The sequence below is a fragment of the Nicotiana tomentosiformis genome, chromosome 3, assembly GCF_000390325.3.
Source record: "Nicotiana tomentosiformis chromosome 3, ASM39032v3, whole genome shotgun sequence".
Classification (NCBI taxonomy): Eukaryota; Viridiplantae; Streptophyta; class Magnoliopsida; order Solanales; family Solanaceae; genus Nicotiana; species Nicotiana tomentosiformis.
In genome coordinates this window covers 16,650,463-16,794,641 of record NC_090814.1, presented here as the reverse complement: position 1 = coordinate 16,794,641, position 144,179 = coordinate 16,650,463, and the positions used below count along the sequence as shown (strand labels likewise).

General features: G+C 40.0%; 1 long non-coding RNA gene across 1 annotated transcript; it reads right to left on the bottom strand.

The window, feature by feature from the left end:
- Positions 1-84,980: 84,980 nt before the first annotated feature.
- On the bottom strand, positions 84,981-86,061 carry LOC138908719 (uncharacterized). Its single transcript, XR_011415118.1, has 2 exons — positions 85,953-86,061; positions 84,981-85,385 (listed from the first exon to the last, which is right to left on the bottom strand). It is a non-coding gene; the product is annotated as an uncharacterized lncRNA (long non-coding RNA).
- Between the last annotated feature and the right edge of the window lie 58,118 nt (positions 86,062-144,179).

Sequence of the window (144,179 nt, the reverse complement as noted above, 5' to 3'; positions counted from 1 at the left end):
CTACAACAACAGTTATCATACTAGCATACAGATGACACCGTTCGAGACTTTATATGGTAGGAGATGTAGATCTCCCATTGGGTGGTTCAAGATTGGGGAAGAGGAGTTGATAGGGCTAGACCTCGTGCATTTGGCTATGGAGAAGGTTAAGATCATTAAGGAACGGTTGAAAACTGCCCAGAGTCGTCAGAAGTCCTATTTGGATGTACGTCGTAGGGATTTGGAGTTCCAAGAGGATAATTGGGTATTCTTGAAGGTTTTCCCCATGAAGGATATAATGCGGTTTGGTAAAAATGAAAAATTGAGTTCGAGGTATGTCGAACCGTACAAAATCATTCAGAGGATTAGTCAGGTGGCTTACAGGCTTGAACTACCTCCAGAGATGTCTTTTGTGCACCCGGTGTTTTATGTATCCATGTTGAAGAAGGTGGTTGGAGATCCATCGCGTATTATTCCAGTTGAGACTATAAAGGTTAATGAGGGATTGACTTCTGAAGCGATTCCAGTTGAATCACATTAGATGCTAATAGTGGATTTTGATCCTCATTCGAGGACGAATGATTCGAAGCAGGGGAGGATGTAAGGCCCGTAAGAATTTACCTAAAATTTGAAATTTCGTGGTGCCGAGATAGGCTAATGTATTTGAGGGTTGTACAGACTTTTTGGGTTGAATAGTGTATTGGGGAGCTGAAGAAAAATTATTGTAGAATAGGGTATTTCTGCGGTCCATTATGCGACCACAGAACTGATATGCGGACCGCATATCCATCGTAGAGTGAAGCAAAAATATGGACAAATTTTGGAAGTTATTTGCGATCAATTATGCGACCGCATAATCATTTCTCGGGCCGCACATTCGTCGCAGAACCAGCATGAGGAATTTCGAAAGGAGGTTCTGCGGTCTTTTCTACAACTGCAGAATTGGTCTGCGAACTGCAGACCTGTCGCATACCTGCACAGAAGTGCACAGTTCTAGAGGACTATTTTGGTGGTCCATTTTGCGGACCGCAAAAGTGTTATGCGCTCGCAGATCTGCATTGGGGCTTCATTTTTCTAATTTGATAACCCGACCCCATTTCATTTTATTTAGCCATAGGGGTCATTTTATAGGGATTATCTAATATTTTAGAGAGAGGAGAGAGCTATTTAGAGAGATAAAGGGGAGGATTCAAGAATTTCACTACTCAACTTGGATTAAGCCTTGGAATTTCATCAAAAAGAACTTGCTAGGATTTCTAAAAGGTAAGAATTTCTTCCCCCAATTCTCCAATTTCGAATTTTGGGTTTGTTATGGGTGATGATAGTAGACATATTACATGCATGAGCTAATAGGGATTGTGGGGAAGTTGTTGGACAACTTTGGGTGGTTTTGTTGTTGAATTGGTTGAGGAAAGGTTGGGTTGTCATTGTAGCAGCTCTTGCCAAATGTATTCCTTTAATTGTGCTTGTAATTCTCCCCTCTTATCTCTAGCTCTTATCTAGTTCTAGATCTTATCTCTTCCCTTTTGAATAATGGTATGGCAAAAAATTAGTCATATCGCTCATCTTTTCTTTGCCTGAAAACTGTTCGTGTTTACAAGCAAAGAGGGGCATGCTGTGAGCACCTAATTTTTTACCATGTTTGAATTTTTTCTCACTCATCTCACCAATACCTCAGTTCCCACTCCATTATTCCCGCTCCCATTTTCCCACGCGTGTCTCCACTCCTTGTCCCCCACTCATGTCTCCCACTCTTTGTCCCCCACTCATGTCCCTCACTCCTTGTCCCCCAATCACAATCCCCATACCCGAAATCCACCATTAAAGCACACAACAACCTATCTTCCACGATCTCATTTTTTTTTTCTGAAAATACACACACAGAGAAAATAAAAAGGAGGAAGAGGGACAAATAGCCCTAACAGTGATCCCTTCTTTAAAAACGTTCGGCGCCGCAGGTTCCTCCTCAAGAGAGATCAGCTCGTGCCTGCTTCTTCCGCTAAAAACAGATTAGCTACGCTTAAATCAATCACCTCTTCCTCCTTAATAAGCACCATAGCCATTGCCAACAAAAAATAAAAGATCCATTGAAAAATCAACTTAAAAATGCCATAGCCAAGAGCTTCAACTAAGAGTCATGAAACCATAATGAAACCACCTGAAACTTCCCTATTTTCACACCAAAACTCCAGAAAATAACCCTCAAAATTCCACCACAGATTCGAGTCGAGCCGACGAGCTGTCCGTTTGCAACTCCGAGAGGTTCTGCTCGAGTTTCTCCGGCGTGGTCATAGTCGTTAGTTGAGTTTAGCTACCAATTCATCGTAGCTATCGTGTACGTGGCTGGAGTTTTTCCTTTAAACAAATAAAAATCTTGAATTCTTAAGGTGCAATCCCTTTCTTTCTTTACTGTTTCTTTTCCTTGGTTAACTTTATACTTTTAAATATATGAATGTCGCTAGAATCACGGGGACTCGGGGAATGCCTTACACCTTCTCCCCGGTCAACAGAATTTCTTACCCAGACTTTATTTTCGCAGACTAATAATAATAGAGTTAAATTTTCCTTTGACTAGAGATTTAAATAAATGGTGACTTGGAACACCCAAAAAAATTAATTCCAAGTGGCGACTCTGTAAATAAAATAATCCTTACTCAAATTTATCACTTTAATCGAAAAAACTCTTTAATCCATAATATATATCTTTTTGGGGAGTATAAAAGGGGTGTGACACTAGTAATCCAGAGAAGGAGGTATGGGGGGGGGGGGGATATTTAGGTACAGTAATAAAAAATAGATCTTGGGTTTTAGGATGAGCATGAAGCACGTGACAAATATCTACATGGAAACACTTGCTTTCCTTTATAGGGTTAAATTAGCCATTGAAAGGGGCTTGCTGCCAGTAGTTATTGAAAAAGATTGCCAAGAACTTTTTAACATACTGACTAACAATGACTGTCTCTATCAAAACTTTATTGATGATTGCATATCCTTATTGAGGAGCGCGAGTGATCCGCCACTGAAGCATGTGTTCAGAGTAGCTAATGGAGTAGCGGACCAATTAGCGAAGAATGAATGCAAAATGGACGTTTTTGGAAGATTGTTTACTTATCTTGTGCCACCCGCTTTTGTTGGTACTCCTTTTGAAAGAGATGGAATAGGTACCTTTCTACCTAGGAATATCTCCGTTTGTAATAACTCCAGAAGTTACTATTATGAATAAATGTCTTTTATTACCAACAAAAGAAATGACCAAAACAAATCAGGTGTCATGCGAAAGCTAGTAAAGCAATACTTGAACAACGATAAATCAGACAACAAAAGAGAAATATACCAAAAGAGACACAAACATTTAACGTGGTTCGGCCAATTGACCTAGAGTACAAAAATATTGAGAGAACGTCACGAAAAGGCAAACACAAGTGACACACTAGCACTTGTGCCGTAAAGTTCTCCCCCTAAACACGACCCTCAAACCGCACATGGCTATATTGTGGATGCTACTGAATGAGACCGGAGGATCCTCAATTTATAGAAGTTCAAACATTTTCCTACCAGCAAAAGGACTAGCCAAATATAGAAGATTTATAATTTTCTTCTACAAGAAGGAAAAACCAATTATGGTAAATATGTTTCCCTTTCCTTTGAGAGATAGAAAAATCAAATATGGTAAGAAAATCAAGACAAATACCTAACAATTCATCACCCCCGACCTGAATTTTTCGACAAAATAAACTTGATCCACCTTCATCACATAACCTTCAATAGGTCGCATCTCCAAATCTCCACCGCAAAGTTTGTCTCAACATGCGTAGAACTCCGGTCAAATTTGTCATGACCCAATTTCTCCGCCTAACGTCACCGCTAGGCAAGCCAACAGTGAACTAGCCATATATTTATTCTTTTTAACAATTTTAAAATAGTTAATTTTTATTTATTAAGTTTTAATTTTTATTTATTATGTAAGTAAGAGGTGAAAAATTTAATAAAATAAAGCGTAAACAAATATAAGAACAAGTGGGGTGAAATAAATACTCAAAAGCCATCAAATGTCTACTAGCATATTTCCAAGACCTGGTGTCACAAGTGTATGAACCACTAGTAGAATATACAAAACACTAAACTACTGTCTGAAATAAAATAGACAGAAGTAAATGCAAAGAGAGACTCCGGGTGCTGCAGAACGGACTCGAAAAATAGCTCACCACTAAGCCTCGGGGAATCCGGGGTGCGCGCCGGGATGACTGCCAGATGCACCTGCTTCAGATGCATGATTAGTGCAGAAGTATAGCGTGAGTACATAAACAATGTGTACACAGTAAGTATCCAATCTAACCTCGAAGAAGTAGTGACAAGGGGTGGACATCGACACTTACTATGGGCCAATAATAATAATGCAGAAATTCTAAATAGGCATGGAATATGGGAATGATAATAATAACACAAAAGCAAGCAGTAAATAAATAATTCTTTATCTGATAATAAATTCCAAAACCTACATCTAACACATACTAGTTCCAAATCAATTTCGGTCATTAGGTAAATCATAACCTCTCAAGCCATAACATAATATCATGTGCAATCGGGTTCCGTGTATTATCACACATGATTTATGCTGAGGTCGTACGACCCGATCCAAAATACTGTATGCACTGCGGAGGGTCGAACGACACGAACCATAGATGCATCTATTAAACTGCCAAGGCGAATGGCCCGCTCTCATGAGAGTAGAGAAGTTTACCTTGCTCGCGGAAGTACTTGCGATGCGAGAGGATATGGATTTCTCAGAGTTATTAAGTACTTGTCAATTCTTCCCCAAAATGAGAAATTTAAATTGGAAGTTTTCAACTTTAAAATCTCTAGCCTCAACTCTATTTAAGATAATTAATATGCATAACAAATATGATAGTATAATTAAAGCATGATGTGAATGTAAGACTACCCGGACATCTCATGGAATATAGCTACGCACGGACTCTCGTCACCTAGTGCGTACGTAGCTCCCCACACAAGTAATGCACAACAAAATACACCTAAGGGGATGAGTTCCCTTTTACAAGGTTAGGCAAGAGACTTACCTCGTTCTCAAGCTCACTTCCGGTCCACGAATACGCTCTAAATCCTCAACTTGGTGCCAAATAACACGAAACTAGCCAAATATTATATAAATAAATCAATATATACTTAAAAGTTCATAATTTAACTATTAGGGTAATTACCCAACCCAAATTGGAAGATTCCTAAAATTCAGCCCCAGACCCACGTGCTCGAATTCTCAAAATTTTCAAAGATAAATGTTATCCATAACCTCACGAACTCAAAAATATAATTTTCACCCAATTCCATAATTATTTTCGTGGTCAAATCCTATTTTATCAAAACCAAGGTTTTTCAACTAAACCCATAATTTTTACAATCTTACATGTTAAAATCTATCCATTATCTATGTATTTAACTTATATTGGATAGAAATTACTTACCTCCAATAGCTAGGTGAAAACCCTTCTTCAAAGAGCTCAAAAATCGCCCAAGAGATAAAAGAAATGCCAAAATAGCCCAAGTCCCGACTTAAATGCACCCTTCTGCCTCCCAGTGGTTCCGCTTCTGCAGAATCGGCCGCTTCTGCGGCTCCGCATCTGTGGAAAAAGCATCGCAGATGCAGCCCTCCCCAACTGGCCTCCTTCCGCTTCTGCGACGCCCTCATCGCATCTGCGAGCTCGCAGATGCGGTCTAGACCTCGCACCTGCGGCACTGCCCCTACTGCTCAAGGCCGCTTCTGCGGACCAGTGACCGCTTATATGGTTGCATACCTGCGCCCCCATGTCCGCACCTGCGGACTCAGCCCACATAGCCTAGATTTGCACCTGCGGCTAACCAGCCGCTTCAGCGCTGCCGCACCTGCAGCGAAGTCTTCGCAGGTGCGAATGTACCAGAAGCGTTGCTACTTTAGAATTCTTCCAAGTCCAAACTAGTTCTGCGCATCGTCTGAATGGCATACGAGGCCCCCAAGGCATCGTCCAAACATACCAACAAGTTCGAAATTATAAAATGTACTCGCTCGAACCCTCGAAACACGTGAAATAACATCAAAACTAAGGATTACACTTCGAATCAAATTAAATCAAATCAACTTATGAACTTCAAGTTCCTCCAACTCACTTCGAACGCGCCGAATCATACTTAAACTACTAGGAATGACACCAAATTTAGTGTGTAAGTGTTAAATCACCATACGGAGCTATTCCCATACTCGGAATCCCAAACAGACATCGATAACACTATAACCAACTTCAAACCAAATTTAAAGAACTTTAAAACCTTCAATGCGCCAACTTTCAACTTTATGCGTCAAAATGTTCCCGGGTCATCCGAAACCCGATCCGAACATACGTCCAAGTCCAAAATTATCATACAAACCTATTGGAACCGTCAAATCCTGGTTCCGAGATCGTTTACTACAAATATTGACCCAAGTCAAACTTAACCCTTTTAAGCCAATAATAAGGAACTAAGTATTCCGATTTCAATCCGAACCCTTGCAAACCCGAATTAACCATCCCCGCAAGTCATAAATTAATAAAAGTACATACGGGGAGTCTTATTTAGGGGAATAGGGATCTAGAAAGAAAAATGACTGGTCGGGTCGTTACAAAATTTCTCAAACAAAAATCTTGAGTATCATCAAATAGGTTGCGACTAAAACTGAATCTGCCAAGATGATCCTGTCTTGAACCTCGCTCTAATACCACTTGTTATGACCGAAATAAATCAGGTATCATGCGGAAGCTAGTAAAGCAACACTTGAACGACGATAAATCAGACATCAAAAGAGAAATATAGCAAAAGAAACACAAACATTTGACGTGGTTCGGCCAATTGACCTACGTCCACGGCGAAAATGAGTAATCCAATATATAAAAGAGAGTACAAAAGTATTGAGAGAATAACATCACGAAGAGGCAAACACAAGTGATACATTAACACTCGTCCTGTAAAGATCTCCCCCCAAAACATGACTCTCTAACCCCATATGGCTACATTGTGGATGCTACTGAATGAGAAGGGAGAATCCTCAATTTATAGAAGTCCAAACATTTCCCTACCGGCAAAAAGACTAGCCAAATATGGAAGATTTATAATTTTCTTCTACAAGAAGGAAAATCCAATTATGGTAAAATATGTTGCCCTTTCCTTTGAGAGATAGAAAAATCAAATATGGTAAGAAAATCAGGACAAATACCTAACACGAAAGACTAATAGAAAAAAGAAATCTCATACTTTTTCCATTTCAGTTTATGTGAACTTTTTTGGAGTATGAGGGTTAAAATAAATAATTTTCAATATGAATTCAGACACATAATTTTCAAAAAATTTGAATTTTTTTTTATATATTTAGAAATTACATAAAAAGTATTATTTATAACAACAGCTAATAATTTAAAATATTTAAAATATATTTGCAAAACATATGGTTAAAACAAACTTTATTTAATTCTCCAAATAGTCGTAGGTTCACATAAAATAGGATAAATGACAATGTTTGATTGATGATACAAAAAAATGGTACATAACTAATGCACCCTTTGTTAATGGTATGAAAGTAATACATGTATTGAGTTATACTAAAATTTAATTATTATTTTATAATAAAAATATAATGTGAAATAAGAATACATTCGTAATATAGAGATAAAATATTTAAAGATAAAAATGTGTTAACGTAAGTTTCCCTACATAACATTTGTTGATTTGTTATTCACGGCACATAACAATCTTATAATTATTTATTCACCGCATAACAATCTCATTATCATAATTCAACTCACGAATAATTCCAAAAATATAATATCTAGTAATTAGAAAATGAACCATAAAAGTACCCCTAAGAAGTACATCTATCTTTAGAAAAAACATTTTGATGATGAAAAACGTGTGAGCAGCAGAAAAGCATAAACCAATAATGCGGGCAAAGGGACAGAACAGAAGTACCCATTGTGCGCTGTATTTGGACCATGCATGTCCACATTTTAGCCCTGATTAAGACGGTACACGGCTGTGTTTGGTATGCCGAAAATATTTTTTAATTTTTTTATGTTTGGTTGGTTTAAATGTTTTGAAAAATATTTTTCTCATGAACTCATTTTTCTCCAATTGAAGAAAGATATTTTCTCTATCAAAAAAAAAAAAAATATTTTCCAAAACTCTTTTTCAACCCTCCCCACCGTATTCCCATCCCTACCAATCCCCACCAACCCAACCCCACACTCCCCACGTACCGACCCTGCCCACTCTACCCCAACCCACCCACCCTCTCACCCCCACCACCCTCTCACCCTACCCTAAATAAATATATTATTAATATTACTTTCTTTTTATGTTATAAATAGACTTTTTTTTCATTTCAATAAATCAGTATTTTCTTTTCACGATAAAAAAAAGTATTTTTTTTCCTCTTAACAAAAAAATTACTTTCTTTTCATGATGTAGAAAAAGTCTTTATTTTTATTTTAACAAAGTATTTTTTTCATTTAAAAAAATGAGTATTTTCTTTTCATGATGTAGAAAAAATATTTTTTTTTATTTTAACAAAATGAGTACTTTATTTTCATATTGTAGAAAGAGTACATTTGTTTTTCAACCAAAAAAATAATATTTTCTTTTTAGCTATGAAGTACAAATTTCAACATTATTTTTGCGTAATATATTAAAGTATCACACATTAGTTCCTTTGGGTTTGTGTGAATTTTTAGAAGTATAATTAAATTTTTGAAGAAAATAGAGTCCTGAAAACGTTGGGTATTTGGGAGGGGGAGGGGAGGAGCAAGGAAGCATGTGGGCTTAGGGAAGGGGTGAGAAGAGTACCATAAAAAAATATTTTCTTAAAAAAATATTTTCTACTCTCTAACCAAACACTAAAAAATATTTTCTGAAAAAAAATTTTCACTCATCAACCAAACATGAAAAAATAAATGATAAAATCATTCATTTTTCGCCAAACATTTTACTTCGTATCAAACACACCAAAAGTAAATTGCCTCGCGCTCCATTTAAGTCGACAGTGTAGACACTGTTTATTGAGGGTACTTGAGACTAGTTGAGAGTGAGTCGAATGATTTTAACTCCAGAAAAAAGACGGGTTTGAAGTTTTAGCCTAAATTGATAAAACAAATTTTTTTAAAACATTTTTGAATTACATGAGAAATACTCTTTTTCATTATTTTGTATGACGACTTCAAATTTATTTTAAACATTTTTGAATTTACATGAGAAGTACTCTTTTCATTTATTTTTTACGACTTCTAACAAATAATACAATTTAAGATGTTATTTAAACTTATACTAATTTATATTAGTGTATTAGTGGTAGGAACATTAAAGTAATACGTAGTTAATTTATATAAATGAAACTATATCGAATATTTTGAAATGCCTCAAAGTAACTGCAGTTAATTGCCCTTCCCATTATCATCAAAATACTACTATATACGCCTTTTATTAGCAAGCTACCCTCGTCTACCTCGTCAATTAGCCGTTTTATTCGTCCCCCCATTATAACAACAACAACAACAACAACAACAATAAAAAATCTAGTGAATTTTCACAAGTGAAGCATGGGAAGAATAGTGTGTACGTAAACCTTACCCTACCTTCAGGGGCGGATCTATGTATGGAGTTGAGGGTGGTACACCACCCGGTCGCTCGAATAAAATCTTGTATATGTACTAGTATTTTCCTCAAAAATCCTACATAAGGAATGAGTGTGTAACGATCCGACCAGTCGTTTTGAGAGTTGTAGCCCATTTCCTCCATTTACTGCTCATTTTGTACTTTACCGTTGTTATATGACTTGTCGGGAGTTAGTTCGGGTCCGGAGATGTTTCAGAATAAATTGAGACACTTAGTCTCAAGGTGGAAAGCTTAAGTTGAAAAGGTTGACCAAATATTGTCTTATGTGTAAACAACTCCGGAATAGAGTTTTGATTGTTCCGTTAGCTCCGTTGGGTGATTCTGCACTAAGGAGCGTGTCCGGATTGTGATTTGGAGGTCTATAGTTGGATTAGGCTTGAAATGACGAAAGTTTAAAATTTGAGAGTTTGACCGAGAGTGGACTTTGTGGTTACCGGGCTCGGATTTGGGTTCCGGGAATTGATGTAGGTCTGTGGTATCATTTGTGACTTGTGTACAAAAGTTTAGGTCAATCGGATGTGATTTGATAGGTTTCAGCATCATTTGTAGAAGTTAGAATTTTCTTAGCTTCAATAGGCTTGATTTGGGGTGCAATTCGTGTTTTTATGTTGTTTGATATGATATGAAGGCTCGACTAAGTTCGTATTATATTTTATGACTTGTTGGTATAATTGATTGAGGTCTTGTGGCCCTCGGGTGGAGTTCAGATGGTTAACGGATCAAATTTGGAATTTGGATGATTGTTGAAGCTGGGAGTCTGCTGGTGTAATCGCACATGCGGAACTTTGATCGCAATTGCGAGCTGGGAAGCGCAGAAGCGGAGTTTGGATTGGGGGCTGTGGAGCGCAAATGCAGAAGCATTTCCGTAGAAGTGGAGAGGAGCTTGGAGTCACTCGTCCGCAGAAGCGGATGGACTTGCACAGATGCGCACCCGCATGAGCGGGAATTGGGACCGCAGAAGTGGTTGGTCGGCCCTTAAGTGACCTCCGCAGATGCAGATTATTAACCGCAAAAGCAGATTTTTGGACCGCAAAAGCGGGATAGCTGGGCAGTGTTTAAATCCGAAGGGTTTCATGATTTCTCTCATTTTGGACTTTGCAAACTCGGTCTAAGGCGATTTCTGAGAGGAATTTTGAGAGGTTTCTTCAGGTAAGTCACTTGTGGTTAAATTTATTCAATAATTTTGTTTCTCTACCTTAATTGTGTGGTTTTGAGGTGTAATTTTGGGAGTTGAAGCAAGGAATTTGAAGAGATTAAATTGGGGATTTGGTGTTGGATTTTGGTATATTTAGTATGGTTGGATTCGTGGTTGAATGGGCTTCCGAATTTTGTGACTTTTATTTTATTTCGAGACGTGAGCCCGGGGCCGGCTTTTGAGTCGACTTTTTGAGTTTTGATTAATAACTTAGTATTTTCTTATGGAATTAATTCCTTTAGCTGGTGTTAATTGTATCGAACTATTTTTGGCTAACACTTCTAAGCTTGGTTCTGAGGGTGTGAAATCCCGAATTTCGTGTTATGTGATTAGTGTTGAGGTGACGCATGAGCTAAGTGACTGGCATGTAGGCGTGCACCGCATGAATTGTGACTTGGTCAATTTCATGGAACTGAATAGTTGTCAAATCTTGTTGTTACCCGTATTTTCACCATGTGTTATATCTACTGAGCTGTCAGTCATGTTTAGAAACCCTGTTTAGACTATATGATGTTACTATTGGGACCCACAGTGGTCGTTCTTTGCTGTAGAACTAATTGCTTAATCTTTCAATTTGTACTTTGTCACAGTTATTACTTGCATATTATGTCTCAATCTCTGTTGTCTTTACATGTTATATCATATCATCATTGTGGGCTGATTATCATGATTTTGGTGAGCCTGAGAGACTGGAGAGGTTATTGACTGAGTGGGGCTGAGGGCCTATTGTGAGTGATATTTATGGGATTGGGCTGCACGTCACAACATGCTTTATTGATTGATGTCAGAATTTGGCTTATTATAGCGCTTGGGCTGGACCGGTCCCTCCGGAGTCTGCACACCCATAGTGGGTGCAATGCTAGCGGTTATGACATTTGGGCTGGATCTTCCATGTTTACTTGAATTTGAGCTGGATCTATCCTGTTACGTGTTAAGTTTTGTTGTGAAATCTGAAAGCATGTCTAAGTTCTTGTTGAAAGTATGTCTAAATTCTTTTACCTTCACTTGTAGAATACAAATATCTGAGATATCATTGTTATATTTTTCTATAGCTTTCCATACTGCTAAATGTTGAAAGTGGACCGTAATAAATTGGACTTGTCACTACTTTCAGTCCAGATTTGTTACTTATTGAGTTGGTTGTACTCACGCTACACCCTGCACCTCGTGTGCAGATCTAGGTGCTTCCGGTTTTGGCGGTTGTTGATTTACAGAGGCCAGACCTTCAGAGATCATCGAGGTAGCTGGTTGGCGTTCGCAGATCTTGACTCTCCTTCCTTATATTTCAGTTAATTTATTTAGTTTTACTTCTAGATAGTGTACTAGACTTTGTTATTTCGTAGATGTTCATGTACTCAGTGACACCCTGGTTTTGGGAAGAATTTATGTATTGAGTTATGATTTTCCTATCCTGTTTTAACATATTTTTCCTTTATTTAAATCGTTTTAGTATCTTTCAAAGATTTAAAGTGTTGGAAATATCTGAATAGTCGGCTTGCCTAGTACCATAATAGGCGCCATCACGACAGGTTGGTTTTGGGTCGTGACAAGTTGGTATCAGAGCCTGGGTTACATATGTCTCACGAGTCATGAGCAGGTTTAGTAGAGTCTTGTGGATCGGTACGGAGACGTCTGTACTTATCTTCGAGAGGCTGCTGAACCCTTAGGAAATTTCACATTCTTGTATTCTTGTCGTGTGGATTTATTAATTTCGGAAACTAAAACTTCTATTATTCTATTCTCTCACAGATGGTGAGAACATGTGCTATTTGATAGGACAGACAGCCACCAGTACCACTAGCCAGGGCCACAAGAGGTCGAGGTAGGGGCAGAGGTGTAGCTCGTACAACAGCTAGAGCAGCACCTGCAGATCCACCAGCTGCTCCAGCTCAGGAGTAGGTTCCAGATATGGTTGAGCCAGTGGGGCCAGCTCAGGCACCAGTTGTGCCCATTGTGATCCCAGGCCTTCAGGAGGCTTTAGCTAAGATTTTGACGGTGTGCACAAGCCTTGCTTAGGCAGTTTCTATTCAGACCGCGCCAGCCACTTCTCAGGTCGGTGGAGGTACTGAAACTCCCAGCGCCCGTACTCCAGAGCAGGTGATGCAGGTACTTCAGACACCGAGGGTATTGCCAGCCCAGCCAGTTGCAGCTGCTCAAGCCCAGGGGGTCCTGTTATGACTGATGATGATCAGAGGAGACTTGAGAGGTTTGGGAGACTCCAGCCTCCATCATTCAGTGGGGCTGAGTCTGAGGATGACCAGGACTTCTTGGATAGGTGCCAACGGATTCTTCGCACGACGGGTATTCTGGAGACCAATGGGGTCTCCTTCACTACTTTCCAGTTTACTGGGACAACCTTCAGATGGTGGGAGGCCTATGAGAGGAGCAGGCCAATCGGTGCTACACCACAATCATGGCATGAGTTCTTCAATCTCTTCTTGGAGAAGTTTTTGCCACCGACTCATAGGGAGGAGCTGCGCAGACAGTTCAAGTAGCTATGCCAGGACGGCCTATATATGACCCAGTATGATATGAGATTTTCAGAGTTCGCTTGTCACGCAGTTTGGTTGGTTCCCACTGAGAGAGAGAGAGAGGATTAGGAGGTTCATTGATGGCCTCACATATCTGTTGTGTTTTTCTATGACCCGGGAGAGTGTATCTAGTACTAAGTTCGACGAGGTGGTTGATATTGCTCGGCGATTAGAGATGGTCCGTAGTCAAGAACGTGAGGAAAGGGAGGTCAAGAGGCCTCGTGGATTGGGTGGTTGCGACGGTGTTCCTTTTGGGGGTCAGTTCTACTACGGCAGGGGTTGTCGTTATAGGCACGCTCAGATGGCTCGTCCAGTCCATCGTGGTATATCATCCAGCCATGGTTCATATAGTGCTAGACCACGCCAGTCATCCTTTAGTTCCCTCCCAACTCAGAGTTCATCTCGTGCATCTTCAGTTCAGGGTTTGTCTGCACCAGGTTCTTCTGGTTCTCGGGGTCCGCCTCAGTATTTTCCACCATTTCCCGAGAGGGGATGTTTCAAGTGTGGAGAGTTGGGTCATGTGAAGAGGTTCTGTCCCCACCTTACGGGAGGTCTAGTTCAGCAGATGAGTCAAGCCACGACTTCAGCACCAGTTACTTCACCACTTGCCCAGCCAGCTCGGGGTGGGGCTCAGGCAGCTAGGGGTCACCCTAGAAGGGGATGCCGATCAGGTGGCGGCTAGGCCCGATTCTATGGTCTTCCTGCCAGACCAGATGTCGTTGCTTCAGACATAGTGATCATAGGTATTGTCTCAGTATTCCACATGGATGCTTCTGTATTATTTGAACCTGGTTCCACTTATTCGTATTTATCATCGTATTTTTCTCATTAACTGGATATGCCCCATGAGTCCTTAGTCTCATATGTTCATGTATCTACGCCAGTGGATATTATTATTGTGGACCGTGTATATCGGTCATGTATAGTGACCACTGGGGGATTGGAGACTAGAGTCGATCTCTTATTGCTTAGTAAAGTTGATTTCGACGTGATCTTGTGTATGGATTGGTTGTCTCCATGTCATGCTATGCTAGATTGTCACACTAATACTGTGACGTTGGCGATGCCGGGTTTGACAAGGATCGAGTGGAAAGGTTCTTTAGATTATGTTCCCAGTAGGGTGATTTCATATTTTAAGGCTCAATGGATAGTTGGGAAGGGTTGTTTATCTTATTTGGCCTTTATGAGGGATGTTGGTGCTGATACCCCTACTATTGATTCTGTTCTGGTGGTACGAAACTTTCCGGACATGTTTCTTGTAGACCTGCCAGGCATGCCGCACGACAGGGATATTGACTTTAGTATTGACTTGGTGCCAGGCACTCAACCCATTTCTATTCCTCTGTATCGTATGGCACCGGATGAGTTGAAGGAATTGAAAGAACAACTTCAGGAACTTCTTGATAAGGGTTTATTAGGCCTAGTGTGTCGCATTGGGGTGCACCAGCTCTGTTTGTGAAGAAGAAGGGTGGAACTATGCGGATGTGCATCGACTATAGGCAGTTGAACAAAGTTACAATTAAGAAAAAGTATCCTTTGCCACGTATTAATGATCTATTTGACTAGTTTCAGGGAGCGAGGGTGTTCTCTAAGATTGATTTGAGGTCTGGGTATCACCAATTGAATATTCCCGACTCGGATATTCTAAAGACCGCATTCATGACCCATTATGGTCATTATGAGTTCCTTGTGATGTCGTTTGGGATGAACAACGCCCCAACAACATTCATGCATCTAATGAATAGTGTATTTCAGTCTTATCTCGACTCGTTTGTCATAGTATTCATTGATGATATCCTGGTGTACTCTCGTAGCCAGGAGGAGCATGCTCATCATTTGAGGATTGTGCTACAACGACAGAGGGAGGAGAAGCTTTATGCCAAGTTCTCCAAGTGTGAGTTTTGGCTTAGTTCGGTGGTGTTCTTGGGGCACGTGGTGTCTAGTGAGGGGATTCAGGTAGATCCGAAGAAGATAGAGGCGGTTCAGAGTTGGCCCAGACCGTCCTCGGCTACGGAGATTCGAAGCTTTCTCGGCTTGGCCGGTTATTATCTTCACTTCGTGGAGGGTTTCTCGTCAATTGCATCGCCTTTGACCAAATTGACCCAGAAGGGTGCTACTTTCAGGTAGTAGGATGAGTGTAAAGAGAGCTTTCAGAAGCTCAAGACTGTCTTGACCACAACTCTAGTTCTAGTTTTGCCTTCAGCTTTAGGTTCTTATACAGTGTATTGTGATGCTTCTTGTATCGGTATTGGGTGTGTCTTGATGCAGGAGGGTAGAGTGATTGCTTATGCTTTACGTCAGTTGAAGCCTCATGAGAAGAACTACCCTGTTCATGATTTAGAGTTGGCTTCCATCGTTCATGCATTGAAGATTTGGAGGCATTATCTCTATGGTGTGTCTTGCAAGGTATTTACGGATCATCAAAGTTTTCAGCACTTGTTCAAACAAAAGGATCTAATTTGAGGTAGTAGAGATGGTTTGAGCTACTAAAGGACTATGATATCACTATTCTGTATCATTCCGGGAAGGCCAATGTAGTGGCCGATGCCTTGAGTAGAAAGGAAGTGAGTATGGGTAGCCTTGCATTAATTCCTGTTGGTGAGAGACCGCTTGCTATTGATGTTCAGGCCTTGGCCAACCAGTTCGTGAGATTAGATGTTTTGGAGCCCAACTGGGTTCTAGCTTATGTGGTTTCTCGGTCTTCCTTATATGGTTGCATCAGAGAGCGCCAGTATGATGATCCTCATTTGCTTGTCCTTAAGGACACGGCTCAACACGATGATGCCAAGGATGTTACTATTGGGGATGATGGGGTGTTGAGAATGCAGGGTTGGATTTGTGTGCCTAATATAGATGGGCTACGTGAGTTGATTCTTGAGGAGGCCCACAGTTCGTAATATTCAATTCATCCAGGTGCCGCGAAGATGCACCAAAACTTGAGGCAACACTATTGGTGGAGGAGGATGAAGAAAGATATAGTGGGGTTTTGTAACGACCCGGCTAATCGTTTCGAGAGTTATAGCCCTGATCTCCTATTAACTGCTTCTCCCATATCTTTTTCTGCTATTGTGACTTGACCGGTAGTGGACTTTTTGATATCAGGGTCGGATTCTGATTCCGGAAGTTGGAGTAGGTTTGTAAGGTTGATTATGACTTGTGTGCAAAATTTGAAGTCAATCAGACGTGGTTTGATAGGTTTAGGCATCGGTTGTCGAATTTGGAAGTTTCAAGTTCTTTAAGTTTGAATTGGAGGATGATTCGTGATTTTAGGGTTGTTTGATGTGGTTTGAGGGCTCGACTAAGTTCGTATGATATTTTAGGACTTGTTGGTATATTTGGTTGAGGCCCGGGGGGCCTCGGGTTGATTTTGGAGGGTTAACGAACCTTTTGAACTTAAGAGAATATAGCAGATTTCTGGTGTTTTTGTTGTAGACATTTCTTCATCGCATTTGCGAGAGAGGTCTCGTGATCGCGTATGGCATCTGGGAGGCCATATCAAGTTTGTTCTTCGCGTTCGTGCAAAGGAGCCCGCATTTGCGAAGATATGGTCAGTGGAAACATCGCGAACGCGAATTGTGGAACGCGTTCGCGTAGAGGAAGTAAGGCAGCTGGGGACCCCAGTCATTAGGTCTACGCGTTCGCGTAGTGGGTATCGCATTCGCGAAGGACCAGGAAGTGAAAGGTACGTGTTCGCAAGAGGTCCCTCACGTTCGCGAAGAAGAAAATTTGGTCAGTGGAATTTTTGTTATACGCGAATGCGAGATAGTGGCCGCGTTCGCGAAGAAGAGAATACTTGGGCAGATTTAAAAGTTCAAAGTCGAGGGTTTATGTCATTTTTCACCATTTGGACTTGAGAGCTCGGAATTAGGTGATTTTTGGAGAGATTTTCACGTGGGTATTTGGGGTAAGTGATTCTTACCTAGTTTTGGTTAATTCCTATTATTATGTCTTTAATTTCATCATTAAATTAGTGATTTGGGGTGAAAAATTGGGGAAAAGTTGAGAAAGGTTCTTAGGCCGAATTTTGGGATTTTGATCGAGCTTTTGGTATCGGATTTGAGTAATTTTGGTACGAGTGAACTCATGAGTGAACGGGTGTTCATATTTTATGACTTCTACTCGATTCCGAGACGTGGGCCCGGGGAGACCTTTTGGGGCGATTTTTTAATTTCTTGCTTTAGCCTTAATTTCATTAATTAGATTAATTTCTTATAGTTATATTTTTGGTATGTAATTGATTTCGGCTAGATTTGGGCCATTCGGAGCCGGATATTCGTGGAAAGTGTATTGTTACCGATTGATTGAGCTTGGTTCGAGGTAAGTGGCTTGCCTAACCTTGTGTGGGGGAAATTCCCTTAGGATTTGGTGTTGTTATGATAAGTGAGCTCCGTGTACGTGAGGTGACGAGTGCGTACACGGGCTATTTGTGAAAAACCCTGATTGTTTTACAGAGTAATAGCCTGTTTTCATCTTATCTGAGTATACTAGCATGTGTAGTTATCCTGTTAGCCTAGAATAGCATTTCTACGTGTCCTAATTGCCTATTTAAACTATTTGCACCATGTTTAGTAAATCCCGCTTCTTTCTTGACTTGTACTTAGTCTAAATTATAGGTTTCTTGCTGTAACTATTATATCCATTTGTTTGAGCTATGTATTTACTTTGGGACTACGGGACGGTATCCCGGGAGATTTCCCCTGCATATTTACTTTTGAGACTACGATGTGGTTCCTCGAGAGATCCCCCTGCATATTTACTTTTGCGACTACGAGGCGGTTCCTTGAGAGATCACCCTGCACATTTACTTTTGAGACTACGAGGCGGTTCCTCGGGAGTGCTCCCTGCATATTTACTTTTGAGACTACAAGGAGGTACCTCGGGAGATCTCCTTGCACTTTTATTTTGGGACTACGAGACGGTATCTCGGGAGATCCCCTGCTATTTATCCCTGTGTTCTGCATTGCTACTTTGCTATGTTCTCCTTGTCTAAATTCCAGCCTCTTATTATAATGTTATACTCTCCTGCTTATTTACTATATACCAGTAGGGCCTTGACCTGACCTCGTCACTTCTTGGCCGAGGTTAAGCTTGGTACTTACTGGGTACCGCTGTGGTGTACTCACGCCCTTTCCTACACATGTTTTTCGCGTGCAGATCCAGGTTCCTTTTACCAGCCTCGTCCTTAGTTGCAATCACTGCTGTTTTTGGAGAACTTCAAGGTACATCTGCCCGCGCCTGCAGATCCTCAGAGTCCCCCTCTATCCCCCCATGTTGATTCTTCTCTTATTTCTATAGACACTGATATATAGCATAGCTAGAACATCATAGAAGCTTGTGACTTACGATGTTCCGGGTCTTGGGAGTGTTTTGTATATTTCGAGAGTTGATTATTGTATATGTTGAGAGGTATCTCAATTGCTTATTAAAAATATATGTTACTGTTAGTTGTTAATTTTTATGTTTTTTATTTCTTTTCTGCAAGTATTAGGCTTACCTAGTCATAGAGGCTAGGTGCCATCACGACGATTAACGGAGGGATAGTTTGGGTCGTGACAAGTTGGTATCAGAGCTCTAGGTTCATAGGTGTCGTGAGTCATAAGCCGGTTTATTAGAGTCTCGCGGATTGGTACGGAGACGTCTGTACTTATCTTCAGGAGGCTATGGAACTGTTAGGAAAAATTATGCTTCTTTGATTCCTTGTCGTGCGAAATTTGTTGGCATCAAAAATTCTAAACTTCTGTAATCCATTCTTTCTCACTGATGGTGAGGACCCGTACCGGAGGATCTGATGACCAGGCACCCATGCTCCTTGCTAGAGCCGCTAGAGGCCGAGGCCGGGGTAGAGGACGACCACACGGTGCAGCTAGAGCACCTGCACGAGCTGCGACAGAGGAGCCCCGAGTAGCTCCATCTGGAGGGCAGGCACCAGAGGTTCCTATTGCTGCACCAGCCCTCCAGGAGACTCTAGCCCAGTTCATGAGCATGTTCAGTACTTTAGCTCAGGCTGGATTGATTCCATTAGCTCCCTCCACACCTCAGGCCAGGGGAGGGGCATAGACTCCCGCAACCTGTACTCCTGAGTAGAGGGTCTAGGTTGATCAGGCCCTAGAGTTCATTCCTATACCGCCGGTAGCTCCGGTTCAGTACGAGACTAGGACAACAGCTTCTGAGGCAGAGCAGCTCAGACTTGAGAGGTAAAAGAAGTACCACCCACCTACCTTCAGTGGATTGGCTACAGATGATGCTCAAGGTTTTTTGGAAGAGTGTCATCGTATTATCCGTACTATTGGCGTAGCGGAGACGAGTGGGGTTTCTTTTACCACTTTCCAGCTTAGAGGAGCAACCTATCAGTGGTGGCGTGCTTATGAGTTGAGTAGTCCGGACGAGGCAGCCTCACTCACATGGACTCAGTTCTCGGATATGTTTTTGAGAGAGTATGTCCCTTAGAGCCTCATGGATGCATGGCACACAGAGTTTTAGCAGCTGCGCCAGGGTGCTATGATTGTGTCAGAGTATGCAGTCCACTTCAGTGATTTGGCCCGACATGCACCGGCCTTGGTTGCCAAAGTTCGAGAGAGGGTTCGATGGTTTATTGAGGAACTCCACCTCAGTATCCGGATTAGTATGGCCAGGGAGTTAGAGATGGATATCCCTTATTAGTAGGTTGTGAGTATTTCCAGGAGATTGGAGGGCATGCTTGCCCGGGATCGAGTGGAGAGAGAGGCCAAAAGGTCTCGAGAGACTGGTTCTTATTCTGGAGCTCGTGCCTCAGTAGCTCGCCATGGTAGGGGCTATGTGAGTCGCCCCATTCATTCAAATCTTCCACCCTCCAGTGGTGTTCCAGCCCCTTCTAGGCCCTAGGAGCCTTATTATGCACCGCCAGTATTTAGTGTGCCTCCTGCTAGGGGTGCTTTTAGTGGCCAGTCCAGCAGACCTGGCCCGAGTCAGTCGCAACAGCCACGCCCTCTGAGGGGTTATTTTGAGTGTGGTGACACCCGCTATATAGTGAGGGATTGCCCCAAACTTAGGAGGGTTTCACCTCCATAGACTTCTCAACTACCACGTGCTCCACCGGGTCCTTAGGCCATGATTCCAGCACCAGCTACTGCCCACCTGCTCAACCAGCTCGAGGTGGAGGTTGAGGTCACCCTAGAGGGGGAGGCCAAGCCAGGTATTATGCTCTTCCGTCTCGTACAGAGGCAGTTGCTTCCGACTCTATCATTACAGGTATTGTTCCAGTCTGTCATAGAGATGCGTCGGTATTATTTGACCCAGGCTCTACGTATTCATATGTGTCCTCTTATTTTGCCCCACATTTGGGCATATCTCGGGATTCTTTGAGTTCCTATGTTTATGTGTCTACTCCTGTGGGAGATTCTTTTATCGTGGACCACGTGTATCGATTGTGTTTGATTGCTCTTAGTGGTTTTGAGACCAGATTCGATTTATTATTACTCAACATGGTACACTTTGATGTTATCTTGGGCATGGACTGGTTGTCGCCCCATTATACTATTCTTGATTGTCACGCTAAGACTGTGACACTGGCTATGCCAGGTTTACTGCGATTTGAGTGGAGAGGTACCTTAGAGTATACTCCCAACTGAGTCATTTCATTTCTTAGAGCTCAATAAATGGTTGAGAAGGGGTGTGACGCGTATCTAGCTTATGTGAGAGATGTCATTATTGATACCCCTACAGTTGAGTCAGTTCCAGTAGTGAGGGACTATCCAGATGTGGTTCCAGCTGATCTTCCGGGCATGCCGGCCGACAAAGATGTTGATTTTGGCATTGATTTGTTGCCGGGCACTCAGCCTATCTCTATTTCTCCATATCGTATGACTCCTCCTGAATTGAAGGAGTTGCTTGATAAGGGCTTCATTCGGCCCAGTATGTCACCTTGGGGTGCTCCTGTCTTGTTTGTGAATAAAAAGGATGGTTCTATGCGTATGTGTATTGATTATCGCCAGCTGAATAAAGTTACAGTGAAGAACAAGTATCCATTACCTCATATTAATGATTTATTTGATCAGCTACAGGGTGCCAGAGTGTTCTCCAAGATTGACTTATGTTCAGGCTATCATCAGTTAAAGATTCGGGAGCCAGATATCCCGAAGACTGTCTTCAGGACTCGGTATGGTCACTACGAGTTCCATATGATGTATTTTAGGCTGACCAATGCCCCAGCAGCTTTTATGCACTTGATGCATAGTGTGTTTCGACCTTATATTGACTCCTTCATTATGTTTATTGACGACATTCTGGTGTACTCTCGGACTCGGGAGGATCACGAGCAGCACCTGACGATTGTGCTTCAGACTTTGAGAGAAAAGAAGTTGTATGAAAAATTTTCTAAGTATGAGTTTTGGCTAGACTCAGTGGCTTTCTTGGGCCATTTAGTATCGAGTGATGGGATCAAGGTGGATCCAAAAAAGGTGGAAGCAGTGCAGAGTTGGCCTAGACCATCATCGGCTACGGAGATCCGTAGTTTTCTTGGTTTGGTGGGGTATTACCGTCGCTTTGTAGAGGGATTCTCATCTATTGCAGCGCCTATGACCAGGCTGACCCAGAAGGGTGCTCCGTTCAGGTGGACAGAGGAGTGTGAGGAGAGCTTTCAGAAGCTCAAGACGGCTTTGACTACAGCCCCAGTATTAGTATTGCCTACAGGTTCGGGGTCTGACACTGTTTATTGCGATACGTCGCGAATTGGTCTTGGCGCGGTGTTGATACAGGACGGTAGGGTGATTGCCTACGTGTCCAGACAACTGAAGGTGCATGAGAAGAAATATCATGTCCACGACCTTGAGTTAGCAGCTATTTTTCATGCCCTGAAGATTTGGCGGCACTATTTGTACAATGTTCCTTGTGAGATTTGCACCGATCATCAGAGTTTGCAGGATCTGTTCAAGCAAAAGGATCTTAACTTGCATCACCGCAGGTGGTTGGATCTACTTAAGGACTATGATATCACCATTTTGTACCACCCGGGGAAGGCCAGTGTGGTGGCCGATGCTTTGAGTCGTCGGGTGGAGAGTTTGGGGAGTTTATCATACCTCAGGGAGCGTCAGTATGATGACCCCCACCTGCTTCTCCTTAAGGACACGGTTTAGCACGGTGATGCTAAGGAGGTCACTATTGGGGATGATGGCATATGGAGGATGCAGGGCAGGCTATGTGTGCCTAATATAGATAGTTTGCGTGAGTTGATTCTTCAGGAGGCTCATAGCTCACGATACTCCATTCATCCGGATGCCGCGAAGATGTATCAGGACTTGAGACAGCATTACTAGTGGAAGAGAATGAAGAAGGACATAGTGAAGTATGTGGATCGGTGCCTAAATTACCAGCATGTGAAGTATGAGCATCAACGGTCGGGTGGGTTGCTTCAGAAGTTAGAGATTCCTGAATGAAAATGGGAGCGGAGCAATATGGATTTCGTTGTTGGACTCCCACAAACTCAGCGAAGGTTTGATGTAGTTTGGGTGATTGTGGATAGGCTGACCAAGTCAGCTCATTTCATTCCTGTGATGACTACTTATTCTTCCGAGAAGCTGGCTCGAATTTACATCCGCGAGATCGTTAGGCTTCATGGCGTACCGGTATCTATCATCTCTGACCGAGGTACGCAATATACATCACGGTTCTGGAGGGCTGTACAGTAGTAGTTGGGTACTTGGGTGATCACAATATTTCACCCTCAGACGGACGGACAGTCCGAGTGCACTATTCAGATATTGGAGGATATGCTCCACGCTTGTGTGATAGATTTTTGGGGTGCTTGGGACCAGTTCTTGCCACTTGCAGAGTTTGCCTACAACAACAGTTATCAGTCGAGCATTCAGATGGCACCGTATGAGGCTCTGTATGGTAGGCGGTGTTGGTCTCCAGTGGGTTGGTTCGAGCCCGGTGAGGCTAGATTATTGGGTACGGACTTGGTTCAGGATGCCCTGGATAAGGTGAAGGTGATTCAGGATCAACTTCGCACAGCCCATTCCAGATAGAAGAGTTAAGCGGATCGGAAGGTTTGTGATGTTGCATTCATGGTTGGAGAGCGGGTCTTGCTCCGGGTTTTACCTATGAAGGGCATTATGAGGTTCGGGAAGAAGGGCAAGCTGAGCCCACAGTTTATCGTCCCATTTGAGGTGTTGCGATGCGTTGGGGAGGGTGCTTATGAGCTTGCCTTGCCTCCCAGTCTTGCAGGGTCCACCCAGTATTTTATGTTTCTATGCTTCGGAAGTATCACGGAGATCCGGCTCATGTGTTGGATTTCAGCTCAGTCCACTTGGATAAGGATCTATCTTATGTCGAGTAGCCAGTGGCTATTTTGGACAGGCAAGTTCGAAAGTTGAGGTCAAAGAACATTGCTTCCATGAAGATTCAGTGAAGGGGTCAGTCGGTCGAGGAGGCGACTTGGGAGACCGATCATGTTATGCGCAACCGTTATCCTCATCTTTTCACCACTTCAGGTATGTCTTTATGCTTGTTCGAGGACGAATGATTGTTTTAAGAGGGGAAGGATGTAACGACCCGGCCGGTCGTTTCGAGAGTTATAGCCTCGATCCTCTATTAACTGATTCTCCCATATCTTTTTCTGCTATTGTGACTTGCCGGGAGGTTTCGTTATGTTTTTTGAAGTATTTTGGGACACTTAGTCCCTAAATAGAGGTTTAAGCCTTATGATTTGGACCGTAGTCGGAACTGTGTGAAGACGACTCTTAGATGGAGTTCCGTTAGCTCCGTTAGGTGATTTTGGACTTAGGGGCATGTCCGGATAGTGTTTTGGAGGTCTGTACCTCATTTAGGCTTGAAATGACGAAAGTTGAAGTTTTGGAGATTTTGACCGGTGGTGGAATTTTTGATATCGGGGTCGGATTCCGATTTTAGAAATTAGAGTAGGTCCGTAAGGTTGATTATGACTTGTGTGCAAAATATGGGGTCAATCGGACGTGGTTTGATTAGTTTCGGCATCGGTTGTCGAATTTGGATGTTTCAAGTTCTTTAAGTTTGAATCAGAGGATGATTCATGGTTTTAGCGTTGTTTGATGTGGTTTGAGGGCTCAACTAAGTTCGTATGATATTTTAGGACTTGTTGTTATGTTTGGTTGAGGTCCCGAGGGCCTCGAATTGACTTTGGATGGTTAACGGACCTTTTGAACTTAGGAGAAGATAGCAGATTTCTGGTGTTTTTGTTGCAGACATTTCTTCATCGTGTTCGCGAGAGAGGTCTTGCGATCGCGTAAGGAATCTAGGAGGCCAGCTCAAGTTTGTTCTTCGCGTTCATGCAAAGGAGCCCGCGTTCGCGAAGGTATGGTCAGTGGAAGCATCGTGAACGCGAATTGTGGAACGCGCTCGCGTAGAGGAAGTGAGGCAGTTGGGGACCCTAGTCATTTAGTCTACACGTTCGTGTAGTGGGTATCGCATTCGCGAAGGACCAGGAAGTGAAAGGTACAAATTCGCTAGAGGTCCCTCACGTCCGCGAAGGAGAAAATTTGGTCAGTGGAATTTTTGTTATACGCGAATGCGAGATAGTGGTCGCATTCGCGAAGAAGGGAACACTTGGGCGGATTTAAAAGTTCAAAATCGAGGGTTTACGTCATTTTTCACCATTTGGATTTGAGAGCTCGGAATTAGGTGACCTTTGGAGAGATTTTCATGTGGGCGTTTGGGGTAAGTGATTCTTACCTAGTTTTGGTTAATTCCCATGATTATGTCTTTAAGTTTATCATTAAATTAGTGATTTGGGGTGGAAAATTGGGGAAAATTTGAGAAACTTTCTTAGGCTGAATTTTGGGATTTTGATCGAGACTTTGGTATCGGATTTGAGTAATTTTGGTATGAGTCAACTCATGAGTGAATGGGTGTTTATATTTTATGACTTTTACCCGATTCCGAGACGTGGGCCTAGGGAGACTTTTTGGGGCGATTTTCTAATTTCTTGCTTTAGCTTTGATTTCATTTATTAGATTAGTTTCTTATAGTTGTATTTATGGTATGTAATTAATTTTGGCTAGATTTGGGCCATTCAGAGCTGGATATTCGTAGAAAGGGCATTGTTACCAATTGATTGAGCTTGGTTCAAGGTAAGTGTCTTGCCTAACCTTGTGTGGGGGAAATCCCCTTAGGATTTGGTGTTGTTATGATATGTGAGCGTCGTGTACGTGAGGTAACGAGTGCGTACACAGGCTATTTGTGGAAAAAATTGATTTTCTTACCGAGTAATAGCCTGTTTTCATCTTATTTGAGTATACTAGTATGTGTAGTTATCCTGTTAGGCTAGAATAGCATGTCTACATGTCCTAATTGCCTATTTAAAATCTTTGCAGCATGTTTAGTAAATCGCGCTTCTTTCTTGACTTGGACTTAGTCTAAATTATAAGTTTCTTGCTATACCTGTTATATTCATTTGTTTGAGCTGTATATTTACTTTGGGACTACGGGACGGTATCCCGGGATATCCCCCCTGCATATTTATTTTTGAGACTATGAGGCGGTTCCTCGGGAGATCCCCCTGCACATTTACTTTTGAGACTACGAGGCAGTTCCTCGAGAGTTCTCCCTGCATATTTAATTTTGAGACTACGAGGCGGTACCTCGGGAGATCTCCTTACACTTTTATTTTGGGACTACAAGATGGTATCTCGGGAGATCCCCTGCTGTTTATCCATGTGTTCTGTGTTGCTACTTTGCTATGTTTTCCTTGTTTAAATTCCAGCCTCTTATTATATTGTTATACTCTCCTGCTTATTTACTATATACCAGTAGGGCCTTGACCTGACCTCGTCACTACTTGACCGAGGTTAGGCTTGGCACTTATTGGGTACCGCTGTGGTGTACTCACGCCCTTTCCTACACATATTTTTTGCGTGCAGATCCAGGTTCCTTTTACCAGCCTTGTCCTTAGTTGCAGTCGCTGCTATATTTGGAGAACTTCAAGGTACATCTGCCCGCGCCTGCAGATCCTCGGAGTCCCCCTCTATCCCCCTATGTTGATTCTTCTCTTATTTCTATAGACACTGATGTATAGAACAGCTAGGACTTCGTAGAAGTTTGTGACTTACGGTGTTCTAGGTCTTGGGAGTGTTTTGTATATTTTGAGAGTTGATTATTGTATATGCCGAGCGGCATCTCAATTGCTTATTAAAAATATTTGTTATTGTTAGTTGTTAATTTTCATGTTTTTCATATCTTTTCCGCAAGTGTTAGGCTTACCTAGTCGTAGAGACTAGGTGTCGTCACGACGATTCACGGAGGGAGAGTTTAGGTCATGACAGGTTTGTAGCTCAGTGCCTTAACTGTCAGCAGGTGAAGTATGAGCATCAGAGACCGGGTGGATTACTGTAGAGTCTAGAGGTTCTAGAGTGGAAATTGGAGCGTATCACCATAGATATTGTAGTTGGGCTACCACAGACTTCGAGGAATTTTGATGTTATTTGGGTGATTGTGGATCGGCTGACCAAGTCCACGCACTGCATCCCAGTTTGGACTACCTATTTTTCGGAGCGGTTGGCTGAGATTTATATCCGTGAGATTGTTCGCCTTTATGGTATGCCAGTTTTCATCATTTCAGATCGGGGCAGGCAGTTTACATCGCAGCTTTGGAGAGCCGTGCAGTGAGAGTTGGGCAGCCAGGTTGAGTTGAGTATAATATTTCATCCTCAGATAGACGGACAGTCCGAGCACACTATTCAGATATTTGAGAATATTCTACGCGCTTGTGTCATAGATTTCGGGGGTTCTTGGGATCAGTTTCTGCCGCTCGTGGAGTTTGCTTACAACAACAGCTACCAGTCGAGCACTTAGATGGCTCCGTATGAGGCTTTGTATGGAAGAAGGTGTCGATCTCCAGTGGGTTGGTTTGAGCGAGAGAAGCTATACTATTGTGTACTGACTTAGTTTAGGATGCTTTGGAAAAGGTTAAATTGATTCAGGATCGGCTTTGCACGGCTTAGTCTAGGCAGAAGAGTTATGCTGATAGGAAGGTTCGGGATGTTGATTACATGGTTGGGGGAAAATGTACTACTCAAGGTTTCACCCATGAAGGGTGTTATAAGATTCAGGAGGAAGGGCAAGTTGAGCCCTCAGTATATTGGACCGTTTGAGGTACTTCAGAAGATTGGAGAGGTGGCTTACAAGCTTGCTTTGCCACCTAGTTTGTCGAATGTGTATCCTGTGTTTCATGTTTCTATGCTCCAAAAGTATGTCGGTTATCCGTTTCATGTTTTGGATTTCAGCACAGTTTAATTGGATGGGATTTGACTTATGATGTGGAGCTGATGGCCATTTTGGACTGGCAGGTTTGAAAGTTGAGGTCAAAAGACATAGATTCAGTGAAGGTGCAGTAGAGAGGTCAGCCAGTTTTGGAGGATACTTGAGAGACCGAGCTGGAAATGCGGAGCAGATACCCACGCCTAATTGAGACTCCAGGTACGTTTCTAGACCAGTTCTAGGACAACCGTTTGTTTAAGAGGGGGAGGATGTAACGACCTGGCCGCTAAGTTTGAGAGTTGTAGCCCCGTTTCCCCATTTACTGCTCATTTTGTGCTTTACAGTTATTATATGACTTGCCGGGGTAGTTGGTTCGGGTCCGGAGAGGTTTCGAAATGAATTGAGATACTTAGTCTCAAGGTGGAAAGTTTAAGTTGAAAAGGTTGACCGAATATTGTCTTATGTGTAAACTACTCTATAATAGAGTTTTTATGGTTCTGTTAGCTCCGTTGGGTGATTTTTGACTTAGGAGCATGTCCGGATTGTGATTTGGAGGTCTATAGTTGGATTAGGCTTAAAATGACGAAAGTTAAAAATTTGGGAGTTTGACCGAGAGTGGACTTTGTGGTTATCGGGCTCGGATTAGGGTTCTGGGAATTGGAGTCGGTCTGTGATATCATTTGTGACTTGTGTGCAAAATTTGAGGTCAATCGGACGCGATTTGATAGGTTTCGGCATCGTTTGTAGGAGTTGGAATTTCTTTAGTTTCAATAGGCTTGAATTGGTCGTGATTCATTTTTGATGTAGTTTGATATGATTTGAGTGCTCGACTAAGTTTGTATCGTATTTTAGGACTTGTTGGTATAATTGGTTGAGGTCTCGTGTTTTAGGACTTGTTGATATAATTGGTTGAGGTCCCGAGGGCCTCGGGTGGAGTTCGGATGGTTACCGGATCGAATTTGGAGTTTGGATGATTGCTGAAGATGGGAGTGTGCTGGTGTAATCGCACCTACGGAGCTTTGATCGCAGGTGCGAGCTGGGAAGTGCAGAAAATGAGTTTGGATTGGGGGCTTCGGAGCACGGATGCGGAAGCATTTCCGCAGGTGTGGACTCGTACCTGCGTGTGGAGGATCGCAGAAGCTGAGAGGAGCTTGGAGTCACTGGTCCGCAAAAGCAGATGGACTTGCGCAGATGCGCACCCGCATGAGCGGGAATTGGGACTGCAGAAGCGGTTGGTCGGTACTTAAGTGACCTCCGTAGATGTGGATTATTGACAGCAAAAGCGGTACCGCTGAAGTGGATTTTTGGACCGCAGAAGCGGGATAGCTAGGCAGTGTTTAAATCCGAAGGGTTTCGAGATTTCTCTCATTTTGGACTTTGCAAACTCGGTCTAAGGCGATATTTGAGAGGATTTTCGAGGGCTTTCTTGAAGTAAGCCACTTGTGGTTAAATTTATTCAATAATTTTGTTTCCCCATTGATTTTCCCATCTAAATTGTGTGGTTTGGAGGTGTACTTTTGGGAGTTGAGGCTAGGGATTTGGAGAGTTTAAATTGGCGATCTAGGTGTCGATTTGGTATTGGATTTTGATAAATTTGGTATGGTTGGACTCGTGGTTGAATGGGCTTTCAGATTTTGTGACTTTTATTGGATTCCGAGATGTGGGCCTGGGGGCGGTTTTTCAGTCGACTTTTTAATTTTTGATTAATAACTTAGTTTTTTCGTATGGAATTATTTTCTTTAGCCCGTGTTGATTGTATCAAACTGTTTGTGGCTAGGTTCGAGGCATTTAGAGGCCTATTCGCGAGGCAAGGGCGTGTTGGAGTAGAGATTTGCACGGTTTTAGGTAAGTAACACTTCTAAGCTTGGTTCTGAGGGTGTGAAACCCCGAATTTTGTGTTATGTGATTGGTGTTGAGGTGACGCATGTGCTAAGTGATGGGCATGTAGGCGTGCACCGAGAGAATTGTGACTTGGTCGATTCCATGGAACTGAATAGTTATCAAATCTTGTTGTTACCCATTTTTTCACCATGTGTTGGATCTATTGATTTGTCAGTCATGTTAGAAACCCTGCTTAGGCTATATGATGGTACTATTGGGACCCACAGTGGTCGTTCTTTGCTATAGAACTAATTGATGGTACTATTGGGACCCACAGTGGTCGTTCTTTGCTATATGATGGTACTATTGGGACCCACAGTGGTCGTTCTTTGCTATAGAACTAATTGCTAATTTGTCAATTTGTACTCAGTCACAGTTATTACTTGCATATTATGTCTCAGTCTTTGTTATCTTTACATGTTATATCATATCATCATTGTGGGCTAATTATCATGATTTTGGTAAGCCCGAGAGGCTGGAGAAGTTATTAACTGAGTGGGGCTGAGGGCCTATTGTGATTGATATTTATGGAATCGGGTTGCACGTCGCAGCAGAATTTATTGATTGATGCTAGAATTTGGCTTATTATAGCGCTTGGGCTGGATCGGCCCCTCCGGAGTCTGCACACCCACATAGGGTGCAATGCTAATATTTATGACATTTGGGCTGGATCTGCCCTGTTTACTTGTATTTGGACTGGATCTGCCCTGTTTTATTTGCATGTGGGCTGGATCTGCCTTGGGCTGGATCTGCCCTGTTACGTGTTAAGTTTTGTTGTGAAATCTGAAAGCAAGTCTAAGTTCTTATTGAAAGCATATCTAAATTCTTGTACCTTCACTTGTAGAATACAAATATCTGAGATATCATTGTTATATTTTTCTATAGCTTTCCATACTGCTAAATGTTGAAAGTGGACCGTAATAAATTGAACTTGTCACTACTTTCAGTCCAAATGTTAGATTTGTTACTTATTAAGTTGGTTGTACTCACGCTACACCCTGCACCTCGTGTGCAGATCCATGTGCTTCCGGTTTCGGCGGTTGTTGATTTGCAGAGGCCAGACCTTCGAGATCATCGAGGTAGCTGCTTGGCGTTCGCAGACCTTGACTCTCCTTCCTTATATTTTAGTTAATTTATTCAGTTTTACTTCTAGACAGTGTACTAGACGTTGTTATTTCGTAGATGTTCATGTACTCAGTGACACCCTGATTTTGGGAAGAATTTATGTATTGAGTTATGACTTTCCTATCATGTTTTAAGAGATTTTCCTTTATTTAAACTGCTTTAGTATCTTTGAAAGATTTATAGTGTTGGAAATATCTGAATAGTTGGCTTGCCTAGTACTATGATAGGCGCCATCACGACGGGTTGATTTTGGGTCGTGACAGAGTGGCACCCCAAGACTCTAAATGGATATAGGTGCCATGGTTGAAGTGCTGAAATTCCATTTAAAGGACCCGGGATCGAGACTCACTGTGATTTATTCCTCGTTATTCCTTTTGCTACCTTTTCCCCTTTCCTTTCTTTTTATTATGCTTCTTTTGATAATTTTTCTTATTTTCTTCATCTTTGTTATTCACTTTTTTGTGCAATCTCATTTTTATTATTTATTTATATTGTTTATTTGCTTCCTTTGTCTTTTTTCTGGATCTTTAAATTTTATTTGAATGTAATTTTAATTATTTTCTCTTTTTATTCATTTGTTTTTATTATATTAATTTTAGAGATTTTTTAGAGTTATTGAAGGGGCGTATGATATATTCATTTATGCATAATTTAATTCTTTTTAAATTGGATTGAATAAATTAAAAATGGACCAAACCAAACCGAAAAATTCTAAAACCGATCGAATCGACTAAATGTACATCTTAATTTAATCTTCTTCGCTAGTGATCGTTTTGCATTAAATAGTGACACCCATAGTTATCAAATCTTGGATCCGCCTCTGCCTACTTTGGGAGGACAGAGATGCTATTTTCATGAATCTTAGGCTCAAGAAAAAAAAAGTATTATTAATTGTATATATTTTTTCAAAATAACAGCGTTTTAAGTTTTTTTATGGAACTCGCTGGGAGAAAGGATATAAAATAGCCTGCAGAACCACCAACAAGAGCTAAGAATAGAATGAAAAGTGTTTATCTTTTTCAATTAAAACGGCTAAAGTATTATTAATTTTAAAGTTTTCTTTCAAATAATTACAACGTAACAAGTTTAAACTTTTTTTTATTGAAATTGTCGAAGAGCAAGGACATAATTTATACAATAGAAAAGAGGAAGTGGTAGTTATAATCTTTGGGCGAGTATCGCTATTAGCAGCTAAAATAGCTTGCAGAACCACCAGCAAGAGCTAAAATAGCATGAAAAGTGTTTTTTTCTAATTTGGCTAAAGTATTATTAATTGTAATTTTTTCTTTCAAAACAACGAGATGGACAGATTTCTACACGTCTATACATACCTGTTAAGTCGGGGAAAGAGAAATTGAACCCCCACTTAAAGAGGCAAAATTATAGAGAGAAAAATTAGGGATGGCAATGGGGCGGGACGGGTTTGAGTGTTAGTGGGACGGGGCGGATTTGAGAGTTTGTGGTTGCGGGACGGGGCGGGACGGGTTCAATTTTTAAATAAAAAAAAATGCGAGCGAGACGGATAGCGGGTGGGAATTTAATTTTTTGAACTAACAGACATAAATCTTTTGAGGATAGATAGACCTTGCTGTTCAAATCCAAGGAATATATGAAGTCTAGCTTTCTGGATTGTCACTCACTAATAGACAATGTAAATTGTTTCATTCATTTTGCTGATTTTTCTGATTAGTTATAATGATATAGCTTAGAAAAGATTCTCTTTTTTAGTTTGTGATGGTGTTGATCATCTGGTTTTTTTGAAGTGCTTCACACTTTTCGCCTCTTTTAGACTTTTAGGCTGAGTAGATGACATACAAATAAAATGTTGGAATTTTTGTTTTTGCTACCATATTCCTTTTAAAGGCTACATGGTTTTCATCTTGGGTGTGGGCAATGACAAACATAAAGGATTTTTGCTATTACTACGGCTTAACAGAACTCAACTGCTGCTTTAAACACTTAAAATTGGCATCATATTGTGTTTTTTGCTATGTGTTTACAGCTCCCTCATAATTTATGTGGTAGTCACTTCGAACATATGAGACAACAATCAGGATTTCCTTCGGCTAATTTTTATTGGAAAAAAAAACACAAAAAAAGAGAGAATTTTTATTTAAAAATTTACGGGACAGGTGAACGCGGGTGAAGTGTGAGACAGGTGAATGCGGGTTTCAATCCTATGCGGGATGGGGCGGGGCAGAGGGGGCGGGTTGAAGTTGCGCGGGTTCAGACAAAACCCGCACCCGCCCCGCCTGCCATTCCTAAGAGAAACTCTCATCATAAAGCCAACTAAAATAATTAAAAGTAAAAACAGAATTCTATACGAAATACAAGAATTCTGTGAACACTATATAAAGTGTATTAGAGGATATTAAATTCCAACCTTCTTCCTTTTTTTTTTGGGTAAGTTCCAGCCTTATTCTCTTTGAGTTTCAGCTGCTCCATAAGGAATGAAATTATCGTCGCCTCAGACATGCACAATATACGATATAATTGTACAGGATAAAATATGTTATGTTAAATGATAGCACAAGGAGTGACACGTGGAGCCAAAAACAGAGAATAGCTAAAATCGAAAATAATTATTCCATCTGTTATTCGATAGAATAATGCTTATAAAGATGAAATAAATGATTGCCACGCGATAGCATTTAATGGAGAATATTCTATATCATTTATTACACTTCCCGTTATAAATAATTTATCATTCATGCCCGCCGTTACACAATCTTCAATGACCTTCATAATTGACATTAAAGAAGGGCTTGATCCTAGGACCATATTCCCTAGGTGCAGCTATAAATAATGAGCTATATTATCATTGGAGGGGGGACGGATTTTCTAGCAAACTTATGCTATAGTCTATTCAAAAGCTTAATACAATTTTATCTTCCTGCTTTTTGATTTCATTGTTGTTCTGCCCGGAGGCCCTGCTCTCGGAACTACTGTTTTTGCTATTTTATCTCCATCTCAAGGCTAAGTATTGCATATTTATTTAATTTTTCTATTATTTCAAGATCAAATTAATTCACTTGTCTAGAAACCACTTATAAATTCAACTATACTGTTTTACGGGTAAAGAATTTGGCACCCACCATGTGGCCTAGACAGTCGTGTAATTAAGTTGATCCTTGCCTCTTTTACTAACGTGTTTTGATTATTTGTTCTTAACAAAAATAATAGAAAATAGCAGATAATGGTGTTAACAACACACACAATCTCGCGGCCCAAGGAAACCAGCCTCAACATGAAGATTCAATCAGTGATACCCGCAATGAGGGGAATGATGCCATACCGGTCCACGACAAACGGTACCTGCGATATGTTCGAGAGGTGACTCTCGATGATGCTGAAGAGGAACATGTCGTTGAAGCGGTAAGGGTCCTGCAGGAGCAACAAGAGGTCATTCTAGGCCATCTCACATAGTAAATAAGGTTATGACAGAACTAAAGCAGGTATTATCGGGTGCTTCCAATAACGCGAACGAACGAGGTCTAGTTCTTCCCGGTGCTCTCGCCAATCAAACAATGCAGAGGGTCGACAACAACACCCCGAGAGGTGAGGTCGGCTTCGATGGGACCGGGGGGAGCGGATCCGATTACAACAACGAGACCGATCGATTTAAAAGAGAACTCTTACGGTTTATGAGGCAAGTGAATGCCCGCATTGACCAAATCTCGGGTGCACCACCGGTACTGAAAGGATTGAACTCAAAGAAGTATACTCAACTGCCATACAAACCGAGCGCGACACTAAAATTGATCCCGAAGCGGTTTAAAATACCCTACGTGACAAAATATGATGGGACTTCGGACCCTCAGGAGCATATTACCACCTATACAACGGCGGTGAAAGGGAACGATTTATCTTCCCATGAGATCGAATTAGTTTTGCTAAAGAAAGTTGGAGAAACTTTCACGAGGGGAGCTTTGACATGGTGTTCGTTATTGCCCGAGCATTCCATAGATTCCTTTAAGATGCTCACGAATTCTTTCATTAAGGCCCATGTCGGGGCCAGAAAGGTGCATGCCCAAAAGGCCGACTTATTCAGAATTGCACAAGGAGAGTTCGAGTTGCTGCGGGAATTCATCACCCGGTTTCAGAAGGAAAAAATATTGCTCCCGGCTGTTCAGGATAAATGGGCAGCTGAAGCAATCACCAAGGGTTTGAGTCCGAGAAGTTCAGATGCTTCTCAGAAATTGATGGAAAGCTTGCTCGAGTTTCAAGCGACGACTTGGGTGGATGGTCACAACCGGTACGAGTCCAAGATAAGGATTGAGGATGATCAGTTCAGCTTCCCAGCATCGGTTAAAGGTCGGTAGAAGAATAAAGAGAAATAAAAAGACGATTTCGACACAAATAGAGGATCTTCGAGGGGCAGGTTTTTGCCTTATGAACGGGCTGAAGGACATGGCAGAGGTTTCCAGACGACAGACAGGTTTGCTACTGATAGAAGAACTGATCGCGGCCGAAACAACATATCACTACATGACAAGGAAGCATCAGGTTCTCGAGATCCTTCCTATCCTAGAATTTCAGAATACAACTTCAACGTCAGTGTAGTAGAGTTGGTATCGGCTATGAGGAACATTAAAGAAGAACGATTCCCAAAGCTTATTAGATCCGATCCCAAATAGAGGAACCCTAATTTATTGTGCGAATACCATGGGACGAACGGCCACCAAACTGGGGACTACCAACATCTGCGTAAAGATGTTGCGACACTGTTGAAAAATGACCATTTCAGGGAATTCTTAAGTGACCGGGCCAAAAAATAAATGGTCGTAACTGTGATATCACGGAACCCTCAAAAGCAGGAGAAGACCCCCTGCGCCAAATGATCAACATGATTTTCGGGGGAACCGAGATTAACGGGGTTACCTTCTCGGTAGAAAAAAAGACGAAGGTAATAGTAACCCATGATAAGAGGCTCCGGGAAGTCGATGAGGATGACATACGGCAGCAACCAGCAGCAAAGGAGATGAATGCGATTTCGGTCTCCAGTAATAAAGGGAAGGAGCATACGGTATAGCAATCACAGAAATCGGCGCCTGCTCCCAAATCAAGTAAAGTCAGGTGCCAAGATATTTCCAGGTACCAGAAGAGACGGAAGCAACAAAGTCCACAGCGGAAGAGCTTGAACAAGTCGCATTGTTTGAAAAATTCTTGGAGAGAAAATTCCACTTGGGGACATGACGGTATTTATTTATTGAATTTCTTAAGTTTAATGCCGATTGTTTTGCGTGGTCGCATACGGATATGATAGGTATCCCGACAGAAGTGGCCGTGCACAAGCTAAAATTGGATCCCAGCATTCCTCCGGTGAGACAAAAGAAACGTCCTATTGCCGAGGCCAGAAATAAATTCATCAGAGAAGAGGTAACTCGCCTACTTGATATCGGTTCGATCCGAGAGATAAAGTATCCAAATTGGCTAGCTAACGTAGTAGTGGTTCATAAGAAGAACATTAAATTTTGCATGTGCGTAGACTATAAGGACTTAAATAAGGCGTGCCCAAAGGACTCGTTCCCACTGCCAAACATCGATCAAATGATTAATGCAACGACCGGGCACGAGTTAATGCATTTCCTCAATGCTTACTCCGGGTACAACCAAATTAAGATGAACCCGGAGGATCAAGAAAAGATTTTATTCATAACAAAGTTTGGCACATATTGCTATAATGTGATGCCCTTCAGGCTAAAGAACACCAAAGCCACTTATCAGCGCTCGTAAACAAAATGTTTCAAAAACAAATAAGGAAAATCATGGTAGTTTATATAGACGATACATTTGTTAAGTCTTTGAATGCAGGTGATCATCCTAAACACTTGCAAGAAACTTTTGACATCCTAAAGAAGCATAACATGAACCTTAACCCCGAGAAGTATGCGTTCGGGGTCAACTACGGCAAGTTCCTGGGATTCTTGGTGTCACAAAGGGGGATTGAGGTTAACCCCGATAAAATCAAAGCCATCGAGGATATCCCGGACCAGATATCAAGCGTAAAAGAGGTTTAAAAGCTCACGTGGAGATTGGTCTCTTTGTGTAGGTTCATTTCCCGGTCTTCGGAGAAATGCCATCATTAATTCTCGTTACTCAAAAAGAAGAACAACTGCGAATGGACCCCAGCATGTTAATAGGATTTGAGGGATTTAAAATAGTACTTGTGAAGTCCTCTGTTACTATCGAACCCGGAGGAAGGCAAAAAAGTGCTAATCTACCTAGCAGTCTCGGAGGTAGCGATAAGTATCGTTTTAGTCCGTGAGGATGAAGGTACACAATCTTCTATTTATTACGTTAGTAGAATTTTAACGCGAGCATAAACTTGCTGCCCACATTTGGAGAAGTTTTCCTTAGCCCTCGTAGTCGCCGCTCAAAAGCTATGGCCTTATTTCCAATGCCACCCGATAGCTGTGGTGACCACCTTTCCCCTTCGGAATATCCTTCATAAATCGGAGCTTTCGGATAGGCTAGCCAAATGGGCCGTCGAAATGAGTGAATTTGACATAGAACATAAACCTAGGACTACGATTAAGTCACAAGTTTTGGCCGAATTTGTGGCCGATTTTAGTCCGGGATTTTTACCTTTGGCTACTGAAGAAGCAGTGATGGCGTCAGAATAAACATCAGGAGTTTGGACCCTATTTATGGATGGAGCTTCTAACATAAAAGGGTCCAGGATCGGCATAGTATTAACCACGCCTTCGGGAGAAACCCTAAGGCAGGCCATAAGAACGGTTCCTCTGACTAACAATGAAGCAGAGTATGAGGCTTTTATTGCAGGGCTCGAATTGGCCAGAGGATAGATTTTGAGGTCATAGAAATCAAATGCGACTCCAATATGGTGGTAAATCAAGTCTACGGGATCTTCAAAGCTAAAGAGGAACGCATGCAACAATACATAGTGAAGGTCCAGGCTCTGCTTGCTCGGTTCCGGGAGTGGTCAATTATGCATATCCCGAGGGAAGAAAATGCAGAAGCTGACACATTAGCTAGCCTTGGCTCATCAACGGTAATGAAGGTATCATACTCCGGTACGGTCGTACATCTTATGCACTCAGTTCTGGACGCAAATAACTACTATGAGTAAACACGACTAATTTGGTTTGGGACTGGAGAAATGAGATCATTGATTACCTCGAGCACGAAAAGTTGCCTGAAAAGCCTAAGGCATCTTAGGCGCTGCGTGCTAAAGCAGCTCGGTATAGTTTGAAAGGAGGCCAATTGTACAGGAAATCTTTCCAAGGCCCGCTGGCCCGATGTTTAGGATCCTCCTAAGCTAATTATGTTATGCGAGAAGTCCATGAAGGGATCTTTGGAAATCATTTGGGCTTGGATGTTTAGGCGCAACGGTCATGAAGTTCCTTGAAGACTTGAAAATCAAAAGGATCACATCTTTGCCCTATCATCCGAGAGAAAATGGTCAAGCAGAATGAACGAACTAAGTAATTATACAAAATCTCAAAAAGAGATCGGAAGCAGCTAAAAGAAAAATGGCCCGAGGAGCTGCCCGGTGGAAGTAGGGGAACCTACCTTGAGATACTTCCAGGATGAAGAAGCAAACAATGAAGCAATGTTGGTCAATTTGGAGTTGCTTGATGAACGCATGGACTTGGCGCATCTAAGGATGCCAGCTCAAAGGCAGAGAATAGAAAGATATTACAATCGAAGAGCCATCTTTTATTATTTCAAAGTGGGAGACTTGGTTTTAAGGAATGTAACTCAAAACACCCGGGAACTCAATGCAGGAAAGCTAGTTCTAACATGGGAAGGGCCTTATCGAGTTTCAGATATCACCGGGAAAGGATCATACGACTTGGAGAATCAAGATGGAGAAAAGTTTCCAAGCAACTGGAACATGGCGCACCTCAAGAGATACTACTGCTGATGAACTTCACCTTTACTGAAACTATGTGCTGCACTTTTTTTCCCTTCGTCTAGTTTTTGTCCTAATTGGGTTTTTCTAACAAGGTTTTTAACGAGGTAGCAATGGAAAGCATACTACGAAAGAAGTTTCAACAGAAACAATAAGACCTTTTAATGACAAGGCACACAAGCGAAGAACCACTCCGGAGCGGTTAGATAATCTTTTGCGCAGTAGCGAATTTCCTACCGGGAAGTTAAGTTTGCTATTGAAAAAATATTATCCGACCATTCACAAATGCAAGCCACTAGGGGATTGTTAGATAGTCTTTGTCTCGATAGCGTAAATTCCTAAGGGGAAGTGAAGTTTGTTACCTAACAGAAGATTATGTAGCAATTCATTAGTGGAATCCTTGAAGGTGTAAAACTTCCAGTGTTAAAACAGGCATTCAAAAACTGGGGGGGGGGGGGAGGGATGATATGAGGATATGGCTACAACGACTGCCGCCTTGAATAGAATATGATCACATCTTCGCATTTGAAGTGTTGAAAATCAAAAGGATCACATCTTTGCCCTATCATCCGAGCGCTAATGGTCAAGTGGAATCAACAAACAAAGTGATTATACAAAATATTAAAAAGAGAATGGAAGCAGCCAAAGATAAATGGCCTGAGGAACTACCTGTAGTGTTGTAGGCATACCGAATAACAGCCAAATCGAGCACTGGAGAGACTCCTTTCTCCCTTGTGTAAGGAGAAGAAGCCTTGATCCCGGTGGAAGTAGGGGAACCTACCTTGAGATATTTCCAGAAAAATGAAGAGGCAAACAACAAAGCAATATTAGTCAATTTGGAGCTACTCGATGAGCGCAAGAACTTAGCGCATATAAGGATGGTAGCTCAAGAACAGAGAATAGAAAGATATTATAATCGAAGAGCCAACCTCCGTTATTTCAAAGTGGGAGACTTGGTTATAAGGAAAGTAACTAAAAAACACCCTGGAACTCAACGCAGGGAAGCTAGGTCTAATTTGAGAAGGTCCCTACCGGGTTTCAACTGTCACCGAAAAAGGTTCATACAAGTTGGAGAATCAAGATGGAGAAAATCTTCCATGCAACTGGAATGTGGCACACCTCAAGAGATATTATTGCTGATGAACATGACCTGTACTGAAAGTATCTACTGCACTCTTTTTCCCTTCGTCCAGTTTTTGTCCCAATTGGGTTTTACTGGCCAGGTTTTTAACGAGGCATCAATGGAAAGCATACTACGAAGAAGGTTTCAATAGCAACAATAAGACCTTTTTAATAACAAGGCACACAGACAAAGAACCACTTTTGAAAATGGAAGGAAGAAAGTAAAGTCCTTTTATTTCTATCTTGTTTCTTGTCTGAACGATAAATTGATTTTGTCATTTGAAATTTAAACAAGTAATTCAAATGCTAGTGCCGTAATGAACAGGAGACGTACTCTTCAAGAGCACCATAAACATAAAAGTGCCCTCTTTTATAAAAACCCCCACGATAAAGGGTTGATTTTAGAAGAATTTGTGCCCGAAATCCAAATGCTTTCAAGGGAAAATACACCCAAAGCCGTGCATAATCAGACGCAAACAGTAAAACTTGCACAAAACACTTAAGCAAAACAGAACGCAAAAATTAAAACTTGCATAAATGTTCAAACAAAAATGCAGAAAGACTCATGTAATACATGAGAAAAAGATGTTTTTATTCACAATAAATGTGCCAAAAATGACACAGGTACAAAAGTTGGGAAAAGAAATGAAAAGCTAAACTGCTGCATCTCCTAAACCCGGAGGAAGAGAAACATCCACGCCCCTAGGGGAAGTGGGTAAATCCGCCGCCGGCTCAATATCTTGACCCTCATCATTTTGGCCTTCAACATCTTCGCCCTCCGGTTCCTCTTCAGTTCCCGAGGATTCGGAATTAGAACCAGAAGAACCGAAAGCATCAGGCCCTGCCGGGAGACCCTTTTTAGCAGCTTACTTCAGCTCACAGGCTTTAGCGATTTCGGCATCAAAGTCAATGACACCCGATTTAGCCTCTTCCAAGGTTTTTCTCCTTATGTTGTACATAACATATATTTTTTCAACAACGAGGGAAGCTGCTCAACGCTTGAGTTCTTATTTAAGTTGGTCAACCTCGGCAGAAAAATTTTCCCAGGTGGATCTAACGGACTTGAGGCTAATGGCGAGTTCGCGGATAGTAGAGCTGAAAAGTTTATTATGCTCAATGGTTTTCCTATACTTCTCCATTTGGGCATATTTAACCCTGGCAGTAGCAAGCGAAAGCAGCTTCGCAATCGGACGTAGCAAGAACGGTACTATGGACTTCAACCCATTTGGCCCTAGTCTCTTTAAATTGAATCCTCAACGGGGCAATATCTTGGATAAATGTCTCTACTTCTTGCTCGCTTTGCTGCATACGAGCCTCCAACACAACAACCTCAGCAACTTTGGCTTCCAGTTCTGAGAGGCGAGCAGCAGTTTGGTCCCGCTCGACCAAAGGTTTATCCCGCCCTCAGAAGCAAGAAAATTGGCATGTGAAACAAGAAAGGCAAACTCAAGATATTACTAATTCAAAGACAGAAGAAATGACAAAGGAAATAAAGAGTGTACCACTGCGGCGTTGTGCAAACTAATGTTCAACAAGCACTCTCCCGAGAGAGCCTCTATCTTATCCCAATCTTTCTCTTAAGCCAAAGGCTTCCGATAGTTAGCAATTTCTACCGGTCGGGACAACAAATTGCATCCGGTAAAGACTGAGAGAATAACGCTCCTTATCCTTTGCGGATCTTCTAAGGGGGGAGCATAATTTTGCCCTAAGTTCCTATGTACTAGGGACTGGGAGAGAGAAACACCCTTTTCTCTGGCAGATGCGGTCGGTGGAGTTGATGAAGCAGTTGTTGGTGGAAGAGTTGGTGAAGAAAGAGATAAAGTTGATGGCATTGAAGGGTGTGAAGCAGCTACGACAAACGCAGTGCTGGTTGTTGGTTTCTCGTCAACCGAAGACAATAGGGACCCGATACTCAGCCCCGCAATACTGAGCGCAGCGACTGGGATTCGAAAACGGGAGTTGGCATTTTCCACCATCTCAAACTACCCACCAGAGTGCCGAGGCATCGTCCTCGGTTGGTGTAACTAACTCAATAGATTGAGCAGTCTGTTGAGTTGAGGAAGGTCGCCGTCTTCTATGTAGAGAAGCCCCCTCATCGCTGGCTTCTCCATCATCATCAATCACCACGGTATCTATGGACGGCCCGGGCGGAAGGCTCGTCACCATGACTTCCGGAGATGACTCGGGGGTAGTATTCTTCTCGGGGATGGTAACTGAGCCAGGGACTCCCAGAAGAAGCCCTCGCTCCAGAAGCAGGACCGTAGATGCCTGTCTGTGAAAAGGCCTTTTGCAGCAGCCTCGCCGCATTGTCAGGATTAGCCAAAACGTCCTACTCGGGGATGATAACTGAGCCCTAGGGTCAGAAAACTTCCTTATGAGAAAAGGTAAAGACAAGATGAGTTTAACTTACCATGATTTTTGGCCTTCCACCCGTATTTCAGGGACAGCTATTTCCACATACGTGTTTCGGGCGTAGTAACGTCCAAAATTTTCTGAAGCCATTGGTCTAATCCCTCAACCCTAGGGCAGAACCCACCAAGTCGCTGAGACATATAAAGGAAGAAAAGTCAATAATGACGAAGAATGGTCTTTAACAGAAAATGTAACAAATGGTATACTTACGAGTGCAGTTCTACGATTCCGGGAAAGATGGAGCCGAGGCCAGGATGATGTCACTGGTGGCGACTAAAACAAACCATTCTATCCACCCACGGTCATTATCATCATCCATGCTAGATAGCAGTGTATGGTGGCCTCGCTTGCTGAAGTTAATCATTTCCCCACGGAAGATCTTGGGGGGAATAAAGGTTCATCACGTGAGCTAGGGATAGCTCCTCCCTCGTTTCTTGGCACAGGCGTCGAAGACAAGCAATCGTCCTCCACACGGAGGGACTCACATGTGCCAAACATACCTGGTAGCGGAGGTAAAACTTCACAATGACAGAGTCAAGCTCTCCACTGAGAGAAAACGTTTCCAAAGTGAAAGGATAAGTATAGAATTACGTAAAACCCTTCTTGGGTGAGGTTACCCGCTTCGCGAGATCAAGAGAGATAATATCTAAATCCTGGCAATGATAATCTTCGTTCACAGCAGAAATACTGGAAGAACGGATGGAAGAAGGGTATCTGCCAACAGCAGCCTATGTACGAGGGTTAGTAGAAGGAAATTTCTCTTCGAAGTCTTTAGTTGTGACAATTCTTCTTGGGATGATGGTGCTCCCTATAGGAGGAGCAGCTTCATCGGCTTTGCTTTTGTTCTTTGAGTAACTGAGATTTTTTGAAGAAGAAGTTATTCTATGTTAGAGAAGAAGGAAATATTTTTCACTTATAAAGAGAATTAAAGAAAGATTGAAGTACAGAGTATAAGTTGAATGAAGAGAGTTTGAGAGAGTTTGGAGAATTATGAGGTGTGAATAAATGAGGTTGATGCGTATAAGTAAAGGTTTAGGCGGCTAAACTCGTGGCCATAATTACCTCGATAGCAGGCAAAAATTATGCAGAATCGTGGTATGACGCGCGTTCGGGACATTAAAAGTGGAGAGACGTGCGTCTAATCAACCATCAGAAGCTTTTCTGAGGGGGTCACTGAAATTCTCTCCAAAAGAATATTTCTACCAACTTCCCGGTGACATAAAGTTATGTCACCAGAAAGCAGGGGGACTATTTGTATAGGGTAAAATATGATATGTTAAGTGATCGCATAAGGGAGTGACACGTGGAGCCAAAGGCAGAGGATAGCTAAAACCGAAGACAACTATTCCATCTGTTACCGGAAATAATGGTACTTATAAAGATAAAATAAATGCCTGCTACCTGGTAGCATTTAATGGAGATTATTCTACAATATTTAGTACACTGCCCGTTATAAAGAATTTGTCATTCATGCCTGTCGTTACACATTCTTCAATGGTCCTCATGATTGATATTGAAGAAGGGCTTGATCCTAGGACCTTGTTCCATAGGTGCAGCTATAAGTAGTGAGCTCTATTATCATTGAAGGGGGGACGAATTTTCTGGCAAACTTCTGTTATAGTCTATTCAAAAACTTAATACAATTTTATCTTCTTGCTTTTTGATTTCATTGTTGTTGTGCCCGGATGCCTACTCCCGGAACTACTGTTTTTGCTATTTTGTCTCCATCTCAAGGCTAAGTATTGCATATTTATTTAATTCTTCTATTATTTTAGGATTAAATTAATTCACTTGTCTAGAAACTATGTATAAATTCAACTGCACTGTTTTACGGGTAAACAATAAGATTTCTTTAATTTTCTAAAATATACGCCCGTGTTTCATTCAGATGGGTTGAATAATTCATGTTCTTATTTATATTTATCAATTGTATGCTCTCGGAATAAATATAACCTGTATGTTGATTTGCCTATGCAGGGCCTTCCTTAGGAGGAGTTCATACTCAGAGAAAGAAAGTGTATAAATAAATCTATTATTTCAGTTTATTATTTTCACTAGTCTCACACTAGTCATAGTTCTTTCCATCTAATTTGGTTCGCTTCTTTGCCTTAACTCATGGATTTATAGTTTTTGCGCTTGCTTAGTTCCGGCTCTAATCTAAGTACACGCACCCTCACAAAAGTATCAATCAATTCGGGAAACGTGAGAAACTTATTTAAGTTCGTGCTATTTAGAAAATCACCTTGATATTTGATTTACGTGTGTTGTTTGGCTAACTAATTATTTGATCAATATGAAATTAGGTATATGTTTAATCAAAAAATAGTTTTTATGGTCAAATATAATATTAGAATAAATTGGATTTCTGATAACCAAATTTATTTCAATTTTCCAAATATAAAAGAGTAAAAGTAATTGTGATTAAATATTGAATAAACGAAGGTAAGGAAATCTTATTGATGATTATGGCTTCCCCCAAGAATTGCGAGTAAGAATCTTCAATCAAGCAGAAAGATAAAAGTAAAAGATCGATAATATATATTTGTGAATTTCTTGATGATCAATCAAAGTAAGTTAAGGGGCGCTTATATAAGGATACAATATGTAACTGCTTTCTCCCACTTAATTCCTGCATGTTACTAACATTAACTATATTAATTGCCCGTCACTCAAATTATTTGTAACAGTTATGTTAAATAATCGCGTATAATTAGGGTTTATGTTGGTTAACTTTTCATATCCGTAACTGCCAATGAATCTTCCTCTATTTTAGTCTTTATGCATCTCGTGCCTATCTCTTTTTCTAGCTGTCAAGATACGGTATATTTTGTAATTAATCTCGTTCCAATGTCACATGTCAACATATCGTTAATCCGCGTGTCATATCTATTTTTCTACCAATACAGATAGTTCCCCCCCTCCCCCCACTTTCTGAATATTCTCAACTGAATATTCGGGATTTGGTAAGTTTATTTATGGCGGGAATATCTTGCCACCTCTGTCCAATGCCATTATGTTTTCTTCAGAAGCAAAGGGACGTACATATTTTTCATTTAATGCTTGAGACACGTGTCCTGCTATGATTAGCTTTGTAGTTTACAGCGTCGTTTTTGGGTTTTGAGCGGCTGCATCAGTTCGAAGTGAAGTTCCATGATGACGGTTCATAATGACATTTCTCTCTTATAAATACCGCATCATTTATCATCCAAAAAAATCTTCTTTCTTCTTACACTCCTTTACGAGCTTTTTCTGCAATTTTCTCTTCTTCCTTCGTGCTTCTACTGACAAAAGATGGCTTTCCGTTCTTCAAACCCTTCTTCATCATCGAACCCACGAAAAAAGAGCATCGTAGACGAACTTCCTCTTTCTACAACCCCAGTTAGGAGTAGAAAAGATGGTAGGCTTTGTAGCTTAGGTCTATATCAAGTCGTAGTTCTGCTCCTTCCCATACTATTTCTTCTAAATCTTCTTCTTATAAAACTAAAGCTTCATCACCTTTTCAGATGCTTGAGGCAAAGGACCTACGATATCCATTCCCAATTCATAAATGGCAATGAAGATATAATTGAATATAGCAAATCTGTCGCTTGATGCATATCGTTTGTATACCGTTGGCATTTATCGCACCTTGTTATAAATGTTTCGCTTCATCATCCATTTTTGGCCAATAATATCCTACTCTTATTAGCGTTTTTACCAATGACTTTCCTCCAACAGAATTTTTACAATGTCCTTCATGTACTTCTCGCATCACATATTCAGTTTGTGATAGACCAAGGCACCGTGCTAAGGGTCCCCCAAATATTTTAAGATACAAATTGTCTTATGTTAAGCAATATTGAGCAGATTTCATTCGCAACAAATGGGCTTTTTTCTTATCCTCGTATAAAATTCCATACTGTGAATAATTCATAATTTATTTGTCCAATCCCAAGTTAAATTATTAAAATTTACCTCATTCTTGGCTTGATCAAGGGATGAATGAAACAAGTGCACCAAAACTGTATTTTCTGCGTTTGACACACCAGCCACAGATCCTAAATTTTCTAACGCATAAGGTTCTGTGTTTTCTTCCCTGGGTATTTGGACGACTTTTCATGCTTGGAATTATCTTAGTAGTTCTCACATCTTTTCCAAGTATTGTTGCATTCGTGTCTCTCTGGTCACATAATTCCCTTGCATTTGATTTACAGATGTGAGTCGCTTTTGATTTCAATTTATTCAATCCCAAGTTCTCTTGCAAGTTCCAAACCTTCAATTACTGCCTCATACTCTGCTTCATTAGTAATTGGATAGCATTTTATTCGTTACCTTTTAATTTTTGCCAAAGATGAAATTAAAACAATATCCAAACCTACACCTTTTATATTTGAGGACCCATCAGTATATAAGGTCCAAGTCCCTAGATTAGATCCGGTAAATACTTGTATCTCTTTTCAGCTTCAGGAAGTATGTTCGATCTGAGATTTTATGGCAGTTCTAGGCTGATAGATAATATCCTATTCACTAAGTTCTGGTCCATTTAGATAATCTCCCTGATAACTCTTATTTATGCAATATATTCCTTGACGGAAAAACAGTTATAACAGAAATAGGATGACATTGAAAATAAGGTCGTAATTTTCTTGATGCCATTATCAATGTTAATGCTAGTTTTTCTAAATGAGGATATTGCATTTCAGCATCCAATAAAGAGTTGCTAACATAATAAATTGGAGACTACTTAAATTTATCTTCTCGCACCAGTACCGCGCTTACTGCTACCTCTGATACAACTAAGTAGACGAGTAACTTTTCTTCGTCTCTTGGTTTTGATAACAGGGGAGGTTTTGAAAAATACGATTTCAAATCCTTCAAAGCTTATTATCATTCGTCAGTACATTCAAATTAATTTTGTTTTTTATTAATATTGAAAAGAATTTAAATACTTCTCTGAGAATTTAAATATAAATCTCCCAAAGCTGGTACTCTACATGTTAATCTATGTACTTCCTTCTTGCTTGTGAGCACATTAGATATTTCTTCAACTGCCTTGATTTGAGCAGGATTCACTTCGATTCCCCTATTAGAAATAAGAAAACCTAAAAATTTACCTGAGGCCATATCAAAGGCGCATTTTTTCGGGTTCAACTTCATGTTATACTTGCAGTGTATCTTAAATGTTTCATTTAAATTTGGAAATGATCTCCTGCTTGTGCTAAGTTTACTAACATATCGTCAATATAGACTTCAATGATTTTTCCCAAGTGTTCTTGGAATATTTTGGTCACCAACTTTTGATACCTAGCTCCTGCATTCTTCAAACCAAACGCCACGACCATATAACAGTAAGTCCCCCTTTTTGTAATAAAAGAAGTATTTTACTCATCTAGAGGATCCATTTTTATTTGGTTATAACCAAAATACGCATCTAAAAAACTCAAAAGCTCATGACCTGCGGTAGAGTCAATTAGTTGATCTATATGCGATAAATAAAATGAATCTTTAGGACATGCTTTATATAGGTCAGTATAGTCTACACACACTAGCCATTTCCCATTCTTTTTAGGGCTACAACAGTGTTAGCTAACCAGTCAGGGTACTTTACCTCTCGAATTGAACCAATTTTCAGAAGTTTCTGTACCTCGTCTTGAATTACATGGTTTTTGAATGCTCCTTGCTTTCGTTATTTTTGCTTTACAGGGGGTGTAATGGATCTTCATTCAAATTATGAGTCAATACTTCTAGCAGTATACCTATCATTTCTGAATGTGACTAAGAAAAACAATCAACATTAGTACGTAATAATTCAATTAACTTACTATTTATCTCTGAGCTTAGGTTTGTTCGGATATAAACTTTTCTATCAAGCTAGAGAACAAATAATCTAACAGCTTCAAGCTCCTCTGTACTTGTTTTGATGTTTTCATTCTCCTCGGGATCTTGGATTACATCGGGCCTTGAATCTATATCAGCTTCATTTTTCAAACTTTCAGTTGAGGTGGAAGATACATTCTCCACAACTGAATTCTGTAATTGCTATTTCTCATGTAGAGACTAGGTGCCGTCATGACATGTTTTGGAGGGATGTTTGGGTCATGACAAGTTGGTATCATAGCTCTAGGTTCATAGGTGTCGTGAGTCACAAACCGGTTTATTAGAGTCTCGCGGATCGGTGCGGAGACGTCTGTATTTATCTTCGGGAGGCTATGGAACTGTTAGGAAAAATTATACTTCTTTGATTCCTTGTCGTGCGAAATTTGTTGACATCAAAAAAATTCAAAACTTCTATATTCTATTCTTTCTCGCAGACGGTGAGGACCCGTACTGGAGGATCGGATGATCACGCTCATGCGCTCCCTGCAAGAGCCGCGAGAAGTCGGGGCTGGGGCTAGGGCTGGCATAGAGGCTGAGGATGACCACGCGGTGCAGCCATAGCACCCGCGCACGCTACGAAAGAGGGCCCCCCAGCAGCTCCTGCTAGAGGGCAGGCACCGGAGGTGCCTTTTGCTGCACCAATCCTTCAGGAGACTCTAGCCCAGTTTCTGAGCATGTTCAGCAACTTAGCTCAGGATGGATTGATTCCACTTGTACCTGCCATATCTCAGGCCGGGGGAGGAGCACAAATTCCCGTCGCTGGTACTCCAGAGCAGCGGGTTCAGGTTGACCAGGCCCCAGAGTTCATCCCTATGTAGCTTGTAGCTCTGGTTCAACACGAGACTAGGATAGCAGTTTATCAGGTGGAGCAGCTCAGACTTGAGAGGTACAAAAAATACCACCCTCCTACCTTCTGTGGATTGGCATCAGAGGATGCCCAGGGTTTTCTAGAGGAGTGTCATCGTATTCTCCGTACTATGGGCGTAGCGGAGACGAATGTGGTTTCTTTTACCACCTTTCTACTTAGAGGAGCAGCCTATCAGTGGTGGCATGCTTATGAGTTGAGTAGTCCGGATGAGGCAGCTTCACTTACATGGACTCAGTTCTCAGACTTGTTTTTGAGAAAGTATGTCCCTCAGAGCCTCATGGACTCATGGCGCGCGGAGTTTGAGCAGCTGCGCTAGGGTGCTATGACTGTGTCAGAGTATGAAGTTTGGTTCAGTGATTTGGCCCGACATACACCGGCCTTGGTTGCCACAGTTCGAGAGAGGGTTCGACGGTTTATTGAGGGACTCTACCGCAGTATCCATACTAGTATGTCCAGGGAGTTGGAGATGGATATTTCTTATCAGCAGGTTATGAGTATTGCCAGGATATTGGAGGGCATGCTTGCCCGAGATAGAGAGGAGACGGAGGCCAAGAGGTCTCGACAGTTTGGCACTTACAGCTGTACTCGTGCCCCATCTGCAGTTCGATATGGTAGGGGTTATGTGAGTCGCCCTGTTCATTCAGCTCTTCCAGCCGCCAGTGGTGTTCCAGCCCCTAATAGGCCCCAGGAGCCTTATTATGCACCACCAATATCTAGTGTGCCTCCTGCTCGGGGTGCTTTTAGCGGCTAATCCAGCAGACCTGGCCCGAGTCAGTCATAACAGCCACGCCCTCCGAGGGGTTGTTTTAAGTGTGGCGACACTAGACATATGTTGAGGGATTGCCCCAGACTTAGGAGCGGTGCACCTCCACAGACTTTCCAGCCACCGCGTGCTCCACCGGGTCCTCAGGCTATAATTACAGCACCAGCTACTACCCCACCTGCTCAACCAACTCTAGGTGGAGGTTGGGGAGGCCGAGGTCGCCCTAGAGGGGGAGGCAATGCCATATATTATGCTCTTCTGGCTCATACAGAGGCAGTTATTTCCGACTCTTTCATTACAAGTATTGTTCTAGGCAGTCATAGAGATGTGTCAGTATTATTTGACCCAGGCTCTACATATTCCTATGTGTCCTCTTATTTTTCCCCGTATTTGGGCGTATCTCGGGATTCTTTGAGTTCCCCTATTTATGTGTCTACTCATATGGGAGATTCTCTTGTTATGGACCGTGTGTATCGGTCGTTTGATTGCTCTTAGTGGTTTTGAGATCGAAGCCCATTATTATTGATCAGTGTGTATCGGTCATTTCCTCCATATCGTATGGCTTCTCCTAAGTTGAAGGAATTGAAGGAACAGTTATAGGAGTTGCTTGATAAGGGCTTCATTCGGCCCAGTGTGTCACCTTGGGGTGTTCCTGGCTTATTTGTGAAGAATAAGGATGGTTCTATGCGGATGTGTATTGATTATCGCCAGTTGAACAAAGTTACAGTGAAGAACAGGTATCCATTGACTCTTATTGATAACTTATTTGATCAGTTACAGGGTACCAGAGTGTTTTCCAAGATTGACTTACGTTCAGGCTATCATCAGTTGAAGATTCGAGAGCTAGATATCCCGAAGATTGCTTTCAGGACTTGGTATGGTCACTACGAGTTCCTTGTGATGTCTTTTGGGCTGACCAATGCCCCAATATCTTTTATGCACTTGATGCACAGTATGTTCAGGCCTTATCTTGACTCATTTGTCATTGTGTTTATTGATGACATTCTGGTGTGCTCCCGGACTCAGGAGGATCGTGCGCAGCACCTGAGGACTTTACTTCAGACCTTGAGAGAAAAGAAGTTATATGAAAATTTTTCAAAGTGTGAGTTTTGGCTATACTCAGTGGCATTCTTGGGTCATGTAGTATCAAGTGATGGGATCCAGGTGGATCCGAAGAAGGTGGAAGTAGTGCAGAGTTGGCCTAGACCGTCATCAACTATGGAGATCCGGAGTTTTCTTGGTTTGGAGGGGTATTACCATCATTTTGTAGAGGAATTCTCATCTATTGCAACACTTATGACCAGGCTGACCCAGAAGGGTGCTCCGTTTAGGTGGATAGAGGAGTGTGAGGAGAGCTTTCAGAAGCTCAAGACAGCTTTGACTACAGCCCTAGTATTGGTATTGCCTATAAGTTCGGGGTCTTATACTGTATATTATGATACATCATGGATTGGTCTCGGTGCGGTGTTGATGCAGGACGGTAGGGTGATTGCCTGCACGTCCAGACAGCTGAAAGTGCATGGAAAGAACTATCATATCCCCAACCTTGAGTTAGCAGCTATTGTTCATGCCTTGAAGATTTGGCGGCACTATTTGTATGGTGTCCCTTATGAGATTTACACCGATTACCAGAGTTTGCAGCATCTGTTCAAATAGAAGGATCTTAACTTGTATCAGTGGAGGTGGTTGGAGTTGCTTAAGGATTATGATATCACCATTTTGTACCATCCCGGGAAGGCCAATGTGGTGGCCGATACCTTAAGTCGCCGAGCAGAGAGTTTGGGGAGTTTAGCATATCTACCAGCAGCAGAAAGGCCATTGACGTTGGATGTTCAGGCCTTAGCTAGCCTGTTTGTGAGATTGGATATTTTTGAGTCGAGTCGAGTATTGGATTGTGTGGTATCTCGATCTTCTCTTTCTGATCGTATCAGGGGGCGTTAGTATGATGACCCCCATCTGCTTGTCCTTTAGGACATGGTCCAGCACGGTGACGCTAAGGAGGTCACCATTGGGGATGATGGTGCATTGAGGATGCAGGGCATGCTATGTGTGCCCAATGTAGATGGTTTGCGTGAGTTTATTCTATATGAGGCTCACAATTCACGGTATTCCATTCATCCGGGTGCCGCTAAGATGTATCAGGACTTAAGGCAGCATTACTAGTGGAGAAGAATGAAGAAGGACATAGTGGAGTATGTATCTCGGTGTCTAAATTTCCAGCAGGTGAAGTATGAGCATCAGCGGACAGGTGGGCTACTTCAGAAGTTAGAGATTCTGGAGTGGAAATGGGAGTGGATCACTATGGATTTCATTGTTGGGCTTCCACAGACTCAGCGGAAGTTTGATGCAGTTTGGGTAATTGTAGATAGGCTGACCAAGTCAGCTCATTTCCTTCATATGATTACTACCTATTCTTCCGAGCAGCTGGCTCGAATTTATATCCGCGAGATTGTCATTCTTCATGTCGTACCAGTATCTATTATCTCTGACCGGGGTGTGCAGTTTACATCACAGTTCTGGAAGGCTGTACAACAGGAGTTAGGTACTCGAGTTGAGTTGAGCACAACATTTCACCCTCTGACAGACGGACAGTCCGAGCGCACTATTCGGATATTAGAGGATATGCTCCGTGCGTGTGTGATAGATTTTGGAGGTTCTTGGGATCAGTTCTTGCCACTTGCAGACTTTGCCTACAACAACAATTATCAGTCGAGCATCCAGATGGCACCGTTTGAGGCTCTGTATAGTAGGCGGTGTCGGTCTTTAGTGGGTTGGTTCGAGCCGGCCGAGACTAAATTACTGGGTACAAACTTGGTTCAGGATGCCCTGGATAAGGTAAAGGTGATTCAGGATCAACTTCGCATAGCCCAGTTCAGACAGAAGGGTTATGCGGATCGGAAGGTTCGTGATATTGCATTCATGGTTGGAGAGCGGGTCTTGCTCCGAGTTTGCCTACGAAGGGCGTTATGAGGTTCGTGAAGAAGGACAAGCTGAGTCTAAGGTTCATTGGTCCATTTGAGGTGTTGCGCTGAGTTGGAGAGGTTGCTTATGAGCTTGCCTTACCTCCCAGTCTAGCGGGAGTTCATCCGGTATTTCATGTTTCTATGCTCCGGAAGTATCACAGTGATCCTTCTCATGTGCTGGATTTCAACTCAGTCTAGTTGGACAAGGATCTATCTTATATTGAGGAGCCAGTGGCTATTTTGGACAGGCAGGTTCGAAAGCTGAGGTCAAAGAACATTGCTTCCGTGAAGGTTCAGTGGAGGGGTCAGCCGGTCGAGGAGGTGACTTGGGAGACCGAGCAGGCTATGCGCAACTATTATCCTCATCTATTCATCACTTCAGGGATGTTTATATGCTCGTTCGAGGACGAACGATTATTTTAAGAGGGGGAGAATATAACGACCCAGCTGGTCGTTTGAGGGTAATAGCCCTGATCCCCTAATAACTTCTTTCCCCGTATCTTTTTCTGCTTATGTGACTTGTCGGGAGGTTTTGTTTTTGGTTTCGGAGTGTTTTCAGACACTTAGTCCCTAAATAGAAGTTTAATCCTTAGGATTTTGACCATAGTCGGAACTATGTGAAGACGACTCCAGAATGGAGTTTTGTCGGTTCCGTTAGCTCCGTTGGGTATTTTGGACTTAGGGGAGTGTCCGGATTGTATTTTGGAGGTCTGTAGCTGATTTAATCTCCTATTGTGATGGGAAATTAATTACTTGATGCAATGTTGACGAGACTGCACCTATGTCATGAATCCATGACCTTCCTAAAATTATGTTATATGCCATATCTACATCTGCCACTTGGAATTTAGTATATTTGACTACACCTTCTGCTAACGTTGCCAACAAAATTTCAATTTTTTATGACATTTGAATTATCGAACCAAGATAACGGTCGAGCCTTGGGTATGATATGATCGGTCGCTTGCATCTCATTCACTACTCTCATTAGTATTATATTCACAGGGTTACCTGGATCAATCAAAACTCGTTTGACATTAGTATCATGAACAAGTAAAGATATTACCAGTGCATTGTTATGGGGGATGATCAAGCCGTCCGCATCTTCATCGACAAACACTATGTCATTTCCTTCTAAAACTTGACGAATCCGCTTCCCGTGGGTAATTGAGACCTTTGTTGTCTTTTTTGCTGCTGTGTACGTTACCCCGTTGACTTCCTCACCCCATGTTATAATATTTACCATCCTCTTTGGCGACGAGAGTTTTGGTGGATCTTTCCTATTTTTCATGTAAAATTGTTTTCCTTTTTCACTAAACAGATTAATGAGGTAACCTTTTTTCTATAAATATTCAACCTCTCATTTGCAAGATCCTATAATCTGCTAATCTATGATCATGATCATTACGGAATTCACACCAAAATTCCTCGCTTCTTTTGCAGGGATCTGGCCTCATCTCTTTCAGTCATCGTACTATATCAATCATACCTCTCAGTGCAGCTACCAACTCGGACGTACTAGCGTTGAAATTATAATCTCCTATTCTTTATTAGGATTTTGGATTGGTGTTTCTTGATGTATCCTGTTCCTTATTGAATCAGGAAGAGGAACTCGTCTCCTTTTGTCTCAATCTTGAATCGAACCGTAGCTGTTCTTGTTTTGATCTGGAATCTCGTCCCGGGGGTCCCATGTAAGGCTTCCGAACTTTTCTCATTCAAATAACTTAAAATTGCCATAGCTGTCCAATTATCAGGTACACACGGTAACATCATTCTTTATCGCTGGAATCGATCTACGATTTCCTTGATCAATCCCATACTTTTCTGCTTCACTTTGAAGATATCTTCCATTCTTTTTCTACATTTTGAGCTCCCAAATGTACTTTTATAAATAAATCTACAAGCTCAGCAAAAGAGTCAATAGAATTTTCAGGTAAGAGTAAATACCAAGTTAAATCTCCTTTTGTAAGGGTTTTGCCGAATTGTTTTTACCAAAACTGATTCAATTTCCTGCTTAGTTAAATCGTTGCCCTTGACTCCTGTGGTGAATGCACTAATGTGGTCTCACGGGTCAGTAGTCCCATAAATATTTAGGAATATCGGGCATTTTGAACTTTTTGAAAATTTGCAACTGTATTGCACTTGGTTTCCAGGGCTATTGCGAATATTTATCAATATCCACTCCTTTGATCACATGCAGTACTTCTGGTATCTGTTTTATCCGCTCATTTTTCTCCCTGAGCTATTTCTGCAAGGTTAGTACAATATTTTGTTAATTAAAATTATCTGATGTACCTGACCCTCCGGCTCCAGAATCATTTGGCATTTCCCCATTTATAGAGTTTTCAAGCCATGAACGAGTGTTTTCTATAGTTGTATTTACTGGTAGTGGAGATTGCACAACCCTCGGCAATGCACTTGAAAAAGCACGCAAAGATTCACCAATCTGCTGAGCAATAAACTGCTTCCAGTTGTCTTGCTCATTTGTTTGCTCATCAACTTGTTGTCCAGCATTACAATTAGCAGCCCTTTTAGGCGAATTTTCTCGGGAACGCTATGGAGGAGTAGCTGTGGGTGTATGATGTGGTGGAGTTACAACTTGTTGCCTTACTTGATCCTTATCACCTACCTGGACAATTTTGTTTGTAGTAGACATATTTTGCTGCTAAAGATAAAATATGAAAAGTGAATAGATTAGTAGATTCCTAGTAATAGATTTCTAATATTAGAATAAATCGGATTTCTAATAATCAAATTTACTTCACTTTTCTAAATATAAAAGAGTAAAAGTAATTGTGATTGAATATTGAATAAATGAAGGAAAGGAAATCTTATTGATGATTATTACTTCCTCCCAAGAATTGCGAGTAAGAATTTTCAACCAAGCACAGAGATAAAAGTGAAAGATTGTGTGATGAACCAAAAGGTCCTCGACTTGCGTGCGCAGTCCGTATAATTTTTGAAAAGTTTTTATATGAAAAATTAATTAAAATGTGAAATAAAGCCTTAAAAACTCAACTGAGTTGACTTTGATCAATATGTTAAGCAAATGGATCCGGATCAGTATTTTGACATTTTAGGTAGGTCCGTATAGTGATTTGGGACTTGGGCGTATGCCCGAAATTTAATTTGGAGGTCCCTAGCTCAAGTTATGACCATTTAACGGAAACTAGAAATTTAAAGGCTAAAGATTTCCAAGTTTGACCACGGATTTGACTTTTTGATATCGGAGCCGGAATCCGATTCTAGAAATTGGAATAGCTCCGTTATATCATGTATGACTTGTGTACCAAATTTGAAGTCATTCCGGATTCATTTAACATATTTCGGCACAAGTTTTGGTAAATGGAAAAGTTTGAAACTCTTAAGTTCGAATCGAGGTGTGAATTGTAATTTCGATGTTGTTTGATATGATTTGAGACTCCTAGTAAGTCCGTATTATGTTATGGGACTTGTTGGGATAATTGGATGAGGTCCCGAGTGGCTCGGGTGAGTTTCGGACATGTTTAGGATAATGTTTGCAAAAACTACCAGTTCTGGTTCTGGTGTTTTGCACCTGTGACTTTTGGAGCGCAGGTGCGGCATCGCTTCTGCGGCTCGGCCTTCGCAAATGCAAAAATGCGGCTTAAGTTCCGTAGATGCAGACAAACACTGGGCAAGCCCATTTCGCAGATGTGAAATTTTTCTCGCAAATGCGAGCTTGCAGATGCAAAAATGCTGGACAGAATGCTTAGAAATCGGGAGTTAGCCATTTTTACTCATTTTTGAGTTGAGTCTCGGATTTAGGCGATTTCAAAGAGATTTTTCATGACTTTGAATTGGGTAAGTGTTCTATAACCAAAAGTGATTATATTTCATAAATTCATGTCTATATTCATTATTTATATTGAATTTAGATGGAAGAAATTCGATTTTTTATAAAATTTTCCAAAAACGAAAAATTAAGATTTGAAGGTCCATTTGACATCGAAATTTAGTAATTTTTATATGGTTGGACTCATCTCAGAACGAGTATTCGGATTTCGTAAGTTTTTTCGAGATTCGAGATGTGGGCCCCACTGTCGATTTTTAGGATAAATTTCGGATTTTAATTTGGAAAATTAGTAAATTCATATGAAATTAATTCCTACGATTTGTATTGAGTATATTGAATTGTTTATGACTAGGTTTGAGTATTTCGGATACGAATTCACGAGTCAAAGGCTTATTGGATTCTTGAATTTGGTTGCAAAGCGAGGTAAGTGTCGTGGTTAACCTTGACTTGAGGGAATAGAACCCTTGAATTATTTGCTATGTGACTTTGATGTGTAACGATGTATATGCAAGGTGAAGAGTGCCTATACTTTGTCGAATTAATTGTTTGCTTAATTATTTAAACATCTTAAATTATTTTAATACACGAATTAATTATTATAATAATTGTTTCTCTCCTATTCCTTGTCAAATATTAATTCTTGAATTCCTACAATAATTGCTACATGCTTATTTGATTTATGTGTCTTAATTACTACTTGTCATTTAGCATATTAAATATTAAACTGCCTATTTTTTCCCTGACTTTAACAATTAATTGCTACTTGTCATTGTTTATTTCATAAATAAATTATAATTTTTGTATGCCTTGATGCTTAATAGTTTTTCATTGAACGTGGTATTTATTGGATTATTTTTATGATATTCAAGATTTGTTAAAATATTAAGGGGAACGGGTTGCACGCCGCAACAGATTTATTTAAAGTTTATATTTGGGAGAACGGGTTGCACGCCGCAATGAAAACAAGTTGAGGGATTAAGACTGCTGAATTGACTTTAATTATTGATATTATTTATCGATCTTAATACTATTCCTATTATTATTATTATTATTATTATTATTATTATTATTATTATTATTATTATTATTATTATTATTATTATTATTATTATTATTATTATTATTATTATTATTATTATTGTGTATAGGTTAATGTAAGCGACCTGCCTTAGCCTCGTCACTACTTCGTCGAGGTTAGGCTCGGCACTTACCAGTACATGGGATCGATTGTACTGATACTACACTCTGCACTTCTTGTGCAGATTTCGGAGTTGGTTCCAGCGGCGCGCTGTAGATTTGCCCGGATACAGCTACCAGTGGAGACTTGCGGTATAACTGCATAGCGTTCGTAGTTCTGAAGTCCCCTTCTATCTTATCTCAGCTGTGTATTATATTTCAAACAGCTTGAATTTTATTTAGACATTTATTTGTATTATTCTAGAAGCTCGTGCACTTGTGACTCTAGTTCTGGGATGGTATTTAAATATCGCGATTATTATGAATTAATCACTTTATTTCATACTTTATTTCCTCATTTGTTTCCTTGTTATTAATTAATTTAAAATTTTGTTAAAATGGCTAGTTGTATTCTAACGTTGGCTTGCCTAGCAAGTAAAATATTAGGCGCCATCACGGTCCCGAAGGTGGGAATTTCGGGTCGTGATAGTTGGTATCATAGCACTAGATTACATAGGTCTCACGAGTCACGACCAAACTTAGTAGAGTCTGAAGGATCGGTACAGAGACGTCTGTACTTATCTTTCAGAGGCTATGAGGTTTAGGAACAATATCACTTCTTTCTTATCCTGTCGTGTAATTTTATTCTATCATCGATAATTGAACCATTCTATTCTTATTCTCTCACAGATGGCGAGAACACGTAATACATCTACCAACGGACAGGGACCAGAGCCCCCGGTGGCAACTATGGCCAAGGGTAGAGGTCGAGGCCGAAGTTGTGCTAGAGGCCGAGGCAGAGGTAGAGCTCAGTCTAGAGCTCGAGCAGCCGCATCTGTTGTAGAATCTTAGGTGGATTTTTAGGAGGAGGTTCCAGTTCAGACTGTACCAGTTAGACTAGTTCAGGTCCCGGAAGGGTTCATAGCTACTCCAGTGTTTCAGGACGCTCTAGTCCGTTTGGTATGTCTTATGGAGGGCATGGCCTAGAATGGTACATTTCCAGTGGCACCAGCCGTCTCACAGGCTAGGGGAGGAGCACAAACTCCCACTACTCCTGCTCCAGAGCAGATGGCTCCCCAGAATTAGGCTCCAGCAGCCCCGCCAGTTGGGGTAGTTCGGCCCATTGTTGCGGCACAGGCCGGTGATAGGCCCGCCATGTCTTTTGAGGCCTTACTGAGACTGGATAAGTTTACCAAGCTCTTTCAAGTTCACTTCAGTGGTACACCTTCTGAGTACCCATAGGATTATCTTGACCGCTGTCATGAGGTGCTGTGGAACATGGATATAGTTGAGACCAATGGGATCGATTTTGCTATATTTCAGATAACGGGTTCCGCCAAGAAGTGGTGGAGAGATTATATATTGACCAGACCAGTTAGATCACTTGCATTGACCTGGGAGCAGTTTTCACGGCTATTTCTAGAGAAGTTCCTCCCTATTATATTGAGAGAGGATTACCGTAGGCAATTTGAGCGTCTACAACAAGGCAGTATGACTGTTACTCAGTATGAATCCCGTTTTGTGGATTTAGCCCATCATGCTCTCCTTTTACTACCTACTGAGGGAGAGAGAGTGAGGAGGTTTATTGAGGGACGCACTCACCCTACCAGGCTTCAGATGGCCAAGGAAACTGGAAGTGATATTTCCTTTCAGGCGGCTTCAAATGTCGCAAGGAGGATCGAGATGGTTCTTGCACAAGAGAGAGGGCATAGGTCTGATAAGAGGCATCGTCAGTTCGGTGGTTTCAGTGGTGCCTCTTCTGGAGGTAGGGGTAATTTTGGTAGGGGTCATCCTCCCAGACCGTTTCATTCAGCACTTCAGGCATCTCCCGGACCTTCAGGGAGTCATGGTCCTATTATTCCTTACTCTAGGCAGCCAACATTTAGTGCACATTCAGCTCCTATCAGTGCACCACCACTCCAGAGTCACTACAATAGTTATCCGGCCAGTTCGGGTCAGCTTCAATAGTCACGACATCAGGATGGGTGTTGTGAGTGTAGGAACATTGGCCACATCAGGAGGTATTGCCCTAAGTTGTCGAGTAACAGATATCGGCAGGATTCTCATGCCATCATACCAGCACCAATTGCTTCACCGCCTGCTCAGCCAGCTAGAGGTGGAGGTCAGGCCATTAAAGGTAGAGGTCAGGCCATTAGAGGTGGAGGCCAGTCAGTTAGAGGCCGTCCCAGAGACGCAGTTTAGAGTGGTGGGGCCCAGCCCCAATTTTATGGTTTTCCAGCTAGGCCTGAGGCCGAGTCATCTGATGCCGTGATCACATGTATTATTTCAGTTTGCCATAGAGATGCTCCAGTTCTATTTGATCTAAGATCTACTTATTCCTATGTGTCCTCCTATTTTCCTTCATATTTGGTTGTGCCTCGTGATTCTCTGAGTGCTTCTGTGCATGTATCTACACTGGTGGGAGACTCTATTATAGTAGACCATGTCTATCATTCGTGTGTGGTTACTATTGGTAGTCTTGAGACTAGTGTGGATCTTCTACTTCTTGATATGGTAGATTTTGATGTCATCTTGGGTATGGATTGGCTGTCACCTTATCATGCTATATTGGATTGTCATGCCAAGACGGTGACCCAAGCCATGCCGGGGTTACCTCAGTTAGACTGGAAAGGAACTCCTGGTCATTCTACCAGCAGGTTTATTTTTTATATGAAGGCTCGGTGTATGGTTGAGAAAAGGTGTCTAGCCTATTTTGCTTATATTCGCGATCCCAGTGCGGATGTTCCTTCTATGGACTCAATACCAGTTGTTCGTGAATTTCTAGAAGTATTTCCTACAGATTTGCCGGGGATGCCACCCGACTGAGATATTGACTTCTGTATTGATTTAGCTCGGGGCACTCAGCCAATTTCTATCCCACCATACTGTATGGCCCTGCTGGAGTTGAAAGAATTGAAAGAGCAATTACAATACTTGCTTGATTAGGGATTCATTAGACCTAGTGTCTCGCCCTAGGGTGCACCAGTGTTATTTGAAAAGAAGAAAGATGGTTCAATGCGAATGTGTATAGATTATCGGCAGTTGAACAAGGCTACTATCAAGAACAAGTATCCATTGCCAAGAATTGATGACTTATTCGATCAGCTTTAGGGTGCCAAGGTGTTTTCAAAGATCGATTTGAGGTCTGGTTACCATCAGTTGAAGATTAGGGCATCTGATGTCCCTAAGATAGCTTTTCAGACTCGGCATGGGCATTACGAATTCCTAGTGATGTCATTTGGGTTGACAAATGCCCCAGTCGCATTAATGGATTTGATAAATCGGGTGTTGGAGCCCTATTTGGATTCTTTGTGGTTGTATTCATTGATGATATCTTGATTTACTCCAGCAGTCGAGAGGAGCATGAGCAGCATCTTCGGAGTGTGCTTTAGACTTTGAAGAATAATCAGTTATATGCTAAATTTTCAAAATGCGAGTTTTGGTTAAACTTAGTTGCCTTTTTGGGGCATGTTGTATCGGTGGAAGGCATAAAGGTGGATCCTAAGAATATTGAGGCTGTTCAGAATTAGCCTAGAGCTACTTCAGTTACAGAGATCAGGTGTTTCCTGGGTTTGGCAGGTTATTATCGCCGGTTCGTGGAAGGGTTTTCATCTATAGCAAGCCCATTGACCAGACTAACCCGGAAAGGTGTCCCATTCAGATGGTCAGACGAGTGTGAGTTGAACTTTCAGAAGCTCAAGACTGCTTTGACTACGGCACCAGTATTGGTATTACCCACAGCTTCAGGATCTTATACGGTATATTGTGATGCATCTCACATTGGGCTTGGTGAAGTATTAATGCAAGGTGGCAGGGTGATTGCATATGCGTCGCGACAATTGAAAGTTCATGAGAAGAATTATCATGTTCATGACTTAGAATTGGAGGCCATCGTTCATGCGTTGATGATTTGGAGGCATTACCTCTACGGTGTCTCGTGTGAGGTATTTACTGATCATCGTAGCATTCAGTATCTGTTCAAACAAAAAGATCTTAATTTGAGGCAGAGAAGATGGTTGGAGTTGTTGAAAGACTATGATATCACCATTTTGTATCACCTTGGAAAGGCCAATGTGGTGGCCAATGCTTTGAGTAGAAAGGCGGTGAGTATGGGCAGTCTTGCGTATATTCTGTTTGGTGAGAAGCCGTTAGTTGCAGATGTTCAGACTTTGGCTAATCAGTTTGTGAGGTTAGATATTTCAGAACCCAGTCGGGTTCTAGCTTGCACCGTCACTTGGTCTTTTTTATATGAGTGCATCAGAGAGCGACAGTATGATGACCATCATTTACTTGTCCTTAAGGACACGGTGCGGCACGGTGATGCCACATAGGTTGCTGTAGGGGAAGATGGAGTTCTGCGAATGCAAGGTTATATTTGTGTGCCTAATGTGGATGGGCTTCGTGAATTAATTCTGGAATAGGCCCACAGTTCCAGGTATTCTATTCATCCAGGTGCCGCCAAAATGGATCAAGATTTGCGGCAATATTATTGGTTGAGGAGAATGAAGAAGGATATAGTTGCATATATAGCTCGGTGTCTGAATTGCCAGCAAGTTAAGTACGAGCATCAGAGACCTGGTGGTTTGCTTCAGAAGTTAGAAATTTCTGAGTGGAAGTGTGAGCGTATCACTATGGATTTTGTTGTTGGGCTTCCACGGACTCAGAGAAAATTTGATGCAGTATGAGTTATTGTGGACAGGTTGACCAAGTTGGAACATTTCATTCCAGTGGCAGTTACCTATTCTTTGGAGCAGTTAGCTGAAATTTATATTCGTGAGATTGTCCACCTTCACGGTGTGCCCGTCTCTATTATTTCAGATCGAGGTACGCAGTTTGCCTCACACTTCTGGAGGGCTGAACAACGTGAGTTAGGCACGCGAGTTGAGTTGAGTACCGCATTTCATCCACAGGCAGACGGACAGTCAGAGCGCACTATTCAGATATTGGAAGATATGCTTCGCGATTGTGTTATAGACTTTGGAGGTTCTTGGGACCAATTCTTTCCACTTGCGGAGTTTGCCTATAATAATAGCTACCAGTCGAGCATTCAAATGGCTCCACATGAGGTATTATATGAAAGACGGTGTCATTCACCAGTTGGCTGGTTTGAACCGGGAGAGGCTCGGTTGTTGGGTACCGATTTGGTACCGGATGCCTTGGATAAGGTCAAAATTATTCAGGATCGACTTCGCACAGCTCGGTCTAGGCAAAAGAGTTATGCCGACCGTAAAGTTCATGATATTGCATTCATGGTAGGAGAAATAGTATTGCTCTGGGTTTCACCTATGAAAGGTGTAATGAGGTTCGGAAAGAAGGGCAAGTTTAGCCCTAGGTATATATGACCCTTCGAAATTCTTGAAAGGGTAGGCGAAGTAGCCTACAGGCTTGCATTACCACCTAGTTTATCAGCGGTTCATCCGGTGTTCCATGTGCCTATGCTCCAAAAATATCATGGTGATCCGTCCCATATGTTAAATTTCAGCTCAGTCCAATTGGACAAGGATTTGACTTGCGAAGAGGAGCCGGTAGTTATTCTAGCCCGGCAGGTCCGACAGATGTGGTCTAAGAGTTATCCTTTAGTCCGGGTGCAATGGAGAGGTCAGCCAGTAGAAGCATCTACCTGGGAGTCCGAGTCGGACATGCGGAGTAAATATCCATACCTTTTCACAAGCTCAGGTATTTTTTCTAATTCCGTTCGAGGACGAACGTTTGTTTTAGAGGTGGAGAATGTGATGACCCAAAAGGTCCTCTTTAAATTTAATAATTATTTCTATGATCTAAGACCTCAAAAAAGCATGATTTATCATTTCTCGACTTACGTGCACAGTCCGTATAATTTTTTGGAAAGTTTTTATATGAAAAATTGATTAAAATATGAAATAGAGCCTTACAAACTCAACTGAGTTGACTTTGGTCAACATTTTAAGCAAACGGATCCAGATCAGTATTTTAACAGTTCCGGTAGGTCCGTATCGTGATTTGGGACTTGGAGGTATGCTCGAAATTTAATTTGGAGGTCCCTAGCTCAAGTTATGACCATTTAACAGAAACTAGAAATTTAAAGACTAAAGATTTCCAAGTTTGACCACAGAATTGACTTTTTGATATCGGAGCCGGAATGCGATTCTGGAAATTGGAATAGCTCAGTTATGTCATTTATGACTTGTGTGCCAAATTTAAAGTCATTCCGGATTTATTTAATATGTTTCGGCACAAGTTTTGGTAAATGAAAAAGTTTAAAACTCTTAAGTTCGAATCGAGGTATGAATTGTAATTTCAATATTGTTTGATGTGATCTGAGACCCCTAGTAAGTCCGTATTATGTTACAGGACTTGTTGGGATAATTCGACGAGGTCCCGAGTGGCTCGGATGAGTTTCGAATATGTTACAGATCATTTTTGCAAAAAATACTAGTTCTGGTTCTGGTGTTTCGCACCTGCGACTTTTGGAGCGTAGGTGCGGCATCGTTTCTGCGGCTCGGCCTTCGCAAATGCGGAAGGCACCGCTTCTGCGGCTCCTTGTGGCACTTCTGCGCAGCCGCAAATGCGGCTCAAGTTCCGCAGATGCGGACAAACACTGGGCAAGCCTATTTCGCAGATGCGATATTTTTCTCGCAAATGCGAGCTCGCAGATGCGAAAATATGTCCGCAGATGCGAAAATACTGGACAGGATGCTTAAAAATCGGGAGTTAGCCATTTTTACTCATTTTTGAGTTTTGAGTCTCGGATTTAGGCGATTTCAAAGGGATTTTTTACGATTTTGAATTGGATAAGTGTTATATAACCAAAAGTGATTATATTTTATAAATCCATGTCTATATTCATCATTTATTTCGGCTTTAGATGGAAGAAATTGGAATTTTTGTAAAACTTTCCAAAAACGAAAAATTAAGATTTGAAGGTCCATTTGACATCGGAATTTGGTAATTTTTATATGGCTGGACTCGTCTCGGAACGGGTGTTCGGATTTCGTAAGTTTTTTCAAGATTCAAGATCTGGGCCCCACTGTCTATTTTGGGATAATTTTCGAATTTTAATCCGAAAAATTAGTAAATTCATATGGAATTAATTTGTATTGAGTATATTGAATTGTTTATGACTAGATTTGAGGATTTCAGACATGAATTCGCTAGGCAAAGGTTTGTTGGATTCTTGAATTTGGTTGCAAAGTGAGGTAAGTGTCGTGGTTAACCTTGACTTGAGGGAATAGAGCCCTTGAATTATTTGCTATGTGAATTTCATGTGTAATGATGTATAGGCAAGGTGACGAGTGCCTATACTTTATCAAATTAATTATTTGCTTAATTATTTAAACATCTTAAATTATTTTAAGACACAAATTAATTGTTATAATAATTGTTTCTCTCATATTTCTTGTCAAATATTAATTCTTGAATTCCTGCAATAATTGCTACATGCTTATTTGATTTATGTGTCTTAATTGCTACTTGATATTTAGAATATTAAATATTAAACTTCATATGTTCTCCCTGATTTTCACAATTAATTGCTACTTGTCATTGTTTGTTTTGATAAATAAATTATAATTTTTGTATGCCTTGATACTTAATAGTTTTTCATTGAACGTGGTATTTATTGGAGTATTTTTATTATATTTAAGAGTTGTTAAAATATTGGGGGGAACGGGTTGCACGCCGCAACAGGTTTATTTAAAGTTTATATTGGTGGATCGGGTTGCATGCCACTATGGAAACAAGCTGAGGGATTAAGACTGTTGAATTGACTTTAATTATTGATATTATTTACCGATGTTACTACTATTCCTGTTATTATTATTATTATAATTGTGTACAGGTTAATGTAAGTGACCTGCCTAAGCCTCGTCACTACTTCGTCGAGGTTAGGCTCGGCACTTACTAGTACATGGGGTCGGTTGTACTGATACTACACTCTGCACTTCTTGTGCAAATTTCAGAGTTGGTTCCGGCGGCGCACTGTAGATTCGCCAGGATACAGCTACCAGTGGAGACTTGAGGTATACCTGCATAGCGTTCGCAGTTCTGAAGTCCCCTTCTATCTTATCTCAGCTATGTATTATATTTCAAATAGCTTGAATTTTATTCAGACCTTTATTTGTATTATTCTAGCAGTTCGTGCACTTGTGACCCCAGTTCTGGGATAGTATTTAGATATCGCGATTATTATGGATTAGTCACTTTATTACAGACTTTATTTTCGCATTTGTTTCCTTGTTATTAATTAATTTAAAATTTTGTTAAAATGGCTAGTTATATTCTAACGTTGGCTTGCCTAACAGGTGAAATGTTAGACACCATCACGGTCCCGAAGATGGAATTTCGGGTCGTGACAGATTGATAGCATATATTTGTGAATTTCTTGATGATCATACAAAGTAAGGTAAGGGGCGCTTATATAAGGATTCAATATGTAACTGCTTTCCCCCACTAAATTCTTACATGTTACTAACATTAACTACATTAATTGCCCGTTACTCAAATTATTCGTAACAATTATGGTAATAATAAAGAATCACGTATAATCAGGGATTATGGTGATTAACTCTTCATATCCATAACTGCCAATGAATATTCCTCTCTTTTAGTCTTTATGCATCCCCTGCCTATCTTTTCTTTTTTTAGTTGTCAAATACATTATCTTTTATAATTAATCACATGGAGTGTTTCAACCGCGCCTCATCATTCTTCTTTATTGATCTCATTCAAATGCTACATGTCAACATATCATTAATCCGCGTGTCATATCTATTTTTCTACCAATAATGTATAACTAAAGGGAAACAATTATACTTTTTCAATTATTAACGGAAAGGTGAGTTAGCTGGTAATTACATGCAGTGGCGAAACCAAAAAATTTAATTAATAATATTTAAGATTTAATATATTGATGCCTATAAAGTAGTATTTGACCTATATATACAAAATATTGTGTTTTGCAAAGGGCATTTAAGTGTTTATCTTAATTCGCCGGTTATAGTTCTACCCCTTATTATATGGTGTAATTACAGAGCGACTTTTTCAAGTTCTTTTTTTATTTATCTTTTTAAGTGTATTATTCATTTTACACACTCTCTCTCCCATTATTGTTTTCTTTTCTTCTTTTCTTTATTTTTTTAATTTTTTTTAACTTTTGAAATTTAAGTTTTCTTTTCTTCGTTTCGTTATTTTTAAATTATTTTTTATCTTTTTAGTTTTTTAAGATTTTTTAATTTTGTTTTCGTATTTTTAGTTTTAAGGCTACCACACCCGTTGTGGGCGGTCATTTGTTTTTTTTATCTTCTTCAATAGATATGAAATGCTAAAGCAATTAGATAGAATAACATATAGATTTTTATTATGAATTTATAGGAACACTTGTTGATTAAAAATAATTTCGCACTTTACTAACTTTATTTTCGCACTTTAAATAAAAATTAAATCATGAATTTCATATTACTCACATGAGTTGCTAAGAAATTTAAGTTCGTAGTGAGTAATATATTTTGAAAGAGAAATATGTATTATAAATACCTAATAATTTGATATTTCTTATATACACATATATTTGTCACATCAATATTTATTTACTTTTTCATCTAAAAGGGGTTTATTTAATTTTTGACAATTAACTCATATTTTAAAATTAATTATAACTATTAAACTATGAAATTATACTTTAGTCACGACCCAAAACTTAACCCGTCATGATGGCGCCTATCGTGATACTAGGCAAGCCGACCATTCCAAAAACACTTTCAAATTTAACAGAAATGAATTAAGACATTTAAAATAACCGGAGTTTTTCATAAAAAACGGGATAAAATCCAAATAAAACATAAGTGCAGAATGATAGCCCGACATCGGGGTGTCACTAAGTCACGAGCGTCTAACAACCAATTTAGAAGAAAAAAAAGAGTCTACTACAGTCTGTGCCAAATGCCAATACAAGAGAGAAAAGATAATAACAAAGGAGAAACAAGGACTGCGGACGCCGCCACCTACCTTGTAAGTCTCCGATAATTAGCTCGCGCACGAACTCAGCGACCGCCAGAATCGTACACACCTGGATCTGCACATGAAGTGCAGGGTGTAGCATGAGTATAACAAACTCAGCAAGTAACAGAATTAAATAAGGAACTGAGAAGCAGTGACGAGCTATAAAAATACAGTTCATTTCAAAAGTTTTCAGTAAAGAGTGAACATGCTTTCAAATCCGGTGGTATAAGTCAAATCAGTTCGAGCTCAAGTAAAACGGATATGAATCTTCTAGAAATTTTATAACAACAACAGATAACAACTAAGTGCAACAATAAATAAAAGCAAGTACAGCCTCTCAAGGCAACAGTCGCTCAACTCATCTCAACAGCTCATACTCTCGGCTCTCAGCCCTCAATACACACTCTCAATAGGTACATGCGCTCACTGGGGGTGTACAGATTCCAGAGGGGCTCCTTCAGCCCAAGCGCTATATTGCTACGGCACGCAGCCCGATCCAATATTATTACGGTGTGCAACCCGATCCAATATTATTACAGCGTGCAACCCGAACCAATATAGTTGCGACGTGCAACCCGATCTAATATTGTTGCGGCATGCAACCCGATCCAAATATATATCTATATATAGCCCGAAGGCTTGTTGCGGTGTGCAACCCGATCCATATACCTCACAGCTCATAGCTCGGCACTCAGTCCCTATCTCAGTCACTAACCTCTCCAGCCCCTCGGGCTCACATAATATCATAATAACCAACCCAAGCAGAAAATACAACAAGTATCAATAAGAAGTGACAAGAAACAGAGATATAACACGCAAGTAAGACTGTGATTGAGTATAAGACAGCAATTAGCAGTCAATTCAATAAGTATACGATCGTCGCGGGTCCCAACAGTGATATCATATGGCCTAAGCATGGTTTCTAACATGAAAGGCAGTCAATTGCTCAAAGAGAAGGAAAACAAGTAATAACAATGGCTATTCGATATTACAGTCTCACGGGACGGACCAAGTCACAGTCCCTCACGGTGCACGCTCGCACGCCTGTCACCTAGCATGTATGCAGCCTCCAAATATTCACATTATACAAATTCTCGGGGTTTCATACCCTTAAAACCAGATTTAAGACTGTTACTTACCTCAAACTGAGCAAATATCTACTCCGAAATGCCTTTGCCTCTCAAACCGGTCTCCAAACGTCCCGATTCTAACCACAAGTAAAACAATACAATCAATATAGGCTAAAGGGATCAATTCCACAAGAAAAGTACTAAGTTATAGTCAAAAATCCGAAATTGGCCCGAACCCGACCCCCAGGCCCACGTCTCGAAATCCTACAAAAATCATAAAACCCAAAAGCCCATTCACTCATGAGTCTAACCATACCAAATTTACTCAAATCCGATAACGAAATCCCATTCAAAACGTCAAAATCCCAACTCAAGTGTTCTTCCTCTTTTCCCCCAATTTCTCGCCCCAAAGCACAAATTAGATGATAAAATTAAAGATGAAATCATGGGATTTAACCAAAACCAAGTAAGAAACACTTACCCCAATCAACTCCGCGAAAATCGCTTCAAGAATCGCCCAATTCCGTGTTCTCTAGCTCAAAATATGCAAAATGGGTTCAAACCCTCATTTTTTGAAATTAATACTGCCTGCCCAGATATCCTTCATCGCGATCGCGAAGCATAACTAGGTTGCCCCACATTTTTACCCTACATGAATGCGGAATCACCCCCGCGATTGCATCCTGCCTCATGCGATCGCATAGAGCATTGGCCACACCTCCCCTCCTGCTCAAATCCTTCTACGCAAACGCGACCTTAGCCACGCGTTTGCGAAGCACATCTTCGCACACATACGCGATCGCGTTCCTAACTCTGCGATTGCATAGAACAAACTCACATTTGCCCCAAATAAGCTTACACGATCGCGAACAAATCCCTGTGATCGCATACAAGGAAACCAAAACCTGCTGAAACCAGAACTTCAGCTATCAAGCCAAATCCAAAAATGATTCGTTAAGCATTAGAAACTCACCCGAGGTCCCGGGGACCTCAACCAAACATACCAACCAATACTAAAACGTCATACGAACTTAGTCGAGCCTTCGAATCACTCAAAACAACATCACAACACCAATTACACCCGGATTCAAGCCTAAAGAACTTCTAAACTTTCAAATTCCACAAACAACGCTGAAACCTACCAAACCACGTCCAATTGATCTCAAATTTTGCACACAAGTCATATTCAACATTACGAACCTATTCTAACTTTCGGAATCAGAATCCGAACCCGATATAAAAAAGCCAACCCCCCGGTCAAACTTTTCAAAATTCGACTTTCGCCATTTCGAGCCTAAATTAGCTACAGACCTCAAATTCATAGTCCGTATACGTTCCTAAGTCCAAAATCACCCAACGGAGCTAACAGAACCAACGAAACTCCATTATGGAGTCGTCTTCAAACACTTCCGACTACGGTCAAAATCCTGAGACTTAAGCTTCCGTTTTAGGGACTAAGTGCCCCAAAACACTCCGAAACCAAAAACAAGACCTCCCGGCAAGTCACATAAGCAGAAACTGATACGGGGAAAACAATAAATAGGGGATTGTGGCTAATACACTCAAAATGACCTGCCGGGTTGTTACATCCTCCCCCGAGCAGCAGCCCCAGCCGTGGAGCCTCAGATAGAGCTTGACGGGGAGATTCCAGCCCAGACTGTTCCTACCGGACCAGCTCAGGTTCTAGAGGGGTTCATTGCCACCCCAGTACTTCAGGACGCTTTGGTCCATTTGGTGGGCCTTATGGAGAGCGTGGCCCAGACGGGCGTATTTCCCATGGCACCAGCAGTCTCTCAGGCTAGAGGAGGAGCCAAGATTCCCACTACTCCCGCTCCGGGGCAGATAGCTCCCTAGTATCAGGCTCCAGCAGCTCAGCCAGTCAGAGTAGTTCAGCCAGTTATTAGCGGCGCAGACCAGTGATGGGTCAGCTATGTCTTCTAAGGCTTTATGGAGATTGGACAAGTTTACCAATCTCTTCCCAGTTTACTTCAGTGGCGCTCCTTCAAGGGATCCCCAGGAGTATCTCGACAGTTGTCACGAGGTTCTATGGAACATGGGTATAGTGGAGACCAATGGGGTTGATTTTGCTGCATTTCAGATGACTGGTTCCGCCAAGAAATGGTGGAGAGATTATTTGTTGACTAGATTAGCTGGGTCTCCTGCTCTTACTTGGGACTAGTTCTCTCAGCTCTTCATAGAGAAGTTTCTTCCTATCACATTGAGAGAGGAGCGTCGCCGTCAGTTTGAGCGTCTCCAGCGGGGCAGTATGACTGTTATAGAGTATGAGATCCGTTTTGTAGATTTAGCCTGTCATGTTATTCTTCTGCTTCCCACCGAGAGAGAGAGAGAGGTCGAGGAGGTTTATTGATGGACTTACTCAGCTTATCAGATTGTAGATGGCTAAGGAGACTGGGAATGAGATTTCTTTGCAGGCGACTGCTAATATCGCCAGACGAGTCGAGATGGTTCTTACTCAGGGAGGTCAAGGGTCTGACAAGAGACCTCATTATTCCGGTCAGTTCAGCGGTGCCCCATCTAGAGGCACAAGTACTTTTGGTAGAGGCCATCCTCCCAGGTCGTTTCATTCAACTCTCCAGGCATCCCACGGTGCCTCAGGTGGTCGTGGTCCTTATATGCCTTATTCCGACCAGCTAGCTTACAGTGCACCACTAGCTCCTATTACTGCACCTCCACTCCAGAGTTATCAGGGTGGTTGTTCAGGTCGACAGGGTCAACAGTCACAGTAGCCGAGGTTATGTTATACTTGTGGTGATCCGAGGCACATTGCTAGACTTTTCCTAAGGGCAACGGGCAGCTCACAACATCAGAGTTCTCATGCCATGGTTCCGGCACCAGTTGCTGCACCACGTGCTCAAACAGCCAGAGGCAGGGGTCAGGCAGCTAGAGGTAGAGGCTAGACTGCTAGAGGTGGAGGTCAGGCCGTTAGAGGTGGAGACCAGCCAGCTAGAGGTCGTCCCAGGGACGTAGTTCAGGGTGGTGGGGCCCAACCTCGGTGTTATGCTTTCCCATTCAGGCCTGAGGCTGAGTCTTCTAACGTTGTTATCACAGGTACTGTTTCAGTTTGCAGTAGAGATGCTTCAGTTCTATTTGATCCGGGGTCTACTTACTCCTATGTGTCATCCTATTTTGCTTCATATTTGGTTGTATCCCGTGATTCTTTGAGTGCTCCTGTGTATGTGTCCACACCAGTGGGAGATGTTATTGTTGTAGATTGTGTTTATCATTCTTGTGTTGTCACCATTGGGAGTCTTGAGACTTGTGTAGATATTTTACTTCTCGATATGGTTGATTTCGATGTCATCTTGGGTATGGATTGGCTGTCACCTTATCATGCTATATTAGATTGTCATGCCAAGATGGTGACCTTAGCCTTGCCGGGGTTGCCTCGATTAGAGTGGAGAGGGACTCTTGATCATTCTACCAGTAGGGTTATCTCTTATGTGAAGGCTCGACATATGGTCAAGAAGGGGTGTCTAACTTACTTGGCTTATGTCTGCGATTCTAGTGCAAAAGTTCTTTCCATGGATTCATTGCCAGTTGTTCGTGAGTTTCCAGAGGTGTTTTCTGCAGATCTGTTGGGGATGCCACCCGACAGGGACATTGATTTCTGTATTGATTTGGCTCCAGGCACTCAGCCCATTTCCATTCTGCCATACTGCATGGCCCCGCCAGAGTTAAAAGAATTGAAGGAACAATTACAAGATTTGCTTGATAAGGGCTTCATTAGACCTAGTGTCTCGCCCTAGGGTGCACATGTACTGTTTGTGAAGAAGAAATATTGATCGATGAGGATGTGTATAGATTATCGACAATTGAACAAAGTCACCATCAAGAACAAGTACCCATTGCCGATGATTGATAATTTATTTGATCAGCTTCAGGGTGCCCAAGTGTTTTCAAAGATTGATTTGAGATATGGCTACCATCAGTTGAGGATTAGGGCATCCGATGTCCCTAAGACATCTTTTCGGACTCGGTATGGGCATTATGAGTTTCTAGTTATGTCATTTGGGCTGACAAATGCCTCAGCAGCATTCATGGATTTGATGAATCGGGTGTTCAATCCCTACTTGGATTCCTTTGTAATTGTGTTTATTGATGATATCTTGGTCTACTCCCACAGCCGAGAGGAGCACGAGCAGCACCTTCGGATCGTTCTTCAGACTCTGAGAGACAGCTAGTTATATGCTAAGTTCTCAAAATGTGAGTTTTGGTTGAGTTCAGTTACTTTCTTGGTATCAGCAGAGGGTATTTAGGTGGATCCTAAGAAGATTGAGGCAGTTCAGAACTGGCCTAGACCCACATCAGCTACAGAGATTCGTAGTTTCCTAGGTTTGGCGGGCTACTACCGTCAATTTGTGGAGAGGTTTTCATCCATAGCAGCCCCGTTGACCAGGTTGACCCAGAAGGGTGCCCCGTTCAGGTGGTCAGACGAGTGTAAGGCGAGCTTCGAGAAGCTCAAGATAGCTTTGACTTCGGCACCGGTATTGGTGTTACCCACAGGTTCAGGATCTTATACAGTATATTGTGATGCATCTCGTATTAGTCTGGGTTCGGTGTTGATGCAGGGTGGAAATGTTATTGCATATGCTTCGCGGTAGCTAAAGGTTCACGAGAAAAACTACCTTATTCATGATCTAGAGCTAGTAGCCATTGTTCACGCGCTGAAGATTTGGAGGCACTATCTTTACGGCGTGCCATGTAAGGTATTCACCGATCATCGGAGCTTACAGTATTTGTTCAAGGAGACGGAACTAAATTTGAGGCAGAAGAGGTGGTTGGAGCTATTAAAAGACTATGATATCACCATATTGTATCATCCTGGGAAGGCCAATGTGGTAGCCGATACCTTGAGTAGAAAGTCAGCTAGTATGGGTAACCTTGCTTATATTCCAGTTGGAGAGAGACCACTTATATTGGATGGTCAGGCCCTGGCCAACCAGTTCGTGAGGTTGGATATTTCTGAGCCTAGCCATGTTTTATCTTGTACAATTGCTCGGTCTTCTTGGCTTGAGCGCATCAGAGATCGGCAGGATGATGATCCTCATTTACTTATCCTTAGAGACATAGTGCGGCACGGTGGTGCCAAGTAGGTTACTGTTGGAGATGACGGAGTTTTGAGGATGCAGGGTCGTATTTGTGTGCCTAATGTGGATGGACTTCGTGAGTTGATTCTTGAGGAGGCCCACAGTTCCCGGTATTCTATTCATTCATGTGCCGCCAAGATGTATCAGGACTTGCGGCAGCATTATTAGTGGAGGAGGATGAAGAAAGACATAGTTTCATATGTAGCTCGGTGTCTAAATTGTCAGCAAGTAAAGTACGAGAATCAGAGACCTGGTGGTTTGCTTCAGAAGATAGAGATTCCTGAGTGGAAGTGGGAGCGTATCACTATGGATTTCGTTGTTGGACTCCCACGGACTCAGAGGAAGTCTGATGCGGTTTGGGTCATTGTGGACAGGCTGACTAAGTCATCACACTTCATTCCTGTGGCAGTTACCTATTCTTCGGAGCGGTTGGCAGAGATTTACATTCGTGAGATCGTCCGTCTTCACGGTGTGCCCGTGTCCATCATTTCTGATCGAGGTACACAGTTCATGTCGCACTTCTGGAGGGCAGTACAATGTGAGTTGGGTATATGGGTTGAGTTGAGAATGGCATTTCATCCTCAGACGGATGGGCAGTCCGAGCGCACTATTCATGGCGCAAAAGGATCGGTCCTTCACTTGCTGATCGTTCGCGAGTCGAACTCGCTCTCTTGCCACGCCTTCCACTCTTAGAGTATATGCTTCGCGTATGTGTTATAGACTTTGGAGGATCGTGGGATTAGTTCTTGCCCCTTGTAGAGTTCGCCTACAACAACAACTACCAGTCGAGCATTCAGATGGCTCCCTATAAGGTATTATACGGTAGGCGGTGCCGGTCTCCAGTTTGGTGGTTCGAGCCGGGAGAGGCTCGGTTGTTGGGCACAGACTTAGTACAGGATGCCTTGGATAAGGTCAAGATTATTTAGGATCGACTTTGCACAGCTCAGTCCAAGCAGAAGAGTTATACCGACCGTAGAGTTCGCGATGTTGCATTCATGCTCGGAGAGAGAGTATTTCTTCGGGTATCACCCATGAAGGGTGTAATGAAGGTCGGAAAGAAGGGCAAGTTGAGCCCTAGGTATATCGGACCTTTTGAGATTCTAGAGAGGGTATGAAAAGTGGCTTACAGGCTTGCGTTGCCACCTAGTTTAGCATATGTTCATCCGGTATTCTATGTGTCCATGCTTCGGAAGTATCACGGCGATCCATCCTATGTGTTAGATTTCAGCTCTGTCCAGTTGGACAAGGATTTGACTTACGAGGAGGAGCCGGTGACTATTCTAGCCCGGCAAGTTTGCCAGTTAAGATCAAAGAGTTACCCTTCAGTTCGAGTGCAGTAGAGAGGTCAGCCTGTTCAGGCAGTTACTTGGGAGTCCGAGTCCGATATACGAAGTAGATATCCCCACCTTTTCACCAGCCCAGGTACTTTTCTATGTCCGTTCAAGGACGAACGGTTGTTTTAGAGGTGGAGAATGTAATGACCCAAAAGGTCATCTTATGTTTTAGAACTCAAATCTGTATTCTTAAGCCTTAAAAATCTCAGTTTTTACCCTTCTCAATTTGCGTGCGTAGTCCGGGCGTGTTTCTAGAAAAAACTTTTATGTTGAAAATGGATGAAAATTAGAATGTATGCCTTAAAAGTTAATTTTAGTTGACTTAAGTTAATATTTTTGGTAAACGGGCCCAAATCTATATTTTAACGGTCCCGATGGGTCCGTATTGAATTATGGGACCTGGGCGTATGCCCGAAATTGAATTCGGAGGTCCCTAGCTCGAGTTATGAATTGTTGATGAAAATTAAAAGTGTGAAAATTATTTGTTTTTAAGAATTGAGTGATGCTTGGCATTATTAGTACGGGGTCCGTATTTTGGTTCTGGAGCCCGGTACAGTTTTATTATGATATTTAATACTTGTTTGTGAAATTTGGTGAGAAAGGGAGTTGATTTTACGTGATTCGGACGTCCAGTTGAGAAGATAGGAATTTTAAAGTGCTCTTGAGAATTTCATTTGATTTGGTGTTAAATTCGTAGTTCTAAGTGTTATTTTGGCGATTTGATCGCGCGAGCAAGTTTGTATGATTTTTTAGACTTGTGTGCATGTTTGGTTTGGAGCCTTGAGGGCTCGGGTGAGTTCCGGATAGGCCACGGGATGTTTAAACTTTGGAAAATCTGGTTTTCTGCAGATTTTGGTGCCTTCTAGTTTCCTTCTTCGAGTTCGCGAAGGCAGTATCGCGAACGCGAAGTAGAAACTGGGATGGCTGATTTTTTTCTCTTCGTGAACGCAAAGTGATGAGGGATTTACCCTTCGCGAACGCGAACGCGAAGCATTTGGGACCTGGGGGAGGGTCGGTCTTTCCTTCATCGCGAACACGAGTAAAGGCTCGCGAACGTGAAGGCCAGGGGGGAGCAATCATCGCGAACGTGAGCATGGTCTCGCAAACGTGAAGGCTTGGCAGCCAACACTCTTCGCGAACGCGACAGTGGCCTCGCGAACGCGATGCACACTGTCGCCCAGCACTTAAACAGAATCAAAACGGGACTTAAGCCATTTCTTCAATATTTTCAAGAACCAAATGGTTAGAGGCGATTTTCAAGAGTTATTTTCTTTCCCAAAGTGTTGTTAAGTGATTCTAAACCATTTTGTTTCAATTACCCATTACATTTTATAAATTATCATCCTAAAATCTAGAGTTTTCATGGTAGAATTAGGGGTTAGGGTAGAAACTAGGGATTTCGGAAATTTGGGGATTTAGACCTCAATTTGAGGTCGGATTCCAAAATAAATTATATATTCGGGCTTGGGGGTGAATGGGTAAATGGATTTTGGTCCGAACCTCTGGTTTTGACCAAGCAGGCCCGGGGTTGATTTTCGACTTTTTGGCGGAAAATTTAGGAAATTTAATTTATTTTATATAATTGATTCCTTTAGCAATATTTGATATTATTGAATCATTTTTGAATATATACGAGTGGTTTGGAGGTGAATTCTAGAGGAAAAACTGTGATTGAGAGTTAAGTGGCCTTCGGAGCGAGGTAAGTGTTGTGTCTAACCCTGACTTAAGGGAATTAGGAACCTTAGACTATTTGCTATGTGCAATTCATGTGAGCGATGTATATGTGAGGTGACGAGTACATATGCGCCGCCAATTTACCTATTTTCTATGTTTCTTCCATTTTTCTTATATTGTCTCTTTCCTATGCCTAATTACTACGTGTTTATACAATTGTTGTTAAATTGATCGTTCTTATCATGTTTACGAATTTTCTGGTGACAATTGAGAATTTATTTCAAAGCTGAGATTGATATTGTGGAACCAAATGTTGAAGTAAGGTTTGTACTTGTTATTCTATCTCCTTGTTATTATTTATGCATTACATTATGGTAAGGGAGAGTGTTAATGCACGAAGGGTGATGCCGTGCCATATTATGAGTATTAATGCACGAAGGGTGATGTCGTGCCATATTGTGAGTGTTAATGCATGAAGGGTGATGTCATGCCATATTGTGAGTGTTAATGCACGAAGGGTGATGTTGTGCCATATTGTGCATGTTAATGCACGAAGGGTGATGTCGTATCATGATATGAGAGAAATGCACGAAGGGTGATGCCGTGTCGTTTCTATTGATTTATGGTGAGATTGAGATTAAAAGCACTAAGGGTGATGTTGTGCCGTTTCTATTAATTTACGGTGAGATTGAGAGTAAAAGCACGAAGGGTGATGCCGTGCATTTTTCCTTTACTGCATTCGTTGTTCCTGTTGATTCATAATATATTAGTTGTTCCAACAATCATTCTGTTGTAGTCCTTTGTCTCCTATTTCCCCCAGCATGTTTCTCCCTCCCGATATCTCCTGTCTAATTCTTCATTACTGTTATTTGTATATACATTGTTAAACTATACAGGTTGATTTGTAGGTGCCTCGCCTTAGCCTCGTCACTACTTCGTCGAGGTTAGGCTCGACACTTACCAGTACATAGGGTCAGTTGTACTGATACTACACTCTGTACTTTCTGTGCAGATTTTTGTACCGGCTTGGGTTGATCGAGATTTTTCTATTGGACCGCTATTCGGAGACTCAAGGTAGATCTGTCAGCGTTCAAAGACCTTGAAGTCCCCGTCTATCTTTTCTGTTCTACTGTTTCTTTCATTCAGACAGTTGTATTTCTTTCAGACCACTACTTGTAATAAATTCTAGAATGCTCGTGAATTGTGACTCAAGATCCCGGTGGTAGTAATTGATACAGTCTTTATATTATTCCGCACTTAATATATTTTATCATAGCTAATTATTGTTATTTACTGAATGGAAATAAGGATTTGGTTTGATGATTCTCTAACGTTGGCTTGCCTTGCAAGTGAAATGTTAGGCGCCATCACGGTCCCGACGGTGGAAATTTCGGGTCGTGACACTTATGAATAAGTGAAACCAGGGTCAAATAATACAGAGACATCTCTATGGCAAACTGAGACAATACCTGTAATCACAACATCCGAAGCAATGGCATCTGGTCTGGCAGGAAGAGCATAGAAACGGGCCTGGCCGCTCCTTGATCGGCCTCCCCCTCCCGGGCGACCCCTAGCTGACTAGGCTCCACCCCGGGCTGGCTGAGCAGGTGGTGGAGGGGCTGGTACTGATAACATAGACTAGCTCCTCTGCGGAGCTGGACCTCCCACTATACGGAGACACTCTCTCCTCATGTGACCAAACTCCCCACACTCATAACAACTCCCCGGTGCTGGTGCAGGGGACTGAAGGGAGCTCCGAGCACCGGGATAACTAGCAGAAGGACCTGGCATAGGCAAACCCTGACCCAATGGAGCATGGGACGAACTCTGTGCTGGGAGGGCACCGAGAGATGAATGGCCATGCTGATAACTGTGAGAACCATGGCCAGATGATGCACCACGGTGACCTGGACGAGTCGTCTGAGCATGTCTGAAAGGACGGCCTCTACCGTGCTGGATCTGACCCCCAGAAGGAGCACCGCTAAATCCTCCCTGTCCACGAGGCTCTCAACCCTCTCCTGACTGTGAACCATCTCAATATGACGAGCAATGTCGACAACCTCATCAAAAGTAGCACCATACACTCTCTCTCTCTCTCTGGTCATAAGCAATCGTAGCTGATAAGTGAGTCCATCTATAAACATCCTGATCCTCTCCCTATCTGTGGGAACCAATCAGATAGCATGACGAGCCAACTCCGAGAATTGCATCTCATACTGCATCACAAACATATCACCCTGACGAAGCTGCTCAAACTGTCTGCGCAGCTCCTCTCTACGGGACTGAGGCACGAACTTCTCCAGAAAGATAACGGAGAACTACTGCCAGGTGAGGGGCGTTGCGCTGACCGGCCTACGCCTCTCGTAAGCCTCCCACTAACTGAATGCATCCCTAGAGAACTGAAAGGTAGTGAACAAGACCCCACTGGTCTCCAGAATACCTGCCGTACGGAGTATCCTCTGACACCTGTCCAAGAAACCCTATGCATCCTCTCCCTCTGCACCACTGAAAGATGGAGGGTGGAGTCTCCCAAATCTCTCCAATCTACGCTGCTCATCCTCAGGCATAGCAGGAACCACATAGTCCTGAGCAGCTATAACCGGCTAGGCTGGGGGTGCCCCCGGTGTCTGGAATCCCTATACCACCTACTCTGGTGTGCAGGCAGTGGGAGTCTGAGCCCCTCCCCCGGCCTGAGAAGTGGTTGTTGCGGCTGAAACAGAGACCACTCGAGCAAGACTGGTACACGCGGTCAGAATCTGGGCTAAGGTCTCCTGAAGGCCTGGAATCACAATAGGCACAGGTGGTGCCTGATCTGGGGCAACTGGTGGATCTGCAGGTACTTCCCCAGCTGCTGTGCGGGCTGCACCTTTGCCCCCACCGCGACCTCGACCTCTCGCAGCCCTGGCTGGTGGTACTGGTGGCTGTCCATCCTGCCTGGTAGTACGAGTCCTCACCATCTGTGAGAGAATGAAGCAACAAATGTTTAGTTACTAGAATTAACAGATTCGCACGATAAAAATTCAAGAATATGGAGTTTCCTAAGGGTTCTATAGCCTCTCGAAGATAAGTACGGACGTCTCTGTACCGATCCGCAAGACTCTACTAAACCTGCTCATGAGTCGTGAGACCTATATAACCTAGGCTCTGATACCAACTTGTCATGACCCAAAACCTAACCCTTCGTGATGGCGTATATCGTGATACTAGGCAAGCCGACTTTTTCAAAAATACTTTAAAAATTTAACAGAAATAAATTAAGATATTTAAAATAACCGGAGTTTTTCATAAAAACGGGATAAAATCCAAATTAAACATAAGTGCGGAATGATAGCCCAAAATCAGGGTGTCATTAAGTCACGAGCGTCTAACAACCAATCTAGAAAAAAATAGAGTCTACTACAGTCTGTGCCAAATGCCAATACAAGATAGAAAAGATAATAACAAAGGAGAAACAAGGACTGCGGACGCTGCCAGCTACCTCGTAAATCTCCGATAATCAGCTCGCGCACAAACTCAGCGACCGCTAGAACCATACACACTTGGATCTGCACATGAAGTGCATGGTGTATTATTAGTACAACCAACTCACCAAGTAACAGAATTAAATAAGGAACTGAGAAGTAGTGACGAGCTATAAAAATACAGTTTATTTCAAAAGTTTTCAGTAAAGAGTGAACATGCTTTCAAATCCGGTGGTATAAGTCGAATCAGTTCGAGCTCAAGTAAAATGGATATGAATCTTCCAGAAATTTCACAACAACAACAGATAACAACTAAGTGCAATAATAAATAAAAGCAAGTACAGCCTCTTAAGGCAACAGTCGCTCAACTCATCTCAACAGCTCATACTCTTGGCTCTAAGCCCTCAATACACACTCTCAATAGATACCTGCGCTCACTGGGGGTGTACAGACTCTGGAGGGGCTCCTTCAGCCCAAGCGCTATATTGTTGCGGCGCGCAGCCCGATCCAATATCGTTGCGGCGTGCAACCCGATCCAATATTATTGCGGCGTGCAACCCGATCCAAATATATATATATATATATATATATATATATATATATATATATATATATATAGCCCGAAGGCTTGTTGCGGCGGGCAATCTGATCCATATACCTCACAGCTCACAGATATATATATATATATATATATATATATATATATATATATATATATATATATATATATAGCCCGAAGGCTTGTTGCGGCGGGCAATCTGATCCATATACCTCACAGCTCACAGCTCAGCACTCAGGATCTATCTCAGTCACTAACCTCTCCAGCCCCTCGGGCTCATAGAATATCATAATAACCAACCCAAGCAGAAAATACAACAAGTATCAACAAGAAGTGAGAGGAAACAAAGATATAACACGCAAGTAAGACTGTGACTGAGTACAAGACAACAATTAGCAGTCAATTCAACAAGTATATGACCGCTGCGAGTCCCAACAGTGATATCATATGGCCTAAGTATGGTTTCTAACATGAAAGGTAGTCAATTGCTCAAAGACAAGGAGAACAAGTAATAACAATGGCTATTCGACTTTACAGTCTCACGGAACGGACCAAGTCACAATCCCTCACGGTACACGCTCGCACGCCTGTCACCTAGCATGTGCGTCGCCTCCAAATATTCACATTATACAAATTCTCGGGGTTTCATACCCTCAAAACCAGATTTAAGACTGTCACTTACCTCAAACCGAGAAAATATCTACTCCGAAATGCCTTTGCCTCTCAAATCGGTCTCCAAACGTCCCGATTCTAGCCACAAGTAGAACAATACACTCAATATAGGCTAAAGGGATCAATTCCACAAGAAAAGTACTAAGTTATAGCCAAAAATCCAAAATTGGCCTGAATTCGGCCCTCAGGCCCACGTCTCGAAATCCGACAAAAATCATAAAACCCAAAAGCCCATTCACTCACGAGTCTAACCATACCAAATTTACTCAAATTCGATAACAAAATCCCATTCAAAACCTCAAAATCCCAACTCAAGAGTTCTTCCTCTTTTTCCCCAATTTCTCACTCCAAATCACAAAATAGATGATAAAATTAAAGATAAAATCATGAAATTTAACCAAAACTAAGTAAGAATCACTTAACCCAATCAACTCCACGAAAATCCCTTCAAGAATCGCCCAATTTCATGTTCTCTAACTCAAAATATGCAAAATGGGTTCAAACCCTCATTTTTTGAATTAATACTGCCTGCCCAGATATCCTTCATTGCGATCGCGGAACATTCCTCGCGATCGCGAAGCACAACTAGGTTGCCCCACATTTTTACCCTACGCGAATGCGGAATCACCCCCGCGATCGCATCCTGCCTCACGTGATCGCATAGAGCATTGGCCATGCCTCCCCTCCTGCTCAAATCCTTCTACGCGAACTTAGCCACGCGTTCGCGAAGCACATCTTCGCACACATACGCGATCGCGTTCTTAACTCTGCGATCGCATAGAACAAACTCACCTCTGCCCCAAATAAGCTTACGCGATCGCGTTCCTACGATCGCGTATAAGGAAACCAGAACCTGCTGAAACCAGAACTTCAGTTATCAAGCCAAGTCCAAAAATGATCCGTTAAGCATCCGAAACTCACCTGAGGTCCCCGGGACCTCAACCAAACATACCAACCAATCCTAAAATACCATACGAACTTAGGCGAGCCTTCGAATCACTCAAAACAACATCAAAATACCAATTATACCCGGATTCAAGCCTAAAGAATTTCTAAACTTTTAAATTCCACAAACGACGCCGAAACCTATCAAACCACGTCCGATTGACCTCAAATTTTGTACACAAGTCATATTCAACATTACGGACTTATTCCAACTTTCAGAATCGGAATCCGACCCCGATATCAAAAAGTCAACCCCCGGTCAATCTTCCCAAAATTTGACTTTTGCCATTTCAAGCCTAAATTAGCTACAGACCTCAAATTCACAGTCTGGACATGCTCCTAAGTCCAAAATTACCCAACGGAGCTAACGAAACCGACGGAACTCCATTCCGGAGTCGTCGTCACACACTTCCGACTACGGTCAAAATTCTGAGACTTAAGCTTCCGTTTTAGGGACTAAGTGCCCCAAAACACTCCGAAACAAAAAACAAGACCTCCTGGAAAGTCAAATAAACAGAAACAGATACGGGGAAAACAGTAAATAGGGATCAGGGCTAATACACTCAAAACGACCGGGCGGGTCGTTATAACTTTCTCAAGCAAAAAACCAGTACTGGAAAGTACACTATAATGACGTTATAATTAATAAATAGGTACGTGCAATTACAATATAATTTAATTCGTAAGCTATTAATTGCTATCTTAATAATTACACAACCTTATAATCTATATCTATATCTACATATATATAATATAAAGCCAGGCATAGAAAAGGTGATGTGACACCTCTCTATGACCTCAATTCATATTTATCTTTTATCTCTTTTTTTTTTTGTTGAGTTTTTACTCTATTTTTTATCCTTATTTTTTAATTAAAGGATTAATTGTATTCTACCTTTATTAAGTTTGATTAAATAATGTAACATTAATCCATTTTAACTTAAGAGGCCATAAAGACCGTATTTAACTTTTTCAGTTGCAAGTTACAACTTCTTCCGATGAGTTTTGAAATGTAAAGGCTCACACTTAATTACAGAAATTGAAACGGTTTCTCATCATTAAACCTCACCACCACTATTTTCACAGACTCACTATATAGATATATCTAGCATTTGTACATCTCATGTTCATGGTACTGCTTCATTAACCTATCTCTTTAACAACTTCTGAAGAATCACGTACAAGCATTTGCAATGAAGAGATACTCAAGATACTTGCCGATCTCAACTCCTAATTTTGCCATTGATGAATGGTGTTGTCAGAAAGGAAATGAGAATCATCCTAAAAATATTTAGTAAGTTTATTTCTAATTTGTTTAAATTGTACCACATTTATTGCTTTATCGTAATATTACACCCATTTTTCTTTTTGTTGATTCTGAGATGGAAGTACAGTGTTCTCAATGCCCTATATGACGATTTTACGTCAAGAATCGATGAGGTTATTTGATTTACATACTCTTAACTCAATGATTCAATAATGAAACGTCCTTTTCTTTAAGCGATGGAAAGTTTTGAAGGGGAATCGAAAAAATAGAAAAGAAAATTTTGGAAGTTAACAATTTCAATTTAAACTTTAAGGAAAAGCTGCATTTCTTGACTTTAATGCCCCAAGCCTATAACTCCTCTATGTTACTATGATAGCTTCAAAATTATTTTATTTGCCTTTTGTGAGTGCATTGTTTTTGGAATTTTTGACATTTTTAAAATCTTATTAATGAACATGTTGATGAAGAATTGCCTAGTGGAGTGAATGTGACTATATAACGGGAAGTAGGGTCCTTCAACAAGTCTATGCAATCTTTCTTCACAGTTTTAGTTGGCATTTTGTTTTCAAATAATAAAAGTGAAATTGGGGGGAGGGGGGGGGTGGGGGGAATTATATATTCATAAGTTAAAAAGTATCAATTATAGGCCATTAACTTATTCTAATTATTCTGCTATTTCGTATTTATTTGATTTGGAAAATAGATGCTTGCAGGCTAATCTCATTTGTGCGATCCAAAGAACATGAATATATTTGGGCTGATAAGTTGAAGTAAGAAATATTTTGTCTTTCTATATATAAGAGGGCATAAACAAGGTGAGTTGACACTTTTTTTTGCCAAGAATCTTATTTATCTGTTTTATCCCTTTTTTGGCTTTTTCCCTTCATTCTTTTTACATAGTTTTTTTAATAATTGAAATTGATCATTTTCTATTCTATTTGTTACATCTTATTATGTTTATTTCAGTTACAGAAAGCTTCTCAACTATCTGCTGCCCCATTTTTCAGTTTCTAAAACCTTTAATTTCCAATATCTTTTCATTTTCTGTTATTAAATGAAGGAAATATGGTGATCTTGCAAACTATATTATGACACAAAGAAGAAATTGGGTATGACAATACGAAGATATCATTAGCTCTGAAAGGACCAAGAGTCCGGGAGGAAAAGAAGCCAACCATATGTTATTACCTCCTCCTCCTTTTCTTTTCCTCTTTAAACTTGCAGTTTTCAAAGTTCCTTCTTCCCGTAATTTCTTGCATTCTCACTTTTTTGTCACGATCTCTGTTATTGATTTTTTTCTTTTTGTGGCTAACTTTTTTTTTGTCTATAAAATGTTAAACAAAACATACAATGAGTGTTTTAAAAGGCGGGGTGTGAGTCGTGTTTTACCTAACATGGGGCGAGGTGTAAGCCCCGTGACACGGGGCGTAAGTCCCATGAATCTTTAATTTATAATTAATAAAATAAACTTAAAATTATTTTTAAATCTAAAAATTACATAATTATTTTAGAAAATTCATACAAATCACAAAAAATAGACAATTATTATAATTATATGAACTAACAATAAAAAATATACTAAAGGCAACGGCTTGCATTTCTTCCAAAGTAGCATTCGGCAAGGTTTTAACTTTTTGAAGCTTTACTAATGCTTTGTTGCATTCATCGACCACTTCATCTGGCACTGTAGCCTGTAGGACAAGGCTTTATTCCTTTATGGGTGCCTGCTACCACTTGATCGTGCTACATCGTTGATTACAAAAATCGAAAGAACTTTTCATCCGGATTCATGATTGTGTATTTCCAAGCAAAATCTTTTTTGCTCACTATTTTAGAGCCCTCTTCATCTAATGTCAACTATGACCTGCCAATATAAAGTTTATAGTTACCTGCAAGTTTTAGTAATGAAAGAGTTATAGTTACTACTCTATAGTCTATATTTTGTATTATCCATCAATCACTTAAATTTATTACTTCTCTAGAAAGGAAAAAATTAATTTTAACAAGTTCACTGTACCGTCTAGATCTTCTTTAGTTTCTTACTTTCTTAAACAAATCATGTAGATTACCTTAGTTCCAGAGGCGGAGCTAGCCTTACAGGTGCGGGTTCGAGCGAACTCAATTATTTTTGCTTAAACACTGTATTTTTATTAAGAAATTCATTAAATATGTAAAAAATATTTAATTGCAAACCCAGTAATTAAGACGATCTATGGGTTCCGAAGCAAATTCAGAATCCATAAACTTTAAATCCTGGTTCCGCCTCTACTTAGTTCCTCTGTCCTTTCCTTAACAGTTGGTTATCATTTTTCAAGAAGAAAGTCAGAAACTATAAGTGCATGTTGATAATCGCACAATAAACATACAAAATGCAGAAATTTTTAGAATATAGCAACAACAACAAACAAAAACCAAAAGTAGCAAGAGATACCTGTTATAATTTTCGGAGTTAGAGTGATTAGTGAAGTAAAAAGCTCCAGGAGTTGAGGAGAAAGCTCAGAGTTCTATCTATGGACTATGACTGTGGACGATTCTTCACTGTCTAACGAGGTTAGGGCTTTTTTTTTTAATGGGGTGGGGAAAGATTTGGGGTAAAACGAAAAAGAGTTCTAAAAATATAAGGGCAATTGTCAAAATCCAAAGAGAAAACTACCCGGCTAAGCACTTTCTAAAATTATTTAAGAAAATAATATCACTTCTTGTTTATTCCATAAATAACATATTTGTTTTTACATAATTAGCATATTGTAAAATTATGGTGGAAACTTGATTTTGAAATATTGATTTACCCGTATTTGCTACCACTTATAAAAATCCAAAGAGAAAACTACCCGGCTAAGCACTTTCTAAAATTATTTAAGAAAATAATATCACTTCTTGTTTATTCCATAAATAACATATTTGTTTTTACATAATTAGCATATTGTAAAATTATGGGCACATTTCATTAGTCAACACATGGAACGGAATTAATTTTTATTTTCACACTCTCTCTCCTCTCACCTTCTACTCTAAATTTCTAAATTTCACCTTATAATTCATCTTATACACGTGTTTATTTATAATTTTGACACCATACATTCAAATCAAAGATTTGAATTAAGCATAAAACTCCTCTTCGGTCTATAAGGGTTTCAACCTATAGAAAACTCCTCTCTAGCAACTACTTCGGGTTATCTCTTACTAACTTCAAATTTTTATTCATTTACCAATTTAAATATACCTGATATATTTCAAGGTATATTATTGTTGTTGATGAGATTATATAGAAACCACATACATACGGTAAATTTTTTCACCATATATACTAGAACATACTGATTTATACCGTATAAATAACATATATATCCTTAAAATATTTTATTATATATTAACCATATGTATAAATAGTTTATAATGTATATATACCACATATATACCTTACATATCTTTTTAAAAAATATACAAGATGATATATAATTTAATATGCAACTGTTTAATATAAAATATGTTGATATATATGGGATATCACATATATTAGTGTACGAGACTAAAAAATAAGATACTTGTATCCTATCAAGTTAATATATGGGATTATACGTTAATATTCTTAGGATACAATTATCTTTTCTTAATTGTATTTTATTTGTAAAACATATTTGGAAGATAATATTTTGAGCTAAAAAATAGGAAAGAAAAGATTGGAGTTGTTATACCTGATTCCCTCCTTTGATTTAGGAATCTATTATGGTGTTGTCTATATTAGTTGACATAATAAATGCCTAACGTTCCAGAATGACATTAAGTTGCTGCCATTTTTGTTAATTATGACATACTGCTATGATTATGTTAAATTTTCTAGAATAGTGCCTACTTATGTTTTTTCCCCAAATCCCAAAGGTAGTCAGTCATATCTGAATTTTATCTCATAAAATCACTTTAATTATCATATATTTCTTGAGTTATTTTATGTCCTTAAGAATATTTTACATGTCAAATGTTGCTAGTCGTTTATGTAATGACCCGATCAGTCGTTTTGAGAATTTAAGTCTCGTTCGGCGGCATAAGGCCCTGACCAGCTTCGTATTATGTGTATTGACTTGTGTGTTTGGTTGAATTCATTTACCGAATGGGTCGGAGTGATTTGGGACACTTACTCCCTAAAATGGAAGCTTAAGCCTTAGGATTTTGACCGTAATCGGAACTATGTGAAGACGACTCCGGAATGGACTTTCGTCGGTTCCGTTAGCTCCGTTGGGTGATTTTGGACTTAGGGGCATGTCCGGATTGTGTTTTAAAGGTTTGTAGCTCATTTAGGCTTGACATGGCGAAAGTCGAATTTTTAGAGATTTTGACCGGTAGTGGACTTTTTGATATCGGGGTCGGAATCCAATTTCGAATGTTGGAATAGGTCTGTAATGTTGAATATGTCTTGTGTGCAAAATTTTGGGTCAATCGGACGCGGTTTGATAGGTTTCATCATCGGTTGTAGAAATTTGAAGTTTCAAGTTCATTAAATTTGAATTGGAGGGTGATTCGTATTTTACAGAAATTCTTTCTAAAACATATAAGTATCAAATGGTTTCAACAAAGTATGCAACTTTACAGTTGCTACGGGATGGACCAAGTCACAAATCCCCAATAGTGCACGCCCACACGCCTGTCACCTAGCATATGCGTCACTAAAAATAGTAGAATGATACAAAATCTGGTGTTTCATACCCTCAGGACTAGATTTACAATCGTTACTTACCTCAAAACGTGAAACTTTTTACTCTGCTATACCTTTGCCTCGCAAATCGGCCTCCGAATGCCTCGAATCTAGTCACAAATAATTCATTTCAGTCAATATAATTTATTGGAATTAATTCCATAAGAAAATACTAATGTTTCATAAAAATCCGAAATTTAGCTCAAAAATCGCCTGTGGGGCCCATGTCTTGGAACCCGACAAAAGTTACAAAATTCGAAAGCTCATTCAACCACGAGTCTACCTATACCAATTTTACCAAAATCCGACCTCAACTCGACCCTCAAATCTACAAAACTTATTTCCAAATTTCTAAGTTTAAATCTCCAATTTACACCTCAAAATCATGTAATCTAATCGGATTATTTGATGATAATTCAATATTATGGAGTAGAAATGATCACAAGGGACTTACCTCAAGTTTTCCTTTAAAATATATCAAAAATTGCCTCTGCTCAAGCTCCAATTTGTCAAAAATGGCAAATGGGACGAAGTCCCTGTTTTTATAATTCTGCCCAGACAACCTCGGTTCTGCCTCGATCTTGGCCTCCGATGAGGGCTCGACTAAGTTCGTATGGTGTTATAGGACTGGTTGGTATGTTTGGTTGAGTTTTCAGGGGCCTCGGGTGAGTTTCGGATGCTTAACGGATCGAAATTTGGACTTGTGTAATTGCTGAAGCTTTCAAGCTTCTAGTGTAATCGCACCTGCGGTAGGGTGGCCGCATGTGTGGACACGCACGTGCGAAAGGCCAAGTGCAGAAGCGGGATTGAGGAGATGGCCAGGGGTCGCAGGTGCGAGGGAAGTTCCTCATCTGCGAGTCCACAGATGCGCTTGAAGTTTCGCAGATGCGGAGAGTGAGCTAGAGGGGTAGTCCGCAGAAGCGGACATTTGTTCGCAGGCGCGTACCCATAGGTGTGGCCATTTGATCACAGAAGCAGACCCAGGCGTGTAATTCAAGTCCGCACCTGCGATGGATTTTTTGCAGGTGCGACTATGGGTCCGCAGGTGCGAGATCGCTGGGCAAAAAAGAGGAAATTTCGAGGGTTTGGTCTCATTTTCATTTTGAGACTTCGAGAGCTTGGATTTGGGAGATAATTTAGGAGATTTTCAGAGGAAGCTTTTGGGTAACGATTCTTAACTCAATTATGATTATATTCCACTAATCTATAGTTGATTTCATCATTTAATTAAGGAATTTGGTTGAGAAATTTGGAAAAATAAACGGAGAAGTTCTTCAACTAAGTTTTTGAGTTTTGATTGGGATTTTGATATCGGATTCGGATAATTTGGGTACGAGTGAACTCGTGGTTGATTGGGTGTTCGTATTTTACGACTTTTACCTTATTCCGAGACGTGGGCCCTGGTAGCCTTTTTGGGCAGAATTTTTAATTTCTTTGCTAAAGTTATAGATTTATTATTTAAATTAGTTTCTCGTAGTTTTATTCATGATATGCAATTGTGTTTGGCTAGATTTGGGCCATTCAGAGCCGGATAATCGAGGAAATGGCATTCTTACTGATTGATTAAGCTTGGTTCGAGGTAAGTATCTTGCCAAACTTCGTGTGGGGGAACTACTCCTTAGGATTTGAGTCTTCTATGCTAATTGTAGTTCGTGTAAGCGAGGTGACGAGTACGTGCTCAGACTTATTTGTGAAAAGTTGGCCTTTTAGGGTTCTTAGGTCCTTGTATTCACTGATTATGCAGTTGTTATGTTATGAATACGTTCTCTTAATTACCAGTTTCACCTCTACCTGCTTTAATTAGAATTAATTGCTTAATGATCTGCCCTTGATGCTTATTTGAGTCATCTGTGCCTTAACTGAAATGGTTATCTCTTTTATTGCCATGTTATTTTTCTCCTAACTGCTTAACCATATTTTCAATGCCATCCCATATATGTCGTAACTACTTACCCATTGAGGAACACAATGAACAAACCCGAGCTCTCTGGATGATTGGCCAAATGGGCCATTGAAATTAGCGGGTACGATATTGAACATTGACCGCGGACCGCCATCAAAACTCAAATTTTGGCAGATTTCGTGGCCAACTTCACGCAGGCCTTAATACCCGAAGTCGAAAAGGAATTGCTGCTAACCTCGGGGACTTCCTCGGGGAACTGGACCCTCTTTACGGACGGTGCCTCAAACGCAAATGGGTCAGCATCGTGTTGAAGCCACCCACGGGTAACGTAGTTAGGAAATCTATTAGAATTGTGAAATTGACTAACAATGAGGCCGAGTATGAGTCCATGATTATCTCTTTTGTAATTGTTCATCCTTAATTGAGGCTATGATTATATTTCTGCTGCTTATCCCTAATTGAATTTGTTGTATCTCTTTCTTAATTGCTAACCTTAAAAGAAGTTAGATATCCTATATTTTAGTTGACTTGTCCTTATTTGAAATTATTCGCCTTGTGTTAGCTCCCTTGCTGTCGAACTGTACATCGTGGATCGTTGTTACATAATATTTTCTTTCTTGTTGAGTTGTTCTTATTATGACTAGCATTCTCTATTGTGGCCACTTCTCGTGAATAAATTCCTCCGTTCCTTTGAGTTCTGGAATTTCTAAGTTGATTTATTTGTTGTACCCTTGTATTAGTGTTATTGTTGATGTTGTACTTGTTGTTCTTGCATATTTACTTTGGGACTATGAGGCGGTGCCTCGGAAGATCCTCCTATTTTGCATATTTACTTTGGGACTACGAGGCGGTACCTCGGGAGATTTTCCTGTCTTGCATATTTACTTTTGGGACTACGAGACGGTATCTCGGGAGTGCCCTTTGTTGACATCTCTTTGTTATGGGGTTACACGAGATTTTTGCCGTGCTATTATTACTATTCATATTTACACATGCGGTGTGACAAGGCGGGATATATATATATATGGATTGCGCATGTTGCGAGACAAGATGAGAATATTATTATGCACATGTGGCGAGACAAGGCGGGCATTTACTTTATTATTGCACACGTGGCAAGACAAGGTGGGCTATGTCAGGGATTGATTTGTGATGATTTGTGATGGCCTGGGGGAATTCTTGTTGTTGATATTTGTGTAGTGGTACACTTACCTGTGTGAGCTTTATCTTGTGAATGTTGTGAGAAAATATTCTACGTGTTGTCCGTTCTTTTCCTTATGCTCACTAGCTGGTATGAACTATGTTAGGACACTTACACAAGAATACACGTAGTTAAGTACTTTTATCGGGTAGGAGGTTTTCTTGATATTGTTTAATATAAATGCACACCCTTGCTTACTTGCCTTCTATGTGAGAATGACTCTATTTGGCACGCGAGTTGTTAGTGCGGTTATGAGGTGTAATCAGGGCACATGATGCCAAGTGTTAGGGTTCAGGTATTGAGACCTATGAGTTTTGATTGTCCAAGGTTCGGTACCTCGTGGAGTTTATTGACTAAAACCCGGTGTGAAAGCTGTCGTATTGTTGAGTTGTTACTTGTCCTTTCTTTATCTATGATTATCGGACTTAGGCTGTGTTTCCGTTCATTATTCTATGTCATTATTATGGTGTTCCGCTGATAGTTGTTGTTTTCCTTTTTTATTGCAATTACCGTATTAATTGCCACTTCGCGTAGTCTTTATGTAGATATCATACTCTGTTATTTCTATACTTATACTTGTTCAGGTTATTTAGTCCAGTAGGTGTCTTGACTGTACCTCGTCACTACTCCACTGAGGTTAGTCTTGATACTTGCTGGGTACCGCCGTGGTGTACTCATACTACACTTCTACATATTTTTGTGCAGATCCAGGTATTTTCGAAATCAGTTGATCATTAGCTAGTTGTGCGAGTTGTTGCTGTGGAGACTCAAGGTAAACCTGCTGCTGCGTTCGCAGGTTTCGGAGTCACCTTCTGATTTATATTCACATTGTTTACTTTATTTCAAACAGTTGTATTTAGAAAATTGTAACAAACTCCGTAGAGCTTATGACTTGTACTACCGGTTTTGGAAATTGTAAATTTTATAGAGATTTCTATTTCAAAAATTATTAGATGTTATTTATTATTGTTGTCATTCAGTAAATGTTAGGCTTACCTAGTCCTTAAAACTAGGTGCCATCACGATATCCAACGAAGTGGAAATTAGGTCGTGACAGTTTAGTTGTCACTTTCTTATTAGTAGTTTTTTTTAATTTCTTCCTTTCACAAAAAAAATCAAAGTATCATTTTGAAAATTTAATGATAACATCTTTATGCTTGCGCGAATTTCACTAGTTATATAGTAATTTTGAACACACCCTAATTACTACTGTAAATGACCTAAGAAATTTCAAGAGAATATCTTTTCCTTTAACTACTTAATCAACAATAGTGCCAAAATAGTGAAGCCGATTCAAGTTCGCACTATAAAGTTGGGGAAATAATTGAAGTCTGGTTCAGAGCAAAGCATTGGATGCCTTCCATTACCATGATATTGTCACCAGTATTAATGATATGTCCTTTTCATCCCTAAAGGAAAAAAAAAACAAACAAGGACTGTGAAAGACTTCTCAATTTCAAATATCTACGAACTGGGTCATTCATTTCATTAAAGTCGAAGATCAGCGACTTTTGTATTTCCCAAATCATGTAACTTCCATACCACGATACTGCTAAATCCTTTACTAGCTCGTAGAGCTTATGACCAAGTGTTTGTTACGACTTACTAGGTGTAAATTTTTTACTTTCTCATTAAAAGGTCACTAGAATCTTCAAAACAATTATGCTAAAAGCAAATATTAGGTATAGTATCATCAGCGACATATAAATGGGAATAGTTATGACAGCACAGAGTGAAATATTGTTGTAATCCAATAGTATGTAGGTTGTGGTTATTGCACGATGCATGAAAAAAGTGTAATGCCCTACTTCCCTAACTTTTAAATACATATTGCTTAATAATAGTAAGCAGCAACTACAATGATTAGAAAGCAAAAAGAGTAAAGGAAAAAGAGACTTAGTGGGATCGAAGACTAAGGGAATTAGAGGGGTAAATTTTTTTTTTTTTTTTTTTGCGGTGAAAAGGGTTGACAAAGGTCTTTGTCTGAAAAAATAAAGAGGGAAAAATGAAGTTTAGCAAGAAAACCAAAGCAATTTAATTGCTTTAGGAGTTAGGCAACACAGAGAACGTAGAAAGCCATAAAAAAATCAAGGTTTTGCAATTTGCCATTCTTGAAACCCAGGTATTCAATTCTTTCAAATTTCCTATGGTTATTATGGCTAGGTGAAAATTTAGTCAAAACCCTTAAGTTCTCATTCTATGAAATTATTTTTATACGTAAGTTTAAGTATTCATTGAAATAAATTGATAGAGCTTTTGAAGTTTATATTTTCTAGTCATGGGAGAGAAGTTTTCTTTGCCCATATGATAAAAGTTTATCTTTTAGTTAGTGCTAAAATTAAGTGAGAGATTCTTCCATATCTAGTATTTAATTGTAGAATATATAATTAATGTTATGGGTCTAGAACCAAGGATTTATAATGAGCTCACTTTATCTTTTTGTAAAATCGGTTTACTTGAATTCATGGCCTCGTCATCTATATACCTTTGTGGAAGAATGAAAATATTTAGTTGAAAACTTTACTTGAATCAGTGATGTGAGAGTTTCTAGATTTATAGCTAAGTAACAACAAGTAAGACGTAATAGCTTATGAATTGACATGGTTAAACCTATTATTATAGATTTTGCATTGTCGAATACTCGAAAAAACTTGAAGAGATAAATTGCAGCTAAAATTTTAAGGTGAGTTGAGGTTTACTTTCCTAGAAGGGAATTCCATTATAACCCTTGTGCTCCATATGTTAGCTAAAGCTAAGTCACGTCTTCTCGTGATCCAATGCTCAGTTCACTTATTCTTTTTCAGTACGACATTATATGTGACATGAATACATGCTTATGTGTATTACTAATTGTTATGTGACTTTAATTGTGATATTCACATTCAGTAAGGAGAAGTGGCCAACTTCCCTAGCGTGAGTGCCATGATGTCAGGATTACCTACCCCACGCTCACAGGTGCCAACTGTTTGTTGGGGAGATATGTCGACACTCCCCCGTACGTGTTCCCAGATGCTCACGTGGGCCATTATACGTAACAATTAACTTTGCAAAGTTATATCTTAAAATATATATAACTTAGTTTCTATTTCAGATATCAATTATGGGCTCAATTTCTACGTTAAGTTTCAGTTTTAACTTATAGTTTAGCTTACAATTTAGCTTACAGCTTCCAGATTATTAGTTGGTTATAAAATTTTATATGATTTATATGATTTTTCGTATATCCCTTTTCTTTTTTATATTTTTCAGAAGGTCTCGCTCCGCCTTTTTAGAAGGTAGCTTATTGTCACGCCCCGAACCTAGGAGCGAGACAAGCACCCCGTGCCTCACCTAACCTGGCGTACCAAATTGCGACCAAGGGACTCTGAACACATAATGTCATACTTTGGCCATTGGGCCACCTTGCAAGACAATTTGCGAAGCAAAATATAAAACTGAATGGAAACTAGCACTAACTAAATATCAATATAAAGCTAGGCCGACAAGGCCGTCATAGCTACTACAGCTGACAAACCACCAATTTATACAAACCCAACATACTGCACTAACCAACAGGATATGCCTACAAGCCTCTACTGATAGATGTACTGTGATCGGAACAGGGCCCCGACCTACCCATAACATATATACAGATATACATAAGATGTACACAAAACTCTAGTCCTGGCAACTCCGAAAGACGTGGAGCTTACCGATCAGGCGGAACTCGGAAAACACCTACTGAGGAGGTCTACCCGTCTGTCTGTCTGAACCTGCACGCATGAAATGCAGCGCCCCCAAAAAGGGACGTCAGTACGAAATAATGTACCGAGTATGTAAGGCAATAAAATAACTGAAATCTGAAACTGAACTGATAATATGATAACTGAAATTAAGTGGGAGTCAAAGATGATCTGGAGATATACTTACCTGCTGATACTGACTCAACTCCTTCAATATAGTAAGTAAAATAATTGTACGGCCTTATAAGGCTCGGTATATATAACTGCTCTGCCATAGTAGGCTCGCTTATAGGCGCTCGGCCATACTAGGCTATGTATCTCGACCATGCTGGGCTCGCTCATAGGCGCTCGGCCACAGTAGGCTCGGTATATAACTTTCCATCTGATCAGAGGTTGCCCAATAGGGGCCTGCCCATCGATTATAGCTCGATGGTAATGAAAATACTGTAATACTGTATATATAGGCTTGCTGCTCTCTTGACTGAAAGAAGACAATACTAAAATTGAATATAGAGTCTCGATAAGGAATAATATTGTAACTTATGAGACTAGAATAGTGTGAATAAATTCATGAATATGAACTTCTCTTTTTGTCTCATTACTAACACATGTAGCTACGAGATCATGCCAAAATGAAGGAAGGCTTAGCCTTAACATACCTTATCACAATCTTTTCAATCACCAAGTTGAACTCACCTCTTCGCACCTTAATCTACAAGAATGATAATAATACTATCGTTAAGTTACGAAAGGTACAACTATCGCACAACGAACGACAAACCTATTTTGTATTAAAACGGGCAGCATCTCCCCTATAATATGCCCTTCCTCCAACTTCAAGATAACACCAACAATACAAGGACAGAACAATAACAACATATATACATCATTTTCCAGCCCTATATACACCATCAAATACTACAAAACAGCCCAACACACCCCAATCTCTTCGTACACAAAACGACCACCGTAGTAGTGTCAAACGACCCGAAAATGTTATGACGAACGACCAGCCAACCACCCTACATTTATATGGTGTTTATAAACCCCCTTCCTCCTCCAAAACTCCACAAAATAGTAATAAAACACGCAGCCCAACAGCAACACAAAACAGTCCACAAAACAGTCCGCTACAAGTGAATAACTCGAACTCACGGCTTCCGATCACCGTCCCGTGAGTTCTTACAAGTATAGAACGACTTACCATGAATTTACAGCTGAAAAATGGATGAAAGAGAGCAGTAAACTCACCTTATTTGTTGGATAACTCAGCTCCTATCTTGGTTCTTCAAACTCTAAGTTTTACCTCCAATTGGAACTTGAAAGGGAGAGAAAATCAATTAGGGTTTATGGGAAATTTTTGGGAGGATTCTTTGCAGAGCTTATGTCTGGTTATTATGCTCTATTTTAAGTCTAATATAAGAAGAAAATAGGCCCTTAAAAGGCCTCTTTGGACGACCCGAAATGGCCCATTTTTGGGCTTTCATTTAAGCAAGTAGGTGACACACCTACTTGTCACCTAGCAGCTTGCGCAGTATCGCAAAAATGCACATATCTCTCTACTCCGATGTCGTATTGACAAATGGTTTAATGCGTTGGAAAATAGACTCATAGATCTTTAATTTGATGTGTGGAACACACCATAACTCTAAGTATATTGGGAGAAAATTGCAGTTACATTTGACCCAAAGTTTCAGTAAAACTTATGAATGTAACTTGTGATGACTTTCATCGACTTTTGTTCCACAACTCGCTTGACTTAAAAACATAACACACGGATGTAATACGACTAATATAAATCATAACATAATCTCTTTATCATGTTAATCACCCTAGTCTCACCCCAAAGGTACATGTTATAACATTCCCAACTTGTCGACTTTCGATGAAACATTGTTTTATTTAATTGCTTTAGCTTCTGAACTGTCCAACCCTCTTTATACTTGTTGTTCATGATCTTCAATATTTGTAACCTCAGAGGTAACATGATTAACTTACTTTATATACTTTTAAATATTATCTCATTTTTTTGTCCTACATTAGTTTGCTTACGACGCATTTTTACATACGAAAATATAGGGTGTAACACTTATGAGGGCCTACTACATCGTGTGGCAGGTATTGAGGACGCAGGTAACGAGGCACGTGGCTAAAGGAGATATTCTAGTTTCAGTTTACAGACTTCGTTGATTCATCCCAATGGTAGTGGACCCTTTTCAGACTATTATTTATAACTTTTTTTTTACGTTTATTTTATTTCCGGGGAATGTTACATCCCATATTTTCGTACGTGAGAGTACATCATAATACAATTGATGTAAGCTCAGAAATGAGATCATTTTTGAAAGTACATATGGTAAGTTAATCATATTACCTTGGAGGTTACATATCTTTAAGATCATAGATAATAAGTACCAAGTGGGTTGAAATACTTAGAAGCTAAGCAAACTGAAGAAAATAAGTTTCGTCAAATGTCGACAAGTTGGGAATGTTATAACATGTACTTTTGTGGTGATACTAGGGTTCTTACCATGATAAGGAGGTTATGTTATGAGTTATTTTAGTCGTATGATAGTCGTGTATTACATTTTGAAGTCAAGCGAGTTGTGAAACAAAAGTTGGCAAATGTCATGACAAGTTACGTTCATAAATATACTGATCATCAGGTCAAATGTAGCGGAGCGTTTCTCCCAATATAATTGGAATTACGGGATGATCCACATATAATATTGAATATCTACGAGTCTATTTTCTAACTCATTAAACCGTTTGTCTATACGACATCGGAGTAGAAAGATATTTGCAGTTTCGCGAGACTATGCCGACTGCATAGGTGACAAGTAGGTATATCGCTAAAGCTTTGTGAGCAATACATTTTGTGTGTTATATGAGGTATTTTTGGGACAGATTATATACCAAATTGAAGGTCGTGGAATGTAGTTTCCAACGCTCTTAACCGTTTATTCATACGACATCCGAATAAAAATATATAAGCATCGGAAGATGGGCCAATGAGAGAGTGTCAAGCTAGCACCTCTTTGACTTTTCCAAACTTGATATATATAGGTCTTAGGCCGTGTTTATCTTCATTTTGACATAGAACCCGACCTGAGAACATCCATAAACATATCCATAAGCTCTCTTCTAGGTTTTCAAAGGATATTAACATCCCGGGTATGAAATCAAGAAGCGATAACATTAGAACGATCCATACGACGTAAGTATCACTATATCGCCTCTCTTTTTCTTTGTAGTGAGAGTTTTGGAAGGTACTTCATAGTTAATAAAACATCTAATTTCTGTATTTATGCTTTTAAATATCAAGGAAGGTTGATAATTTCATTTTCTAATATATAGAGTTCATAGGAAGGTGATCGGAAGCTGTGAGTTTAATTTATTTCACTTTTAGTGGATTATTTTGTAGTCCACTAGTGTTGACCTATTGTGCTGCTGATTTATGGAGTTTGGACAGATGAAGGGCGTGGAGAAATGCCACATATGATAGGGTAGTAGGCTGGTTGCTCGTCATTGCAATTTCACGTTAATTCATAACTTATTAATTGGGCGTGTTATGGTATATTTGGGGGTTTTGTTGTATTGAAGGTCCCGAATTGTAGTTGGGTTATTTTTGAGTTGCTAATTTTATTGTATTTGTATCTCGCCTATAGTAGGCTTGAGGGAGCAGTGAAATCAGGGGAAATGCTGCCCGTTTTATTTTAGAATCGAGTTATCGTTTGAGATACATGATATACTCGCCATCTAAGTTGTACATGTATTTCTTTGCTATAGGGTTGGCGCGCTAGTTGTCGTAAGACTTAAGGTATGTTAAGGCTATCCCTTCTTTCCTATTGGCATGATCCATATGATACAAATGAAACGAGCAAGCACACAACTTTCATAAATGATTCTATTCTTAAAAGTACTAGGGGTTCCTATGTTCTTGATTCCCCATGTGTCCTATTATTCTATCGTCTGTTCATGGGTCTAAGAAAATATATAAGTTGATAAAGTTTATTTCAAGATATTAATCGAAGGCATAATGATTTTATGACATTCCGATAGATCTTATTGTCTTACTTCTCATGCATTGCATTCATTTATACATGTACATTGAACCATGACCAGATGGCGTTATATTTGCCTATATTATATGTATTTGGGGTATGGGGAAATTTTATGGCGTTATATACGCACCACCACCTAATCAGCTGGTATACGTTGATGATTTCACCCACAATGGATGAGATGATATGATAGGATGCCCTCAGAGGCTTGATGATGTTATGTACGCATATACCTATGCATGGTATGACATTTATACACACATGCATGACATTGTAAATTTTTCATGATTCACAGAGCTATTTAGAATTACAGGTTGAGTTCTTTACTCCGTGTTTCTCTCATGTCTTTTATATACTACTTTCATGCCTTACATACTCCGTACTTTACTTGTATTGATGTCCCTTTTGCCTGGGCACGCTGTGTTACATGCCCGCAGGTCCCGATAGACAGGTTGAGAGTTCTCCTAGTAGGCTATCAGCTCAGCGGAAGGTGTCTGTGCACTCCACTTGCTCCGGAGTTGCCTATTTGGTATGTATGATTTGGACATGTATTTATTGGTGTGGCGGGGCCATGTCTCGACATTTATGACATTTATGTACTCTTTGAGGCTTGTAGACAGATGTCATGTATATGAATAATTGTATGGCCTTATTGGTCTATATTTTGAGTATACAAATGATCATGTCGGCCTTATAGGCCCGTATGTCATGTTGGGTCATCCTATGTCTAGTATTCCCTTATGCTTTATTCCCGTTATCCCATGACGGCCCTTCTGGATCACTTACCCATGACGGTATGATAAGAAAGATATATTACATTGGTACTCGGTTGTGTAATACACCGGGTGCCCGTCGCGGCCCTGCGGTTTGGGTCGTGATAAAAGTGGTATCAGAGCAGTTCTGTCATAGGGAGTCTACAAACTGTGTCTAGTAGAGTCTTGTTTATGGGTGTGTTGTGCACCACACTTATTAGCAGGAGGCTACAGGTCATTTACGATTGTCACTATTTCTTCTTAATCTAGATCGTGTGGTAGAGCTCAGTTGTAAGAATTCAAACTCCTTAATTCTATTTTATTCTTAATACAATGATACTTACATCCAGAAAGACAGTTGGTATGAGATTGAATGTGGCTGTGGAAGAGTTGAGTCAGAGGAACTCAATTTTGCATCATCCTTATGATGAGTAAATGTAAGGTCTTCAGCAGATCATGCGTGTACTAAGATGCGTAAGCTTCTTGATAAGGAACCCTAAGGCATGAATATTTATCCACCCCTATGGTAAAATCCAACGAGAGAATCATATGGTATATACAAGTTGCAGCAAGTAAACGAAGCAAGGCAAAGAAGGGTACGAGGTACCTAGTTAATGAAGATTATCAGTATTTACAATTCAGGCAGAGAAATATAAGTATTCTGATTTACTTTCAACAGTAACAGAGATATATACACTTGATAATACCCATCTCAGTTATGCCCTATGGGAGCTAACATATATAATTTAAGAGAAGGATGGGATATCAGGATCCAGTTGGGGACAGAGTAACCCAAAATTGTGGATGGATTGTTATCATTAGCTCACATTTACGAAGGATATTGCAAACGTGGTAATAGTTCTCCTTGTGAGACACCCAGATGGTGCACTCTAGAATAATACAATCAAATATGAATACTAGAATGTTCAGAAATTTCAGAAGATAGGCAGTGGAATCCTAGAAGGGATAAATATTTACCTTAGTATGACTCCCGTCCCTAGAAAAGAAAGGGAGGGAGAATGTTAGGCGTCCCGAAGAGCCAGTGAGATAAAGCAAGGAGAGCTAAAAGTGAAAGAATGTTTTGTTGAAGTTTACAAAATAAAGGGATAGACAGAAATATTAGCTGGAGAGTAAGAAGATCGTAAATGAAGTATTATGAGTAAGATATGATAAATGGGTGATAACGGTAAATCAAAATATGACAGAATAACAGAGTCCATAGTCAAGTGAAGGAAAAGACAATAGGTAACAGGCCTTGAGACAATAAAAGAGTATAAGCCATAAAGTCATGTCCCCATTTCGAGAAATGAGTTGGTGACTTGTACGTGATTACCAGTAGGAAAAGTTAGACCCCCGGAGTAATAGAAATTATTATGGGCTAGTGAATAAGATAAACTGAACATGAATTCGGGATTAAAGGATTTGATAATAGTCGACATCGTGAAGATTTTAGAGATCATGTTCCGACAATAATAGAATGGACAACAAAAGAATAACCTTTAAAGGTCATTCAGGAAAACGCTTCCCTAAAGCAAGAACTGTGGGCAGAGTTAAGCTTAAGGGACTAAGTGTGCGAGTTACACTAGGTGTCACCTTTGTACAAGATATGATGTCGTAACCCTTGAGAAATATTCAAATAGGAGTTGGGGTAATTATAGGTACCGTATAAGTATTATGGAAATAAAATAAAGTGCCACTGGGAAGACAATCAAAAATTTCAGTTCAGAAGCAACCCTATGAGCACAAGGGCGCGGAGGTAAGTAACGAAGGATAATTATAGGCGAGTAAGAATATCAAAAATTCTTTCGAGTATACGATGTAATAAGCTTGCAGCTTTATAGGAGTAAAATGGTCCCCCCAAGTCTACAAAGAAAGACTAGCTGAGGAAGTAAGGAAGAAGGCTTCAACTTAAGCATAGTGACATAAAGAAAAAAATAGTCTTGTAATAACAATCTCACTACAACATTGTATGTACTCCATAAGAAAGTGGCACCTATCGTGGCTAATGAACGGGAAGAAGAAAAAAAATCAAAAGCTGATATTTGAGATCATATGAGTTACAGGAAATTCCAGTATTTGTGGGCAATGAGATAAGCCATGTATTCATGCAACAAGTGGCAGAACGACCATGAAAAGTAATTGCTTATGTTTAAAGGCAACTGATAAGGCACAAAAGAAAATCTATGGTGCTAGCAATTTAAAGGAAGATTGTGAGTAGTATGAATAGATATGTGTAGGTCGCAAGCTAAAGTATCGTAGAGAGACAAGGGTTTAGGTAGATACGAGTAAGGATAAGTAAAGATAAGTGAGAAGTTGACAAGAATAGGTAAGGCCTCGGGATTAAGCCATCAAAACAAGAGAGCTGATGGTTTTCGAAAGTTATAGAAAGCTCAATATAAATTGAATTAACTCGGAGGAGTCTAAAACTAGGTGCATTTAGAAGAGATGAAATGCTGCCCTGGTAATAAAATAAGGGTGTAATTGTGATTGATAAGAGGATGACGTCTATTTCATGAATTGCACGGGATTAGAATATCCCCATAAGATGAATCACATTGGGATGCCATGAAATACGGTTATTGAAGTATAGTATTTTCCCTAGGTGGATTAGGCAAATCACTTCAGATGTTCCCCGATGAGACGTGAGTCCTAGTGACAGTGTATTACGTAAGAGGTTTCAAGTTATCAGTGGTAGATTATGGATCAAGATTAAGGTGAATCACCAATAGATGGATAAAAGTTACAAAGTATAAGATGAGATTAGGCCGTCATTCTTAAGATGAAAAGTAATGAGGAAGCACTAAAGGACTTAGATTTATACATATAGATAAGCACCGAGAGAGTAACCTAGAGTTAGGTAGCAGACCCCGATAATAATAAATCGAAATAAGAGTTATGGTATAGTATGACCTACCTAGTTGTAGTAAAGACATAAGCATGGATAACCGAGGCTATGAAACAAGATATAGCAATAGTCGTAAGTTCAATAAAGTACCGAGTGAAGAACTTCAATACACCTATAGATTCCCAGAGGGCAGCTTTTCATAGTTCTGTATATGTTCACAAAGTGAGGCCTAGAGATTGGCTAAAAGCCGGATGAAAAATGAGAGAAGAGTCGCATAGGCGCACATACAAGGACAAGGTCGTACATGCTCCATGAGAGAAGGTAACAACAATTAAGAGATTGGAATAATTCCGATCACAAGTCGTGGTGTGAGAAAGAGGCCTAAAGGGGGGAATGCCCTGGTCTTTGGATTTATTCACAGAACAATTGCCTAAATGGAAAGTATAATATTAAAGTATTCACAAGAGCTACAGGTTATGAATCTAATAAGCACATCAGTCAACATTCGAGGATGAATGTTCCCAATGGGGGAATGATGTTACACCCCATGTTTTCGTACGTGAGAGTACATCAGAAGTCAATTGATGTAAGATAAGAAATGAGATCATTTTTGAAAGTACATATGGTAAGTTAATCATGTTACCTTGGAGGTTACATATCTTTAAGATCATAGATAACAAGTACCAAGAGGGTTGAAAGACTTAGAAGCTAAGCAAACTGAAGAAAATAAGTTTCGTCGAATGTCGACAAGTTGAGAATGTTATAACATGTACTTTTGGGGTGATACTAGGGTTCTTACTATGATAATGAGGTTATGTTATGAGTTATTTTAGTCGTATTATAGTCGTGTATTACATTTTGAAGTCAAGCGAGGTGTGGAACAAAAGTTGGCAAAGGTCATGACAAGTTACATTCATAAATATGCTGAAAATCAAGTCAAATGTAGCAGAGCGTTTCTCCCAATATAATTGGAATTACGGGATGATACACATATAAAATTGAATATCTATAAGTCTAATTTCCAAATCATTAAACCTTCTGTCTATACGATATCGGAGTAGAGAGATATTTGTTGTTTCGCGAGACTGCGCAGACTGCATAGGTGACAAGTAGGTGTGTCACTAAAGTTTTTTGAGCAATACATTTCCTGTGTTATATAAGGTATTTTTCGGACATATTATATTCCAAATTGAAGGTCGTGGAATGTAGTTTCCAACTCTCTTAACCGTTTGTCCATACGACATCCAGATAAAAATATATACGCGTCGGAAGATGGGCCAATGAGAGGCTGCCAAGCTAGCACCTCTTTGACTTTTCCAAACTTGATATATATAGGTCTTAGACCGTGTTTATCTTCATTTTGACATAGAAAACGACCTGAGAACATCCATAAACATATAAATAAGCTCTCTTCTAGGTTTTCAAAGGATATTAACATCCCGGGTACGAAATCAAGAAGCGATAACATTAGAACGATCCATACGACGTAAGTATCGCTATATTACCTCTCTTTTTCTTTGTAGTTATAGTTTTGGAAGGTACTTCATAGTTAATAAAACGTCTAATTTCTGTATTTATGCTTTTAAATACTAAGAAAGGTTGATAAATTCATTTTCTAATATTTAGAACTCACACGATGGTGTTTGGAAGTCGTGAGTTCGATTTATTTCACTTTTAGTGGACTGTTTTGTAGTCCACTCGTGTTGGCCTATTTTGCTACTGATATATGGAGTTTGGACGGATGAAGGGTGTGGAGAAATGCCACATGTGGTAGGATAGTAGGCTGGTCGTTCATCGTTTCAATTTCAGGTTAATTGATAATTTATTGATTAGATGTGTTATGGTATATTTGGGGGTTTTGTTGTATTGAAGGTCCCGAATTGTAGTTGGGTTGTTTTTGAGTTGATAATTATATTGTGTTTGTATCTCGCCTATAATAGGCTTGAGGGAGTAGCGAAATCAGGGAAAATGCTGCCCGTTTTATTTTAGAATCGAGTTATCATTTGAGATACGTGATATACTAGCGTCATCTAAGTTGTACATGTATTTCTTATAGGGTTGGCACTCTAGTTATTGTAAGCATGTTGTTGAGTTTCATTAATGACTTGAGGTATGTTAAGGCTATCCCTTCTTTCTTTTTAGCATGATCTATATGATACAAACAAAACGAGCAAGCACACAACTTTCATAAAGAATATAGGGGTTCCTATATTCTTGATTCTCCATGTGTCCTATTATTCTATCGTTTGTTCATGGGTCTAAGAAAATACGTAAATTGATAAAGTTTATTTCATGATATTAATCGAAGGCATAATGATTTTATGACATTCCGATTGATCTTATTGTCTTACTTCTCATGCATTGCATTCATTTATACATGTACATTGAACCATGACCAGATAAAATTATATACGCCTATATTATATGTATATGGGGTATGGGGAAATGTTATGGCATTATATACGCACCACCATCTGATCAGCTGGTATACGTTGATGATTTCACCCACAATGTCTGAGATGATATAATGGGATGCCCTCAGAGGCTTGATGATGTTATGTACACATATACCTGTACATGGTATGACATTTATACACACATGCATGATATTGTAAATTTTTCATGATTCACAGAGCTATTCAGAATTACAGGTTGAGTTCTTTACTCCGTGTTTCTCTCATGTGTTGTATATACTACTTTCATGCCTTACATACTCGGTACTTTACTTGTACTGATGTCCCTTTTTCCTGGGCATACTATGTTTCATGCTCGCAGGTCCCGATAGACAGGTTGAGAGTTCTCCTAGTAGGCTATCAGCTCAGCGGAAGGTGTTTGTGCACTCCAATTGCTCCAGAGTTGCCTATTTGGTCTGTATGATTTGGACATGTATTGATTGGTATGGCGGAGCCCTGTCCCGACCTTTATGACATTTATGTACTCTTAGAGGCTTGTAGACAGATGTCATGTATATGAATATTGTATGGCCTTATTGGTCTATGTTTTGAGTATACAAATGATCATGTCGGCCTTATAGGCCTGTATGTCACATGTATAAGATTCTATATCATGTTGGGTTGTCGTATATCTAGTATTCCCTTATGCTTTATTCCTGTTATCTTATGACGGCCCTTCTGACCCACTTACCCATGACGATATGATAAGAAAGATATGTTACGTCGGTACTCGGTTATGTAAGGCACCAGGTTCCGGTCGCGGCCCTCCGGTTTGGGTCGGGACAGGGAATGCCCCCATAGGCTATGTAATTTAAATTTTATTTTTCAGATTCTAGAGGCTCATGACTTTTTAATGGGTCAGTATTAAAATATTTTTGGATTTATCCTTTATTTATTATATTTTATTAGTCAACTTAAGAATTACAATTTGATTAGAATTAATATGTAAGCATGTTAGATTCTTTGCTATTAAACTTGAAGTTTGATACAAATAGTACAGTGTTCACTCAACGAGTGGTAAGGGTTGAGTGCCAATCACGTCCCACCCCAGTTTGGGGGCGTGACAAGTTGGTAACAGAGCAGGCAGGTTTACGGAGTTCTAGGGAGTCATGAGCCGTGTATAGTAGAGTCTCAAATATGCGTATGTTGTGCACCATACTTATATTTGGGAGGCTGCAAGACATGTTAGGAATATTGTTTCTTTCTCTCCTTTGATTCTTATATCGTGCGTTAGAGCTAAACGTTTCAGAATTCTAACACCTATTTATCTCTCGTTTCAGCACAAACAAGATGGTTAGAACAAGATCAACTTCACCCTTTGCTGCTAACAATGTTGAGATACCAGCTGCTAATCATCAAGAAGCAGCACCAGAGGTGCAAGCCACACTAATAGCACCAGCTGCAGTTAGAGGACGTGGCAGAGGTAGAGGTATAGGTCAAAACGCTAGGGGTATAGGTAGAAATGCCAAAGGTAATCAGGCTCGTGGTAGGGCAACAAGACAAGCACAATCTCCACCTCAGCAGGTTGTTAATGATCGGGTACCACCACATTAGCAGGATAATCAAATTGACAGAATTTTGGACTTTCTGGAGTCCCTAGCCCCTCTGACTGGTGGTCGGGCTGCACCTGTTCATGATCCTCCTCAGGACCCTCATAATTCAGATGAAGAGGTTATAGGAGATGATTTTCAAGCTCCACTCGAGGTACCACCACCAGTTGTCCCTGCAAATATTTCCCAGACAGTGCAGTTACCAACAGAAAAAATTGATCCACATGCCTTTCTGAGATTAAACCCTCATACTTATAATGGTACCAATAAACCAAATGAACCAATGTTATTTTGGAAGAGATAGAGGAAATATTTGTTTCTCTGGGTTGTCTTGAAACACAAGACACAGAGTTGATTGGGTTTCGATTGAAGGGTGTAGCAGGAGAATGGTGGAGAGGTTACAAGAAGGCCAGAGATTCTACATTACCGCTACTTACTTGGCCCCGGTTCAAAGAAGCTTTCAGGGCCAAGTTTTTGCCTAGTAGTCGGATGGATGAGCTCCAACGTCAGTTCGAACATCTTAAACAGGGTACCATATCAATGACTGAATATGAGATGGAATTTACAAAATTGGCAGAGTATGCACCTAATTTGATACCGACAAAGAGAGAAAAAGTGAGAAGGTTCATTGAAGGCTTGAATCCACATATGGCAAAAGATATGACTTCACATAAGGATGACAAGACTTATCTTTAGGTTGTCAATATCGCTACGTGTATGGAGGCTTTTGATAAAATCGCTAGGGAAGCTAGAGATAACAACAAGAAGGTTAGAACAATAGGTATTTATAGTGGATTTTCAGTTGGGGGTAAGAACATGAATCATTCAGCTCACATTCAATCAATGTCTCACTCATCTCCTTATCCAGCTCCACTCAGACATGGCCAGCAGAGCTAGGGTCAGGCCCCTCAGGGGAAAAGTTCAACTAGTCAGGGCCAACCTCGGTTCTCATATCCTATATGTCCTTCGTGCAGCAAAAGACATCCAGGGAAATGCCTTTTGGGTTAGAAAGGTTGTTTCCACTACCATGATCCGGGTCATATTAAGAGAGACTGTCCACTGCTTGGACAAGCTCCGGGAAAACTCCAACTAGACAGGCAACATCTATTGGTAATTCTATAGTTGTACCTCCTCTAGTTCGGGCATCTAATACTCAAAATGGGCGTGGTGACAATAGAGGTGGAGCTCAGGGAGGAGGTGGACCAGCCAGATTCTATGCAGTTCTAGACAAGCAGAATGCTGAGTAATCTAACGGAGTTATTACAGGTATTCTCTCGGTTTGTGGTCGCCTTGCTTATGTATTAGTTGATCCTGGTTCAACTTTCTCCTATGTGTCTCCTTATTTTTGTGTTGACTTTGGAAAAGCACCAGAAATATTAGGGGTTCCGTTTGAGGTTTCCATACCTATAGGAGAATCTGTTAAAGTTGAGTATATATTCAGAAACTGCATCATCACAGTTCAGGGCCAAGAAACATTAGTCGATTTGAACTTGTTAGATATGGTAGACTTTGACATCATAGCTGGCATGGAATGGTTATCTTCTTATCATGCTACAGTTGATTGCCACACGAAGACGGTTAAATTCTCATTTATTAGGGAAGATCCAATTATAATTAGAAGTGAAGTGGGTACGCCTGTGGGTAAGTTTATTACTTACCTTAAGGCTAGAAAACTAGTGAGCAGCGAGTGTTTGGCGTATCTAGAACATGTGCGGGATATGAAAGTTGGCTCCCTAGTGCTTGAATCAGTACCGATTGTGAAAGAGTTTTTAGACGTGTTCCCGGATGATCTCCTTACAAAATGGCTCCATCTGAGCTAAATGAACTCAAGAAGCAGTTACAAGACCTCTTAGATAAGCATTTTATTTGACCTAGTATTTCACCCTGGGGTGCTCCAGTGTTGTTCGTGAAGAAAAAAGATGGTTCCCTACGGATGTGTATAGATTACTGGTAGCTGAATAAGGTTACTATCAAAAATAAATATCCACTGCCCAGGATAGATGACTTATTTGATTAGTTGCAGGGTGCCAGGTATTTCTCAAAAATAGATCTGAGATCGGGATACCATCAGTTAAAAATCAGAGAAGAAGACATCCCGAAAATAGCTTTCAGGACTCGGTACGGTCACTATGAATTTTTAGTGATATCCTTTGGGTTGACGAATGCACCAGCAACTTTTATGGACTTAATGAACAGAGTCTTCAAGACTTTCTTAGATACCTTTATCATAGTATTTATCGATGATATTTTGGTATATTCCCATAGCCATAAAGAGCATGAGAATCACTTGAGAACAGTTCTTCATATACTTAAGGTCTGTCAGCTTTATGCCAAATTTTCCAAATGTAAATTTTGGCTCGATACAGTTATATTTTTGAGACACGTGGTCTCAAAAGAAGGCATTAGAGTAGACCCACAGAAAATAGAAGTAGTTAAGAGTTAGCCTAGGCTGACGACCCTTACAGAGATTCGCAGTTTTCTAGGGTTGGCAGGTTACTACCGTCGTTTTGTAGAAGGGTTCTCTTTAGTAGTTGTCCCGTTGACAAAGTTAACTCAGAAAAATGTGAAGTTCCAATGGTCTGAAGCTTGTGAGAAAAGTTTTCAAGAACTCAAGAACATGTTGACTACAGCCCAATCCTGACTCTACCTACCCCTACAGGTAAATTTGTGATCTATTGTGATGTTCCAGAGTAGGATTAGGATGTGTTCTTATGCAGAATGACAAGGTAATTGCTTATGATTCTAGGCAGTTAAAGAATCATGAGAGAAATTACACTACCCATGATCTTAAACTAGCAACAACTATTTTTGGTCTAAAAATATGGCGTCACTACCTTTATGGAGAGCAATGTGACATTTATACAGATCACAAAAGTTGCAGTATATATTCAAGTAGAAAGAGTTGAATCTGAGACAACGCAAGTGGTTGGAGTTGCTTAAAGATTATGATTGTAATATCCTTCACCATCCCGGCAAAGTGAATGCAGTTGCTGATGCTTTGAGCAGAAGATCCATGGGGAGTTTGACCAGGTTGTGTGTGGTCGAACATCTAATAGTTAAAAAAGCCCAACAAATAGCTAGCCAAGGGGTTCGTCTCGATAAGAAGTATGATGGAAGGTTGATAGCAAGTATGGGTGCTAAGTCTACTTTAGTAGAGCAAGTTAAAGACAAACAATTTGATGAGCCTAGCTTGCTTAAGCTCAAGGAAGGTGTCCTAAGTGGCATGATTAAGAATTTTGCACTTGATGAGAATGGTGTAAAGAGACTTGATGGCCGCTTATGCGTGCCTAATGTAGAAGATCTTTGAATGGCAATTGTAGTAGAAGCTTATAGCCCCAGATATTCAATACATCTAGGTTCTACCAAAATGTATCATGATTTGAGGGATGTTTATTGGTGGAATAATATGAAGCGAGATATTGCAGATTATGTATCACAGTGCCTTAACTGTCGGCAAGTAAAAGCTGAACACCAGAGGCCGGGTGGCTTAGCTCAAGTCATTAAAATACCAGAATGAAAATGGGAACAATTAAATATGGATTTTGTGGTTGTCTTGCCGTGAACTTTTAAGAAACATGACTCAATTTGGGTCATAGTATACCGACTCACTAAGTCAGTTCACTTTTTACCAGTCAAAACAACCTACACGGCACCCCAGTATGCATCATTGTACATAAAGGAGATTGTTCAGTTGCATTGTTCTCCCATGTCTATTATTTCTGACAGGGGTGCACAGTTTACTGCCCAGTTCCGGTAGAGTTTTCAGGAAGGTCTCGGTACCTGAGTTAATCTGAGTACAACTTTTCACCCTTAAACGGACGGACAGGCCGAGAGGACAATTCAGACTTTGAAAGATATGTTACGAGCCCGTGTTCTTGATTTTAAAGGAAAATGGGATGATCATCTACCTTTGATTGAGTTTGCATATAATAACAGTTATCAAGCAAGCATTCAGATGGACCCATTTGAGGCCCTATATGGGAGGCGATGTCGTTCGCCTGTAGTGTGGTTTGAGATAGGTGAAACGAAGCTTATTGGGCCAAACATAGTATAGGATGCCTTGAAAAAGGTGAAACTTATTCAGGAACGACTTAAAACAGCTCAAAGCCGACAAAAGTCATACTCTGATATAAGACGCCGTGATCTTGAGTACAAAGAGGGTGACTATGTATTTTTAAAGGTGTCACCAATGAAGGGTATCATAAGGTTTGGTAGAAAAGGGAAGCTTAGCCCAAGATATATAGGGCCTTATCCAATTCTTAAAAGGATTGGGCTTGTGGCGTATCGACTAGCTTTACCTCCAGAGTTATCTTCTGTGCATCCAGTTTTTCATGTGCCCATGCTGAGATAGTACTTTCATGACCCGAGTCATGTACTTGATAGACATGAGATAGAGGTAGATGACACTCTGACCTACGAGGAGGTCCCTGTAGCTATAGTAGACAGGTAGGTTCGTAGACTTCGAACCAAAGACGTTGCTTTGGTGAAAGTAATATGGAGCAACCACTCAGCTGAGAAAGCTACGTGGAGCCTGAGGAATTCATGAAGAAAAAGTATCCTTATTTGTTCGAGATTTCAGGTACATAATTCAGTTTAAGCTTTAAAATATTTAGATTATCAAGTTATGTGATATTTGTACTTATAATGATGTAAAATGGCTTTGGCGGGTATATGGGTATGCCTTGATGTTGTATATTATTGGATTGAGTAGCTGGAGGTGCTAAGTGTTATTGTTTGATTGGTTTTGACAGGTTGAACATTTTGGGATAACTCCAATTACAAAGGAAACTCTACCAAAAGTTTTAAAAATTTTAGGAGTTAGCCAAATTTTGAGGTGCTAAGAGATAGTGAGAGAGGCATAAGGCCTAAGATCTTTCTTTATGTTCAAGAATAACTGTGATATGACATTCAAGGATGAATATTTCTAAGGAGGAGAGAATGTAATGCCCCATTTCGCTAGCTTTGAAATACATATTGCTTAATAATAGCAAGTAGCAACTATAATGATAAAAAAGCATAAAGAGAAAAAGAAAAAGAGACTTAGTGGGACCGAAGCCTAAATGAATTAGAGGGGTAAAAGTTTTTTTCCGTAAGAAGGGTTGGTAAAGGTCTTTGTCTGAAAAAGTAAATAGGGAAAAATGAGGTTTTAGCAAGAGAACCAAAGCAATTTAATTGCTTTAGGAGTTAGGCAACACAGAGAACGTAGAAATCCATAAAACAATTCAAGGTTTATTTTTCATTCTCGAAACCAAGGTATCCAATTCTTCCAAATTTCCTATCGTTATTATCGTTAGGTGCAAATTTAGTCAAAACCCTTAAGTTCTCATTCTATGAAATTATTTTTATACGTAAGTTTAAATATTCATTGAAATAAATTGATAGAACTTTTGAGGTTCATATTTTCTAGTCATGGCAGAGAAGTTTTCTTTGAATGTCCATATGATAAAAGTTTATCTTTTAATTAGTGCCAAAGTTAAGTGAGAGATTCTTCCATATCTAGTATTTAATTGTAGAATACATAATTGATGTTATGGGTCTAGAACCAAGGATTTATAATGAGGTCACTTTATCTTTTTATAAAATTAGTTTACTTGAATTCATGGCCTCGTCATCTATATACCTTTGTGGAAGAATACAAATATTTAGTTGAAAACTTTACTTGAATCAGTGTGGTGAGAGTTTCTAGATTTATAGCTAAGTAACAACAAGTAACACTTAATAGCTTATAAATAGACATGGTTAAACCTATTATTGTAGATTTCATATTGTCGAATACTCGAAAACTTGAAGAGACGAATTGCAGCTAAAGTTTTAAGGTGAGTTGAGGTTAACTTTCCTAGTAGAGAATTCTATTATAACCCTTGTGCTCCATATGTTAGCTAAAGCTAAGTAATGTCTTCTCGTGATCCAATGCGCATTTCACTTATTCTTATTCAGTACGACATTATATGTGACATGAATACATAATTATGTGTATTACCAATTGTTATGTGCCTTTAATTGTGATATTCACATTCAGTAGGGAGAAGTGGCCAACCTCCCCAGCGTGAGTGCCATGATGTCAGGGTTATATTTTCGAGAAGGTCTCGCTCCACCCATTTAGGAGGTAGCCTATGGGACTTACTGGATATCCTTTGGTGGTACTTAGCCCGTTTGGGCCTGCTACGTTGTATGGAAGGTAACCAGGCATGTGGCTAGAGGAGATATTCTAGATTCAATTTACAGACTCCGTTAATTTATCCCAGTGGTAGCAGACCCTTTTCAGACTATTATTTATAAAAAAAAAATTACGTTTATTTTATTTCGGGGGATTCCCCCATAGGCTATGTATTTTAAATTTTATTTTTCAGATTCTAGAGGCTCATGACTTGTTAGTGGGTCAGTATTAAAATATTTTGGGATTTATCCTTTATTTATTATATTTTATTAGTCAGCTTAAGAATTGCAATTTGATTAGAATTAATATTTAAGCATGTTAGTTTCTTTGCTATTGAACTTGAAGTTTGATACAAATAGTACAGGGTTCACTCAACGAGTGGTAAGGGTTGAGTGCTAATCATGTCCCACCCCAGTTTGGGGGTGTGACAAAAAGGGCCGCCCAATGCACTAAGCTCCCATTATACGCGGGGTCCGGAGAAGGGCTGGACCACAAGGGGTTTATCGTACGCAGCCTTACCCTGCATTTTTGTAAAAGGCTATTTTCATGGCTCGAACCCGTGACCTCCTGGTCACATAACAATAACTTTGCTAGTTGTGCCAAGGCTACACTTCAATTGCACGATTTACGAGAATAATGACATAGGTTGGTCAAATAAGTAGTTATAAAGTACATCTTATGTTGAGCAATGTGAAGGAGACTTCTTGGATTGTGCTATTAATATTCAGCTAGAATATACATATTTAGCATGATTTAACCTCATATCTTATGCTTAAGTATTGTGGTTTCCATGGTTAATTGTTTATTATGTGTTATACATGTGTAGAAAGTGAGTTTGATGAAAATGGAATGAAGAGTGATTCGGAGCAAGTTTGAGCGAAAGACACAATTAAGAATTGAAGTGTCTGGGGGTATGTCTTCCTTGCTTGAGTCGCGAGAAGGCCTGGCCTCCGAGAGGTTCCTATGATTATTTGAGACAGTAATTAAAGCGGAGGGGTCACAAGGTTCATCGCGAGAACCTGCTGAAAAACACTAAATGATGGACGTCTGCCTCCCCTTGCGGGAGGACCTGCAGACAAGTATCCCCCAGTTTTCCCGTCCTAGATTGGAATGGTTGAGGCTACACCATGTAAACTCTAGATCATATATATACACAACATAAAATGACTTTTAAGGGGTTACACACTACTTTTGAGGCAAGACCCATACAAAGAGCAAAGTCAAACAGAATTCGGCGATAAGTTCCTTCTTTGTTAATTTGAGTGATCTTAGGATTTTCCTCATACTTGATTCTTTAGTTAAGTACTTAGAATATGTAAAGGCTGATAAGTAAAGAACACAAGCTTCAACGTGGAAAATCACCCGACTCAAAAGGTGAAAAAATTACGACTAACCCCATAAAATTTAACTCAACTCCACCAAAATAAATGAGCCAAAAAACAAAATTTAGATTACAACACTTGCAATCTAAGACTCAAACCCAACCCCAAACAGTATCATGACTGTTACACACACACTCAAGTTATTCTAACTTGAGAGATGTAACGACCTGGTCGGTTATTTTGAGTATTGTAGCCCCGTTTTCTTATTTATTGCTTATTCTATGTTCGTTTATTGTTATGTGACTTGTTGGGGTGGTTGGTTTGGTTCCGGGAATGTTTCGAAATGAATTGGGTCACTTAGTCCCAAGGTTGGAAGACTAAGTTAAAAGAGTTGATTGGAATTTAATTTATGTGTAAATGAATCCGGAATGGAGTTTTGATGGTTCTATAGTTGTGTACGGTGATTTAGGACATAGGAGTGTGTCCGGATATCGATTTGGAGGTCCGTAGGTAGTTTTGGCTTGAATTGGCAAAAGTTAGAAAAATCAAAGTTTGGAGAGTTGAAAAGTTTGACCGAGAGTTGACTTTGTAATTACCGGACTCGAATTTTGGTTCCTGAAGTTGGAATAGGTCCGTTATGTCATTTATGACTTGTGTGCAAAATTTGAGGTTAATCGGAGTTGGTTTAGTAGGTTTCGGCATCGATTGTAGTAGTTGGAAATCTATTAGTTTCAATAGGCTTGAATTGGGATGCGATTCATATTTTTAATGTTATGTGATGTGATTTAAACCTCGACTAAGTTCATATAATGTTTTAGGATAAGTTGGTATGTTTGGATGGGGTCTCGGGTACGTTGGGTATGATTCAGATTGAAATTTGGACTTGTGTAAATGCTGGTGTGTTTATTTCTGGTGCCACTGCACCTGCTTGAATTTGGCCGTAGGTAAAGAGCCGTAGATGAGGTTGGCAATGCGCAGATGCAGAGGTAAGTAGGAGGGAGGGATGTTGGATTACAGATGCGAGAGGGTATCCGTAGAAGGGGAGTAGCTTATGCGAGGAGGAGGTCGCATGAGTGGAATTGAGTGAGTTGTGAGGTGGCTAGGTGTTTCCGCAGAAGTGGACTCTTGTGCGCAAAAACGCGTCCGCAGATGTGTTTGGCACATGCAGAAGTAATGCCGCAAGTGCTGTCTCCAGGGCGCAGAAGCGAAGAGGCGGACCTTAAGTTAGTTCCGCAGGTGCGGAGATTTTACCGCAGATGCGGTTCCGTAGAAGCTGATGAGGGATCGCAAGTGCGAAAGTTCTGGCAGTCTTATAATTCGAAAGGGTTCCGAGTTTTCTTCATTTTTAGACTTTGAGAGCTCGGATTGAGGCAATGTTTGAAGGGGTTTTCACTAGGTTTCAAGAGGTAAGTGATTTTTGATCACTCTTTTCCATATATTTTGAATACCCATTAATTATTTCACCTATTTGTCATGAATCTAAGTTGGAATTTGGGAACTTTTGTCCCATGTATTGGAGAGTAAGATTTGAGGGTTTGAGAGTCGATATGTGGTCGGAATTAGATGATTTTGGTATGGTTGGACTCGTTATCGTATGGGTGTTCGTATTTTTATAAATTTTGTCAAGTTCCGAGACGTGGACCTGGGGTTGACCTTTTGACTTTGGTTAGAGAACTTAGCTTTATCGTATGGAATTGATTCCTATAACTTGTATTAATTGTATTAAGTTGTTTGTGGCTAGATTCGAGTTGTTTGGAGATCAATCCGTGAGGCATGGGCTTGTTGGAGTATTGAGTTGCGCTTTTAACACTTCAAAATTTGGTACTGAGTGTATGAATCCTTGGATCGGATTTTGTATTACATGGTTGGTGTTAAGGTGACGCACACGCTAGGTGACGGGCGTGTGGATGTGCACCGTGATAAATGTGACTCGGTTGATTCTGTGGTACTGTGTAGTTATCTAGCCTTGTTTCTATCTATGAAATTCTTATGTGTTAGAGTAATCGAACTGTGATCCATGTTAGAATCATGCTTAGACTGTATGTTTATTCCGTTGGGACCCAATGGGGTCATTTTTGCTATTGAGTTATTTGCTTAAAATCTTATACTCAGTCACATTCATCATTTGCATATCATATCTCAACCTCTGTTATCATTTATTTTACATCTTGTTATCATTGTTTGGCTGATTGACATGAGATTTGTGAGCCCGAGAGACTTGAGAGATTGTTGACTGAGTTGGGGCCTGAGAGCAGGATTGTGAGTGATATTTATGGGATCGGGCTACACGCCACAACAGGTTTTATTGATTTATGATGGGATTGGACTGCACATCGCAACAGGTTTTATTGATTCATGATGGGATCGGGATGCACGCAACAGCAGGCCATGTTGGCTTATATTAGCGTTTGCGAAGGATCCGCCCCTTCGAAATCTGACATACCGGCAATGAGCACAAGTACCGTACAATTCTGAGCAATTGAGTGTGCAGAGCGATTGATAGTGATAAGTGGGATTGTAAGACAGTGAGATGGGGTACTCCGAGAGGGTGAGTACATGAGTCTATCAATGTGATGTATTACCTGTGACATGCATATTTGACATGTAGATATAAAGATGTAACATTCCTCATATCAGTTATACTTGGTATATTTTCTCATTGTAGGGCTTAAACTGTTAAACTTAAAGCATGTCAACATTTCTGTACTGTTTACGAATTGATTATGGGATTCCGTTGAGTTATTACTGTCTTTTACCTGTTATAATTATACTGTTATTATCTGGATTTGGACTGTACCTTTCTGAGCTGGTCACTGCTTTCAACCCAAGGTTAGTCCTATTACTTATTGAATACATTGAGTCGGTTGTACTCATACTATACTCTGCACTTCGTGTGCAGATCCAGGTGCATCTAGACCCAGTGGTTGCTAGATTTTGGAGCATTACCTGCTTGGAGACTATTGAGGTAGCTGCTATGATATCCGCAGACCTCGACTCTCCTTCTTTTCTGTTTTATTTAGCAGTGTTCAATCTTTTCAGACAATTTTATTAGAAGTTTTTACTGTGTTGACATTTAGTAGCTCATGTACTCAGTGACATCCGGATTTTTGGAGATTTTGTAGTTGAGTCGTAGTTGTTCTTATTGGCTATCTATGAGATTTTTTACTGTTAAACTTTTACATCATATTTTTAATTTAAAATGCGTAGTTAATTTGTAACTTTCGGCTTGCCTAGTACTGTGATAGGCGCCATCACGACATATTGAGATTTGGATCATGACAAGAGATCTTAAGTTCACGATACTACAAATATTTCACATAATTAAGTAATCAAAGCATACAACTCAATAGGCTAATACAGTGAACTAGGACTCGACTCAAAGATAACTAGGACACCGTAAGATCCTACTCCTCCAGTCCTCTTCTTCACCCTCATAATGATAGTGCTTACACATTGAAAGCTTCAAGATCAGTGTTCGTTGCATCGCTCTTGTTCGCCAAATACTACTCTATAAATCTTTGTGTGTACATGTTCTGCAAGAGTAGATCAACTAGTTATTTCACATGTTAGTAATAATGCGGATACGGAAACAAAATTATTAGGAGTCCTATTATAGGTAAGAATCCTAAACATGTAAATCTCTTAATTAGCGCCAACTGCCAATGAGATTTCTTCATAATCTTCCAGAATATTTTCCCATATCTCAAGCAATTAAAGAAGAGATATTACGAATATTTTTCTCTAGAAAATTATAGTAATATTTGTTACCGCATGAGTTTATTGCACCGCAGAGGAGTGGAAGCACTGGGTTAGAAAGGACTTGGTTCTTGACATATTTACAAGGCTCATATTTGTTAATCATCAAAATATATAAAACTTAACAAATTTCTCCTTTTTATAATGAAAAACAAAGTGCCTATTGACCCATATGAATTCCTTATTGTTTAGGCTATTTTATGTACAAATATGCACATGACACACACATGTAAGAGTTATCATAAAAATAACAAAGTAGCCATTTGAACTTAATAAATAACAGTCACCATCATCTTCCCCCTTTTGACATCATCTAAAAGCTGCTTAACTTAGAGAAGCAAAAGACAATGTTAATGCCAAGCTCAATCAGAAAGAAGCCATATGGCGGGGCATGAGTTGCTTTGCTAGTGGCAGCAACTCGAGCCATATGCTTGATTATCAGATCAGGCAGGTTCTCTGGCTTTCCTACATCTAACTGTTCCATCACAACCATGTCAAGTAAAGCAGCTTTATTTCTTCGCTCTGACCTTTGAAGAAAGCATGAATTCACTAACAACTTGTTTGGATGGTAGTTATTCATCATTTTATAATGTATTATATTGTATTGTATTATATTATATTGTATTGCATCGTTTTATGAATACTAACGTTTGAATAGATTATATTGTTTGTTATTGTTTAGTAATATGTTTCTGTTTGGTTTGACTATATCGTACTGTACTGTAATTGGTAAGTTTACTAAAATACCCTCAATTGTTTAAATATTAAATTTATCAAGAATTACGCATAAAATAATTTAAGAAACTCTTTCTACTAATTTATCACCAAATATGTCTTATAAATAAATTAAGCAATTAAATTCATGCAAATTCTAACAAAATTAGTGGAACAAAATTAGTAATTTTACGTTGGAGCTGGAAGCGGTAGAAGTTCTACAAAAAAAGGGATAAAGACAAAGTAGGTTATAGGTGGGAGATTTGTAGTTAAAATTAAAAAATAATGTAAAGGATAAAATAAAATTATGGATTAATAAGTTAGGGCATAATTGAAAAGAAAAATAGGAAACAATCCCACCACACCAAATTGGTTGTTTCAAAAAATGGAATTTTTCATTGCTCCAAAAAAATGGATACAATACAATCAATTTTTATGAAGCAATCAAAATAAATATTGTTTTGGGATAACAATACAATACGATACAATGAGTAATAACCATCCAAACAAGCCGTAAGTGAATCAACAATCTCTAAAATGGATTCATGTCTACCTTATACGCCTTTTTTGGGGGGTGTCAAGCTCAACTTGTTGTGCAAACTTCCTTGTCACCCTCACTCCAGTGTCAATATCATCATCAATTGTTAGCCAGTTTTTCTTCATGTATTTATGAAAGCCCCTTGAGGGAACATCTATTAACATTCCTAACTCTTCATTATTAAATTGCAATTCAATTCCACCGACTGAACCCTTTACTATCTCACCATCATACTCAAAGTTTGTATGGAATTCCACATAGTAGCATCACAGACTAGTGGAAAGGGCCTGAGGAACAAGTGCGACCATCCTTGTTTCTCAATCTTTTTGACTAATTGGGTCATTCCCTTCTCGTTAATGTTAGCTAAAAAGTTTCTATTCAATATCTTTTTGGCACCAAACTCAGAAGCCATGTCCACCTATTCAGGTGTCACCACTTTGCTCTCCCTCTTCCTTTTTCTTTTTGTTTCAGGCATCACATTCTTAGGCACAATAGGAGTTTCCCTTTTCTTTGCAGCCTTCTCCCTTTAGAAGGAGTACAAAACTCATCATCATCATCATCATCATCATCATCATCTACCTCAACTACTATTTCAGAAAGCACATATGTACCCTTGCCTTTTTTACTTCTCTTTGCAACCTGAGCCATCTTTTCTTCATCTGCTTTCCTTTTGCTCCTAGTAAAAAGAGTTCTTCCTTGAGGCACAGTGGATTTGGAAGCAACTTTCTTTTGTTCTTTCAGCAGTATCAACAGAACTAGTTCTTTCTCTTCCTGTCACGACAAAAAATTCCACCAATGATCGTGATGGCGAATAAATAAGAAAGTTTTAAAATAACATCATGAATACATAGACAAAGACAAAATTCAAACACGATCACAACTATCTCACAAATCGCCCAAAACCTCGGTGTCACATTATTATAAAAATCTATCAAGAGTAAATAATCTCAACTGAACAAGAGCATCCACCCGAAAAGGAAAATACATAGACAAAGATAGATACATAGAAAAGAAAGACACCATGTACTGCATATCAAATCAAGTAAAGAAGCTCACAACGAAATCTCCAAATATGCTCCTAAACAACTAGATGAACACCACTAGTACCTGCATCAGAATTTGCACAAAATGTGCAAAAGTGTAGTTTGCGTACGCAATCACAGTACTCACTAAGTATCAAGTCTATCCTCGAAGAAGTAGTGATGAGAGATTAACACTGATACTTAAACAGTTCAATACACAAGTGATAGTATTAATAGAGAAATATATAAGGCATGATATCATCAAATAGGTGCAAAGTAAAGGCACCGTAAAAACAAGAATTTAGGCATGCTTTTCAAGCAAAAAAAGATAAAGCAAAATATCAAATACCTCAATTATTCTCATAATCATGATATGAATAAATCAATGTTTATACAAAAGCAACTGTATCAGTCTATGATATGAATATATGCTCATGATCCACTCTCAATACCTCATAGAACCAAATCTATATGCCTGACACTGGCCAAGCGTTCAAACTAAGCATCAATCTGGGCGCCTTCACTCATAGGGCCCAAAGTAACATATGTTATCACTTGACTCCGGAGGGACGGGCCATATCCAAGTGTTGTTGTGGCGTGTAACCCGTTTTACTTATAATACCATCAATAATCAATAATCAATATTTTTTTAGCTGAGGGTCTACTAGAAATAGCCTATCTGCCTTTTTAAAGGTAGGGGTAAGATCTGCGTATACACTACACTCCCCAAACCCCACTTGTGGGATTATATTGGATTTGTTGTTGTAATATCCTTAATTCCAAATCCTCAATTTTCGTTAATATCCAACTCTTCAACTCATGCACATGCATATGTGATTACATGATAAGGATGCACCAGAATATAATAATAAAATGTTGATGAATATTTACATGAATAATAGATGGATACGACTAATTATGTAACTCAACTAAGATGTTTATTTAATACACTTAAGCCCGATCATGATATCAAACATGAGTAAAAGTAAACCAAAAACCACTAAATCGTAAATCATGTAAGGCTAGAATGTGAATATGGTCAAATTAACAATCCATAACCCTAAGCATGGTTTCTAATTACAAATAAGGTTTGTCACGTAGTCGTAGAATCAATGAAATATTGATAGACAATTCATGGAATCCAAATAAGACATATTATAAGCCTAACTCTATCCATATATTGTCATAACTAGCTATGCATATACACTCGTCACCTCGCATATACATAGAACCTAAGTCAAGCAACAAGTAGCAAATAAATCATCTATGGGGAGAATTTTCTCTTAAAATGATAGACAAGAGACTTATCTCCACCGGGAGAACCTTCAATCTTCCAAAACTGCCTTTCCTTTTAATCCCACCTCCAAACGACTAGAATCTGGTTAGATATTACTTTTAAAAGTCAAATAATACTATAGAAATCAACCCCAAATGATAAAGCTCCAAACTATAATCAAATCTCAAAAAAATCAATAAAAGTCAACTCGAGACTAAATGGTCAAAATCAGACTCAGGGGTAGATCCCGTTAACCCATAACTCAGTGAGTTAAAATATATAATTAGATTTCAAATCAAATTCAAAATCGACCTTCAAATCCCAGAAATACACTATCTTAAGTTGTAGGAAAAACCCCAAATTTCTCTTTAAAATCCATGTTTAGATTTAAAAATCCAAGGGGAATCAAGATATATAATGAAATCCAAGTAGAAATTACTTAGAAAGTTCTAGCAAAAATCTTCCCACAAATCGCCTCTTCCCGAGCTCCAAAACTCAAAAATGGTGAAAAATGAGCTTCCAACCACAAATCGATACTCAAATCCCCAAATCTTACTCTCCAATATCTAGTCCAAAATGCCCCACATTTCACCTCAAACACACATAATCTAGGTGTAAAAATCAATGGGTATTCAATATTTCTGGATAAAAGTGATCAAAAGTCACTTACCTCTTAAATTGTAGTGAAATCCCTCTAAACAATCATCCCTAGCCGAGCTCCTCAAGTCAACAAATGAGAGAAAACTCAAAACCCTTAAGAATATAACATTGCCAGGATTTTCGCATCTGTGATCCACCTTTTGCTTCTACGGAACCGCTTCTGTGGTCCAATTTCTGACATCTGCGAAACTCACTTAAACTCTGCCCCACCGTATCTGCGGTCCAAAGCCCGCACATGCGGAACTTCTCCACTTCTGCGACCCTTTCTCTCCAATCGCCTTACGCTTATACGAACCATTCACCACACCTGCAGACGCACCTTTGTCCACCTATATCCGTTTTTGCGGACTCCCAATCCCAGCTCCTCATCCGCTTCTGTGAAAACAAACATGCATCTGCAGGCTCGCTGATGTGTCATAGACCTTGCACCTGCGACCCACCAGTAGGCTAGTCAAACACGCATATGCGACCCCTGGGCCGCTTCTTCGGTGTCGCACCTGCGAAAAATCCCTCGCAGGTGTGATCGCACCAGAACTGAAGCTCCATCATTTTTCTTAAGTTTAATTCTCAACTCGAATTCAATCCGAATCAAACCCGAGGCCCCAAGGACCCCATCCAAATATACCAACACCTCCTAAAACATGATACGAAATTAGTTTAAGCCTCGAAACACATCATACAATATCAAAATCACGAATCGCACCCTAATTCAGGCCTATTGAAACTAATGGATTTTCAACTTCTAAAACCAATGCCGAAACCTATCAAATCAAAATTCGATTGACCTAAAATTTTGCATACAAGTCATAAATGACACAATAGACCTATTCCGTCTTCCGAAACTAAAATCCGACCTTAGTATCAATAAAGTCATCTCCCGGTCAAACTTCTCAATCTTCCAAACCTTCAACTTTCCAGCTTTCGCCAATTCAAGCAAAAATGGCCTACAGACCTCCAAATCAATATCTGGACATACTCCTAAGTCCAAAATCACCATACAAATATATCGGAACTATCAAAACTCCATTCTGGAGTTGTTTACACATAAGTTAACATTCGGTCAACTCTTTCAACCTAAGCTTCCAACCTTGGGACTAAGTGTCCCAATTTATTCTAAAATATCTCGTAACCAAACCACCCACCCCAGCAAGTCACATCACCACAAATGAACAAAGAATACTATATGGGGGAACAAGCCTACAATACTCAGAACGACCAGACGGGTCGTTATATTCTTCCCCTCTAAAATAAACGTTCATCCTCGAACGGGTCTAGAGGTCGGTCGTTACATTCTTTCCCTCTAAAACAAATGTTCATCCTCGAATGGGTCTAGAATAACACATAGAGTCTCACAATAACGGCCTGCTGCGACGTGCATCGCGACGTGTATTGCGACCCACAATAACACTCCCAATTGGACTCTCAAGCCCAACACAGTCATCAATTTCTCAAGTTTAAAGGGCTTACAATCTCATACTACTTAGGCCAAATAATAAGAACATGTAATGTAACAGTAAATGATAACGGAGACTGAGATATGATATGCAAATGAAGGATCATGACTGAGCACATAATTGCAGTTAAAGCAAATAACTCGAAATAGCAGAAATAACCTCACTATGCCTCAACAGAATATAGCCCAAACATGTTTTCTAACATGAATTACAGTTTATTTACTCTAACAAGTAAGGTTTTCACAGATAGAACAAGACTTCATGACAACAAAGTCCAAAAGAAATTACCGAATCCTGATTACCACGGTGCACACCCACACGCCCGTCACCTAGCATATGCTCACCCCCAACACAAACCATATAACACATTTTTCAAGGATTTAAACCATTAGTTCCAAGTTTAGAAGTCTTACTTACCTCAAAGTGCGCAACTCAATGCTCCAACAAATCCTTGTCGCACGAATCAGCTTCCGAACGACTCGAATCTAGTTATAAATAACTTAATATTATCAATACAAACTATAGGAATCGATTCCATACAACCAAGCTAAGTTCTTTAACCAAATTCAAAAAGTCAACCCCAGGCCCACGCCTCGGGACCCGACAAAATTCACAAAATCCTAACACCCATTCAACTACGAGTCCAACCATACCAAAATCATCCAATTCCAACCACAAATCGACTCTCAAATTTCCAAATATTACTGTCCAATACCTTGGCCAAAATACCCCAAAATTAACCTCAAACACACATAATCTATATTTAAAAATTAATGGGTATTCAATATTTATGGACAAAAGTGATTAAAAGTCACTTACCTATTGAATTTTATCGTCCCTAGCCAAGCTCTTCAAGTCCCAAAATGAGAGAAAACTCGAAACCCTTTGGAATATAACACTATTAGGCTTTTTGCATCCGCGATCCACCTTTTGCTTCTACGGAATCGCTTCTACGGTCCAATTTCTGAATCTGCGGAACTCACTCAAACTTTGCCCCACAGCATATGAGATCCAAATATTACTGTGGGATCGCACCTGCGAAACTCCTCCGCTTCTGTGACCCTTGCTCTCTAGTCACCTTCCACTTCTACGGACCATCCACCACACCTGCAGATGCGCTTCTGCGTACCTATATCCGCTTTTGCGGACTCCTAATCCCAGCTCCTCCTCCGCTTCAGCGGAAACAAACATGCATCTGCGGCCTCACATATGCGGCATAACCCTCGCATCCGTGACCCACCAGCAACCTAGCCAAACATGCATCTGCGACCCCTGGGTTGCTTTTGTGGTGTCGCACCTGCACCTGCGAAAACTTCCTCGCAGGTGAGATTGCACCAGAACTGAAGCTCCAGCATTTTTCCTAAGTCCAATTCTCAACTCTAATTCAATCTGAATCAAACCCGAGGCACTCGAGACTCCGTCCAAGCATACCAACACCTCCTAAAACATGATACAAAGTTAGTCGAAGCCTCAAATCACATCATATAACATCGAAATCACAAATCGCACCCAATTCAAGCCTATTGAAACTAATGGATTTCCAACTTCTAAAACCAATGTCGAAACCTATCAAATTAACTCTGATTGACCTCAAAATTTTCACACAAGTCGTAAATGACACAACGGTCCTATTCCAACTTCCGAAACCAAAATCTGAGCCCGGTATCAACAAAGTCAACTCTCGGTCAAACTTCTCAATCTTCCACACCTTCAGCTTTCCAACTTTCGCCAATTCAAGGCAAAATGACCTACGGACCTCCAAATCAATATCCGGACATACTCCTAAGTCCCAAAACAATATATGAAGCTATCGAAACTATCAAAACTCCATTTTAGAGTTATTTACACATAAGTCAACATCGGATCAACTCTTTTAACTTAAGCTTCCAACCTTGGGACTAAGTATCCCAATTCATTTCGAAACATCCCCGGAACTAAACCAACCACCCCAACAAGTCACATCACCATAAATGAACATAGAATAAGTAATAGATGGTAAAATAGGGCTACAATATTTAAAACAATCGGCCGGATCATTATAGTAACCTTATCATAATATAACTATAAAATCTATTGAATCTTTCTCAATCTTTCTCTATACTTAGCCATTCTCACCAACACTTTCTCTCAAGCGAGTGAGAGGTGATTTCACCACTCCTAGCTTGTTGTGAAGAATTGTAAACTGATCTTTTGCCAGAGCTTTAGTATGAATATCTGCAAGTTGATCCCTTGATCGCACAAATAGAGTGACAAGCTCTCCTTGTGCAACTTTCTCTCTCACAAAACGATAATCAAGTTCAAAATGCTTAGTTCTAGCCTACATAACTCGATTTATGGTCATATAAAGTGCACTAAGGTTGTCAGAAAATAATATGGGAGCTGTTTTGAGACAAACTCCAATATCACGTAGCACAAAAGTTATCCAAGTAAGTTTAGCAGCTGAGGATGCTAAGGCTCTATATTCATCCTCTGCACTTGATCTTGCAATAGTTGTTATTTCCTTGAGGACCAAGAAATGCAATTTGCTCCTAAGTAAATGTTATACCCTATGGTTGACCTCCTTGTTGAAGGACATCCTGCCCAATCAGAATCTGAAAAATCATATAGCATAAAAGGAGACCGAGACAAAATGCATAATCCATAATATAAAGTACCCTTGACATATCGTAAAATTCTCTTAACAGCTTGCAAATGAATCGTACTGGGCTTTTACATAAACTGGCTTACAAGATTTACAACATATGTTATGTCAAACTTCTCGCAATACTCTTATACAATGATGGATCAACTAAATCACCACAAGTTTTTTGCAATCCATGTTTTGTGCTAATGAAGTCTCAAATGCCTTTGCTTGTGTCATGTTACATTTTTTGAGTAAATCAGTAGCATACATGTGTTGGATTAAATGTATTCCTCCTCAAAAGTAAGACACATCAATGCCCAAAAAGAAGCTTAAAGGTCCAACATCTTTCATGGAAAACTCAACATTAAGTTCCCAATAATTTTTGAAATGTGCTCATGATTGCTTCTTGTTACAATTATGTCATCCACATAGAGAAGGAGCAAAGTTTTTCCCTGTTTACAATGAAATATAAATAGAAAAGAGTATGCTCTACTACATCTAAAACCAAGATGAAGCAAGTAAAGGATAAACCTTTCAAACCAGGCCAAGGGGCTTGCTTTAATCCATATAATGCCTTTTTTAATAAACAAACATTATTTGGATACTCAGAGTTCACGAAACCTGGAGGTTGTTCCATGTATACTTTTTATGTAGTAATCCATGTAAGAATGCATTTTTAACATCAAGTTGTCTTATAGGCCAATGCAGACTCACAACTACTGATAAAACTATCTTTATTATTGCAGACTTAACCACCGGACTAAACGTTTCTTCAAAATCTATACCTTCAAGTTGTGAGTAACCTTTAGCTACTAATCGTGCTTTATACCTTTCTATGGATCCATCAATATTTTCTTTTAAACATCCATTTCGAGCCAACAACATTCATACATGCTTTCCTCGGAACAAGACTCCAAGTTTCATTTTTATTGAGTACTTCCAACTCCTCTTGCATTACTGTGTACCAGTGCAAGATAGCTAATGATTCATTCACTGATTTGGGTTCATCATGTGCACCTCCTATTTTTTTCAATCACAGCATTGCAAACATAATTGCCAAGATCACTTGGAGTTTTTGTTTCTCTCTGACGTTTTCTTCGTTGCACCTCTTCGGGCTGTATGTCTTCAGCCAACTGACTTGATACAATAGCTTAAGTCAACTAATTCGGTGTAGCAGCTTCTGTCTCACTTGGTGCATCAACCTCAATTGACTCATCTGGTGCAACGACAACTTCAGTTATTAATTAACTCGGTACAACAATTTCAGTCAACTAATTTGATATAGTAGCTTCAGTCTCTCTTGGTGCAATAGCGTCAATCGACACATCTGGTATAGCAGCAGCTTCAGTTAACTGATTTAGTATATTAACTTCAGTCTCACTTGGTGCAACAGCCTCAGTCGACTCATCTGGTACAACGACCTGATTTGACTCACTTAGTGCAACAATAAATTCAGCTGGCTCAATGATGTATTGTTCACCTCCTATCAACACTTCCCCTGAAGTAATGAGCTCATCAGCTATATTTCTGCATTCAAAATAAGAAGATATCACATTGTAGTGAAAAATTCATGAAATGTGGCCAAATGAATGGAACTTGCAACATCCTGATGCTTGTCTTGAGACTGGACATATGGTAAAGTTAGTTCATCAAATACCACATGTCTTGTATATAAAAACTCTCTGACTCACTGGATGAAAACATCTAGAACCCTTATGTAGATTGCTTTACAAATTTATTACCTAGGAGTATTCGGGCACGAAATATGCCTTACAATTCCACAATTTTCAAGATGAGTAATAAATTCAGCTTTGGAGAATTCACCCCCTCTATCACATTGAAAAACTTTAATCATCTTTGAAAATTGAGTTTCAACCATTCTTTGGAACTTAACAAATACCTCAAACACTTCAGATTTCTTTTTCAAAAGGATACAACCAGGTGTACCTAGTATGATCGTCAACAAAAATCACATAATATATTATATGTTGCGATGATTCAATAGGTGTTGGCCCCCATACATCGCAATGAATTTTCAATAAAGGTTCATTTTCAATCTTATTTCTTTGCTCAAAAGGATCTTATAGCTTTTGTCCATTTGACAACTAACACATATAGTAGGAGTTTTATTCCAACATGTGATATCGATACACTTATTGTTACTCAAGAAATGTAAAACCTTCGAATTTAGATGCCCTAATCTTGCATGCCAAATACTAGATGTACTCCTCTGTGTCACAGCCAAAGCCTTAAGGTTGTTGTCATCTAAAGCATACAGTCCTCCTATTTTAGACCCCATCTCCAGTAGTTTCCTTGTTGCCTTGTCTTTTACAACAAAAAATGATTCAGAAAACTCAACCGTGCAAAAATTATCCTTTGCTAACTTACTAACTGAAAGTAAGTTATTTTTAAGTTCTGGAACTACAAGTAGTACTTCTTGCATTATTATGCCAGAAACTTCTGCACTTCCAACATGCGTTATGTTAAGTTCTGAACCATTACCAACAACAATTTTATCAGAACCTTTATAAGGCTGAAGATTGGACAAGTTACCTGGAGAATTTATCATATGTGTACTAGCCCCAGAGTCGACATACGTAGTGTTGTCCTCATTCTTTGTGTCCTATAAGTTTACTCTAGCTAGGGCTTGAAGAAGATCATCAGATACTTGATAAGAGAAATCCCATCGGTAGAAACATTTAAGAGCAGTATGATTGTTTCTACAACAAATTTGACAAGGCGATGAGATTTCCTTACCTTTTTTGGCATTCATACCTTGAGCAATCTGATTGTTTTGACCAACGGCATGACGAAATCCTTTACCTCTAGAGGAGAAGATGCCTCTTCGTTTATTATATCCACCATGGCCTCGATAAAACCTTTGAGCTTGAAAAGCATATTGTGATTTAGTTGGGTATCTTCCTCCTCCTCTTATATCGAATCCTTTTAGTTCATTGTCTAATTGATTTTAGGTGGGATATGGAGGCTTTCCTATCATACTGTCCTAAATGTTTTATACTTAGGACCTAGTCCTCTAGCAAAGTTGATTAACTTACTATCTTCATCCACAGGCTTGTGTGTGGCTGCCAAACCATCACAAATGCCCTTGAATTCTTTGAGATAATCATCCGTCTGATCTGCTGCCCAACCTGATGTTTTGGAGTTATTGCTTAAGTTGAAACTCATTATCCTATGTTCCTTGAAGGTATGTCTCCTCCAGGAAATCCCACATCTCTTTAGCAGACGGACATCCTACGATAAGGTTCATGTTTTCCTCAAACATTGTGCCGAATATCCAGCTTGTTAATAACATATCCTTCCCTCCTATACGTGCTCTTCTTGGATGTACTGTCTGAACTTTCAGTTGTGTCCTTTCCTCATGTTTCATCTTTGATAAGATGAGAAAGCTTCATAGCTTGGATCAGTTGAAGCATTTGAATTCTCTATATGAGATAGTTTGTCGGTTTGAGCATAATAGGACAGGATGATGGAGAGAAGCAGTAGAGCGAGATGTTGCATAGGCCATCAATTTTTTTTTTGAAAATAAAAGAGTTTAGGATTAGACTATTGAATAAGGACTGCACAACAAAAAAGCTTAAACTCTGATACCATGTAGAATTTAGAGAAGAAAGGGATAATCTGTGTATTCCCTTGTTGAATCAATCGTACAATGGCTGTATTTTATACTGATTAAGGCACATCTATGCACGACCTAAAATTCACTAGTCGTGATGATACCTAACTCGACCTGCTGGGTAAGCCAACTAACAGTCAATACAATCCAAATGAGATTTATAGGAAAACAGTGAAGAATTATTTGAACATTTATATATTAATCTAAGGACTAGTAGTACGAATCATGAGCTTCTAATAATTTGAAATTTACAAAGCTGGTACAATTAAACACAACATCTGTTTAAAAGTTTACATAAACAGAGTAGCAAGATCTAAAGCTACTAAGGACAAGTGGCAGACGTAGTTGGAATGCATGTACATCTTCAATGCCAGCTCCCGACATGCACAGCGACTCCAGCTCCAAAATCTGTATGCAAAGTGCAGAAGTGTAGTATGAATACAATCGACCCCACGTACTCAGTAAGTATATTGTCTAACCTCGTCGAAGTAGTGACGAGAATTTTTAGTTTAAAAAGATACTCACCGTTATAACCTGTGCAGTAGACTAATAGTAGAAACAATTATAGAACATAACAGATAAAGGTACCATAAACAACTATGTGAGGCAGTAAGCGGTTACTAGGAGAAATCTCTGTAGTGAATTCATAATTTTCCTGGTATGAGAGGTATATTCAAGATATCCAATCAAATGGCATGGTAACACCCTTCGTGCTTTTATTTCTTCTCCACCATATATATATATATATACACGTCAAATTAATTAGCACGGCAACACCCTTCGTGCATTTATCTCATCCTTGCCAAATGTGCATGTAGCAGTACCAACCAGGTAGAATAATTTACAATATTAATGTCCACTAAGTAGAGAGTACCTAGATAGTAACAAATAACAAGTCGGAAACATATAGAAAATAGAAGTAGACGAGATAGAGGGCACTAAAGTAATGACAGCAAGTATGGTAGAAGAACATAAATTTTACTAACTAACATAGTGGAAGGCTTAGATGTAAATATAATAGACAAGAAGAAAGAGCTTGATCTTTATAAACTAACAAGTAAAGGTATGAATGACTAACATGGTATAAGACTTGTACTAAAGTGCAACAAAATAGTTACGACATGGATGTAAATATAACAGCAGGAAGTAGGCATGATATTTGCAAATTAAGCAAGTAGAAGGCATGGGAAACACAACAACAATTGAGATAGAGAACAAAAGACAAGGCAATAACGATAAGTCACATAGAAAACATAGGTACGACAATGACAGCTTAATGTAAAGGCATGAACATATACACGAGGACAATGTCACAACATAATGCATGTCTCTCGTCCTCGCCTGCACGAAAACACCCATCGTGCCATGAACTCGTGATCATATTAAAAAATGATAATATAAATGAAATGGCACGGCATCACTCTTCGTACTTTTACTCTCAAGTGAAATGGCACGGCATCACCCTTCGTGCTTTACACTCAACTGAAATGGAACGACATCACCCTTCGTGCTTTACACTCAAATGAAATGGCACGGCATCACCCTTCGTGCTTTACACTAAAAAAAAATGGCACGGCATCACCCTTCGTGCTTTACACTCAAAAGGAATGGCACGACATCACCCTTCGTGCTTTACACTTTCCCTCACATGATAAAATATATACAATGGCACGGGATCACACTTCGTTTTTTACACTATTCCTCACCAAGCACACGTATATCAATGACAAACAAGGTATGTAGCATAAATAACATCAAGGAGAGTGTTTAAATAAATGTTTCAAATTGAACATCACTCACGGCTTTCAAGCCAATAACAATTCAATAAACCTCAAGTACTTTATTATTCAAGTACTCCAAGAAGTCTCAAAAATGATCTTCAACTCAAGTATAGAATTCAAAATCTCAAGAATAATGGTCGTAGCGATGTATTTGTGATTGAGTATAATAATGACCGGATTTAGCACATCAATAATGTTCACAAAAATCCGTTAGATTTGTAATCAAATTACAATAAGACAAATCATGGTTTCTAACATTTAATGTCATATTCACAGAAATCCAGAAGTCAAAGAAGACATGAAACAAGAGTATCACAAAATTCTACAAAGCACAATAAATCGTACAATTTACCCGCGAGCATGATTAACCCTGGCACATGCATATATGCTTGTCACCTCATATATGTATCACCCCCGTACATAGCAAACAATGGCAATTAGTACGAAAAATTCCCTCACTAAAGTTAGGCAAAACACTTACCTCAATTTGGCCAACTAAATACTAAATTTAGCTTCTTCCTTTACAAATTCACCTCCACCCGACCAAAATCTAGCCAAAGACGACTTAAATAAATCATACAATGCAAGAGAAAAAAATTTCAATTAATAAAGCTATGACCTTTATAAAATTTCTAAAAAGTCAACAAAAGTCAACCCAGGGCTTGCCCTGTCCAAACCGGGGTCCAAGGGTAGTTCTTGACTACCCACAGCCCCATGAGTCCATATACGTGTTTTGTTTCCGAATTCGAGTCCTATCCGACTCTCAAATCCCAAATTTTTATTTTTTTTCACACTTTGACAAAATCCCTCAAATTTTTCCCCATATTCTAATGAATTTGATGTTAAACCTTATATATAATCACGAAATATAATTGCAATTTGATTAAAATTACTTACCCAATAGTTTGGTATGAACATCCTTCTACAAAATCGCCTCCCATCGAGGCTAGGGTTCCAAATATAACAAAATGAAGCTAAGTCTGAGAATTACTCAGATATATGCACGCTGCAGATGTCGCATTTGCGACATGGGATTCACAAATGCGAACCCCACAAAAGCGAAGAACCCCTCGCAAAAGCAAAGAACCCCTCGCAAATGCGAGTCCCTTCCCCAGCAGCCCTAGTTCCCAAATGCAAACTATACTCCCCAAATGCGATAGTCGCATTTGCGACAAAAATATTGCAAATGCGATGAAACCAGTACCAACACTCAAAAATCATTAAAATCATTCCGAAACCAATCAAAAACTCACCTGAGCCCCCGAGGCTCCAAACAAAACACCCACTCCAGTCCAAAAATACAACACGAACTCGCTCGCGTGATCAAAACATCAAAATAACCTCTAAAAGCACAAATCGGATGCCAAAATGCATGAAGATCACAATAAACTTCAAGAACTTCTAGAATCGCAACTAAGTGTCTGAATCATATAAACCCAACTCCAAATGACGCGAAATTTTGCAGGTAAGTTCCATAAGACGAGACGGACCTACTCGAGGCTTCAAATCATGAATAACAACATCGAAATGATGAATCGCACCTCAAATCAAAATCAATGAACTTTAAATTTTCAACTTCCATAAGTCGCACCGAAACATATAAAATCAACCCGGAATGTACTCAAATTTTGCACACAAGTCCCAAATGACATATCGAAGCTATTCTAATTCCCGGAACTACAATCCTAATCCAATATCCTCAAAGTCAACTTCCGGTCAAACTTATGAACTTTTCAGACCTTTAAATTTTTAACTTTCGCCAATTAGTGCCGAATCCTTCTAGAAATATCCAAATGCAAATCCGGGCGTACGCCCGAGTACAAAATCACCATCTGGACCTAACAGAACCATCAAAACTCCAATCTGAGGTCAAATGCTAAAAGGTCAAACTTGGTCAACTCTTCCAACTTAAAGCTTCAATCTTGAAGTTCATTCTTCCAAATCGATTCCGTATAACTTGAAAACCAAAACTGACGATTCACATAAGTCATAATACATCATGCGGAGATACTCGTGCCCTCAAACTACCGAGCGAAGTGCAAATTCTCAAAACGACTAGTCGGGTCGTTACATTCTCCCCTACTTAAATATACGTTCGTTCTCGAACGTGCCAAGAGTTGTTCCAAGGCCATAAAATCACGGTGTAACCTTACCATGCACATACCCCGGGGGTGACCCCATGTCACCCACTCCATATAAGCCTGCCAATACAACATAACTGGAGATCCTTACTTCAACCTTAGCTCATAAGCCTTAGGACCCAAATTTCCAACATCCGGAATTCCTTACAAAGCCTGAAACTCACATATACACACTGTATAAGTCTGAACAAGTTGTATTAAGTCATAACTATAACCTAAGATGTAGTCACATAATATACCCCATCACTCCGATACTCATAACAGTAACTGATGACCCCCACAGCTGCCCAAAAACAAATTCAATACCGGTTGTAAACCTCATATCGATTAGAACCTTGTTCAAAACATTCATACACTACGAATGATGAAGCAACACGCAAAATCTCTTAACCACTCATCTGATCAATAAGCCAAGAAGCTCACTCGTCTGACCAGGTCCATTGCCCAAATCCTCAGCCGAAATATAGTACCCTCCTTCCAAACATTCCTCATCCCAATACGATAATGCAAATCTCGGGTCCAGAAACCTCATCTCAGCCCATACAAGCAGCCGAACAGACAAGTCTCAACAAAAAAAATCATATGGAGCCCCACACAACGCGATCCCATACACCAACAAGTAATAATTCAGACATGACCGATAATAGTAAGAAAATTCAATAAGAAGGCTACTAAGAAAGCTAAGCAGACAGGGTAATTTTAACATTTTCTTATGAACTATTTTCAACAAGGTGAAAGCAAAATACACAAAATAAGCACAAGGAGTTACATTTCATCATAGTATTGTTGCGGCGCGCAACCTGATCCCATCATATCAATCCACATAGGGTACCCATAGAGCCATAATACTCGGGCTCACCGATCATATGTGCGTCAACATCAAACACGATAGAGTGCACCAATATAACTGTGGGAAGATGATTAGGCACAACAATACTAAGAAAGACAAGCATAACTATGGTGCAACAAACAAGTAAATATCATGAGGGGCATCCCGTCCATAACGCCATAAGGCCTAAATGGAATTACAATATACGTGCGAAGAATCATGTAACCCTCATAACCCGTCATAGTATAGGAGAGGAACACATAACATAGACCAAGGCACGAATAACATCCATTCCGCCCGATGATATACCTATGGTAATAGCTGTGCAGGAAAAAGCAAATTCGATCCGATACTGAATACACATTCTCATTAGGCCCACAAATACTCCCCAAACCAAATTCCGATCATTCCCAAATAGGTAAATGACCTTCCAAAAGTCCATAGCAACCTTTCCATAACACACACCATCCATCACCCAATCCTCAACGTTTCTTCACAATTCGCAATCAAGGAATAGTCTGCCAATGAGAACATCTAGTCTCTGAACCTCATGTATACCAGAATTTCCATATTCGATTTCAACAACTCTACTCAAATGGATGATACGTCACTCATACCCCATCATCTTACAGAAAAATACCCATAAGTCAAAACAAAATGCACCTGCCAATAGGCGAACTCTCCTCCGGTGATAACAAATAGTGCCAGCATAATCTTAAACACCCGAATCATCCGTGTCATCAAGAATTCATATCCTTCCCTCCAAAACTAAACTGTAACCTTGTACAAGGAAATTTTTAACCCCACACGGCGTATCGCCTCTAACATGCTAACTCGTGACACTACAAAATTTCATAATCAACTCTGAACCATGAGCAAATTTAACATCTCATCAACCGCGAACCTTTCATTTAACTCAATCCAGGAGAACATCACCACACACACAATATAGATTCTATACCTGTATAAAACACCAACCCCGGTCGTGGTCATAACCACGATGAATTCTTCGGAACTCATTAACACATAATCGAGTCACCAGAACTGATCGCCTCTAACTCAACCGAGTCACACAGACTGCTACCTCGAAAGTAACTCAATCCGATATGCTCGCTCTGAAGGAACCTTCTGCGAACCCGAAGTTGTTTCTTGTATATCTTCAATATTGCCATGTAGATTCATTCTTGACATAGAACTACCGCAGATCCGATCACCATTCACTACCAATCTCAACCCTACCCGTACACAAATTCAAAAGTCCTTAAATGTTGCGTAAGACCTGGAACTCTTCAAAACCTTCCCGATAACCACTCACCTTACTCTTATCTTCAATACGCAGCTAATACGTATCGAGCAACTCGTGCTTCACCAGCACATGACTATTCGAAGAAATAACCAAGCAATCCTTCAGCTCAAAAACTGATATAACACATGATCCTATGATTCGATCGTCATTAGCAGACTCCCCCACTTAGCCCGAAGCCATAGAACACCTTATCAGCAATCCAAAGTACCATATCTTCATAGAGGCCCCGATACCGCATGGCTATTCAGCTGAATGCTTCAAAACCCATGCAATACTAGTCATAGAACACCCCGAAGACTTTGCCAAGCGCTTACCCATCCTAGCAATAGTCAAGCAAACTTCCCCCAAAAGCTCTAAACGATAATATGTGCACTCCACTCAGGAGATGGTCCAACGGTTGTACTCAAATCGACACCTTACCATAAAACCACCTTAATCACAACAGCTAGGCCACCAACAAGTCTTCCCAAGTCTGTGCTTACCAACCAGATATAAGAACACGCCTCGTACCAGAAATGAACGACTGGAAGATTTATCACTACATCTTCTCCTGATACTAGATAGCACATTGCGATGATAATCAAGCATCCATAACCCTTCGTAATCGATTTGCATCATCACAGATTGTCGGCGCATAGCGAATACTGAGTGCACCAAATCACATATGAACGAATAGAAAGAATCAAAATCGTAGGTTTTGAGATGAAACAAGGCCGCACGATAAGGAAAAAAGAAAGGAAAATTTTCATAAATGTCCTATACCCTCTCGAAGATAGGTATGGACATCATCATACCGATCCGCAAGACTTTACTAAACACTTGTTCATGACTCGTAGAACCTATGAACCTAGTGCTCTGATACCAACTTGTCACAACCCGAAATTCACTAGTCATGATGGCACCTAACTCGACCTGCTAGGTAAGCCAACTAACAGTCAATATAATCCAAATGAGATTTATAGAAAATTGTGAAGAATTATCTGAACATTTATGTATTAATCCAAGGACTGGTAGTACGAAACATGAGCTTCTAATAATTTGAAATTTACAAAGCTGGTACAATTAAACAAATCATTTGTTTGAAAGTTCACATAAACAGAGTAGCAAGATCTAAAGCTACCAAGGACAAGTGGCAGCCATTGTTCGAACGCAGGTACATCTTCAATGCCAGCTCCCTACATGCACAGTGACTCCAGCTTCAAAATCTACACGCAAGGTGCAAAAGTGTAGTATGAGTACAAACTACCACATGTACTCAATAAGTATATTGTCTAACCTCGTCGAAGTAGTGACGAGGATTTTTAGTATTAAAAGATACTTACTGTTATAACCTGTACAGTAGACTAATAGTAGAAACAGTTATAGAACATAACAGATAAAGGTACCATAAACAGCTATGCGAGGCAGTAAATGGTTACTAGGAGAAATCTCAAAAGTGAATTCATAATTTTCCTGGTGTGAGAGGTATATTCAAGATATCAAATCAAACGGCATGGTAACACCATTCGTGCTTTTATCTCTTCCTACATTTATCTCATCCTTTGCAAATGTGCATTTATCTGATCCTTCGTACATTTATCTCATCCTTGCCAAATGTGCATGTTGCAGTACCAACCAGGTAGAATAATTTACAATATTAATGTCCACTAAGTAGAGAGTACCCAGATAGTAACAAATAACAAGTCGAAAACATGTAGAAATAGAAGTAGAGGCGATAGAGGGCACAAAAGTAATGACAACAAGTATGGTAGAAGAACATAAATTTTACTAACTAACATGGTGGAAGGATTAGATGTAAATATAACAGACAAAAAGAAAGATCATGATCTTTATAAGCTAACAAGTAAAGGCATGAATGACTAATATGGTATAAGACTTGTACTAAAGTGCAGCAAAATAGTAACGGCATGGATGTAAATATAACACCAGGAAGTAGACATGATATTTGCAAGTTAAGCAAGTAGAAGGCATGGGAAACACAACAACAATTGAGATAGAGAACAAAAGATAGGGCAATAACGACAAGTCAAATAAGAAACATAGGTACGACAACGACAGCTCAATGTAAAGGCATGAACGTATACACGAGGAAAATATCACAACATAATGCATGTCCCTCATCCTCGCCTGCACGAAAACACTCATCGTGCCATGAACTCGTGATCATGTAAAAGCATGATAATATAAATGAAATGGCACGGCATCACCCTTCGTGCTTTTACTCTCAAGAGAAATGGCACGACATCACCCTTCATGCTTTATACTCAAATGAAATGGCACGGTATCACACTTCGTACTTTACACTCAAATACAATGGCACGACATCACCCTTCATGCTTTACACTCAAAAGAAATGGTACGACATCACCCTTCGTGCTTTACACTCAAAAGAAATGGCACGGCATCACCCTTCGTGCTTTACACTTTCCCTCACATGATAAAATATATACAATGGCACGGTATCACACTTCGTGCTTTACGTTCATCCTCACCAAGCACATGTATATCAATGACAAGCAAGGTAGGAAGCATAAATAATATCAAGGAGAGTGTTTAAATGAATGCTCCAAATTGAACATCACTCACGACTTTCAAGCCAATAACAATTCAATAAATCTCAAGTAATTTATTATTCAAGTATTCCAACAAGTCTCAAAAATGATCTTCAACTCAAGTATAGAATTCAAAATCTCAAGAATAACGGTCGTAGCGATGCATTTGTGATTGAGTATAATAACGATCGGATTTAGCACATGAATAATTTTCACAAAAGTCCGTTAGATTTGTAATCAAATTAAAATACGCCAAATCATGGTTTTTAGCATTTAATGTCATATTCATAGACATCTAAAAGTCAAAGATGACATGAAACAAGAGTGTCACAAAATTCTACAAAGCACAATAAATTGTATAATTTACCCCCGATCATGATTAAATCTGGCACATGTATATATGCTTGTCACCTCATATATGTATCACTCCCTCACATAGAAAACAATGGCAATTAGTAGGAAAAATTTCCTCAACAAAGTTAGGCAAAACACTTACCTCAATTCGGCCAACTAAATACTCAATTTAGCTTCTTCCTTTATAGAAGCGGTCCTGGGCCAGTTGGCGAAGGGCCGCAGATGCGGAGTTGGGGCACAGATGCGCATCCGCAGAAAAGAAAAATGCATTGCATAAACGGGACTGGGCCTTTGGCGCTGGACCTCAGGAGCGGTCAAGGCTCCACAGAAGCGAGACTGCAAGAGCGGTCAGGGCACCGCAGAAGCGTGACTGCAGGAGCGGGTTTCTTTCCGAAGAAGCCGACTTGGATGGGCTTAATGGAAAGCCACACCTACTATGGGAATGTTCGCAGGTGCGGAGCCGCAGAAGCGGAAGGTCGTCTAGGTAGAGGTGTTTTATAAAAATGGAATTTGGCCCATTTTCTTCCACTTTTTACTTAGTTGGGGCGATTTTGGAGAGCTTCAAGGGGATATTTTCATCAAGCAATATAAGGTAAGTGATTCCCACATATTACAAGTTAAATACATGATTTGTACGTGGATTAGAGCATGGAAATTAGTAGAAATTATCGAATTTTGGTAGAAAACCTAGAATTGGTATTTTTTTATTTTAACCACAAAATTGGACATGGAATTTGGGATAAGTTATATATTTGAGTTTGTGGTGTTATGGGTAAAGTTTATCTTCAAACATTTTCAGAATCCGGGCACATGGGCCCGAGGGTTGATTTTATAGACTTTTCAAGCAGAGTTGGGAATTAATATAAATTGATCAATTATGGGTATTAGAGTATATTTTGATTGGTTTGCACACTTGTTTGAATAGTTTTGGATCGACGGGCATCAGTTTGAGGTGTTAGAGAGGCTTTGGAGCCGGTTATGGAATTTCGGAGCGAGGTAAGTCTCCTGTTTAACCCTGTGAGGGGAAAACTACCCCTAGGTGATAATTATTATTATGTGCAACTAGTTGTGGGTGCTACGTACGCACGAGGTAATGAGAGTCCGTACGTAACTAAAGCATGTCTATGTCCGGGTAGATTTAGGACCATATCATGTACTAATTGAGTTATTTGAATCGATTTTGTTGGCTTAATTAATCGAAGTTATAATCGAAATGAATCTAGAAATAATTATATATACACCAGGCTAAGCCTTAACAATTTGAGTTGTGGGCTAGTAAATTGAGAAATGGTAAGATTTAATTTATTTTTGTGCTCATGTGCTGCATGTTAAACACGTCTCGAATTTCGGTAACTTCCTTCCCTTTTCTTGTGGAGCGGGTCAAACGCCTCGGTAGTATATTGATGCATCTATTGATCACGCCGCTCATCCCTCGGTAATGTACATATTATTTTGGATCGGGCCGAACGACCTCGGACAGAATCGTGCGTTATATCGCTAGTAGTCCGAATGTTCACGAGTTAATCTTTCTACTGATGCCTGACATATTATACGATGTTCCTTATTTATTTGATATTGGCACTTGATAATTTCTGAGTTGTTAAGGCACGATACAAGATTAAGAAATTTATACTTTAAAAGAAATAATTGAAAAATTTAGGATTACAGATTTACTCCACTATTGTTGTGCACTTCATACCTGTTAGGGATTATTATATTATTTGCTTGGACCCCTAGTAAGTGTCGATGTCGACCCCTCATCACTACTTCTCCGGGGTTAGGCTAGATACTTACTGGGTACGCGTTGATTTACGTACTCATTTTACACTTCTGCACTAAATATGCAAGATCTGACAGGTTTATTGATGACCACCTTGGAGCGTAGGCGCACCTGTTGGGGAGACTTCATGTGAGCTGCATTCCAGGCTACGCATCGCAGTCCACCGAGTCTCCATTGTACTATTTATTTTATTTTGTCTTATTGCATTCGGGACATATGTTATATTATTATTGTACTCTTTAAAAAATGCTCATACACTTGTGACACCGGGGTTTGGGTATTTTTACTGGTTGTTAATTATTGTAGTTCATGTAGTCATTATCGTTTTTCTCTGTAATTCTATTTCTACTATTTAATTAAGGAAAAAAAATTATGATTTCAAAATACTAAAATGAGAAATTTAGTTGATTAAATCACGGTTGGCTTACCTGACGGCGGTGTTAGGCGCTATCACGACCTTTGGTAATTTTGGGTCGTGAAAGCTTGGTATTAGAGCGTTAGGTTTACTTTGGTCTCACAAGTCATGAGCAAGTCTATTAAAGTCTTGCGGATCGGTACAGAGACGTCTGTACTTATCTTCAAGAGGCTACAGGGCTGTTAGGAGCACTTCCCTTATTGATTTCCTCATCGTGCGATTTGATTCCATTGAGGCTTGTGCCTTTATTTTCTTCCTACTCAATCTTATGCGACGTGAAGAGCTTGTTATCAATTGGGTGCCGAGGAGTTTTAGTGGTATTGCAGACGTGGTGCGTGATGTTTTTCCCTCCGTGTTCGAGCATGCTATTAACGTCGCCTTGCGGAAGGATGTTCTTTTGTTCCATCTCAGTATCTGTATTTTCTATAGTTTGAGACTATGCACAGATGGCTACGATGTCTATGCATTGTCATCGCACATTATTGGTGCAATGGTATAGTGCTCGTCCATATGTTAAGGCAGTGAAAGGCTCGAAAGGAGGGTTTCTCAGTTCATGAATTAGAGGTTCGGCATTTGATTCCAGCAGAGGGAAGGCAATAGGGCTACAGATGTTCATACCTTGGTTGGTGGAGTAACGAGACTTGATATTTCCGAGCGTGATGGAATTTTAATTGTGATGCGGTGTCGTCGTCCTTGTTTGAATGCATTAAGGTTCACCGGTGGTATGGTCTTCTTGATTTTACCTTCAGGGCAGGGTGTTGTGAGATGGTGCATGAGGGGAGGTTGTCGGAGATAGCGGTGTGTAGCGGTTTAGAATCAAATTGCTATTTCAGATATTGGTGGCTCGAGAAAGATGATTTTCTAGGAGGTTTAGAGTTAGTGGCAATTCATTAGTCCTGGTGCCACATATAGGGAATTAGTGTAAGGCAGCAGTTGGGCAGCAAAGTATGAAGGGGGACATGGTGGGAAGTGTTGCACAGTGGTTGAAGTACTGGCAAGTCAAGTATGAAAAGCAGAGGTTGAGAAGTGGCTTAAAGGAGATGGTTTAACCGAATTAAGAGTGACATATTAGCATATATATTCTGTAGTAGGAGAGCCACTTATCTTTAGAAAGTGTAGAATGGTTTGGGAATCGTGATGGAAGGTGATTTGGTCAATGAATTTTATTTGGAATGATGGTTACTGCACGAAGAAATATTGAATATGGCGGAAGAGAGTTGCTTGAAATAAAGAGGGGTGTGAAGATTTAATTTTGGTTTCTGATGCAATATGATTTGAGTTGGAAAGGTATTGTTGAACTTTCAGTTGATATCAATGGAGAATGAACAAACTTATACGGCTGGTGGGCGAGCATGGGCTTAGGAGAATTTACTGATTACGAGGTAGTGGTACCCAGTGCAGCGTCGTTGGAAGATGTCGGTAAGGAATTCCACAGGTGGTTTATCTCCTGTAAGTAGATTAGTGGTTGCGTGATGATGATGAAGCTTCTGCAAAGAATACTACTGCTACCCGGTAAGAGGTCGAGTATATGATTATGGCTAATAATTCGGGATGTTCATGAAAAGTTTAAGAAGAAACTACGAGAAATTTGGCGAGTTAACGGTGTGAGATTATGGTAAATGAGAAGGAGGATCGCGTGGTTGTCGACCTGTGCAGCTTCTGGTTATCGGTGCATTGCTGGATTTATTTTGTGGCTAAGAAAAAGGAAAATATCAAGGGCAATTTGAGCAGAGAAATAGATAAATGTGTGTTATATTCTGCCCTATCGATTCATGTGCAGGTTTGGGAAACCTCAGAGTGTATGCTTTGTGGATGTGATGTACAAGGAAAAGAATTCAATCGGTTGCTTCTTTGAGAGGGTGTTCATGTGCTCGCAGAGCATTGAAATTGGTTAGATTCGAGATCAGGAAAGAGTGGGCGACTCTCAATAACAGTCCTAGTGGGTTTGAGAATTAAGGTGGAGTGCCTAAGGGTTTCAGGTCCGTTGTGTGTTTAAGGATCGATTTTTTGCAGTGGATTACGAATGGGACTTGTAATGTTCTACATTGTCATCGGGTATGCGGTGCAGTATTGGAGGAAAGGAAGAAATAGCTTCGGATTCGCGGAAGGTCTTGCAGAATGGGTGTACTAGTTGGAGATGCTATTGTGCGCTTGAGAAGGATATGAGATGGTTCATGGTCATTGAAAGGATGTGGTCTCGCGATTCGGGATAAGTGCGGATAGAGCTCATTATGTTTTGAATGGAACTACTACGTCAAGCATATATTAAAAGCAGTTGGGTCGGTTAGTAATGGTTGAGTCGACATGATTGTGGCAATGATCAGTTCCTTCGGCGTGTGAAGTCATACATGTGGGTTGTGGTTGTACGTGCAGGCTTGACAACCACCATAACCAGATTGATTTAGGAGGTATTTGATTCCAATGGCCTTGTTATGTAAATAGATTCCGAAAGAGTCATGGCGATCTAGATCATGATTTGAGGTTTGTATTTCTTTGTGGTTTGAGAATTCAACTGCGTGTTGCATTGGTTCTTCTAAAATGAACTAAGTAAAAGGTTTCTGGCCAATGAGGTGTTTAACCTGCTGGTAATTCAGGTGTTATGATGAATTCGTGTATTTCGCGTAGTGGCATGATAGGTGCAGTGAGCGGCATGGAAATTGGGAATTGAAGGTCAAGGTTGCAGTTCGATGTTGATAGAAGGTCACGAGCTCGGATGAGCAGGGAAGAATTCAGATGTTTAGAGTAAGCTGGCATTATCTTAGTGTCGCCTGAGAATGGTGCTCTGTAGAAGAGGCATTGTGTGTTAATTTGCGGGTTGTGATTTGACTTACGGAATTAGTACAGTTGGTGGTATGGATGTGTGCACTTGGCTTCTTGGACGGAAGGTCGTGGGAGCATACCCCACGGGGAGATTTGTTTAAGTCTGGCATATTAGTCAATTGATTTTTAAACATTAAAATAAAGTACGGAGATTTTTGATACTATCGTTAATGCGAGGGTTTATGCCTGAGAGGCGTTCTATTCCTTGGGCTATAGACTGTGTAAATTTGTTCCGGATTTGACTGTTGCTGTTGTATATCATGGAAAAAGGTTATTATGGATCTTTGGAAGGTTATTGGCCCAGTAGGGTATGATCAGAATAGGTGTGAGGTCCCGTGTAACTT